Source organism: Rhamphochromis longiceps, linkage group LG19 (assembly GCF_057381845.1).
Source record: "Rhamphochromis longiceps isolate RC_006_pf linkage group LG19, R_longiceps_female_GT1.1, whole genome shotgun sequence".
NCBI lineage: Eukaryota > Metazoa > Chordata > Actinopteri > Cichliformes > Cichlidae > Rhamphochromis > Rhamphochromis longiceps.
The window spans coordinates 7,572,380-7,716,558 of NC_140575.1; the positions used below are offsets into that span (position 1 = coordinate 7,572,380).

The window sequence follows — 144,179 nt, forward strand, 5'->3', positions numbered from 1 at the left end:
TTGTGATTAATATCAGGACCTGTGTTTCACGTTTTTGTGAGTGCTTACAATTGCTGATTTCATGATGGAGTAGAAGCAGCACTGAATCACAGAATCTGTGAGGATCTCCATCAAGTGGTCCATGATCACCCAACTTTCACAAGAGCAGAGAGAGTTGGGTCACTTTAAGCTGCATACACACTGGAAGCGATTTGTGGTGATGTGGCTACCACAGAAAGTGAATGATGTTTGGCAGTTTCAACGAGCCGAAAGTGAAGTGGGCAGGTCCTACAACAAACCATCTGAAAGAGTACTTCTGGAACAAATCAGCTGTCTTGATTGACAGGGGTCTTGATTCCGGCTTTGGCTGTATTTGTCCAGTCTATGGAAACCATCCTATAGAGGAATGAATGTGTGTTCTAAATATTAGCTTCGGCAACTCAGAAAGGAGAGATACCAGCATGTCAACAGGGGCTCAAACCAGCAACTTTAATAGTCAGCTGCACTAAACCCATCCAAGTTGCTTATCTGCTGTTTGTAACTGTCCACCCTAACAAAGCATGATAGTACAATTTATCTTAACCATAAGGTCTTGGCTGCTTGGATTGTCTACATTTAAGTTTTATGATCCAAACTACAAACACCTTGACAACGCAAAATATAAAATGGCCATTCTGAGTTTGTGAAACAAATGTAGTTGCACATAATCCACTTCAATTAAATTTGGTGTACCCCAGAGCTCTGTCCAGGGACCTCTCCACTTTATTATTTATCTCCTATCTCTCGGTAATATTTTCAGGGCATGTCACGTTCAATTTCAGTTAAGCAGATGACAGCCAGCTCTATTTCTCTTCCAAGCCCATTGCTACTCTCTCACGAACATCTGTTTCTGATAGTTTAAATAAAATTAAAGTTTGATTTTCTCACAATTGTCTTAAACTTAATGGCAATAAACTGAGTTTATTCTTGTTGGCACCAGATCTTCCCCATTTAAATCACATAGTTTTTCGTTATCTGTTGATAACTCTGTCTTCCCTTCCCCTCAGTTTAAGGGTCTGGGTGTCATCTTTACAATACTCTCACGTTCACAATACATATAAACAATATTACCCAGTCTGCCTACCTTTGTCTTTGCAATATTAACTCACTCACATTTACTCGCTTTCCTCACAGTACTGCCATACATGTCAAAGCTCTTGTCACATCTTGTCTCAGTTACTGTATTTCTCTTCCCTATGGTCTGTCTCATAAATCTCTCCATAACCTTTATTTGGTTCAGAATGAAGCCTGCCACATTATCTCCAGAACCAGATCCGCTGAACACATAACACCTGTTCTTAAACAGCCCCATTGGCTTCCAGTTCAACTACATATTAACTTCAATATCCTCCATCTCACTTTCAAAGGCCTTCATAACTGATCTTCTTGATACTTACTCACACTCTCACATACTTTGCTCCTCTTCAGCCTTTCCGTTGTGTTCCATCTGCTAACCTGACTACCATGGGACTTGGAGCCTTTAGTTGGTCTGTCCCAAGACTTTGGAATGCACTTTCACCAGATCTTTGGATCTAAGTCACATCTCAAAACCCATCTGTTCAATCTTGCAAACACTTCATTACAACATGGTCTTACTCTATTGTTACCTTGATCAGTTTTTACAGTTTTAGATTTTTATTTAGTTTATTTTGTCAATAAATTATGTATGTGTTTAAATATCTGTATAGATGTAAGGTGACCTTGGGGGTTTTGAAAGATAAGATAAGATAAAGTCCACAAGTGGGAAATTGTGCTAAGTCATGGCAGAAAGTGGACAGTACAAAGGTAAGAGCGGCAAAAATTAAAAATAACAACAACAACAGAACAGACTAAAATAAAATAGAATAAAAGCCAGCAATAAAAATGTATTGCTATTCTTTTTCTTATTATTAAATGTTTCTGAATCTGTCTTTGACATATCAAAGACAGTTAGTACAAAACAGTCCACTTCCGGTGTTTTCTCACACTACTCTAGGCATTACCTTTGGTTTAGGCAAGGATTCTGCCTAGAGCCTGCAGAATGTAGGACATGTCACCCACTTGCTCACTGTTGATTCTCAAGACAAACATGGACGTTTTTCAAATTTTAGGAAAGACCTTCTATTTTATTTTATTATCATTATCCAGTGACATTCTTTTATATAGCAACATCTTGAAGGGAAAATCTGTTTTTTCCCACATCTCTCCAATACTCTAGGTGTCTATATAATTCCTGTATAACATTCATCACAGAAAAAAGATTTTTAGTAAGCCTTTTAGGAATGACATACAAGACTTTGTGACCTCAAATGCCTTTCATACAGTTCAAACTCACGTGAAGGCAATTGAAAGGTCAAGCCATTTAAAGAACTGTTCTTTTCTTCTCCTTACAGGAAGTTGCAAATGAAACCTTAAGATAAGGGTGTGCCACCAGTCGCATCTCATTTCCTTTAAAGACAGAGAGAAGAAGTCAAATCGCCCACTCATGCAGGTTCTCTTGTTGAGTCACTCAAAAAGCGCATGGACCCCAAAGCTATGTGTAAAAGATGTTTATTCAGTGCCAAAGTATTTCACCCAGCGGTGAAACACTCTCGGCCTCAGTGCTGTTTGCCCAGACAAGCACAGGTAGGCACAGTGCAGGCGGCGTGTTTAGGCAGGGATGAGGCTTTAGCTCACTGACAGTAATGTTCAAAGTGGGAACAAAGACACACACCTCAGACTATTAATCATGCATGACTCTGTTACACTAAGTTGTCCTGCTCTTTCATTAAGGATCAAGAACCAAATAAAAAAGTGGGTTTGATTTGAGTCAGTCCTAGAATCCATTGGATGCAGCGGTTTGTGTTGGCCAGTTTTCATGAGCGTAATCGACAGATTAATGCAGTCTCCATTCAAATATGAAAATATGCTGCATCTCCCACGCATGCTTCAACTGTTGACACTGAGGTCTACAGATGCTGACAGAAAATATGCGAGTGGTAAATTTCCAAACTTCTTCATGGCCCAGTGGCAACAGTTTTCTCGCCTAGATTTACACGTACTTCTCATTTTCTTGGTGTGGAGGGCAAAAATCACAACTTTGGTTTATTTACTTTTCATCACCTGAGTCCTCCGGCCTGACGTAAACTACAAGACCCTTGGCCCCATTAGCTTTTTTAAGTGAGAAGTGTTGTTTGTTGTCATGGACATGATAATAAACATGCCCTACCTGCACCTTTGAGCTTTGGTGATTCAGTGGAGAAGTCTGGTAAATGCATATATATTGGGCATCTGATGAATATATATTCATACAATATGCATTTTCATTGTGCTTTTTTTTTTTGCTTCTAATTGGGAAAATTAGGGAAAAGACTGACTCCTACTCTCTAAGCACATCGAGTCTTGTTCCTTTCATCTCTGAACCTTCACAAAACCAAACCTTTGCCGTCATTAGTACCCAGTTTTCTGCTTGAATATTGTGACACACTTCCCTAACCCATCTTTAGTTAATCCAAAATACAGCAGCTTGACTGCTAACAAAAAATAATTAGTACTTGCACATCACTCCTATTCTTGCTTCCTTTCGCTGGCTTCCAGCGAAATTCAGAATTCATGTTAAAAATGTTATTAATCACGTATAAACCCTATCTGCCCAGGCATAGCAGATCTGCTGAGTCTGTATTCCAACAATTGGCCTTTCTGGTTATAAGATCAGACATTTTAAATGTACTAAATTATCTGCCAAGAAACTTTGTATTATTTTTAACACACATTTGAATTTTGACTGTCACGTCTCTGAGCTATCCAGTCTTGTTTCCTTCATCTGAGAACCAGTGCAAGAATCAAACCTTTACCAGCAGCCAATAATGTGGAACTATTAGACCACACTTTTCTTTTTTCTTTTGGTTGTAGTTCACATCAGATGTATGTAAGGAAGTGCATGCCGAATGATTTCAAGACTATATCTGCTGTCTGTTGGGACATGTTGACCTAATCTTTTTTATTACAGTGGTTTAATCTAAATATTTTGCAACTGTGTGTTTTAAAAAGTTCTGTACAAACAAAGTTATTTGTATGAAGATTATTTTGTACACAGTGTCTGTATTCGTCTTTCAGATCTGTTTTTAGTGAATCATCCTCAAAGCACTCCTCTTTTCGAAGCTATAATGGTATATTTTAGTTGATATCCCTTATACCTGATGACTAACGTGATCTTTTCCTCAAGCAAGAACACCACTAGTTAATTTGAATGTTTAACTATTTAAAAACCATAAAAGAACAACTGAACATGAATATCAGAGCAGAATTTTATAATTCCTCCAGACTGGGAATCCTGATGACTCCATCTATACTGCATAAAAGTTTGCTTTAGATGAACAGTAGATCTGAGTGAATTTTAAAAAAATTATGGTATGTGCGCTTCCGCTAACTCTCATCTGAGCTCATATGGAAAAGTGGAGGTCATGTCCTTGACTCCTAAAACAGCCAAATCAACACATAAATCAAACGAGATTAGAGAGAAAATTGACTCTTCCCAAGGAGCAATTAACTAATTCAGGTTTAAATCCCTTATAAATGCACAGCTAATAGTTCAAAGCTGCACAACAGTTTATGAGAAAATAAATCTTTGCAGTGCCTTCCGGCATGAAGGTGGATGGTTGTCTTTCTATTCATTCCCATATGGAAAAGAAATAGAAAAAACTTATAATAGACTTGCATCAGATGTGGCCTACTTCATATAGTGAATCATATAAGTCTTACATGATTTACTCATGAAAGTGGCCACTTTCTCATTACTTTCATATATTGTTTTAGAAAGAATCCAAAACATACAAGCTTCATTTATATAATTTTTCAAGGGATCTTACATCTGTTTTCACTCTTGTATGCTTTTCATACAAGTTTCACACAAGACAGAAACAAACTTTATAAGATTTATTTATATCTTTTCCGTATGGGTTAGCTCTATAAATGACAGGTGAATTATGCAACTTATACTGAAGCTTCTCCCAGTGGCTGCTGAAATAAGCTTGTTTATCCCACATACACTAAAGCTTGAATCTGCACTTCTACATGAGTCTGCCCTTTTGAATTTTGACCCATAGAAATGTGATACAGCATATTAGATATTTTGCAGCTATTTGGTTAGGTTAATGTACAAGAACATCTTTGGAAAGCTCAGGATTTGCATTGCGCAGGATAATGGATTCATACTGTTAAGGCCGTTAAACAATAATGGGGTTAAGGCTAAAATGGGTTAGCAGCTTCCCATTCAAAGTTTTGTAGCACCAATCGCTCCACCCCAAGCTCCTCCTGTATACGTTTGAGAGTCCAGGAAAACACCATCAAATAGAAAAATATAGCAAAAACACACAGACACAAAAGACGTTAAGTAAAACACAACCAAAGTAGAAAAAGTACAGTATTACCATGCAATTCGAAAACACGTTACCTTAAATCTTTTTCTTCCTCACAACACCAGCAAATGCTCCTCTTCTTCAAAGCTTTTTTCAGTGCATTCCCTCAAATGTTTTTCTTTCCGCAGCTCTCACAGCTGTTTTGTCAAGTTATTGTCTCACCAAAAAGGATTTTCAATTATTTATTTATCTTTGCTTTTTGTCTTTTTACTTTCAACATACTTTTTGCTGTGATCGCGAGACTACGACGGCGTATTAGGGCCACATTCAGAACAAAATGTTTGTTTTTAGGAGATTACAGTTTTTGTTTCCAGCCAAACACCTGTCACGGCTCCTTTAACATCTGCAAAGCGCCTTGTGTAGATGAGTCAGTGTCAAAAATTAATGAGCCATCTTATCGTTCCTTATGATGCAACATACATCCTTTTTATTGCACAAGTGTGTAACCATCAATATTGTTTCATCTGTCCATTCATCTGTCCAAATCCGACCAACTCTTTCAAGTTTATGTGTTTTTTTTCCTTTTGACCACCTGATCACCAACATCCATCAACGTCTTTGTACTTATCATCACAATGTGTTGATACACATACAATGATACAATGTCCTAAAAGCAAAATCATTTCCTTTCAACTAAAACCAATTCTGAAGTACAATTTCACTGACTCAACTACACAAGGCATTTTGTAGTTCACTTCATTATCAAAATATTATTTCGACTTTATTCTCAGAATGATCAATTATACATATTTTTTTCTAAATGTAGCCCTAAGATACCTTCGTACTAGAGGGACAATGAAAGCAGCTATCATTCCTAATGAACCTTCTCGTGCAGGTTTAGGTTAAGGTTAGCGAAAGAATCCCTAAGATGAAAAAAAAAAATAGGATGTGGCCTTTCCAAACACTGAAATGTTGTCCAGTATGTTTCTTTTTTTGCTAACTGGTTGTAAGTAAAAATAAATAATAAGTACTATAGTTTAGAAAGGTAGGAAACTCATGATGTAACGGGGAGCCTGAATCTAAAAGTGAATGCAGGTGTTGTGGTATAAGGCGACAAAGTGTTCAACTGCCTGTCCAGTAAGTGATGCAGAGTGTAGTCAGGACCCATTTACTATCCACAGCCATTCACTACAGCCCCAAAGATCATTTAGATGATCATTTAGATGCTCTTTGTGTAAGGTGAGGAGGAATCTTAACAGTAAGTTGTTTAAAACTAGATTTAAAGTACAACAGCAATGATGAATTACCTCAGCAAGTTCAATATTCAAGCCACAGAATCATTTATTTGCAGTTACATGGGATTGCACCATATTTCTTATCACTCATATCAATTGTTTTGTTTTGTTTTTTCAACTTACTAGACATTCCGATTAGCATTTCCTCATTATGTAAACAGATAAGCTAGCCAACTTAGTGCAATGAGGTTTGGCTGTGCAGTTCCCACTTTGAGTTTCTGTTGGCAGGTTTCATTGCTGACTAGCTTCAAAAAAATGTATTTATATTTCTGTTAGATTTCTATATGTCAGTTTTTTTTTTTTTAAGTTGCAGTGATTAAGACTGTTGCAGGGAGAGCTACACGTAGACGATCGTAGACGTTGTGTTTTGCTGGCAAAATGTGTACGGCAAACAAAAGTTTCTGTCTCTTATAAAATAATGTTTTCCTCTCGTTGTTCCAGGGGATCAACAGAGAATTACACCGAATTCTGAGGTTTATGTTGGCAGTCCACCAGCCTGTGCGAAGATAATCATTAGATCAAGACAGAGAATCCACGATAAAACACAAAAGTATGCCTCCCACGCACTGGATCATCTCCTCATATTTGACTTGTTGATGTTCCGGTCTGAGACCCTTTGTGAAGAGAGAATAATTGGTGAACGGGAGGAGCAGTTTTAGAGATGAAAAGCTCTTGTTATCACGTTTAAAAACTGAAGCATGACTTATGAGGTTTGGTCTCGTTAACCTCGAAGAATGGTGATTATAAGGTTTTGGTGAATTTCTTGTGAAAGTTTGTCATGGTTTCACCAGATTCCCTACAGCAAACCCCAAATTATTGTTTTTGGGATAGTAAGGAAAGGAATTTTTCTTTTTAGAAAAAAGCTGGTTCCCATAAAGTCTGCCAAACTGTGCTTATGTCATGATAATGTACCAATCTGTTAAGGCAAGACTGTTGGGTAATTAAAAGATAAATAAATAAGGACTTGTCAGAGCAATGGCTGGATTATCATCAAAGAAAATGGCTTCTTGTGATACATTTATTACTGAAAATAATAAAAACATTTTTTAAAGTGATAACAGGATTGTGGCCTCTTGTGTTAATCCAGTCCCTACTTGCCCTTGTTTGGAAACAAACATTTAACAGTGAGTTCTATAAAATGTTAATTTTACAGAACTAGTAAATTCTCTTATTCAATGGAGATTAAGTATCGGAATTTCAGGAGTGGGACCACGCCTCCAAACACATTCCTTCTGGTTCTCATATATGTTCCCCCAGTTCCACAACTGTTTATTCTAGTTTACGTGCCCTCCCCTCCCTCCCCTTTTCAATTCTTTCATTTCTTCACTCCTATTTAGTACATGGCGATCTGCCAGGCCCGGGAGCCACCGCCAGTCCACTTTGAGGCTTTCCCCAAACCGTAGCTCAATTCATGTCCAAGCCATTCACCTTTACCACTAAAATGCTGTCTAACCTAAGATGAGGACGTGGGCCCAGCAAGTAAATGTACCATTAAATAGGGAATTGTAAAAGGATGGAGTGCTAAATTATCAGCTAATGCTAAGAAGCTTGGTGTGGAAGCTGCAACTATAAACTGTGCAGATGCAGCAGAAAAAAACACATATCTATTAATTTGCTGAATTGCAGGCAATAAATTTAAACAGGACTTTAAACTTCTTAGGTCTGGACCATGCAGCAGGCCATAATAATCCTCAGGTGCTTATATACAGTGGCTTGCAAAAGTATTCGGCCCCCTTGAACTTTTCAGTTATTTATTTGTAAAAAATGTTTGGAATCATGTATGATTTTCATTCCACTTCTCTCGTGTAAACCAATTTGTATTGGTCTTTCCTGTGGAATTCCAGTAAAACTGATTCATGTTTGTGGCTGTAATGTGACAAAATGTGGGAAAGTTCAAGGGGGCCGAATACTTTTGCAAGCCACTGTAGCACTTTGCTACTGTTACTGAGCACTCAGCGTGCTTTCAACTACAAGCCTCATTTACGCAATTTACACACATTCATACAGCACTTTTTCATTCTGCGCCTAAGCACCCTAACAATGACTCACAACATTTATTTATGCAAGGCTGCCTGTTATAGCATGTGCAGTTTCCCCAAAAAAGAGGCCTAATTATCATCATATGAGGCTTGAACTGCCCTAAGAAAAGGCTTTAAATGGATGGTCTGAGATATGTCTCATATATCCCAACTGCAATGATATCTGGGAAAAAGTCCACTCTTTGTATTTATGTATGCAGATAGTTTATACATTTAGCCTCAAGAAAAGATCTGTGCCGATAAAGTTTCCTTTTTCTTTTTTACTGCCGTCGTAATGATTAGACAGCAAGACACCTACATGCTGAACAAAACTGGGGAAACCACACAATCAGATTACGGTTTCTGCTTGTAGTTTTGTTCTTTAGGCTTGAGTTCACTCAGTGATAATGTATTCCTTTTTTGATGCCAGCTCATAAATCCCAAAATACGATTGTCCTCAAACACAACATGGAGTGACATGTTAATGCTAACAACCACGTTTGCTTCTTACATCTCATAAGTTGTTACGCCGATGTTATCTGGACCTGCATTGTGCAACGTCCATGTTCCCCTTTCGGGACTTGTGTCTAGTCAGCGTGTGAGTCAGGTCAGACTTTCAATATGATGGATTTTTGAACATCACAACCATAGCTAAACCTGTTGTGATTACTTTGTTCTGAGACACACACACACCAACACACACACATACACATGCACACACTTGCATATACAAAAAGAACAGCTGCTGCAGACCTCAACCCCAGCCAGTGTCTTAACGGCATGAATAATCAGGCATGGTATGTCTTCTACACACATACTCTTTGTTTTCTGCTTTGTGCCAGACTGGTATTCATGTCACCGTGGGGCTTTTAGCTTTACATTTGTAAAATTCTCACACAAACAAATGACCAAGAAAGTTTAAACAAAATAATAGAAAGCGACAATGTGATTTTTTGAAAAATTGTCTGCTTAATTTTTAACCATTTATTTTTGAGTCACTGTTCAAAGTGCGATGAGTCTGTTTAGAGCAGGTCTTCAGGTAGTCCCTCATAAAATGTTTGGGTAGTTCAGTTTAACCTACAGGAGTTTCTCAGGCCTCAACAGGAAATAAAACCACGAAAACTGAAAACAGACTAATGACTTTTCCTGGCGTCATCACAGCAGACATGAGCCACTGCGAAAATCAGACAATCAACCAATAAATTACAAATGTCACACACTCTCATGAGCTGAAAACTACGTCAGGAACCTGACATGAGAAAGAGTGATCTGCCCATGATAAACAAAACACAAACGTAGGTTTTATGTATAATCATTTGTCATATATTACTCATACAATCAGTTAATTATATTTCATGGCAACTAAACAAATATGAATATCAATAAGTAAACAGGTGTTGGAGTGTTGGATAAAAGGTGTTTTTCATCAAACGTGGAGCTGTGCATAGGTGTGCAGACTTTCTCCTGGCAGTTGTTCCAAATGAGCCATACTCATTTTTTTCTAATGCTTCTGTCATGAACTTTAACATTTTACACGGAGAGGCGGAGGTGTAATTCTTGACTTTAGTTTTGCAATTTCTCTGACCATTGCAAGGTCTGACCTTGGAGTGAATTTGCTGCAATGTTCACTCCTGGGAAGACTGTGGCATTATGTTAACACACATTTGAATACTCTAGACCAGCAAGCTGTCAAAACAATTCTGTTTTTATTGAAGTGCTCAAGCTTGCTGATGATTATTTCAATGAGTGTCACCTTTATTTGCTACTCTAAGGTTGTTACTTTACAGAATATGCAATAGGATTGTAAAGAGTAAAGATAGTTAACACAGGGTTTTGTCTGGGTTTTTAGTATTGTGAACTATTGGTAATGTCTTACTGTTGATTTAGACTTCAGCGGTGAATCTTTGTAGAGACTACAGTTACATAAATGGCAGACATTGTTACCTGTGTTCGTTTCCCAGTGTTAACACACAGCCTAAACAGTTGGCCAAAGTGACACATTTTGTTTGCAAAATGCTCTAACCGTGCCAAAACATTTAAACAACAATTTGTGAACAAGTGTATGCGCTCTTCCAATCAATCATTACACAAAGGACAACAAAACACAGCACTCAGTGCGAGTCAGTGCACCATTGCTTGTCAGTGTAGCCCATTACGTAGCCTTCATGGCAGTGGCATTTGCTATCTTTCTGCATAGACTGTGTCAAATATGTCTTCTTGCAATGAGTTGGATCCAGAATCAGAACTGCTTTGACGCATATTTTATTGATTCCATGACTTTTTTCAAGTTGTGACTGAAAACTGAAATACTGGAAATATTACAGAAAATACATGTAAACCAAAATAAAATCTGTTGCAGTTGTACTGTCTTTCCCCTCTTCACACTGCACAGAAGAGGAACCAGCAGCAAGGTTCAACACTTTTCTTCCATCAAGACTTTGAAGACCATTACTCTTTGTCCACAGGTTTAATGATGTAGAAAGTGTGAAACTGAAACAAACATAACACAATTACAATTACAGTATATTCTTTAAATCTTACATATACACTGTACGTACAAGTCTACAATAATCTAAATCAACATAGCGTAGCACTTTAGCTGCAAGAATAAGCATAGCCGCGCTCTAAACATGTGGCTTTAACAACGTAAGTAACACATTTACACATTAAACTTCCCTCATGTCACAAAATACAAGAACAGACCTACAGACAAGTATCAAATAAACAATATACATACAGACGATGCTCCAAAAGATGAAGGATTGAGGGCAGATGCATGTGGATTCATGGCAGTCTCCTTGGCCATGTGCAAACTTCACTAAACCTTACTACTTCCCGCTTCCAGTGATGTCACCAGGTATCAGAACTATTAAAGGGACAGCTGCACTAACACTATCAGCACACTCCCCGCCTGGCATGATAGAATGCCACTACTAACATACAATACAGAACAGTTATACATGGTTATATATGTATATACATATAGAGTAACAGTTCAGTCTTTGTCTGGATGTAAGAGAAGAATGAGCTCCGACACAGGTCTCAAAAATACTTTTGACCCGTCTTGCCTGGATACCTTCACCTCTTATTGTCCTGGCAAGGGAAGACTTGGGTGATTACTCCAAGGGGCCATTCATTTCTCGAGCTGCTGATCTCTGAGAAGTACAATGCTCCCAGGCTCCAGATTGGGTTGACTGTCCTGCCACTTTCTTCTTGGCTGCAGTGAAGAAAGATACTGTTGTCTCCATTTGCTCCAGAAAGTCTGGGCCAGATGCTGCACCTGACACCATTGTTGTTTACATATGTCTTTGATATTGGAGTCTTTAGGTGGAGCTGATGGAATACCCATCTTCTGAGTTAAGAGAGTGGCTGGGGTGAGTAGAACTGGGTCCCTTGGATCAGTACATACTGGTAAATAATCAAATAAATCAAATAAATTCAAATTTTATTTGTCACGTACACAGTCATACACAGTACAATATGTAGTGAAATGCTTGGACAACTGCTTGTGACCTAAAGAAAACAAAAAAGGAAAAGGCTATGAATAAGATAGGAAATAAATATGAAAAATTAAAAAGGGTAAATTTAACTAAGAAGGAATAAAATATAAATTAAGGTTAAAAATGAAATAACTGTACAACACAAATTAGAATGAAGGGTAAATTTAACTGGGAAGAATAAGATAAAATATATAAATTAAAGTTGAAAATAAAATAACTGTACAACAAAATACACAATATAGAACTATATAAGAATGTATGAAGAAATCTAAATATAAATAAATATATACACAATAACAGCAGCTGTACAAGTATTAACCGGAAATGAAGAATATAGTGACCAGTGTTGTGCAAAAAAACAATGTGTGCAAAAACAATGTCCAGAATGTCCAGTGTGTGTGTAAGAACCATATGTGTGGGTCAGTACTGTGTGGTGGTGTGATTGAGAGACCGTATCGCCTGCGGGAAGAAGCTCCTCCTCAGTCTCTCTGTGTTGGTCTTCAGGGAGCGGAATCGCTTTCCTGACCTCAACAGAGAGAGCAGTCTGTTGTTGGGATGGCTGAGGTCCTTCACGATCTTCCTGGCCTTGGTCCGGCACCGCCTGCTGTAGATTGAGTGCAGGTCAGGGAGCTCGGAGCGGATGGTGCGCTCAGCTGACCGCACAACCCTCTGTAGAGCTCGTCTGTCCTGCATGGTGCTGTTCCCGAACCAGGTTAAGATGTTTCCCGCCAGGATGCTCTCTATGGTGCACGAGTAAAAGTTCCTGAGCACCTTGGAGGGCAGTTGGAAGTCTCTCAAGCGTCTGAGGTGGTAGAGACGCTGTCGGGCCTTTTTCACCACGGTGTTGATGTGACAGGACCATGACAGGTCCTGCGTGATGTGAACTCCGAGGTATTTGAAGCTGTCCACTCTCTCCACTGGGCACTCGTTGATGACGGGGGTCTGGTAGTTCCTCTCCTGCTTAGTGCTGAAGTCCACTATCAGCTCCTTTGTCTTACTGACGTTTAGAAGGAGGTTGTTCCTCTGGCACCAGTTCTCCAGATTCCTAATCTCCTTCAGGTAGGCGGTGGTATGAGAGGCCTAGCGTTGATAATTGCCACCACTTCTGCCATCAGTGTAGTAAGGACCTCATGCGTCAAGTTTGATGTCTCAAGTTGCAGGAACATTGAATCGAGGATTCTTTTGGCTATTCCTATCATCCTCTCCCATGCGCCACCCATGTGAGACGCATGTGGAGGGTTAAAGACCCATGCACAGCCTTTTCCTGCCAGGTACTCAACAGACGTGGAGTCAATATTGGATGGAATCTTTAGTTCAGCTGAAGCACCCACGAAGTTTGTGCCTCTGTCCGAACGTATTTGTTTCACAGGACCTCGAATAGCTAGAAACCTCCAGAGGGCATTAATGAAGCATGAGGTGTCCAGAGATTCTATGACCTCTATGTGGACTGCTCTAACGGCCATACAAGTGAATATAACTGCTCATCTCTTACTATGAGTGAGACCACCTCTTGTACGCCGTGCAACAACACTCCACGGGCCAAACACGTCCAGTCCAACGTAGGTAAATGGGGGTTCCATAGAGAGGCGATCTGATGGCAGGTCAGCCATCTTTTGTTGTTCAGGGAGGCCGCGGAGCTTTCGACATGTGACACAATGGTGGATGACAGTGCTCACCAATCTCTTCATACCTATTATCCAGTAGCCTGCTGCACGGATGGCACCCTCTGTGAAGTGGCGTCCATGGTGCAGGTCATGGAAATGTCTGACCAGCAATGTTGCAATATGGTGCTTGCAAGGAATGATCTTAGGGTTCTTAACTTCATGAGGAACCTCTCCATGCCTTATCCGACCACCAACTCTGAGGACATTGTGTGCGTCAATGAAGGGGTCCAGGGTCCTAAGAGGACTCCCTTGAGGGATCACCTTATTCTTCATAAGACAGGCCAACTCTTCAGCATATGCCTCTTCCTGCACAGTTTGAATAATGATGTGCTCTGATAAACTGAGTTGATCAGGTGTACCTGCTTTCTGACAGAAATGCCACCCCTTGGATCGCATGGTCCCTTTGACCTTGCGTGTGTGAAAGCTGTTCACAATGTGAAGGAGATTAGCAATGGCACATTTCAAAGCTTGCCAGGAAGAAAATTTGGAGAAACGGTGGGACCCAAGCAGTGTGCGAGAAGCCTGTGTTTGCAAAGTAGAGATTTGTGGGCGTATCTCAGCATCTATGTTTGCATCCACAAGGTCAAAGGAGTCTGGTTCTAGAGAATCTTGCATAGGCTCAGTCAGAAAATGAGGTCTAGTGAGCCAAGAGGTATCTGAGAGAAAGGCAGCCGGTACAGACATAGTCGCACAGTCTGCTGGATTTTCCCCTGTAGACACATACTTCCACTGCTTAGGATGAGAGGAACTTCTGATGCACACAATATGATTACTGACATACACATAAAAGTGTCTTGTCTCGTTATTTATGTATCCGAGCACTACTTTACTATCAGTGTAGAAGGTGATAGCATCGATGCGCATGTCAAGCTCTGATGATATGAAATCTGCTAACTCTACGGCCAGTACAGCTGCACAAAGCTCAAGTCTGGGGATTGTGTGTCCAGGTCTGGGTGCCAGCTTCGCCTTACCCATAACAAAGCCAGTATGAGTATTCCCTGCTTCGTCCACCACCCTGAGAAAGGCAACTGCTGCAATAGCCATTGTTGACGCATCAGAAAAGACAAACAGTTCTCTCGTCTTTGTTGTTGAAAGAAAAGCTTTGGTATAGGGTCTTGGAATCTTCACGCCACTTAAGTCTTTCAGTGAATCCCGCCAAGACTTCCATTGTTCCTGCATCCCTTCAGGGAGCTGAGAATCCCAGTCACACCTTTGTTGTGTGAGCTCTCTTAGAATGTGCTTCCCTTGAATGGTCACAGGAGCCACAAATCCCAGGGGATCATACATGCTATTTACCACTGATAGGATGCCTCGGCGTGTGAAAGGCTTCTCTTCTTTGTTGACTTTAAAAACGAACGTGTCAGACTCCAAGTTCCAATTTAGTCCCAAGCTGCGCTGTACAGGTAAAATATCTGAGCTCAGATCCAAATCCTTCAAGTCATTTGCGAGATCTTCAGGTGGGAAAGCCTCCATGACCTCTTTGCTGTTAGAGGCGATTTTGCGGAGCCTCAGGTTTGAGTTTGCCAAAACATCCCGAGTTTTCTTCAACAGACAGACAGCGCTTTTTACACTTGAAAAAGATTTAAGTGCATCATCGACATAAAAGTCAAGGCAAATGAACTGTTTCACCTCAGGGTCATGATGTGGTTCTCCATCCATCGCAGACTGCCTGAGGCAGTAAATGGCAACTGCTGGGCTAGGGCTATTACCGAACACATGTACCGAACATGCGGTACTCAATGACATCTTGTGTAGGACTGTTGTCTCTGAACCAGAAGAACCGTAGGAAGTTACGATCTTCTTCTCTCACAAGAAAGGAATGAAACATCTGCTTGATGTCTGCAGTTACTGCAATGGCATCCTTGCGAAACCTCATCAGAACTCCCAGGAGTAGGTTATTGAGGTCAGGTCCTTTCAAGAGAACATCATTCAGAGATACTCCCTCATGTTGTGCACTTGGGTCAAAAACGACACGGATGTCGCCAGGCTTCTTTGGGTGGTACACTCCGAAAATGGGTAAATACCACTCTCTGCCATCTATAATCCAGTTTTGAGATCCCTTCCCAGACGCCTTAACGCCCACTCACATCCTGGGCCATCTGACCTCAGGAATTCGCATGATAAGGTGGGGCCAGGTTTCACAATGAACTCACCCGAAACTCTGGCTGATTGGGACGCACACCCAGTTTCACACCTTGGCTCAGGCGATTAGAGGATCATCAAGGGGTCCTTTTGTCCCTCTGTGGGGGGAAACTCCCACTAAGTTTAAATCTGGGACTCTCCACCATTTGACCTTAGAACTGAAGAAGCTTCTCGGATGAGAGGTGAAACGTCTTCAAGTAACTTAAAGAAGTCCAGACGCTTTTCTTTGCAAGCTCCTTTGACCATCGTTCCTGGTTTGGAGTGAGAGGAGGAGCAACTTCAGCATGACCATTTTCGAATATTTTCCCCATGAATTAGAAGAAATGTTGGGACATCTCAGGTTTCCTTGTTAAGTTGCGTTTGAGGGAGCTGAAGCAGTTAAGAGCTTGCTGTCTGTTACCAGGGAGGTGTTATCTACCAAAATTCACCGCCAGATCAACCATCTCATGATTAGTGACTGCCTTTGCTAACCTGTCCGCTGCTTCATTCCCCCTTACCCCATAGTGAGCCGGGACCCATACAAACACTACCGATAGACCCATCATATGTATTCTGTAAAGAGTTTGCTAAACCTCTAATAAAATATCTGACCTACCTTTCGAATGACCATTCTGTAGACTAACCAAGGCTGCACTGGAATCTGAACAAATAATTGTGTTCAACGGCCTCAAATCTTCCACCCACTGCACTGCTAATAGAATCGCTATCATTTCTCCTGCAAACACAGACAACCCATTATTAATCCTCTTCCCAATTTTCACCATAAAGTCCGGAATTACCACTGCCACCCCCCACTAGCTGGATTCTTTGAAGCATCCATATATACCTGCACATACCCATAATACTGATCTATGAAACCCTGAAACCCTAAGATTACCCTTCAATTTCTTAAAAGCCTTATTATGACATTTAATCACCTTATCACACTCCGTTGTCCACCATGGCACAATCTTCCTTTTCCCACTACCCCCTTTTCTCTTGATTACCCTGCTTGCCGCCACTAAAATGGCTTTACAAATTGAGTCATTTAAATCGTCCACCCCTACATTCATATCAACCTTTTGAAATTCCTGTTCACTGAGTACCTTAAAGACATCCCAATTATCCTCACTAAAACACCATCTCTTCACTCCCCCGGTAACCTGTCTCTCAATGCTCAGCCTCACCGCAGTCTTTATAGGATAATGATCACTTCCTATTGTTGTAAGTTTCATTACCTCCCATGAACATAAGCCTGCCAATGAATCAGACACCAACGTTAGATCAATAGCCGATTCAATCCCTGTTCTAACATCAACCCTAGTATCACTCTCATCGTTCAAACACACATAATTCTTCAAATCCAACAACTCCTCAATCACTTCCCCATTCCGATCACAACTATAGCCCCATAAAGAACTTGTGAGCATTAAAGTCCCCACACCACATCACTTTCCCCTTTAAGTAAGTATCCAGTTCCGCCACTTCCATTAGCTTGCCACCTGGATTATAAAAATTTACCACTCTAATGCTCCCAAGTCCCCCCCCCAATCCCCAATTTCCAATACTATATACTCTAACTGCTTACCAATAGCTACCACTCTATATTGAACCCCACGTTTCACAAAAGGTACACAACCTCCCCCATTACCCTCCTTCCTATCCCTCCGAACCCCATCATATCCTTTGATAACAAAATCCAAATTAGGCTTCAGCCATGACTCCTGTACACAGATTATATCTGGTTTCTCTTTGCATTTTTCAACAAGTCCTTTAAACTCTTGACCATTAGCAATCAAATTTCTAGCATTCCACTGTAAAACAATCAAAATGTCCTCTCCCCTGATCCTTCCGCTCTCCCTTCCCCTCCAAGTCTTTTATTTATGTTCTCCCAGGATATGTCTTTAATCCCGAAAAACCTCTCTGCCCCCTTCACTATTATTTTGATTTTCTCTGTCTTATGCTTCACTTGATCTGAACAGTTTATGACATACACAATGAACAAAATCAACTTCTCCATTGTCAAACCTGGGTAAGTCCTATGCACACTAACAGCTTCCGGGGTAACCCTGTCTGATCTTTTCCTGGACCATCTCCACCCCTCTGAACCCTCCTGACTGCCTCAGCATAACTTATGTTGTGAGTAACCTTGACCTGCTCAACCTCCACGGCCTTCTTACTTACCTCACAGCCCCCAAAACTCACCCTATGCTGCCCCCCACAGTTACTGCATTTGTCCAGAACATTATCTCCACACTCCTCAAATCTGTGCTCACCCCCACACTTGGGACACTTCTGCTTCCCCTTACAGACTACAGCAATGTGTCCATATCTCTGCCATTTATAGCACCTAAGGGGCGGTGGCACAAATACTCTCACAGGAAAGCTCATGCACCCTATTTTAACCCTGTCCGGCAACACAGTACCTTCAAATTCCAACAAAACTGACAAACTACTAACCCTTTCCCCATTAACAGTTTGTAACAGTCGCTTTACTCTGCTGACCTTGCCCCCCTGAATACACCACTTTAATTTCTCTAAATCCTCTTCTACTGGGATACCAGAAATCACCCCTCTGGTCGCTTTACTGTCTCCCAACACCCGTTTCTCTTGTACTATCTTTTTGCAGATACTTTCAGTACTCAACACCTTGTTTTTCTGTTCTTCTGACTTGACCACTACCAGCAAATTCCCATCCCTTAGAACCTTAGCTAGAAGAACCTCTCCAAACTTCTTTTTCAATTCCCTGGAATTGCATTCTCTCATCCTCACTCCTGAATCTCAAAATTATCCTAAATTCCTCCCTTACCGTCTTCTTCCTCACGACCCTGGACCCGTCATCCGAGCTGTTCTCTTCCAAACTCCTTTTACTCGTCTGCGACCCAACCAAACCCACGCCCTCTCTCCTGCTTCTCCCTCTTCCTGATCTTCCCCCTCCAGCCACTGGGGTCCAGTCACCAAAATCCATATCAACATCCTCATCCACCAGAGACACCATTCCAGCCAGTCGCATACCAGTTTATGGCAACTGCCACTATCCGTGATCCTAATCCGTAATCCAAAATCCAAAAACTAATCGATTCACTCAATCCTTATGTAACGTCCACCTTCAAATTTCCCGCCACCTCATGGCAGTCTCCTTGGCCATGTGCAAACTTCACTAAACCTTCCTACTTCCTTCTTCCTGTGATGTCTTCTCCTTCTGTATAGGGTTTATTGGCAGTTGGCAAACAGCAAAATGGTGCATTACCGCCACCAACTGGTGTGGAGTGTTTCCTGTGGTGTCACCAGGTATCAGAACTATTAAAGGGACAGCTGCACTAACACTATCAGCACAGCAGTATAAGAAACTGGCACATTTGATACTCACTCTCATCCATCACTCCATACATGCTGGTAAAGAGCAATACAGACGTGGCAGGTTTGAAGGCTTGCACACTGATTGCTAAGTGAAGATTTTCAATTCACAACAACAGTCGCCTCAAGGTGCTTTATATTACAAGGCAGACCCTGCAATGTGCATACAGAGAAAAACCCAAAAATCATACGACCCCTTATGAGCAAGCACTTTGGTGACAGTGGGAAGGAAAAACTCCCTTTTAACAGGCAGAATCAGGCTCAGGGAGGGGCAGCCACATGCCGCGACCAGTTGGAGTAAGAGGAGGAAAACAGGATAAAAGACATGCTGTGGAAGAGAGCCAGGGATGAATAACAAGTATGATTCAGTGCAGCGAGGTTTATTAACACATAGTGAGTGAGAAAGGTGACTGAAGAAGAAATACTCAGTGCATCATGGGAATCCCCCAGCAGCCTACACGTATTGCAGCATAACTAAAGGAGGATCCAGGGTGAGCTGATCCAGCCCTAACTATAGGCTTTGGCATAAAGGAAAGTTTTAGGGCTAATATTAAAAGTAGAGATAGTGTCTGTCTCCTGAATCCAAACTGGAAGCTGGTTCCATAGAAGAGGGGCCTGAAAACTGAAGGCTCTGCCTCCCATTCTACTTTTAAATAGTCTAGGAACAACAAGTAACCCTGCAGTGCGAGAGTGAAGTGCTCTAATAGGGTGATATGGTACTACAAGGTCATTAAGATAAGATGGGTCTTGATTATTTAACAGGTACTTCATTGATTTTAATTCAATTAAATTAAATTTTATTTATATAGCGCCAAATCACAACAATAGTCGCCTCAAGGCGCTGTATATTGTACAGTAGATCATGCAATAATACATACAGAGAAAACCCCATGAGCAGTGGCGGAGCGGGGGGGGTGGCTTACTGGGCTTAAGCCCGGGTTGTTTTTTCAGAAGCCCGGGGTCTTTTGGAGTGTAATTTTTTCATAGTTAAATGCCTGGCTGACAACTGTATAAAACAAAAACTACACACAATATTCGAAGCACATAGTGCACACCGTGGGAATTTACGACTGTGTGTAAATCCCTCCTAATATTGGTATGATCCGAGCTCAGGCACTAAGCGACTGAGCGAGGGGGCGGGGCAGCTGCTGCCTGCGAGTGCGCTGTTGGAGAAGCGCAGCGAGGCAGACAGAGGAGAGCTGAAATTCGACCAGGTACCAAAGCAAATCATTCGTACTGTACAAATAATGTAAATATGACGGTGTATCACAAAAGATTGATGTTAAACTGATCACTTGACCCATATTACGTTACTCGCTCTTCAAGTGAATCAACAAATGGCGAAATGAAAAGCGGAACAACAACAATGCTGTTTCTTTAGAGAGTCTTAGCTTATGTGTGTTTATTTCATATTTTCAGTTGTTACCCTCCACGGCTAAATAAATCGGTTTCAGTAATGCACTGATATACAAGAATGGACATAAGGAGCTTCTTTCAAAGAACAAACTCAGGTAAATGTTATTTTATATATTATGCTTTGTGTGTTGTTCAGTATATTTCTATGCAAAACAAGAGGAGTTTCAATACACAGCAGTATATTCACAGTTGAAACCAGATATTTACATACACTTTATGGAAAACACAAGAATATTTTTTTACTGTACAACATCAATTTAGAGTAAACTTGTTTTGTTTTGGATAAATAAATATTGAAATATCTTTTGAATTAGTTAAATGTCAGAATAAAGAGAGACAGAGCTTCTATTTTTATCACTTTCATCAAATTTAGGAGTACATGTACACTCAGTTTATTGTTAATTAATAAGAAAACTCCAGACAATTCCATTGTGAGCTGAAGAAGCTTCTAGTAGAGGGAAAACACAGAGCCTGTTTCTTTGAAATGGGAAAATCAAGAGATGTCAACCAAAACAACAATTTGGTGCCATTTGTAATTAAGAAATACAGATAGTTTCTCTCTTTACTCTTAAAGTTAACAGATATGTTTTTTGTACTTATCAACCTAAAAAAATAAACATTTAGTCTGATTTTATGTTACAATTAAAAAGGTATATCTGTTTTTATCTGAAGAGTTTGTAAATATCTGGTTTCAACTGTATATTTGATGATGTTGGTGTTTGGCTTGATTGTCAGCACAAAGAGGAACAGAGAGGAACAGAGAGAGAGAGAGAGAATGAGGACAGAACAGATGGAACAAGAGCAGGTGAGACACACATGTTAGTCAAATGGTTGTTTACCAAAAGTATCACCGTATCATAGGTACTCATGTATCTCGTACCTAGTGTTTCTTTTTAGGTTTGTTATTTTTCAAATTCTATATTTATTAAGTTATGTAGGCTTGTTTGTACAACAAGGCTAAATAATTATATAAACTTTTCTCAATCTAAATAGTGGACTTTGGTAGAATTAAAAAATAAGTGTAGTGCAGGTCTATGATGATTTTTAGTGCTACTATCATCTAGTTCTGATTATGGTTCTGTTTTGGTTAAATCCTCAGTAGTCCTGACTTTGAACTGTTGTAGTCCTGTTTTAATTGCGGATCAGTTCTGGGTTTGGTTGAATTGGGGTTTAGTCCTCGTGTCTTGATACAGCCCTGATTTTGTTCTGCCTTGCTGCTTAATTAAAAAACTAGTTTAAGGTGTCCTGCATATGTGATATATATTTTTCCCTATATGAAGTCATTCTTTTTTTCAACAAAACTCAAAACAGAGCCTATTAATCTTTCAGTCATTTCTAACCTCCCCCCAATCCCACATGCATACTACCCTTTAGGGCTAAGCCCCGGGTGTATCAAATGTCTGCCTCCGCCTCTGCCCATGAGCAAGCATTTTGGCAACAGTGAGAAGGAAAAACTCCCTTTTAACAGGAAGAAACCTCCGGCCGAACCAGGCTCAGGAAGGGGCGGGGCCATCTGCTGCGACCGGTTGGGGAGAGAGAAGGAAAACAGGATAAAGACATGCTGTGGAAGAGAGCCAGAGATTAATAGCAGGCATGATTTTTTTTTCTGATCGAGGTAGGTTTCTAATAGTTAGTAACAGGGGATTTCTGTTTGGTTACCTTAGATAAAACAGTGGGGTTTAGACTGGTTGAATGACATCTGTGTTAACTGTTTTGCAAAAGGATGATGAAAATGTGTCAATCCAGTGAGAAAGGGTTAACACATTTCCAAGAGGTTTCTGCTCTGCTGAGATAGTGATGATGAAAACTGAGTGGATCCCATTTTCTTTCGGCAGGTCAAAGCAATAAAAAAACCCTGTAACACAGAGATGGACACTTTAAAATGGGACTGGGGTTACTCCACATACCATGAGGCAAATAGGAAATGCACATCTACCTTATTTGACAGTCCACACAGAAAGCCCACAGCTGGCCAGGGGGTTCAAACCCAGAATGTTCTTGCTGTGTAGTTTCAGTGCCAACCACATCGCCACTGTGCCACACAAATTTAATTATATAAAAAAATATTTAGAAAGATTTTATTTGATTGTGGAAAATAGTAGCACTAGTACTACCATCAGCTGTCTGCCTCTATATATATATATATATATATATATATATATATATATATATATATATATATATATATATATATATATATATATATATATATATTTTTTTTTTTTTTTTTTTTAATCTTTGATGGGGTTTCCTGATAACCTCAGCTGTCACTTCCTTCCCTCTTCCAACCCACTTGTCAGCCAATCAGCACATTCAACAACATGTAGCTGGGTTTTTGGAGGTCTAGGGTATATGGCTACTTTTGTTGGATCACTTGTGAGTGTTGTTGGCCAGGTGATAGCAATAACACTGAGGGGTGCTGTGCCACCCTTGATGTGATTGTTGTGTGGCCATAGCTCTCTATTTTGTGGTTGGTCACTAGTATGCCTGCTTTGCTGAACCTTGTGGATTAAAGTAACTTGTTGTGGTGTAAGTCCACTTGTATGTGACTGTTTGTGTGGTGGAGACAACAGATCACTTGGTTGTGATTATTTGTTGCTACTTTTGGTTTTGTGTTGTAGTAGGTCAAGTAATCATTTTGGGTTTGACTGTTGTGCTGTGTTGGACACAAGTTACTTTTTGTGCGTTCAGTGTGGCAACTTCAAAATCCTGATGCAGGAGTATCCCCGTTTAAATATATATGGCACTTATTCAGTCTCTGCTGGGCCTCTAGCTGATAATTCCGGCTATGTTGGCTGCCTACTTCAGATGCTGGAAGATTGTGGATCCCAGAAATCTGAAGGTTTCCATAGCAAACAACAGTACTGTTGATTAAGGTGAGAGTGGACAAAAGAAAGGGGCGGCTCCTCAAGTGCTGTCACCTCCACAGTTTCAAGTGCATTCAACTGTAGGTTGTTTTGACCACGCCACCGTGCCAAATGCTCAACACCATGACTGCAGACTCATCACTGTTCTTGATGAACTTTGTGTTTTTGATGGGTGGTGTAGTCATTTATATAGAGGAAGTAGACATACTGGGAGGCGGGTGCTAGATATGAGTCTCCCCAGCCTCACCTGCTGCTTCCCGTCTATCAGAAAGTTGTTTTTCCACTGACAGATGGAGGTTGGAACAGTGATCTTGGCAAGTTTGGAGTGGACTTGATAAAGTTACTCAACTGAAGTCAGCATACTGTCCCTTTCATACGTCTGAGCAGTCAAGGTGTTGTAGAGCTACTTGGCCCAGCAAACTTTAATGATTTAATGACTACACGTGTCAGGTCTGTATACATTTAACCCAGTAATAGAATGCTGTTGTTTTTTTTGGGGGGGGGGGGGGGGGGACTAGGATGATTATGGAGTGCCTTTTTACTGATATTTTGGTATTGTGGGACTGGGGTTAGCCCTGGAACCACGGGCAACTTTTAGGGTTTTTGTCAGCTGTCAATGCTATAACCTTTCTCAATTGCAGTGTTTTTGTTTTGTTTTTTTGGCTAATACCCCACTATGTAACTGAACGTTGCATATTTTGATCTTTCTTGAGTGAATTATAACTGTTTTAAATACTAGAAAAAGGAACAACCTCCAGAACACTCCAAACACATGAACACACACTGGTACAAAGCCTGTAGTACTCCCTCTAAATCAGCTGCTGGGCTTTTCTGCTGTTCAGGAATGTAACTGGAGATAACAAATAAGCTCAGAGGGGTCAAAGTTTAATATATTAAATGACGTAAAAAGGAAAAGACAGAAGATGACACTTGATGGTGAGGCTCAGCGTCCAGCTGTTACGGCAGTCGGCATCAGGGAAGGTATGCAGCCATCACGGCTTGTAATGTTTTCACTCCTCACCACATGGATCTGGTAGCTATTTCCTGTCTGACAAGATTCACATATGGGGCAATTAAAAAAAAAAAGTTTAGTCTGTTGGACAGGTCATTCATACAAAAACTTTAAAATACTGACCCTAGCCCACATCTAAAACCCAAGTTAAAATCTAAATAAGTATATGAACAGTAAATATAAAGACAGTCTTCATCTCACAAGTTTTTAGACAACACGTTCTCACTTCCAAAGCGTAACCTTTTACACTAGGAGACAAATCGTCAGTATAATACACTTTAGGCCACCCAACACGTCCCTATATTACAAGTTCAGGAAAAATGAGGGAACACGAGAACCATTTGGAATGAATCTACACATGTACATTTATTTTACTTACATTGCTTTGGAAAATACTAACTAACACGATTAAGGTGTTGGTTAACATTACGGATGAGGTTATGGTTAAGGCTGAAAGACACAGCTGGAACGTGTGTTACCGTGGGAGCATAATTCTATTTGATTTTATGCACAGTCTGGCGCATAGCATAGGAGCACAGACGGTCACCTTTCGCATTCCCATGGAACGCCTCGGGACGTGACAAATATTCGGTATGCCTCGGGAGAGAGAACAGGCTGTTTTAGAGCAATGCAACTTCAGTTCAATTTTATTTATATAGCACCAAGTCACAACAGCAGTCACCTCAAGGTGCTTTTTATTGTAAATTAAAGATCCTACAATAATACGGAGCAAACCCGAACAATAGAATGCCCCCTGTGAGCCAGCACTTTGAACCAATGAGAGGGAAAAACTCCCTTTTAACAGGAACCTCTATCAGAACCAGCCTCAGGGAGGGGCGGCAATCTTCTCCAGCCAACTGGGAACTGGGAATGAGGGGAGGGCAGACAGAACAAAAACAAGATTTTTTTGTGATATTTTAAATGTGTTGTAAAGAGCCCAAAGTTGATTATTTGATTTATGAGCCAGAATTTGCTCTGCAGAAATTGAGCTCCAGTTTTGACAGAATGCTGCCTCTGAAAACGGGGGTTTTATCGTAACAGGAGACTAATTATCGCTGGTGATCTTCAACACAAAAATCAAGTTACATTTCACCCAGTATTTAGGCTGCACCTGGATCTCTAAAGTGATCACCAAAGTAACTATGTATTTACTTTGTATTTAATATTTCTGAATATTTGCACTAATGCTGTGCACTAGATGTGAAGTAATCTGAGGGGGGTTAATATAAGTATTCTTTGGTTAGGTGCTTTTGTTTTTGAGTAAAGACATCCATACCCAGAGAGCTCTTGCACATAGAGCACCGATCTGTATCTAGACAAAGCTGGCATTAAAAAGAATCCATTGTAATATAAGTTAGATTGCTGGTGACAGATGTGTTCTTTCCATAAACTTTAAAAGAAGTGCCTTTCACAGCATGAATAACTGATAACTTAGTAAGAACTTTTCCTCCATATTAATAGCTGTCTAGTATGGTTCTTATATTAGATGGCTAACATGAGAAGCATACCCACAGTCACGAGCTGTCATTTCCAACCACATCCAAACATCTTTGGAGGATTCAGTCATCGACATCTTTGAAGTATTGAATGATGAATTCCTGAAAATGGATCAGGCTTTGAAATAAAAGCTCTCCTTTTCCACGAGTGGATCCAGTTTTCCCTGTTGCTGACGTTTCTATGAAAAGTTGAGTAAACCATCCTGGCACTGATCATCGCAGATGCAGCATGTGTGTAGGAATCATAAGCAGGTGTGTGCTTTCCTGATAGAGGTCCTGCATAGCTTGTGTTGAGCTGCATGTAGACAGTTAGCTGCCCATCACAAGGTGCTCAACTGGTTTTCTTAGTTGAGTAGTTGATGAAACACTGTATACATTTTTAAAGAAGTAAAGATTTGAACAGCATCCAGATCACAGACCTGTTGGCCTGTGAAACAGAAACTTGGAAATTGTGCATATGACTGTAAATGACTCATCCAGTGCAAACCAAATCTATACCTGTGGGTGAAAATAAAGTAACCTGATCCTGAACCTCCATCCTTGGAGCAATCCAACAACCTCACTGTTGATGTGAAAATCCAGACATTTAATTAACATGATATTTTCTCATTTGAGCGTTGTAGTCTTTTCATTTTTGTTTTGCTTTTTGCATTTTTTATTTGGTTTTATGTGTTTTGAACACTTTGTATGCACAACCTGTATTTAAATAGGAGTAAATACAGTTTTTAACTTGATTGGATCCCAGTTTCCTAACTTTATTAAGTTTCACCCAAACTGACTAGTATACACTGATCAGGCGTAACATTATGACCTTTGTGTCGGTCCCTATTTTGCTGCCAAAACAGTCCTGACCCTTGATTTTTTTTCCATAGTGCATCCTGGTTTCTGGTGACCCCCAGTTAAGTAATGCACACTCACCAAGCCATGCAGGTGATGTGAAAGAAAGCATGATTTACCAGACCAGCCCACCTTTTTCCATTGCTCTGTGGTCCAGTTCTAATGCTCACATGCCCATTGTTGGTGCTTTTGGTGGTGGACAGGGTTCAGCATGGGCATCTGGCTGGACTGCAGCTATGATGCACTGTCTGTTCAAGATTCAAGATTCTTTATTTGTCACGTGCATAGTTATACAAGTACAGCACACAGTGAAATTTGACCTGATATGCTCCTTGACTGTGCAAAAAGGGAGAGAACATTATATATAGTGAGTGAATATATACAAAGAGAACATCATGTGCAGCTAGTGGGTGAGTTATATACATTATATAAATAAAATAAAATAAAACAATATGGAAATTTTATGAAATCTGATAATGTATATTGTGTGAGTGGGGTGTTAAAGTGTCTTGTTCTGACGCCTTTCCATCAGAACCTGCATTTTTCAGCAATTAGAGCTACAGTAGCTTGTCTGTTGGATCAGACCACGCAGGTCAGCTGTCACTCCCCACGTGCATCAGTGAGCCTTGGCTGCCCATGACTCTGTTGCTGGTTCACCACTGATAGATATTGACCACTGCAGTACAGGAACAACCCAAAAGAGCTGCAGTTCTGGAGATGCTCTGACTGAGTCGTCTAGCCACATCAGACTCATCCAAATCCAATCCCGAAGCCCAACCTTCAACCAATAACTCAACATTCCAACATGATATGAAATGATGCGCTTGACTTTGAAATCAATCAGCTAAAATACCAAAATTTTCAGTGAGCATTTACTCAGTTACAATAATGAAGTAAAGCGAAGCAGCTTTGAGACACCAGTGCTCTAACCCGTCTGTTTTCTAGTTTTCCAGTATGTTAGTTATTCCGATCCATCTGCTGGAACTCTGCTGGACTTCCATAAGGAGCATCTGGGACTCTTTGTTTCAGACTTTGGTTGAAAGCAGAGTTGAGTCTTTGAAGCATGGGCCAAAGCACCAACCTGCCTACACTGGCCAGCCCGAGGTGTAGGACGGCTGCAGGGAGGTGGGGATCACAGAGGAAGTACAGAAATAGGCTTTGATTTACATACACTTCTGTGTTTTCTGTCTTTATGCCCATATTCTGTGACACACACCTCCAAACTCTAAAAAGAGGGATGTTTAGGTTCCACATGTTTCCGTGTAGAAGCAGTAAGATATAATGATTTATGTCACATGGATCATTTTACACGAGGCATTAAAATTCCATTGCAGTTAGAAGATGCATCAAAGTGATTTATGAGGCGAAGCAGCAAGGAACAGCATCGAAACGCAGAGGTAAATTTACAGAAGGTGCATCTCACCTGTCGCCACACAGACGGAAAGTTTAAACAGTAGTGCTGGGTGTACGTGAAACATTCTAATCTAACCTCAAGCCCATGGACAGTTTCATTTTTGCATTCACTTTGTATAAAGCTCAGAAATAAAGTGACTGAAATCCTATTCACACAGGAGTTGTATTACTTGAGAACCTGGAATAATTTGTAACAGTGGGTCCTAAAGAATACATCCACAAGTTCTGTCAACTAACTCACTTAAACTTAATCAAACAGCACCTTCAAAGGAGGATCAACTGCTCTGCAATCAGATCACCCTCTCATTTGGTTTTATGAGCAGCACTGAGACAGCCTCCAAAATCAGAGGTGCATCTGTGCTGACCTGTCAGGTTATTACACAACAGAAACTCCTTCACTTGGCCCTCAGCCTCAAACAAGTGGCAGTGTAACATCACGTTGTGAGATGGTACAAACAGTGTGTTGGTAAAACTCCAAACCAGCTGGATGCAAGTCTTTCCACTGTGAGCATGCATAAGCTGATGCACAGACCTGCAGCAGACTTAAGCTTACCTTTAAGCCATTCAGCCAACTTCCTGCTAAGCAAATTTGTGCAACTAATAATCTTTGTCATGCACGCTACAGCCTCCTTTACTTCGACTCTGGTAAGTTGGAAAATTCTCCAAAGGCACTCGTGTGTCAACACATAATCATGAATGAGTGCTACCCGCACTTTTTTTTTCTTTTTGCTCACTGATCTAAGTTGCCATATACTCAGGAACTGAGTTGGTAAATTGTTCCAGCACAGTGAGCTCACACAATACAGTGAAATCATGCACATCAGAAACTGAACAACTCATATTCAAACTTGAGATAACTTTATGCATTGACTTTGTTGTTCTACTTTTTCCCAGGACCTAAATGGTTTTATCAGAAAACTTGGTGTACGCTGTTTACATTGAAACAATGTGTCTGACTGGAAGACAACACAGCCCTCGCATCACCTTCAGCTAAAAGCTCATGTGGAAATCAGTGTTATTGTTAGTGAGGGTGTGTGAGTGGATGACTGCACAATTCACAAAGTGATGGAAATGTTAAATAGCACAGAACAAAGACATGCATTGAAGAAGAACTCTCAAAGGTAGACTGAAGGGTGGGTTTCATATATGAAACACTGAGCCCAGGTGTCTCCAGCTGACCTGATCATCGCTCCTACCATCTGCTGTAGCATAAACATAGAACACAGACGAGCACGGCATCATGACAGAAACACAAGAAAGAATAGCAGCAAAATTTAAAAAACCTGTAAAGTCTAACCCATGATATAGAGGTCTCGATAACTCACAAAAATTAAAGTATAAACTAAATTACACTCAAATCTGTAAATTAATTCAAGTCAATTCAACAATTCAATGACAACAACAGTCGCCTCAAAGTGCTTTATATTGTAAGGTAGACCCTACAATAACTCATACAGAGAAAAACCCAACAATCATATGACCCCCTATGAGCAAGCACTTTGGCAAGAGTGGGAAGGAAAAACTCCCTTTTAACAGGAAGAAACCTCCAGCAGAACCAGGCTCAGGGAGGGGCGGGGCCATCTGCCGTGACCGGTTGGGGTGAGAGAAGGAAGACAGGAAAAAAGACATGCTGTGAAAGAGAGACAGAGATTAATAACAAGTATGATGAGGTGGATTCAGGGTCACCTGATCTATATGCGTTAGCAAAAAGGAAAGTTTGAAGCCTGATGTAATACTTGGGAACTTCAGCTAAATGGTTCGGTAAGCATAGTGAACATGTTTGTGGTTCTACGAATTAAGTCCAACTTAACTTTTTCAGTGAAGGTTGTGGACACTAACTCTGTCTCATAGAGACAGGCATAGATAGACTTCTCAGTACCTTTTAATAATGTGTGCTTGCTAGCTTTCTAACTTTAAGATGCTATAAGGTTTAAGTTTTAACATTTCTGCTTTTAGAAGAATCTGGTGTCTTCTGGTCCACTTGGTTTTGGTTTGCCTGTATCTATTTTGAGACGTGGCCTGGAAACTGAGGGATGAAGTGGCCCATTAACCTCCGCCTGGACTTCTGTAGGCCTCTTCACAGCAGCCATTAGCGTCACTGCTGTCGTCTCAGGTCAGCTACTCTGAAGAGCAGCAAACATCTCTTTTCAAGAAAATTCACCCATCCCAACCTTTGTCTCGCCATCCATCCATGCAGGAGTGCTGAAAAGATGAGTTGAGAAGTCAGCAAAAATGAGTCCTTGAGTAGCTCCCCAAAATCCACTCAAGTCTTTGGTTTCACTTGCAGGGTGGAAAAAACGCAGGTCCTTTTTGTGCTGGACATCAAAGCCAATGGCCCTGAAATGAGATTTATATGCTCCTCTGTCAGATTGATCCTTTTTTATACATGGCTTTCTTCTACTTTGACAGCTGTTCTAAAATAAAATATCAATAAATAGTAAAAACCCACCTTGTATCCAGTGAATTAGTACTTGTACAAGATTCCAGATGAAACAAATTTGATGTTTGTTCAGTTTCTTACCTGAAGACTATAGCGCGGGTCAAGCAAATTCTATCTCGATAGTGACCCATTTATAACATACCTGAGGAAATCCCAACACATACAAGGGTCCTGCAAACTGATCACAGATGATACCACATTTGCACCTGAGAGGTCTCAGAACCACTGAGAATGATCTGAAATGTTGTGGTTTTACATTATAAGACCATTATAAAATTGGCATATCCTCATTTAGAGTTCCTACATTCACAACATCATTGGTTATGATCATGTTCTATGTATCAGATCATTTAACTGCAAATTGAAATCCCATCAAGCCAGTGTGCACTGACGAAATGGTAATTCAGTAATTTGGTCTATTTACTTTCAAAACAGCAAGCTGTAATGAAGCAATTTGTGGGAAAAGAGAGAAATGCACTGTAGTACATTGTCTACTGAGTGAGGAAGGATGCAAAATCTTTCAAAACTTAGGGAAATTCCTGAGTTTGTTTTGCACAGATGGACACCAGAGGGATGCAGGAAACATCTCACATGGTAATCATCAGAAACCTTATGGTTAATAACAGTCTTGTATCCAAAAGGATTGGGGAATGATTGTCAATAGGAAAAGAAACATTTACTGCAGAACCTATAGGTAATCTGGTAACTCGTTTATATTGTGTGCAATTCTGTAATACACATGGATGAAGAAATAAAAGCTGGAAAAAGTCCAGTGCCATGTTCTACACTCTAAGTTGAGACCAGGAGTTCCCCTGCTGGGTGCCCTGCAATCTATCTGTCTCTGGTAAATTACGCAAAAAGAATAAACCTTTGAACTCACGCCCATAAATCTTTGAAACTCAACCCAGAGCTTTCAAAAGACTTCATCAAGCCAAAGATTATAAAACTTGCCAATAACCCCACAATTAATCTGTCCATGGAAACATGTGCGCATTGAAAAAACAGAAACAGTTATATATATATGTTTTTCAGCTAAATTATTCATCTGACAGTAGCTAAAGGTCTGTTGTCTCTCTAGCGAACCATCTTTCTCTGCACCATGAAAAGGCAGATCGTAACACGTTTGACATAAGATGCAAAGTCAAAATCCCGGGGCTTTCTAATGATTAGCTTCAGCTAAAAGAAGGGAAAGAGAGAGAGCGCGAGAGATAGTTTGTTATTCCACCAGTCAACGCCACAACTAGCATCTGCTGTAGCGTTGACAGACAGGTAGTGTAGAAAGGAACGAGTAATGTGCCCATGGAGCTGAAGGCAAAGACAAATCGTCCAATCCGATCCTTTCCATCACTGAGGATGGGCACTAACAAGAATTTGAAGGGTTTAATGTTACAGAGGTATCATTTTGCACAAATCTAATAAAAGTTTGAGTATGGTAAGGTAAGAGCTTAAAGTGAAAGTGACTGACACATCATAGAAAATCTGTTCTTAAATGTGCCAAAACAGCAAAATGCGGTAAGAGATAATGAGTGAGGCATTTCATGTTAGGGATGTTTAGATGTGATGCATGTCAGAGAACAAGAAAGAATTTTAATAGAGGATAAGATGAAAAGATAAAGGTGCTGTACCAGCTGTTTGGCGAGGGAGGAGTGGCTAGCAGGTCCAGCGGGGGAGTGTGGAAGTCAACCAGACAACTCGGAGGCTAGTCACATACAGTGGGGCAAAAAAGTATTTAGTCAGCCACCGATTGTGCAAGTTCCCCCACTTAAAATGATGACAGAGGTCAGTAATTTGCACCAGAGGTACACTTCAACTGTGAGAGACAGAATGTGAAAAAAAAATCCATGAATTCACATGGTAGGATTTGTAAAGAATTTATTCGTAAATCAGGGTGGAAAATAAGTATTTGGTCAATAACAAAAATACAACTCAATACTTTGTAACATAACCTTTGTTGGCAATAACAGAGGTCAAACGTTTACTATAGGTCTTTACCAGGTTTGCACACACAGTAGCTGGTATTTTGGCCCATTCCTCCATGCAGATCTTCTCGAGAGCAGTGATGTTTTGGGGCTGTCGCCGAGCAACACGGACTTTCAACTCCCGCCACAGATTTTCTATGGGGTTGAGGTCTGGAGACTGGCTAGGCCACTCCAGGACTTTCAAATGCTTCTTACGGAGCCACTCCTTTGTTGCCCGGGCGGTGTGTTGTGGATCATTGTCATGTTGGAAGACCCAGCCTCGTTTCATCTTCAAAGTTCTCACTGATGGAAGGAGGTTTTGGCTCAAAATCTCACGATACATGGCCCCATTCATTCTGTCCTTAACACGGATCAGTCGTCCTGTCCCCTTGGCAGAAAAACAGCCCCATAGCATGATGTTTCCACCCCCATGCTTCACAGTAGGTATGGTGTTCTTGGGATGCAACTCAGTATTCTTCTTCCTCCAAACACGACGAGTTGAGTTTATACCAAAAAGTTCTACTTTGGTTTCATCTGACCACATGACATTCTCCCAATCCTCTGCTGTATCATCCATGTGCTCTCTGGCAAACTTCAGACGGGCCTGGACATGCACTGGCTTCAGCAGCGGGACACGTCTGGCACTGCGGGATTTGATTCCCTGCCGTTGTAGTGTGTTACTGATGGTGACCTTTGTTACTTTGGTCCCAGCTCTCTGCAGGTCATTCACCAGGTCCCCCCGTGTGGTTCTGGGATCTTTGCTCACCGTTCTCATGATCATTTTGACCCCACGGGATGAGATCTTGCGTGGAGCCCCAGATCGAGGGAGATTATCAGTGGTCTTGTATGTCTTCCATTTTCTGATGATTGCTACCACATTTGATTTTTTCACACCAAGCTGCTTGCCTATTGTAGATTCACTCTTCCCAGTCTGGTGCAGGTCTACAATACTTTTCCTGGTGTCCTTCGAAAGCTCTTTGGTCTTGGCCATGGCGGAGTTTGGAGTCTGACTGTTTGAGGCTGTGGACAGGTGTCTTTTATACAGATGAGTTCAAACAGGTGCCATTCATACAGGTAACGAGTGGGGGACAGAAAAGCTTCTTACAGAAGATGTTACAGGTCTGTGAGAGCCAGAGATTTTCCTTGTTTGAGGTGACCAAATACTTATTTTCCACCCTGATTTATGAATAAATTCTTTACAAATCCTACCATGTGAATTTATGGATTTTTTTTTCACATTCTGTCTCTCACAGTTGAAGTGTACCTCTGGTGCAAATTACTGACCTCTGTCATCATTTTAGGTGGGGGAACTTGCACAATCGGTGGCTGACTAAATACTTTTTTGCCCCACTGTAGGTAGAACACTTGGCCTTTTTGGGGGCATTAACAATAACAAGACCATACAAGCCATACATGTCCTGGGGTCAGGTAGATGCCTGTGCCAGCCCGTTACAAAGTTAAGGCCTTTCTGATGAAGAGGTGAGAAGAAAGCAGCATGCTCGTCTGTTATGGCTACGAGAGCGGTCTCCCCTACTACCAAAATGGTGGAAAAACACCCCTCTAGCAGTGCTGTGCCATAATAACAGTTGTTGCAATGCATCAAAGACTATAAAGGTTTTAAAGACTCCCAGAGAGTGTCTCCCTAAAGTGAAATCCACGAGGATTACAACAACATGTTGATCAATAATTACTGGAAACAAAATAGGCTGAAGTGTCATAATAATAAAATATATAAAAGGCACAGAGATGCAGGAATAGCTAAATTAATAAACAGTTACATTAAATTACATTACATTAAAAAGAATGAATGCACTGGCCAGCTCAGCAACAACAAAAGGCCTGAAATCTGTCAATTTGTACGACAGCATATGGACAGAACCAAGAAAAAACAAAGACTAGTCAGCAGGTGTGTCTCACAGCTGAACCCAGGTATTGCTTCTTGTAAGAGCGGCTGGTTGTCACTCTAAAACGGACTATGTGAATGGGAAAGGGCTCAAACAGCTTGATAAGGCGCTCCAGCTTGGTCCAATCACTTGTGAGACATGCGTTCATGTCTGGCTCACTAGCTGTTTTAGTCCAGTGTCAGCAGTCGTCTCAGCAAATTAAAAGTGCTGTTCCAGCACGTGCAACATGCTGGGTTCAGAGCTTTACCACATCTTTTGATCATTTGTGTACCAGCTCCTCTGCTTTAGTTATGAATGGATCAGAAATTTGATGCTTCATGGCATCCTTTAGTGTGACCTGGATTGTTGAGAGCAGACTACACCACATTTTTCTAATTATCTTCTGGTAGCTCAGGTTCATAGAAAGCAAAAAGAGAAAACAGGATGTTATTAATAAATTAATTAATCAATGAGAAGCAAAAAATAGTTATAAAAACAGCCTGACAGACCCATAAAAAATGCTTTTAATTCTGTTTTGATCCAGGCATCTGTTCCAGTCCTCTTTCACGAGTGTTTTTTTTTAGTTTCTACTTTTCCATATACATCTTAGCCCCTTTAATAGCAAGCAGATCCACATGTTTTTTATTTTGGTTCAAGTGGAGCGCTAAACATCTTGAGCGCAGCTGACTGAAACAGTGCACATCCCACTCTCAATAAACATATTGAACTACAATTCTTCCTCCCCCTTTGCGCCTGTGAGTTATCAGGTAACCAACGGAAACACTGCCTTCATGTTTTCCTTTGCCTTTCCATAGTTTAGCTTCTTTTGCTGCAGGGTGTGCTCTCTTACCTTCTTCAGGTTAGCTAGGTTAGCTGGGTTTTCTGAGATGGACGTTCCCACTTTGGGATTTTGTCATCTCAGAATATTCCAAATATTCTGTTTACATCCATTACAAGGCACTTACTCTCATCTTAAACAAAGTCATATTCAGTGTATTCCCAATGTTGTATGTTGATGGAAAATTTTATTATTTTATAAACCAGTTTTATTCCTGGTCTTTGCGTTCATCCCTAATCAAATTAATATATATGTGGAAATATACAAGCAAGAGCAGCACGGTTGTGCAGTGGTTAGCTTTACAGCAGAGCAGTACTGTGAAGTCCTAAACAGTGTTGATCAACCTACTTGAAAATAGGAATTAGTTACTAATTACTGATTACCACTCCAAGAAAGTAATCCCATTACTTACTGATTACATAATTTTAAAAGTAATTATTTACCTTATTACTAAAAACATGATACACAAGCTGAATACCTAATAAAGCACTAGACCTTTTAGCTCAATTTCATTTTTTATGCATAATCCTTCATATAACATTTAATAAAATAAAAAAGTCTCTTTTTAAAACTTGTTTTATTAGTTTTAATCTTTTAACTTTATGCACATTGCATCAAGCAAAAATTAAATTATATGCAACAGTCTTTGACTTGAAGAAAGTTGTTTAACATTTAAACCCATTTCTTTGCATATTATAGCACATAAAATAAAATATTTTTTTGTGTTTACACTCACTCTTTTAAATAGATGCAAGTAAAACACAGTAAAAAAATAAGCAAAATCAAAGACTCGGCAGCACTAAGGCCTGTTGCTCTTAAATCTATTTTCACCTGTTTAGCAGGAGTGGGGCCGGTGGAGGTTTTTGTCACTTTCTGCGGAATCAAACTCAAAATAATGTCAGTACTTCCACGCTTTAAACGCTGCACAGTCGTACTGTTCTCCCGCACTCCATATTATCCATTGTTGATCTGCACGCCTCTGTTGTTGCCACGGGCGTCGCACACTCATACGTCATTGTCATGAGACACTCTCACAAACAAAATCACGGTTTAGTGACGTAGTAACGTAGTAATGTAGTAACGTAGTAACACAGCGTGCTTATGGGAAAGTAACAGTAATCTAATTACTTTTTTGCAATAGTAATCCCTTACTTTACTCGTTACTTGAAAAAAGTAATCGGATCTCTAGTCCTACAGACCTTGTAGTACCAAATAACCCCAGTAGAGCACTATGCTCTCTGACAGGTGGCTTACTTGTAGTAAGATATCAAAGTAGGATATTGTAGTAGTAGGTACTGCTACAGTACTACTGTTTCCCTCCTCTTACTCCCAACCAGTTGAGACAGATGGCCCCGCCCCTTCCTGCTGGAATTTTCTTCCTGTTAAAAAGAGGTTTTTCCTTCCCGCTGTCACCAAAGCACTTTGGGTCATATGATTGTTGGGGTTTTCTCTCTTTGCATTATTGTAGGGTCGTTGTCTTATTTTTTTCACTTTTACTTAAGTAAAGATGTTGACACAGCACTGCAACTTTTACTGGAGTATTTATTAACACAAGTATCTGTACCTCTACAGTTACGTTATGTATACTTTTGCCACCTCTGAAAAAGGCAAACATGACCCAGGTTACCAGATATGCACAGTGCTTGTGAAGGACTTTGAGACCTAGGTCCTTAAGCTAAATGTGTTTGACAGTTCAACTGTAATTTCCCCACAGGAGGAAGAACGTAAAAGCAGCACAACAAATTTGTGCCAACTCATGTCAAAAGATTGCGTGCTATAGCCTTAAATAGAGTATCAGATGACAGACTCTAGCTAGTGATGACAAAGTCAAAGATGCAGAAAGAGTCTAAAGCTGCAGAAAGTCTATGAGCCTCAGCATGAGTTCAGAGGGGAGCTGTTAGGGCAGATTTTGATACAGGGTTCAGTTTTCTGAAAGGGAACCACACTGCACTCACAGTTGACGTGCTCACTCATAATGAGAGTTGATTCGGGACTTAATCATGCATTAAGCCTTTTTGTTGCACCTCCGGCCAACTGATGACACAGTGATCCGACCATCACGCTGTCTCAACCCAACTGCCCCGGGGCTCGACCTCACAGCGTGCAAATGCCATGACGTAAGGTCCGCCTCACCCTGTGTCATGTCACTTTGTGTTTTTCTGGGGGTGTGTTTGTTACAGAGCCGTAAAGGCCTAAAGAAAGGGTGCTGAAAGGTCACAAAGTCAGGTTTCTACACCAGTCAGCTTCCAAATCCTGTATGTAGAAAAATGCTATTGCATATAAAACCCCAAAAAAACTACTGTAATCTGTAATCAAATTTGCAAACCTAGTAAAACAATATTTTATTCACTATATGACATAGAAAACATGTTATATTTGAACTGAATAAATGTACCATTGAAAAAAATTACCTCCTTTTGAACTTGATAGCAATAACACATCTCAAGAAAAAGGTAGGGGGCTGCAAAAAGCTGGAAAACTAAGTAATATTAAAATGAAACAGATGGAGGGAAGATTTTACAACTAACTGGCAACAGATTAGTACCATGATTGGGTAGAAAAAGAGCATCTTAGAGAGGCAGAGTTTCTCAGACGTAAAGATGGAATGGAGATGGAAACACTGTAACAATTTCAGAATAATGTCCATCAAAGTAAAACTATATATTTTATCATCTACAGTATATAATATTATCAAGGTATTCTGGAAATCTGCAGAAAACTGGGGCTCAGAAATCATTGCCCATGAACACAGTCTGCCGTCCACACATAAGACTTTGTCATCCATAGAAATAGCCATATCTGAACATGATGATCCAGAAATACCACCATCCTCCCTGGACCAAAGCTTATTTAAGATGGACTGAGGTAAAGTAGAAAACTCTTCTGTGATCCAAAAGCAAATCCAAGTGTAAAATTCTGGATTCATCTGCAAAAATAAGTAGACGGCTGTCTCCATGGACTATGAAATTGTCAGCCATTAGGAAAGGCACCATCAATGCTCAAAGGTATATTTTAAATGCATATTTCAGCGAGACAATGCTAAATTTCATATTATTCATATTCATATTACAATAAAATGATTTGCTGAAAGATCTCGTATGCAGGTAGGGCGGATCAGCACCCAGACTCTTCTAAACATTGAAAGAAAAAGAAAAAACCCAAAGACTGCTGATTAGCTCCATGCAGACAAAAAATGGACAGCATTCCCTGTGGGAAGTGAGGAGACCACCTCCCACATGGAATGCTGTCCATTTTTTGTCTTGACATGGACTATTGTTAAAAGAAGATCAGATGCCACACAGTAGTGAACATGGTCTTGTCCCAGATATTGTTGCCATTAACTTGAAAATAATCTAACATTTTTCTAGAAATGGTACAGTTTCTCAGTTTCTTCTCAGTTTTTTCTATATTCTATTGGGAATAACATATGTCTTTAGGAGATTGTGTTCTGTTCTGTTTTGTTTTATTTTATTTTATTTTTAATTTATTGTATTTGTTTTTTTCCGTGTCCCAACCCAGGATATGCTCAGACATAATGCAGCATTGACTATTTATTATTTATTTATTTATATATACAAACTTCCTGTACCATAATTATTTAGCAAACTATTACATACATTTAATGTATATTTTATACGTGTATTTTTGATTGCTTTGTATTACTTGTACAGAACAAACAAATATACGTCGTGTATTCTATCCAGATAACATCTCACAACAGGGCCACAGCCTCTCTGAGACTATAAAGTTCTCAGACCATTGTAGATACATTATATATCGATGGTTTACACCAAAAACACTTCAAATATATGATACCCAAAATGCAATTTTTTGATATTTATGAGAAAGCAAATAAAACATCCGCAATATCAATGTTTGTTTGTGTTACTTTGCAGTATGTCAGACAGTGAATTAGCCGAGTTTGACCGATACATTGCATGATGCTGATGCTCAAAGCACTGATAATATCTTTCTGAACAAAAAGTAGATGTTGGCTTTAGAGCATGACCTTTGGCATTGGTGTAACACTGACTTGGTTGTAGGTTTTAACAGAGCTTGAATGTTTTTTTTCAGTCATGACCTTTCTTCAAAGTCGACATCAATATTGATCCTAATGACACATGTAAAGCTTTAAATGTGTCATTAGGATACTTCTAGTTAGTTCTACCTGCAGTAGGTGTGTACAGGACCACACGCACATAACACATGCTCAGAAAAACATGGAAAGCAGAAAACTGTGTTCCTATACGATGTTGTATACGTGAGAAATGTCATTGTTGCATTTCCTTCACTTCTATAGGTCCAATAAAGGTTATCTTATTCATGTATTCTAATGGCATGCTTTATGTTGGTGTCTGTACATGCATGAAACCGCACTGTATGCTTTATGGTTGTCAACCATAGTTGAACTTTTGCTTTCACCTTGAGGCACTTTTTTGTTGCTTTATAAAAATTACCGATCCATGCGATCTACTTTGTACACTTTATACTTTGCGGCACGCACATCTATGTAAGCATAAAGATAATGTGTTTTACAGCAACACAATAAGATCCACTTTTCCCTTCCTGTGAAGGAGACTCCTCAGCTTTCTTTATGTGTGAGCACTGCAATTCTAACATGAAACAGATCCAGTTCATTTGTTAGGATGAATAGGTGGATGATATTGGGAGTTACGGCGTTCCTTTCTGAGTTGAGGCTTGTCTATGAAATGTGTAGCCTTGGGTGGTGTTCATGTAAGCCAGGCGTGCCGCTTCAGACTCTTCAGATTTCAAAAGGCGATGAAATGACTCCGCTGCTTTGACTGAATACCTCATTTATTAGTTTTTCTGAACTGCGTACTTACACAAATGTTTTGAGCCTACTGATTTAATGCGTTGATAAAAAAAATTAATTTACAAATGTTTCCTGTAAGAAACATTTATCAATGCAGTCAGACAAAAAGCTATGTGGTTAAAAAAAAAAGTGTAGATCCATTTTTGCCAGTGTTTGAGCTCCTGCTACTTCTCAGATGAATTAAGAGCCTTCTCATTTTGCATCAAACTGCCTCAACTAATTTACTTCTATTTTATTTTAACCCAAATTACACCTGTTTTCACCAATGTGCATGTGCATTTGCTACACTTGAATTTTCAAATTTATGACAGCGAAACATATTTCAATATACTCGTTATGTGCATGTGAGTTATTGTTTCTTTTTAAAGTGCAGCCTGTTAACATACAAGCTCAGAAGCAGTCATGATGTCATCTGTGGCACATAAGGATGTCTTATCTGTGCTGCCTTATAGCAAAGCATTTAAAGAAGTTCAATAACGAGTGGAAAGCACTGTTGCCTCACAACAGGAAGGTTCTTGGTTTGAACCACGCTCTGCAACTCCACACAAGAGCCAGACTTTCTTCTTCTTCTGGTGCTTTTCACTCATTTTTAGCCCAGTCTTTATACCTGACCCATTTTCAGACGAATGTTTTTTGTTTGTTTTTTTGTTAAGCTACTTAACACTAACCTATGACTCATTCAGATATCAAAAGGCACATAACAACCAGTGTTGTGTTTATACATAAAACACAACTAAGAAAAGAGTTCATTTGAAATTGTATTTTTATGCACTTTGTCACTAGCAGTTAGTGGATTAATTCAAATTTCAGTGTTTCTTTTAGTTGGAGAGGTCAGCGAGTGTCTAGATCAGTCTGTAAAACACGGTGGACGGAGCTGAGCTTGGAGCTGCAGTTCAGCCAGTGGTGTCGAGGAGTTCAGACCTCAACATTACTGAAGCAGTGTGGGATCATCTTGACAGAGAATGGAACAAAAGGCAGCCAACATCCAAAGAAAACCTACAGAATGTACTTCACAAAGCAAGACTCCTGTAGTCTGTCTAAAGAAATTACAAGAAAGCTGCCGAAGAGAGATCAGTCTGTGTTGAAGACTAAAGGTGGTCATATAAAGTATTTACTTTCGAGGTTGTTAAGCTCCCATATAAACTCTATTTTTGCCGTATTTTTGCCTAAACTCCCAGGGTGTATCCTACCTCTCACCACGGACGGAATGGATGAATGGTGGATATTTCAAAATAAGAAAGTACACAATGCTTCTGTAACATAAAAATGTGACTTGCTGTGACTTTGTGATTTTTAAATCCATTTATTTTCTTTTACTGTTGCACTTTTGTCCTGCAAAACTGTGGACAGAAAACTTTACAAATAAAACGTGATCTTTAAATTTTAGTTTCTTATTTTTTGAGTCATTGCCTGGATAAAAGTTCCACCTTTACTCCCTTTCTTGTACAATAACTGTAGTATGATTGAGGAAACTATAGTATGCATCATTTTACTTTCACACTGTGAACATTTTTGAAAGAGTGGAGTGTTGAAATTTGGCACTTTTCAATTAAAATTAAATTATAAAGGTACATAAAAATCTCTACAATAAAACTTCAGGGCTGAAATACACACTAACAAGCAAAACAAAAGGACATAAAAAGCAAATGTCACACAATACAGCGAAATGTAAAAGTACATTTCTTCATGACATCTTTAATCATATTAAAGTTGGTTTATGCAGAGGTGGTAGTGGTATATTTGTTACTTATGTAGAGTTTGTTAATCCAAACACTCCAGTACTTATTCAGTTTGTTTACTGAAGTAAAAGTAAAAAAGGAAAATTGACATTTATACCTGCTATTTTATATGCAAAGCTAACTGATCCTTTTGATATATTAATATAATTATAAAATAATACATATAATAATACAGTACATGGGAATGCAAACATTATCTTTTTAAATTGGCTCCACACCTAAATAGAAAGAACGCGTGCAATAAGATATTAAAGTGGCGTTCAACAGGTTCAAACATATGGTCAGTTATAGTGGCTCAGTCTGGGGAAAAACAAGCTCCTGTAGATTTTCTTTGTGTACATATCAGTGCTGCTGCTCCTCTGAAGTTTACTTCTTTTTGTGGATTTACACAATTGAATTGTGACGTGAAGATTCAAGCACATGTTTAACAAGCTGTCATCTACACTGACAATCAATCTCTGCTGCTCTTCATGTAACCCAACGTTGACCATGAACACCACAGCTGCTGTGCACCAGTCCAACACAACCTTTGAATATCCTTTGTTTGGTTTGCAGGACATTTCACAATATACTCCCTTTATGCTCACTCAAAATCTGGAGTGCTAGCTAGGTGCTGAAATACTGGGACCACAACTTATGGAGGTCTGCACCAAACGCGCTGTTTGGATCATTCTGACTCACTTTAACCCTTGATAAAAGTAAGTGAAAGTAAAAAGTTAGCAGAAACATTCTCCAGTAAAGTGCAGATGCTTGAAAATTCTTGTACTATATTACTTCTCATCTCTGGTAGTATTACAGCTCCCATTCAAGGATGTAAGTACTTCTTACTGTGAAGCACAATACTGTATGTAGAGTACAGTGTGGATTGAATTATGAGCAAAAGTATGCGAATGTGAGCTCATAGTCAGTCAGTTCTCTGCTCTCCGGATTCATACCCACAGGACATAGGCATTAATGTCAACTATTCAGATGAGAGGCCCAACCCACTTCTTACCCTCATAAATCATTGATTCCTCACTCTGCACACACTTACACTCACATAAACACACACATAAGACCTTTGCTCTTCTCTGGAAGTGCTCATTGTTTTGAGTCCTCCTCCACACTTTGATGTGAAGGGGTCAAGCGGAGGCTCCCTCCTTGACTCCAGGGAGAGCCAAAGAGCAGAATAATCAGCGTCAGTAACATCTGGAAGCGCATGTTAAGCAGGGCTTACTTGGCAGGCAGTTGGTATTGGCACCGGCAAACCTTCCTACTGGGGGCCTTTCATCTCCGTTTGAACATGTGGATTCGGCCCTAACCCTGGGAGGAGTCAGAGGGCTCACCGCCAACAGTGAGGCCAAGGTGTGGCCAGCAACGACGAGGAATCCTGCTGTCTTCAGGATCAGTCTGATCCTGAAGACTTCTTGCTTCTGTCTCCTTACCCGTTTCCACGCTCCTCTTACATCTATGTAATGAACTGTCAAACCCTTTAAACCCTGAGCCTCAGTCTGCTTCAGACTTAGTTTGGTGTGTAAGAATTCAATTAAACTGACCAAGCCCGGCTACAGCCTTATTCTGTGATTACACAAAGAAGCAAGAGAGGAAGTACTGAAAAAGAAGCTTAAAGACTTTAGACGTAAACATAGTGGAACAAATCCTGAAGATGTAAGGGGCAATAAATGAAGTGCTCAAAGCAATTTGAGGGACTAATTTTAATCATTTGTAATCTAGACTAATATTTAGTGACTGGACAAGCTACAGCAGTATCCAAGTTTGGTTTTATAATACCTGTAAACCATGCAAGGCAATAAAATAAGGACTGAGGGCTCAAATCAATTGAGGTTGAATTCAAAATTAGGCTTTGGTAAGTAGTTCTGGAAAATGCATGGCAATAGGATTACATAATAGGCTTCAATTTAAACTGAGAAAAGACCAAAACAATGTCGACATGTTGGTGAAATGAAACTCTGTACCCTTGGTTCAGGTTCAGAAACCTTGCTGAAAACATTTGGATCAAAGAGATAAGACATTACATTACAATGAAGTAATTTAGGTGAGGCTGTTGAAAGCAGTTTGTTTTTATGCGGGCGTATCATTCAACTAGTTCAATGCTACAAAAGATTTTAATTCTTTTAAAAAATGTTAATCCTTTAAAAATTCAACAACATAAATTCTGTCTGAAGCAACAATTCCGCATAATCATGGTATGGGGATAGAAACCTGGGCTAATTCACTTGAAAAAAAAATCCTCAAACCAAAACTAAACACTTTTTGAAAAGAGAACACACTGTAACACCTCCAGCTGTTGTTGTTGTTTATTATTGGGCAATGCGTTCTAAGCAGCTTTCAGACATAAATTGGATACCAGCGCTTGCTGGGACCTGGTCCAGGAATAGAGATTGTGGCAGTTATTTGTCAGTGCTTGGGTGTGAGAGTGCGTGAAAGCTCGCTGCTGGTGGTCAGGCAGAAACAGGTGTGTGCAGAGAGAGGTTTCTGTCACGGAGGAGCAGGGAGGACTCGGCGCAGACTGAAATCTCAGAAAAACAGGTTTATTTACACACTCCAGGTGCACTATATACAGGTGAAGGAGAAGGGGGCCAGGGTTCCCAGGGGTGCAGAGCGGGGTCGGGAAAAGCGTCCAGAGTCTCCAAACCAAACACGAGAAATCTGCATACAGAGAACAAGGGTTAGCACGGAACTTTCACGGACAGAGCTCAAAACTGGCTGAGGCTAAAGTAGCACTGACGAGCGTTATTCAATAGTCCAGCGGCGAGGTGCTCTCAGTCACTGCCTTAAGTAGCGGGAGCAAACAAGGTGAGGAGCCACAGGTGATTGCCTACAGGTGGTGGAGGCCGGGAGCTCACAATGAGCTCCGCCCAGGCAGCGAGCAGAGAGAGAGGAGAGAGAGAAAAGACAAAACATAACATGTAGCCACACAGGGCCAGCCGAGCAGGCACGGGGACCATGACAGTTTCTGTTTGTGTGGGAAGCTGGAGGAGGCCGGGAAAAGTCACTGAGCCTCTCAGCTTCATTATATCTGGGTCATTGTGTTTAAAAGCTAAGCGGCGCCAGACCAGCAGGTCAGGGAATAGCTCGGATTTTACTGTGAAACCCTGACGAAGTAGACACTGCCCGGTTACCCGTTGGAGAGTCACTCTGCCGTACACACTTGTAGCTTTTTAGTGAAATATCAGTAACAATTATCTCCATAGGCTTTAAAAAAAAAAACAAGTTATAGAGTTATAGCTGGGATGTTAGTTATACTGACACATTTTGGCACTGCCACCAAAGAAAACTTAAAATGTTCTTCTTTCTTTTGTTATATTAGATCAGTGTGCGTTATACTACCAATATTTTTTTTCTTTAAGTAAAACATCAGTGCATGAAATAAGCTTTCTAAAAATATTTTTGACCTTCAATAAAGGTAAGGCAGTAATTTTGAGTTGAACTGAAATATCAAAAATTGTGAAGAAAATGTGCTTGGTATAAAATGAATGTATGCAAGTAATTAAGTAAATGTTATTTGACCAGATGTCAATCAATGTTATGTTTTACATTGTACATATGTCACAAAATGGCATGGAAATTTTACATCTAATCAAATTACTTAAAATCAGTGTTTTTGGCATAAGCTTTTTTTTCTGTGTGGAATGTAAATAAAAGTAGAATGTAATATTTCATAAACAATTTATTGTACTTAAAGTACATAACAACATATAATGAAACTAAGACATTGATAGTTTTATAAAAATAAAAAAAATAAAAAATAAACTAACACTGTTTTTTATGGAGTCAGATCCAGTTATTCAGTTTCAACCTTTCATAAGTTGTATTTGTTCAAAATACAACCGATTTGAAAATATCTTTGGTACTGTTATGTTTCTCTTACACACTCAATCACTTTGTTAGGTATTCCAGTTCAACTGCTCGTCAACTTAAATACCTAATCAGCCAATCAGATGGCAGCAACTCATTGTGTTTTCACATGTAAACAGGGCATCAGAATGGGCAATTAAAGTGATTTAAGTGGCTTTGTTGGTGCCAGACGAGCTAGTCTGAGTATCTAAGAAATTTATGATGACCAACTGTTTTGTTGATGCTACAGGTGAGAGGAGAATAGGAAGACTGCTTTGAGCTGACTAAGATGTACAGAAGAGCATCTCTGAACGTGCAATAAGTCAAACCTTAAGGCAGATAAGCAACAGCAGCAGAAGACCACACTGGATGTCACTCGTGTAAGTTAAGAATAGATTTTTGGGCATCTTAGTACCAACTGAGCGTCATTTAAACACAAGACCACCTACCTGAGCATTGCTGTAGACCATGTGATCATAAAGGCATGACCAATATTTATGACCATCTGTTTATCACCACAGTTTACCCTGTGGTTAAAGAAGGCTGGAAGAGTGTTCCTGCACCCTGAGTTAATGAGTAATTAGATCTGACAAGCAGGTTAATGCATATTACTGTTGAGTGGGTTCATTTTTCATTTGCTACATCCTAGCTAGTGATGATATGTGATGTATTTTTGGTGAAGATGGAAATCTAACTAGCTGCTGAAGAAGAGCATTCATAGACAGAATGATGTCTATGAATGCTGTGCACCAAATATCACCAAACACACAAACTGTTTCTACATAATGCGTCTACTAGCAATTGTACGGTTGTTGTATTTTCCAGGGATGGATAAAAAAATTGCAGCATTTTCAAAGGTAAGGACAGCTCAGAAGTTACAGTCTATAATATTAAATGTTTGATGTTGATAAAAACTTTCTTTGCTTGGAACTCTTTGGATTTATTTGACTTCTGACACTTTCACTTATTTCTGATATCACAATGATGCCAGGTAAGTCTTCCTGAAAAACTGAGGCAGTCACAGGCGTGTATAAAAGGTGAACAATGGATGCAAGTTGATTTACTAGAAAAAGCCTCAGATGACTCAAATCCATCCATTCGCTTCTCCTTTTCAGGGTCGCGGGGGGCACTGGAGCCTATCCCAGCTGTCATAGGGCAAGAGGCGGGTACACCCTGGACAGGTCGCCAGTCTGTCGCAGGGCCAACACACAGGGACAGACAACCATTCGCACTCACATTCATTCGCACATTCACACCTAGCGACAATTTGGATTATCCAATTAACCTATCCCCACAAGCTGCATGTCTTTGGACGGTGGGAGGAAGCCGGAGTACCCGGAGGGAACCCACGCAAACACGGGGAGAACATGCAAACTCCACACAGAAAGACCCCGGCCTGATGTTGGAATTGAACTCAGGACCTTCTTGCTGTGCAGCAACAGTGCTAACCACCGTGCCACCGTGCTGCCAGACTCAAACATCCGTTTTTTCTAAACTGAAGGAAAAAAAGACTAGAAAAAAAAGCATAATCATCAAGCTAATATTGCAGAAAGTGAAAGTAAATATTAACATTTCTCTTGATTTGTGTGCAGCATCCAGACTGACCAGACTTTTTGAACCGCTTCAAACTGTCAAACTTCGCATCCATGCACCGTTAACAGCATCCAAGAAACCAACTGGCCGACCTGCAACACAGTTTATCAATCATTACACATTGCGCGCATCATTCTTTTCAGCCGCTTATCTGCCACATTGAGTCATCCTTCTAGGTACAGAGGATGATAACTTTTCAGTTAAGCACAAAGCAACGTCTTGATGTTATCACCATAGAAACGATTTTGAGTTGGTAGTTTAAATTATCCAGGATGACAAGCATCAAATGGTCCGTGAATCCACGACACATCTCCCATCAGTTAGAGTTCTTCAAGCATGACAGGGACCAACTTGGAAGAGTTGGTTAGTTAGCCATCCTGGTAGCAACAACTTAAATAGCCATGTTGTAATGTTAAAAAGAATGGAAAAGGAGGTTAATTATGTTTACTTGCACTTTGTATGTAGGTACATATTTCTAAACAGTACTCTATATATAAGACATGCTTCTATTTTTCAATGTGTTGGAAAATTTCATATTTTTTAAACTTACTAAATAGACTGTCCAGCCTACTGTACCCAGTCTTGGATTGTATGTAAGCAATTTGTGTTTCCCTTAAAGAAAATTATTATTTTGACTAAAACAATATAATTTCTTTTTTATTTTGTCAAAAACTGATGGAAAGCAACTTTGGATCTTTGATTTTCTTAATACCTAAATGTCTGCCTGCCTGTTGGGCTTTGTCTTATTGTAAAATTTGTTATTGCACAAAAGGAAGCTTGTGGATTTTGACATATTTGGAATGCTGTACAGTGTAGCGAGGAATGCTCAGACCTCTACATTGGAGAGACCAAACAGCCACTTCATAAACGCATGGCACAACATAGAAGAGCCACCTCGGCAGGACAAGACTCAGCGGTTCATCTGCATCTAAAGGACAAAGGTCACTCCTTTGAGGATGCCAATGTTCACATTTTGGACAGAGAAGACAGATGGTTTGAAAGAGGAGGGAAAGAGGCCATCTATTTCTCTCACCCCAACCGGCCGCAGCAGATGTCCGCCCCTCCCTGAGCCTGGTTCTGCCGGAGGTTTCTTCCTGTTAAAAGGGAGTTTTTCCTTCCCACTGTCGCCAAAGTGCTTGCTCATAGGGGGTCATATGATTGTTGGCCTTTTCTCTGTATCTACCGTACAATATAAAGCGCCTTGAGGTGACTTTTGTTGTGATTTGGCGCTATATAAATAAAATTGAATTGAACTGAATTGAATTGAATTGAATTGAATCTATGCCCACTGTGAGCGACCATATTTGAACAGAGGCGGTGGCTTACGACACCAACTGTCTGCCATCTACAATCCAGTTCTGAGATCCCTTCCCTTCCTTAATACTCACTCACATCCTGGGCCATCTGACCTCAGGAAATCTCATGATAGGGTGGGGCTAGGTTTCACAATGAGCTGACCTACACCCGTTTTCACACCTTGGCTCGTGTGATTAGGTAGAGGATCATTAGGGGTCCATTGTCCCTTTTGGGGGGACCCTCTCATAGGGCTTAAATCTGGGACTCTCCACCGTTTGACCCTAGAACTGAAGAAGCTTCTCGGATGAGAGGTGAAAACAACTTAAAGAAGTCCAGATGCTTTTCTTTCCAAGCTCCTTAGACGACATATTTGGAGCTGTTCATGTTTTCCCTCTTAACTTTTTGCCTCCATATGTGCTTAAAAAGCTGAGCTAAAAACAAAACACATCACAAGTAGATGTTCTTGACTTCCTTGTAGACAGTTATTTGGCTCTTTTCACCCCTGGAGGGACATAAGGCACTTCCACTTGTATCTTTTCTGAGATCATTTGAGATCCATGAGGAATCCATTGTGGAAGGTGTTGATATTGTTCATTAGGAAGGACATTGCTGTTATAAAGTGAGTTCTTAAGCTTTATTGCTCTGACTTTCTAGATGGGCTGGAGTTACAAATGCTCCGCGTGGCTTCCCAAGCCTTGGACTTTATCACCAGATGGAATTTGCTGATGCCATTAAATTACTGATTCCCAACATGGACAATGTGATTTTAACAGGCCTCTTAGGTCAAGTTTGTCTGAGGATTATGTGATTTTACTGGCAGCTCCTGTAAATGGTAAATGGCCTGTATTTGTATAGCGCTTTTACTACCGTAGTAGGCGTAGTCCCGCCTAGGGATCCCAAAGCGCTTTACACACCCAGTCATCCACCCCTTCACACACACACATTCACACACTGGTGGAGGCAAGCTACAGTTGTAGCCACAGTTGCCCTGGGGCAGACTGACAGAGGGTCGCGCCATAGGCCCTTCTGGCCAACACCAGTAGGCGGTAGGTGAAGTGTCAAGGACACAACAACGGAGACTGTCCGGCCCGGGGCTCGAACCGGCAACCTTCCGATTACAAGGCGGTGCTCTGATACAAGCAGTTTAATTCTGTTTACATGCTACATTGTGGGACGACACCAGTTGCTAATGCTATCGCTTGTTCCTGCTGTTTGTACTGTGCCGTTATTTTTCATTCTCCCATTGTGCTCCACTCCAAGCAGGTCAGCAAATGTGCACTGAACGTGCATGTGACCTGAAAGCTATGCCATCCAGGATTCCAGACACATTTCCCATTCTTCCCAAAACAACTGATGGGTTAATGAACACAGCATAGCACATAACGTCCCACCAAGCATTAAGGATATCCAACACAGCTGCTGGAAGGCTTTCATGCAGAGCGGGCTACTGTTAATCATTTCCCACCATGTCATTAAAGGGGCAGATGTAGTCATGCAAAGGACTTCTCTTATTGGCTTGGCGCTAAATGAAGTGGGAGCGGGATGCTGGGCAATTGTCTCCATGGCTAAAGAAATGTTTTGGGTGTCAAGCTACATACAAAAATAAGATAGGATAGAAAATATTGCAGAAAAAATGTGTACTTTTTTCTTCTTCTTTTTTTAGAAATGTAGAAAGTAAAAAAGGTAAAACAACTCATATTGTGAACTCCTGCAATTTAAACCTATTTCGTAACCCTTTACAAATGAAACATAAGCAAATTCAGTTTATGGAACAAACTTCATTTAGGAGAGTTTAACCACACTCCCTGTAAACATTTTGCAAAGCTAATATTGACCCAATACAGCAGTTCTGTGTGACAGACTTTTAGTTTGAAAAGGAAGGAAGTGTCAGCTTGACACTCCTTGATTACAGCGCCTTTTCTCAAAACTAGTGAAAACTAGGTTAGCACCAAAAACATGCGGTAGGTTTAAATTTAGGTCTGCAAATAAAAAACTGCAAACTGTAAAACACAATTGCTGAATGAAAATTGAAGTTCCAGTGACAATTTGAGTCAAGGAGGGAAAGAAGTTCTAGAATGGAAAGTGACATTCTAAAATAAAAAAATGTAGAAGTTCTAATTTGGAAAAAAGGTTAAAAAAAAAAGTAATTGTGTGGGATTTAAAATCGAATGAATATAACTTTACTGGAAAGTGACGCTCGAGAATTGAGGTTGGAGTTTTTAAGTAGGAAGTAAAATTCTAGAATACAAATGTAAAATGTTCCCTTTCAAAGTGCTGATTTGAACTAAATGGAACTTGGAATTTTACAATGAATACATAGAAACACTTTACAACTTTAGGATGAATTCAAATGTCTAGAATGAACAAGTTACAGAATGGAAGGTAAATGAAAGCTTCAAGAGTACCTTAGTGAAAGGTCCAGTTATAAGGGCATTTGCAGTAGCCAATGACAGCTTTTTAACAAATGACAACACAAAACAGACTTTGGTATAAAATACTTTAATAAATAATAGTATTGTTCTAAGAACAAACAAAAAAATTCCACTAACAAACCAAGACTTTTACCAAATATTGTACAAAATAATTACAATGTTCTGCACATTCAGCCCTCCGTGTGGGGCTAACAGAAAGTAAAAATTTACTGAGAGAAAAATTATTTGGGTTTTCTATGAATGCATCTGCATTAACAAAAAATATTGAAAAAAAAATCATCATATTCATCTGCAAACAGTGACGATAACTGACCCCCAACCCCCTCCTGCAACTGCTGTGGAGGTAACACTAAACATTTCTCTTCCTGTGTGTTCTTAGTGCAGAAACAGACTGGACAACATCCACAACAGTCAAACAACATCAACAGTAATACAACTTGTTCCCTTCATTAGACCAGAGTAGATACACACAGGGAGAGGCGGTACATTAGGATACAGACACATCTATTGCAAGCAGGTTCCCATTCACACAACACACTGTCTGTGATGAGGTTTCAGTGTCTTGCTAAACAGCACTTCCCCTGGGTGGATGATTACCGTGGAGTTGTTTGAAGCTAACACCATGCTGCTCTGTGCAGCATCTCTGCTGTCAGCAGACTGTAGAACTATAAATTTGTAACTCACATACTAAGAGGCTCAAGTGAGACTGGCAGCGGGGCTTTTAAGTTGTTTGGACCCTGCGTCCTCTACATACTGAAAATAGAAATCAGATGCATCAGTGCTGATTAAAGATTCACCAAAGTTTTCCTTTTTGCCATTTGGTGTCCAATAATCTCGTAAGCAGCATGTGGCAGAGCACCTCAGAACCGTCAGTCAAAAACTTTCTTAACTTGAAATTATATTTCCATTCTGCCAGACATGAACAGAAACACATCATTTATAGCATACAGCGCTTCGCCTTTGCTTTTGACAAGACAAATATCAAAATTCTTCAATTTGCTTGCCTGCTGTGATGCCAAAATGATGATTGTCAAATGTCAGTACATGCATTTCTGTAGGGAGTATGACATTAATGAATTAAGAAGTGCTTTCGGGAACAGCTTTACTCGTTTTGAGTGATGATACTGAGGAAAACCTGAACAAAGAAACCTAGATCTGGATCTACTCGGATTGCTTCAAATGTAAAAGAACAATGTGGATTAGAAGGTAGAGATCAGCAGTTATGAGTGAGTCATTAAGTGATAAATGACAATGGTGTGTTACAGCAAGTCCAATGTGGAGAAAATGAAAGAAAATACATAATTTAGCAAAAATCCAACAGAAAACTGAGCAAATACATAAATTAGAACCTATCTGGATACAAAATGGCATAAAATCAAAATAACATCAGTCATATTAATATATTTTTTGGAGGACTGGCTTTATACTTAGCCCTGAACACTGTGATAATGAAATTCAGGGACCGAAGTTTAAAAAGATCAAATGGACCCCCCCCCCCAAAAAAGAAAATACACTACAAATTGAATTTGTAGAATTAAAAGTATCAAAAGTAATAAAAGGTGACTATTGCAAATGCTCATAAAATTTCACTCTGGAGGTCTCCAGTGAGATGAAAATGACTGTTAATGATGGAGTTCCTGTAGCTGTAGCACTGATGACCCAGCTGATCCTCACAGCCTGTTCCAATGGCTGGCAGGTCTGGGATCAGCTCTCTAACAAATAATTCTAAACATAAAGACAAACAATCAACACTTAATTTCTCTTTAAACAAGTTTTCATGACTCAGTGGGACCACGGGCACTGAAAAATCTGTCTAAAACCTGTCGTAGTGTCAACAGACACTGATAAACGGAATGACATAATTAAAAAAAGAAAGAAAGAAACAACCACAAAACAATCTTATTTTTTAGAATAACTATGATACAAAGCATCACTTAAGTTATTAAACTCAAATATACACAGCCATTTTTTATATTTACATATGTACAATGCAAAGAAGAAAACAGCATTTACTGCGATCGAGTTGTTGTTAGGACTTCTTTCCCTTTTTGTGTATTTAAAATCTGCGTACAGTCTACAAGAGGAAGGAAAGAAGTAAAAATAGGAGCTGAAGGCACTTTTCTACTAAAGCAATATGCTGAAAAATAATCATGCAGACTTGCAGGAAGTAGTGCCAATTATTTTCAAATGATATATAAACCTTTAAGATGTTTATGACTGTAAACAAACAAAAAAAAAAAAATCATGCCAGGCATTATACAGTGGTTACTTTGTGCCAACTTTCAAAGAACTTAAATATATATATAAAACTTGTTTTTAGTATTTTTTTTCTTTAAATAAAAACACATGATTTGAAGACAGTGTAGAAAAGGCCCACAGGTGTGGGCTAAGGCAGACAGGAAACAAATGCACCACGCCACGCAGTAGAAACGGCGTTAACAGCTGCCAGCCAATGACGTTCAGTTAAATCTCCAAAGTTTCAAAGAAACAAACGTGAGCGTTAGTTTTTTTCTAGTGAAGCAAAAAAAATAAAAAATAGAAAGAAATGTGTGTAAACAGAAAATCTAGAAATGTGAAAAGAAAATTCTTGATTTCAACAGTGTAACAATCCAGAAATCCCGAAGCCGTGATGTTTAATTTTCATGCCTCTTTTTTTTTATTTTTTTTTATAGTAACATCTGTGCTGCAGAAGAAGAATTTAAATAAGGCGAGGCAAATAAAAAATATAAAATTAAAGCATCTGTAATCTTCACTTTTGGTGCTTTTAAGAGTTGAAAAGTCAGTGACATTGAAGACATCGCAGTTTCTTCCTTTTACTCAGACGGTCCCTCCTCTTCCTGTGTGGGGTTCACACGTAGTGATCTTTAATGTCCTCGCTGAGTTTGGCGGCATTCAGGTTTTTACACCGGTTGTCTTTGGGGCTGTACGCTGTCCGGTGCGGCACCTTCAGCGGACCGCTGCGCGTTGTACAAATCATCCCTCCCTTACCCATCATTCCCCTGTCCTGTGTTATGGTGCACTTCTGAGGCGGACACTTGTCTCCCATGCCCAACGCCCTTTCCTCGTCTTCCGCCTGATCCCCCTCGTGCTCCCCGTCCTCCTCACCCTCGGCCCCATCGCACGTCCTGTCAGAGGGGCCCATCAGTTTCTTGCATTCATACTGAACGTCTTTGTCGCGGTTATCCTTGAGAGCGTTGCTTCGCAGCGGCTCCAGCTGGTTGTTGACTGTTGTCTCCTCAGATCGGGCCGCTCTCTCGCGCTCTTTCTTCCTCTTGCGGGTCCACCAAACGCAAACAACGATGCAGAAGATCCAGAGAACGCTGAAGACCACACACAAAACTGGGACCAGGTAACCTGAAGAGGAAGGTTTAATGGGATATTAGGAGATCATTGCATTTAAAGATGTTACAAAGATATATCATACCATCGGCAAAATTAAGAAAAAAGCATGTACCTATTGTTTTGTACAGAATATAATAACTAAATTTGACTAAATTTGGAACCGCTTCAGTTTTTTCTTGCAGATCAGAGGCCAGAGAGTGATTGTATAGAATTTTGTAACATCAGTGTGATTCGTGATTGAGCAACACAATTTTAAGTGATAAATTGAACAAAAATGCTAGTTGTAGCAAATATGACAAAAATACGGTAGACTAATTCTCACAGAGGAACCGATGTGTAACTCACCAACAGTAGGGCACTCCACCACCACCTTCACTTTGACCTCAACCACTGCCAGAATGATGGTGCTGTTCTGGCGTTTGGACAGCGCAGTGGTGATAGCGCTGGCCACCTTCTGGATCTGTCCACAGTCGCCGTCTTTCGATCCTCCATCCTGCTCAAAAGACTACAAAGAGGAAGAACAGGAACAATAAGATTTATTTCTCTTTTTAATTCAAAATAACTTGTTTCGCCGTTTAGATTTGAATATGTGGTGGGTATAGCTCAGAGAAAGTTTAGTGTTTTCATAGCTGATTGCAGGAATTAATGGTTTCATTCAATTATGGTCCTGGAAGACACTTGCTTTTGTATAATCCTGGATTACATGAGAACATCTCATTGCATTTATTTTTGGTTAAAATCACATCATTTCTGTGCCTCTTCTGAAAGGTTCATCGTGTCACGTTTAGTTTTCTACTGCCAGAAAGTCTGATTCTCACAAACCAAACCCAGAAGATAAGCAAAACCAGAACCATCGTGACAAGAATAACAGAGAGAGTTCCAATCAAATCATGATCCCTGCACACACTAAAATATGTAATGCACATCTTAAACATCTGACAGTTGCTTTTCATTACAGGGGACACAAATACTCCCTCAAACCTTTCAGTGCTCTTTGAATAGAGCTTTTCAGCGATGTAAAGAAAAGCTGATTTGTAGGTAAAAGGAAAAAAATTTGCAAAACACAGATTCCCTCAGTGCAGCGGAGAAAGAAAAGAAGTCCCATTCGCCAAATGGTCAAAGTCTCGCTCGAGGCCATGTAAGAAGACAAAAAAGAAGAAGAAGAAAAAACACATTCATCCGTCAGAATAAAAGAGATTCTCCTCCCAACATCTGGCAGGCTGTGAACCCACGCTGGGGGTGGAGTTAATTGCCTAATAAGGTGCTGATGGTGAGAACAGAGAGGTGGAGTTGGGGATGCAGGGCTGTTGTTGGGGGATTAGCTGTGTGCTGTGTAGTTCAATTAGGACAAACAATAGAAAAGAGGCCAGCTGTGCTCCCTGCTCGCCTGGGGACAAACACTCCTTTTTTCTTCTCCTGAGGAAATCAGCAGCTCATTCACACACCCAACTTCCAGACTGACTGACAGATCACATTGCAGAGATACTGAGCTCAGTGCACAACGTGCATGCTGTAGACTGCAAGGAGATCTTTTGGGGTTCATCATTTTCTCTATATATTGTTTACTGTGTGTGGAGGTCCGAGTTTGCTTAATAACACCCAAATACTCTTGAAGGATTTATTTATTTATTTATTTTTACCATATTTTGTTCCAGTTTGGAGAGGAAATGTATCTAACACACTTGACAGCAACATGTGCTCAATTCTAGAACAATCACTGTTCTAGTGTTTAAGTTCCTCTTGTGCCAGAAAGCGGCTATCCTGAAGCAGGAGCTAAAACATCCCAACGCTGGAGTTCTAAGAACTTAGTTGTAATTTTGGGCATGTAGACAGGACTCCCTCCAAGAGCTGTAAGAAGAATCAGTCCACATCCTCTTACACTATTTCTACCTAGCGGGAAAGGTAATCCTCAGCAAAAAAAAGCTCAAACAGAAGGAAATAATTAATTTTTTTTGCAATTATTTGGGACTATCTTGAGCAGCGGATGAAAACACATTTAGTGTTTAGTTCATTAGTGTTGGTTTGTGTTTGTCCAACCCCAACTGGTCACGACAGACGGCTGCCCCCTCTGGAGTCCGGTTCTGCTAAAGGTTTCTTCTTGTTAAAAGGGAGCTTTTCCTTCCTACTGTCACCAAGTGCTCGCTCAAAGGGGGTTGTTTGATTGTTGCAGTTTTCTCTGGGGTTATTTAGGGTCTTTACCTTACAATACAAAGTGCCTTGTTGTTATATAAATATATGTATACCACATATATATATATATATATATATATATATATATTAGGGGTGCAACGATATTCGTATCGATATTGAACCGTTCGATACAGTGCTTTCGGTTCGGTACGCATATGTATCGAACAATACAACATTTGTAATTTATTTTATCAATTTTCCTTCTGACGATGCTGTCTGTGTTGAGCGCTCAGTGAATCTGTGTTCGACTACTCCGCCTAGGCTGCACTGTCGAGCGCAGATCCACTGAGCGCTCCACACAGACAGCATAGTCAGAAGGAAGAGCACAGGGCAAGCTAGCGAGACAGAAGTTAAGCTCTCAGCAACATGGACCTCCCCCACTCTCATTCAGATCTGGCGTTTGGAATTATTTTGGTTTTCATGTGACGTATGACCCTGAAGGTAAGCGAGTCATGGACTAAAGTAAAACAGTATGTTGGATGTGCCATGCAATGCTCAATTACATTGGTGTGAACTAGTGTGTTAGCGCAGTTAGCTCGTTAACGTGTTGGCCGTCTAGCCCCATGCACGGAGCGATCGGCGGTAGCTCGTTAACGGAGATTTGCCGTGTTGTGGCGCTAACGTCATTTCAACGAGATTAACCCGAAAGCACTAGTGGGAACACAATGAATATGACTGCACATTTACACCGACATCATCCTAGTGCAAAGACAAAAACAACAAGCATGCTACTAACTTTAGCCGAGTCATTTAGACAGCTGTTAGCACATGATTCTCCTTATGCTGCTGAGAATATAGCCCAGAAGAAGCGGATAGTATAGCTTTTATTTTGGAAAGAGACATTTCTCTGTAATAAACTCTCTTTTCCAAAGATGAGTGATTCCTCAATCAGATACAGGGCTTGCAATATCGCTAGCCCGACGTCCCGGAGCTAGCGATTTTTTCAGTCGGGCTACCAAAATCTATCTCTTCCCTGCCCGTCGGGCTATTGTAGGAAAAATATATGTCAATGCTTTTGCATTCTTTCAGAAATGTAGCTGGGTAATTATGTCATTGGCATCGGTGAGCCACTGTCAATATGTGACATATTGAAGTCGCGTTTGAATTTGCGCTTGTTTTTTTGCTTTCACTTTGCAATCGTGCGAACTGTGTATAGAGAGCGACAGCACTGATTGGTGAGTGACGATCATTTGCGCACCAATTCCTCTGACATCGTCTTATTAATCGTTAGCTTACTATGCAAACATGACAAGTGAAATCTCCTGCAGCAAGCTTAAACATGTGAGAGGTTGATCGCGCAGAGAATCGCTGAGCTTATGTGAGTGCGTGTGTAAAAGCAGCAGGAGAAGTTATGACAAATCAGACTATAAGGCAAAAAGAAAGTGCAGCTTTATGGTTTCATGGACAAAAGAATTTCTGTGGCTGCAATATGATGAGCTAAATAACCAGGGCTGCACATAAGTGGTCCGCAGGTGCGCATTCGCTGTCAAAATAAAAAACACGCACAAGGGTTAGGGTTAAATTTAAAAACTGTACTTTTGAGTTAAAATATATATTTATAATTTTAATAAATGACAAATTAAAAAGGCATGAACATTTTTTTTGTATCGAAAAAATATCGAATGCATGGCTACAAAGACAGAGGAAATTCCACCAGCGCCTCCAAAAAGCCAACAGCATCGAGCCAAACGTTTGCGATGCTATCAGCAGACAGAGCGCTGACTGGTAGAAACGCTGGCTTGGACAGTAATGGGAACAACAGTGGAATTCCCCATGAAGAGAAAGAAGCACAAAAAATTGTTAAAATTAAAAACAGTTTCCAACACTCCACTACAAAAGATTTCTTATGTATGATGACTGTTTTTTCCATGCCAAGCGCTAAAGCAAAGGACCAACACAGCATGAACATAAACAAGTGTTTCCCACCTTACTAGTTTTTCCATATCTGTATATAAATTCAACACCGCCACACCTACAACAAGCGGACATCAGTCTGCAAAGGTCTGTGCAGCACCCATGGACAACTCTGTGATGAGCATGCCTGATGAAACAAATCGAAGTAAACACTTTCAAATATTTGGCCACAACTTCTTGAACATCCCTCAGTTTTCCTTAAAAAACATTTGAAGAGGCCACAACATGTTCGAGGGGACACAAACCAAGACAAACCACTCGTCCCCACATGCATTCTGAAACACAGGCATCGCACTTCTTTCTCCGCTCAGGTTAAAGCCTGCGCTCAGATCATAAAGATTTCACTCGCACGTGAAACTGAGCGGTGACATATCACTGCAACACAAGTCCGCAACAAGTGGGAGTGGAGCTTTTTATTTTTTTTCCTCCTTCTTTTTATGAAAGCCTTGTTGAGGAGTTTGGGTGGATGTCAGGCTCACCACTCCTTTTCCTGTATCTGTCGCTCAAAACAGGCCTGCAAACATCAGAGGAACAAAAACTAATCCCCTCCATTAAGAGCTTAGATGTGACTGATTCCCTCAAGTCTGGGTGGCCGAGAGTGAGAAATACAGAAACTAAAACAAAGAGGGGGGAAATTATAAAGGAGGGCAAATAAAAGCAAGCAAGGGAGACAGATGGGATCAGACAGATTGTGCAGATATTAAAGGAGAAGATAAAGAAGACAGGGAAGGAAAAGATGCAGAGGAAGAAGAAGAAATATGCAGAAGGAGAGCAAGATCGGCAAGTTCCCAAAAGTAAAGCTAAATTTTAACCAGATGTTGTTAAAAGCATCAAATACTTCTTTCTTTCCTCTCTCTGTTTTCTAAAACAAGGACGAAATAAACCAAAAATAGAAAAAAGATCTGATTTTATTGTCCTCTACTGGAAACAATTTGCAGTGGGGGGTTATGTGCGATTCAATAAAGTGGAAGAAGAAAAAAAGGGACAAGTGAGGAGGAAAGACTGGGAGTTCGTGTAAGCAGGATCAAAGATCAGAGAGGCATCTCCACAGAATCATGGTAGTGGGTGGATGCAGTAGCCATAATGGGGGATGAATTATTTGCATAAAGATACATATTTCAAACTGAAGAAGCTTCTCGGATGAGCGGTGAAACATCTTCAAGCAACTTAAAGAAGTCGCTTTTCTTTCCAAGCTCCTTAGACTATGATGACCTGTATGACTGAGAACCTTCACAGACTTTCTAAACGTTTCTTTCTTCCTTTTCCTGTCTTGGAATCATCCTAAAACTTCTCACCAATGCTCTTTGCTTTTTCAAATATAAAGGCACAAGTCAGTCTTACATTGTGGGACAAGTGCACACAAGTGCATGTGTGTGTGTGTGTAATAATTACCAAAGCGACTTCCACGGCATCACTGGTGGAGTAGGACTGGTCACAGAGGATGAGCAATGCCCGCTCTTCAGCAAGCGTCCGAGTCACGGGGAGATACCTCAGCTCCGAGCAGATGTTCTCCACTGTGGTTCCCTGCGGCACACGGACAACACGGGTGAACAAATTCCTCTCATTCCTTTTAAGTCTTTCTTACATGGATTCAATCCGAAAGCATCCCCCAGCAGGGGGAAAACCTTGCCTCATCAGCACTTTGTCAGAGGAGCAGATTTGTTCCCATTCAGACATGCCCGACAGGCATGACCCAGACAGCCAGACAAACTTTTCCCCTCCCCCTGCTAAGACTCAAAGTTTTTTGGTCAGTACAGAGCTGATCCAGCACCTGTCCCTTTGTAAAAGTGTCCTCTATATTAAAAGCCATGTGTTAATATTAATAAAGTCTTGAAATGTATGGAGAATACATTAAGAATCACGTTTATGTGAACTGTGCCTGCAATGTAAAACCACAGATTTTTGTTCAGTGCCACTAAAGCATAAGACATAAAAGGCTTTTGTAACTGGACCCACAGACCAAGCTTAAAAAAATTCAGAAGACAACGATTCAAGTTCCTACTTCTGTATGATTTACTCACCTGTGGCACTTTGTCCTTTTTAAAGATGAGTGTGATGTGAGCACAGTTGTTATCCAGATAGCCGCTGTTAGGTTCACACTGGGTGTGCAGAGGTGTGGGGGGGTCTGGCGTTGAGCACACCCCCCACTGATGACAGGGTGGCGAGAAGCAGGTGAGGAACTGGTGCTCCACACACTCGTGACCTCCGGGGCAGGACGGAAGGTTTGCTTCGGGAGGCGGAAGAGCCTTCGGGAGGATGCAGAGCTTACGGCCACATCTCACCTAGAGGAATTCAGCGTTCAGAGAGAGGGTCCACACCAAACGCTCAGTTAGCTAATACCGAGCTAGCTTAGCTTTAGCAATTACGATTCATTCTCGTATTCCTAACCTTGGAACAATGAACATTCCCGTTGACACACTGGCATGTGTTACATTCCTCCTCCCAGCGGCTGCCGTGAGGAAACTGTAGGTCAGTGTGACGGCATGGCTTCCCAAGTCCGATGACTGGAAAGAAGAAAGAATTAAAGCAACAATTGAAGTTGTCAAATGTAATCTTAAATGTAAGTTATAATCCTATAAAACTGCTGGAGTTCACTGTAGTCACATGAAAGCCATAGAGCTGCCCTAGGTAGACATATTATTCTCTCTCCTTTTCTTCTGTCATATACAGCACCTACTATCAGAGTAGTGAATGCTTACATTAAAAATGGTGGAAGTTCAAAATAATGATGTCAGTGTATGCCGATGTAGTCCTGTAAGCCAAAAGCTCACTCCATTTCAGATACTTTTTCTATTTTTAGCTCTGCTTGATGTCATAGACAGAGGATATTGCAAATATGGTTGTCTTAGCCCCTCCTGCTTTTAAGACCTTGTGTTTACTGGGGACAGCCAATCAGAAGACAGGGAGCTTAAATAGAGGGCCAAGGGATCTACGTATAGGCTTCAGACCCAAAGGGCACACAAAGGGTGCTAAATAAAGACAAACGTTTGTGAAAAATGAACAAACAGCTACTCTGATAAAAGGTCCAAGCAAAGAAATATTGGAAACGAGCATAATAGGTCTTCTTTAATAAAATGATTCAAATCTGGTTTACGTCTAAACCATCATCTTATGAACCTCTATAAACAGCTATTTATTGTACTTACAGTCTTGGCAGCGAGGTCCAGCATGTCCTGGAGGACAGAGACAGCGGTAGCCATTGATCTCATCCATGCAGGTCGAACCTTCAGCACAAGGAGACGACTGACACTCATCGATGTCTGAAAGAGAAAACCGCAGGCAGCGTGCAGAGAATTATTAAACTTCTAATGCCCACCATAGACCAGTCTAGACAAGTCCCGGTGACTCACTGTAACAACTGTGAGTGCTTTATTTAAAAAGCAAGCATTGTAGGCATTGTTAGAAAAAACTTTTCAGATTATAGCGCATAGAAAGTTGAAAACTACAACCTAAAAACATTAAGAACTAAAAAATATTTTTAAGTACAGATATTTCTTTCAGTGTTGCATTTCTCTTTTGAGTGTTTCTCTACTTAAAAAAAAAAAAAAAAAAACGTCTCAAATACCGGTTTGGTTTTAAACTCTTTAAAAGAATAACGCTGAACGCTTTGGTTCAGCGGGGGCTTTTTCTGAAGAGCTCTCTCCCAGAAGGGCCACGGGAGAGCGCACAGACCTGTCTGACAAACTTCAGCTCTGACCTCGCTCGGTGCAGAGGGGAGAGGTTAAGACGGTCTTCCTGAAAGGCTTCCTAATCTGTCGCCCTGAAACAATCGGCTCACGCTCCCTCGCTGCGGCCTTTCACCCCTGAACCCCCGCCCATCTGACCCCAGCCTCATGCCCCCTTCCAGTTCCCAGGGACTCACTGATGCGGCAGTCCGGTCCAGCGAATCCTGGAGCGCACTCGCAGCGAAACCAGTTCACACCATCCACACAGATGCCACCGTTGTAGCTACAAAGGAGACAGGAGACAGATCCAAACAAGTCAATCAAAAGTGGATTTAACCTAGAAACAAATATTCAGTTTTTGATGTTAACAAAAGCTCTCTGAATTTTTTTTGTACTTGGTAAGTAAATAATCTAATTTGACCCATATAACCCCGCCCACACACACAAAAGAGATAAGAAAATGTAGGCATAGCTGGAAAATGGGTGAACGGGTAGATATGTGTAGCTTAGTAGTCCTGATTTATCCCACGCTCTGCTCTGTGGGTCTGCAGAGCCTCTCAGGCGCAGCAGGATGAAGCTGATCCCAGATCAATGTCCAGGCTTCATATGTAAATCTGCCCAGGCCACATACCGAGCCCCCCCAAACACCCCTCAACACCTTCACTCCTTACAATGTTTCCCAGGTCGAGGTCGGTGAATGGTCAGAGGGGTGACACTTCACACTCTCCTGCACTTCTCCCCCTCCTCATCCACCGCCTTCTCCAAAAAACCAAAACCACCACTAATCCACCTGTCAGTCATTGAAGGGGAGGGCAAGGGGGAGGGAAGGCTTTTGTCCAGGGTAGCCTCTCTGATGTAGAGAATCCCAAGATCTCAACAGTTTGTGTACTCCTCATTTTTTCAATAAATTGCAAAAAACAAAAAAATTATAAAATGTGTTGTTTTGTGTAGCCAACCAACCAACAACCTCAAACTCATTAACAAAAACACATCACATACAGATTTCCTTAGATACTGATATATTGTAGCACCAATACATTTTTAAAAATCATTAGAGGGCAAAATATTTCCATATCTTACCAGGGATGAGGATTGCAGTCATCAACATCTGCAAGAGGAAAGACATAATTAACTTTAAAACTTGAAACCTGTCATAATCCATAGGTGAGAATGAGTGAGTTGTATAAATGTATAAAAAGCATATGTAACTGATTTTATCCTGATGCTATAACAGTATATAGACATACGTTTTTTTAAACACACAGTATCTGCATGTATCCTGGTTAGTAAGAGAATGTAAGAAATACCCAAAACTTTGCATACTCTGTGAACATGTGGGTCCTTCCCAGCCGTCTTTGCATATACAAGTGTAGGCGTCTCCCCCTCCAACACATGTCCCTCCATTTTCGCAAGGACTTGAATCACAGGTGCTGTTCTTGGCTAAAAAAAACAAATAAAACACAGTAAAAAATTTTTTTTATAAATCATTAATGTAACTCTGTGTTTTTGCAGTGAAACAAAAGTGATGCTGGTGTCTCACCCATGTTGCAGGTGCTGCCACCCCAGCCTGAGTGACAGCTGCACAGGAAGGAGTCTCCGTGGTCATAACACGTTCCCCCGTTACTGCAGGTAGTGGAGTCGCACTGGCTCTCGCCTACACCGAGATGGCATGGGGAAAAGATTTTAAGCTTTTGACGCAATGCAAAGTGTCTATTTAATGAGTTGGCTCGCATGTTGAACTTACGTGAGTGGCAGGTCTTTCCTTTCCAGTTGTCTACACAGTTGCAGTAGAAGTCATTAAGCAGATCGACACATTGGCCTCCATTCTGACAGGGGTTCCTGCTGCACTCGTTTACGTCTGGAAAAGAGTCAGACAGCAACTCAGTGCACTCGTTTTAGCTACTGATTACCGTCCTAACGTAATCAGATAACGTGTGATAATAGTTTGGTTCAACTCTTCAGCAAAAACTCAAGCTTCTCTAGCCCCAGTCATAGTCTTGGCAGAGATTATAGTATTTTGCACTCAAAACTGTCAATGTTTATTTCACCAATAAATTACTTCTGTCTAAACCTAACCCTTTTCCTTTCAAATATAATATAGACTGTCATCTGCAAATGTGTGCACTGTCTGTAAGCACATAGCCACAAAATAGATTTTGAGTCTGTCAGCTGGCTTGATTGTTACATTTTACACCTGTATTTATCTCAAATTTTCTAGTCCTCTGCGAGATCCTCAAACTGCTCATCATTCCTCTTGTGTCTCCCATGGCTGTGACTCATAATCTGCATGACTCAGCCAGGCTCTCCTTTACAGCTTGTACTGTTGAGCTACACCAACACTGAGAAAAATCCACTCCTCTGCCACACACCTACACACACTCACCAACATCACAGAGGCTGCCCTCCCAGCCGTCTGGGCAGAAACACTTAAAGGAGTTGATCTCATCGATGCAAGTGCCTCCGTTCTTGCACGGAGATGATGCACAGTCATTAATGTCTGCAGGCAAAGAGAGAAGAGTTCTTTTAATACCCTGTTAATTTTCAAGAAAAGATCAAAACTGTTGATTTTTGTCTTTTACATTTTGTTTATTGAGATTCTTTCTTCCTTCTGCTGTAGACCAAACTAAGTAGACCAAACTAAGACAGACATGATTGCTGAAGTGAGAGTTTGAATTACCGTAAGAATTATGTGGTTCCCAGTGATGGTAACTGATGATAAATATAGTCAGTGTGTGTGTGTGTGTGTGTGTGTGTGTGTGTGTGGGTGGGTCAGCTAATAATGACTCACTCTCATGGCAGTAGGTGCCAGTGAATCCCGGATCACAGGAGCAGCTGAAGTTCCCAGCCGGCAGGCTGATGCAGCGGCCACGCGGTCCACACACATTGGATGAGATGTTCCACACCCTCTTTTTAGTGTCGTTAGTTGTGACGGCAACAGTGCAACTATCAATCACTTGGGGTAACGAAATGAAAAAGAGATGATCAGCAAGGGGAGCACTTTGGAATTATTTGTCACAATTTTCTGATGAGTACATTTTTTAAAAATGTGAAGATGCTGGGTTACCTTCACATTGGTTGGTCTTGCAGTGGTCCTTGAGCTCTGAACAGGTTTTGCCCTCATAGTCATCCGGACAGCTGCAGTAGAAATCACCGGTCAGGCTGTGGCACTGAGCCTTGTTCTGACACGGGTTTGGGCTACAGGGGTTGTTCTGCAACTTCAGGAAGAAAAACAGAAAATGCATTTGTGAAACGAAACTACAGCAAAAACATCAAACTGTCTTCTGCATATTATATAAGTTGGATTTAGTCCTTACCTCACACGTTGTTCCAGTGAAGCCCTGTGGGCATTCACACATGAAGCCGTGCAGCAGGGTGTGGCAGCGCCCGCCGTTCTTACATGGACTGCTACTGCACCAGTTCCTCGGAACCTCGCAGTGCCGACCCCCAAAACCTGGCTGGCAGACACACTGGTAGCCTCTGGCCAACTCCTGGTATAAAGATAAGAAGTCATCAAAGTGTCTGCTGACACATTTTATTTATAGAGGATAATTAAACTGTCACTTTTGTCCAGATATGTTCAAGCTTTCACCATGACAACTGCTGTGACATTTGGAAAGGGTAAGTTGCACATCACAAATAGTGACTGATTTCAGGTTATAAGGAAAAAACTGTTTTTCACTAAGAAACAGCTCAACACCTTCTTTAGCTAATACATGCAAAACTAACCAGGAGGCTGATGCAGCTTACTTGACTTACTGGATCAATGCCATGCATTTTCTTTAATTCTTGATTTATCTGAAACAGGCTTCAAATCCAAACCCAAGTCCATATTTGAAGTTTTGTTTTTTATTTGTTTAACAAAACACAAAAACTCATTCAGTCATTGAATGTTGATAACCTTTCAAAGTCATAATAGCTTATTCTTTTATGTTGTGACAGGTACTTGGATGATTGACAAGAAGCATGTTACTTCTCCGTTGCTGTCATCACATCAAAAATAAAATCAATAAAGACCTCATTATGTTTGAACTAAAAAGTCTCACCTTGCAGGTCCCTCCATTCTGACACTGTCCGTGACAGCTGTTCACGTCTGTTGAATAATCAATCACAAGAAAAATGTCAGATCTGAAACCGACTTTGACAAAATGGGCAGAACAGTGTTGTAACGTGCAGCTGCTACAGGAAAGTGGTCGATGAAACCAAAGCAAAGTTTTCCATGCCTGGAAGAATTGCAGATTCAGAGGTGCAGATGAGCTGTGAGAATGTGCAACGGAATTTAACTTGCAGAGGGAAAAAAGCTAACCCTAAAGAGTTTAAGCAATTTAAGAAAAAAGTTTGATAGTTTGGGAAAACATTGTAGTTTTAGAAGAGTGAGCCAGTGTGTAGCAGGTACACAGCCATAAGGGAGGTATATAAGAGACAGAATACAGCTAAAGCCCAGCTTCCTTGGCCGACAAGCTTCTCTTCCACTGCCATCTGCAAATCTCTGGATTTCTCAGTAGACGTTTTTCTTTTTGTGCTTTCTAAGAAGATAAACTCTTCTTGACTTTTATGTGTACAATGTAAAATATACTATATACATATGAATTATTAAGGACTATACTGGACAGCAGCTCATTCTGTTGCTAGCACACCTGTGTCACCAAAGCATAAGGAAATTCTAGTCAAAATGTTTTGGTCACATAATATGAACATGTACTTTCTACTGTTGGAAGATTTTAAGGTGAAGTTTTGATTGTTTTGCCAATATTTTTTAAATTTACCACTGAGCTTAGAGATTGGACTGTTTCCAAAATTAAAGGTCAAAGATAAATTTATTCTTTAATATATCTTTAATAAACGTGATTAATTAAATCAATTTGCCAAAGAAAAAAATTTGGTGGCAATAAAATTGCTGAAAATATGCAAAAACAGGTTAAAACTCACATGCTTTTAAGGCCCCGTGTGACTTTTTTGTGCAGATATTTTTTTCTTTATTTCGGGAAAAGAAAAAAAACTGCAGTAAATACTATGTTCAGATATTAAAAGATGTTACCTATTATATTGGAATTTACTAGAATTTTGCTAGCAATTTTGATATCGATAGATATTAATAGCATATTGCTATGCTGTCAGTGCTTGTAGTAAGCATCTAGAAAGACCATTTTTCCTGAAAAATTGGTTATTATTTTTGAAATAGGAATTACATGATGTAGATTTTCATGAGAAACCATCTATCAGAACAAACACTGATTTACTGCTACAGTGGAAAAGAAGCTGGCTGGACAGAGGCCCCTGTTTCACCTCTGTTTTCTACAGGTAGCTGGAAAGAGGCTAAAGACTAATGATCTGCTGGACTGATACTAACTGATGTCACAGTTCTGGCCCACCCATCCATGAAAGCAGGCACAGTGATATCCACCAATCAAGTTTTTGCAAGCGTAAGCATTGAGGCACGGCTTCCCCGCGCACTCATTTACATCTGAAAAATGGAGATGAGAGACACAGAGAAAATGAATTAAAGCCAAGAACCTGCTCAGAAAGCCCGTCACCAAGCACAGCCTCCTGTCACACACAGCCCACTGAAATGAAGGCCAAAGATCGAAGGTCTTTCCCAAACTTCCCTTTTAGCGACAACTTATGTGAATTGTTTTTTTTTCTTTTTTCATTTCATTTACGGGCTTTAAACGCAGACTTCAGGAACAAAAAATGCTCCATGGTAACTCAAAGTGCTGCGAATTATCCTGCAATATTTGACTCATGGTAACTCTTTCCAACACCTTGATTTATGGTTGTCATCCGCACTGGGCATACGCTGTTTGTAGACCTGTTTGGAGCTGTCTCCAAAACCAATTTTGGTGCTTTGATGGTTATTGGAAACACTTCAGTAGCGCCCTACCACAGCACAAGTTTAATTTAATTCCTGTATTGCTCACAGCTTTCTGCACTTATATATATATATATATATATATATATATATATATATATATATATATATATATATATATATATATATATATATATATATATATATATATATATATATATATATATATATATATATATATGTATATATGTGTGTGTGTGTGTGTGTGTGTGTGTGTATATATATATATATATATACACACACACACACACACACACACACACACACACACATATATACATATATATATATATATATATATATATATATATATATATATATATATATATATATATATATATATATATATATATATATATATATATGTGTGTGTGTGTGTGTGTGTGTGTGTGTGTGTGTGTGTGTGTATATATATATATATATATATATATATATATATATATATATATATATATATATATATATATATATATATATATATATATATATATATGACACATCAAGTTACTTTTTGCACAGTGTGCAGTCATTTGCACAACCCACTGTCATTGTTGTCATCTGCTGTCTTGTGTCTGTATCGTTCTGTTCTGTCTGGTGTTGCACTGTCTTTGTTTTGTGTTTCTGCCATTTTTGCACACTTGCACTTTATGGAGTCCTGTGTTGATTGTCTGTTATATGTCATATGTAGCACTATGGTCTTGGAGGAATGTTGTCTCGTTTCACTGTGAACTGTACCACCGCACATGGTTGGAATCACAATAAAGCCACTTGATTTATTTAAATAAATGAACACTGAAATAAATGTAATGTGTACTAGGTAATAAAGTAAAGTTCATGTCTGGATGGGTGTTTACTTTTCCACTGGTTTCCATTGCCTCCCCCTACTCCTGCCATTTTGTCCTCATCCCCACCCCTAGGGGTTAATGTCTCTCTTTTGCATTCCCTGAGGGCCAACCTGCGGCATTCCAAGTGGTCAGTTTCAGAGGCAGCGCTCGCCGCTCCCACCGTGCCGCCTTGCCCACTATAAACCAACACACAGTGCATTAATACTACTCCCAGGAGGTAAGCGGCACCTGTTAGCCTGCTGAAACTAAACACTCCAAACCCCTTCCCAAAACCCGAGCCTCCTCCCGATCTAAAGCACCCGTTCACTTCATCTCCCTCTCCCACAGGTACCACCCTGCTCCCTGAAAGGGGAAGCACTCTGAGAATAACAGGACTCGTAACACAAGCTGCTGCATTTCGGTTGCTCCCTGTGTATGTTTACAGGTTATAAAGTGTTTCCTGGCTGAAGCCGGAGGGTGTGAGGGCTCCGCTATGCTGGGGCGTTGCCTCACCGTAGCGCATATACTCCACTGTTACGGCCAGTCTGGAGCCAAAGATAACCCCCCAGTGGAGTAGATTTGGTCCCAAGGCTAGCAGTTGCCAGGCGGGGGGTTATTTTTAGCTTTACTCAAGTCACCTGGCTCAAATTGCAGACGATGCTCGGAGAGCGTCTCCGCTGGGCATGCGCATGCACAGACAGACACACACATGAAATTAGTGGGCCTCTTGCAGTTATACTGCTGGTTAAACGATGTGGCAGGATAAACAAACAACTAGATATGCTGTAACTCTGCGCGCAAGTGTGGATGCATGGAATTCACCATAGGTGCCACACACATTGGCTTCACCACATATCATCTAGCATGCAGTGGTTTTTCAAATTAGGATTTTAAAATTAAAATTATATAATATTATGAAGCTTCTACCTGAAAGACACCTAATTTAATTTGAAAAACACATCAATTTATGATGTTGAGCAGTCAAAAAAAAAAAAAAAAAAAGAGCTGCTCAAATGAGATGATTCTCTTTCTTTAGAATACATCATTCATTAGATGGAGACAGACAGACATACCTATCTGGCAGGTCTTGCCTGTCCACTGTGGAAGACAGAGGCATTCGAAGCCGTTCTCCATGTCGATGCATGTCCCGCCCTGAGCACAGGGGCTGGAGGCACATTCATCAGTGTCTGAAATATAAGACGTATGTTAAAGCTACTATCACAGCCACAGTACTTAGTGTGGTACAGAAAACTATAGTTATATGTATCCATCTAAGTAATATTTGCCATACCTGGGAAATACCTAGACAGTTTAGCACCTCTCACCTTTAGCACAGGTTGGCCCAGTCCAGCCCGCAGGACAGTGACACTCAAACCCCGTAGGGACTTCGTGGCACGTCCCTCCGTTGGCACAAGGGTTAGACACACAGGCATGCTCCGCTAAAAAGAAAGTCAAATGTCTAATTGATTTTTATGTTTCTTTGGAGCTTTGTCCCAAATGTACTGTGGCCCAAAGCAAAGGTCTTTGAACCTAAATGTTTGGTGCGTTGTATTTAGACACTGACCGATTTCGCAGTTCTTGCCAGAGTAGCCATCCGGACAGGCGCAGTCGTATTCGTCTGGTTCCGTGTTCATACACGTTCCTCCATTCTTACAGGGCCGGTTGGTCCCACAGTAGTTCAGATCTGCACAGAGACAGAACAGTAAAGTGTGTGTGTGAAGTGATATTTCTGGGAGAAGCTATCTGATAGATAACTAGCAGCAAAATTGTTACGTACAAAAGCCTCCCTGACCAAAAAATAATAATTAAATACTTTGAGGTGTCATTATTCTGCATCTCTGTGCTCTTTAACTTCCAAAACACATCAGCCACCATCACTTTTTTCCTACAAAATGATGAATTTATTCCATTTCTATCTCACTACCCTGCATCCTGACCAGTCTCACCATGAGGCCAAGATGAATCCAACAACAAAGGATCACAGTCCTACAGGAGCAACAGGTTTTCTTTATTTCCAAGACATTGGACAACTGAAATGGTACCTATTATGTCTGCTCACATTGTTGTCACAGTTATATTTTCTTTGATCACTACAACCCAAAGACATTTTTTATTTACTGACTAATTTTAAGATCACAGCTTAATTAAGCCTCGAGCATCTATTTAAGCAGTCGCTCTCTCTGCAAGCCACTTGTCAACCCACCTCCAACCCAGCTCCTTATTTCACGCTATTCATGTTGTTTCTGACTTAATTAATTCTATTCAGGTTATATGCTGCCGCCCTCCCCACAAAACGGAGGTATACTGCCACATGTCAATTAGTGCACACAGAATAAGAATCCTGTGTTGACTAACATGGTCCCGTCAGAGCTAGCGTCTGTAATAAATAACCATAAGGATTGTTTGTCTTGGAAATTCTGGCTATGTTAAAGATGGATATCTTAGATCTTAGAAAACATATTTAACTTCTGACCTTTATCACATAGCAGGCCTCCCCAGTTCTTCTCACAGTTGCACTGCCAGGGCTGCTTGCAGGTACCATGAACACAGCCTGGGTATGGCAAGCACTCCTCACACAACGGACCCTGCCAGCCGTAGTTACACCTGCAACACAGAGAAAAGAAATGTCCTTATTTTAATTACCAAATACTTTTGCTGTTGATACAGACAGCACACCTGGGCAGCTGTTTTTGCCTCCTCGCTTCTTTCTTTTCCTCAATCAGGAACAATATGAACCCGAAAACTGGTTACAGACAGTTAAGCTCCTGAGGACTGAAATACTTGTGCCATTACTAATAAATAAAAAGCACACATAGAAGAGGGAAAACAGTGGGTGAGTGTATTTATTAGCAAAATAAGTGCCTCTTATTTCACACGCACAATAAGAATGTGTTCTTAATAGCACAACCAGCTTGAGGGAGCATCAGGCACACAGACACGCTTAAAAATGCGAGGGGAAAGGGTGGGGGGGTAGGAGGATTTAGCCTTGAGAAAGAGTGATAGTTACGTATTGATAACAATAAAGTCATTTAATACTTCTACGATGTCGGGAAACACAGAGGAGCACTTGATGTCATGCCATCGTGCCAGTGGGACATGGCTGGTGAACACGAGGGATGCTGCCGGGTGCCAAAAAAAGGGCAATTTATGGAGTTCAGAGAGGGAAGAATTCTGCATACATGAAGGGTCAGCAAGTACAAACATCACTGTACTTGACTCAGCCACACATTACCACTGTGACACTGCAGCTGAACGCCACAGCAGGACAAAGCATCTTCATCGAGGTGAGTGACATGTTTGCTGCCACTCCTAATCTTAGAACATGCAGGGCCAGGGGACATTCCTGAGTGTGTTGTGTGTGTGGGTCTGCAAATATCTCGTCATGCTTACTTTCATGTGCACATTCATTCACATTTCCTACAAAGTTTCAGGTCAATTATTCAAAACTAGCTTATGTCTTACTGCTGTAGCACTTATATATGAAATGTGACTTCACTGCTAATATAAAAGTCCAAAAGTCTCATCAGAAGTCTTCAAATTGTTCATTTTGCCAACATATTTGTCCAAAACTCCCAAGTATTAAGTATTAGCAAAAAAAACCTGCACTTTTATTAGAGTTAAAGCCTTCCTTGGTGTATAATACGACTTATATCATCAGAGGCAATACTGTAATCTACAAAATACTGTCGATAAAAGAGAAAAGTGACCTTCTAAGAGCCCGCCCATTTTGTTTGTTTTGTGCATTTCTTCACACAGACGTCATGCACGCCGTGTCTGCTCTCTGCCCTCTTCCTGTGCCGTGAGCGTGGCTTGAGGGCAAACTTGGAACGGGTGTTTTTTTGTGGAACGAGGCTTAGTCGTCTCGAAGCAGAGGCAGGCACAGGGTTAGCTAATCTGTTGGTATATGGCAGCGCTCTGTTATTCCAAGGCCAGTGGTAACCTTGCCCCACCTGTCCTGTCATTTCTCCGTTGGGGCTATTTTGGGGCCCGCAAAACCCACCTCCCCACCCAACCAGCCCTCCTCTCCTTCGACTCTCACGAACACTTCAAAATGGAAGCCGACCAAAAGACCAAAAGGCAGCGAAATGGGTCTCTGTAGCCTGCTGTGATGTGCTGTAGTACTTTGGGACAATGACAGACGGGACAGCACTCAAAAAAAAAATGTGACTGGGCCCTGGCGTCCAGGAAAACTATCAGAAACCAAAAGAATAAAGCCTATTTGACCCAGGATCACATTTATTATGGTAGCTAATTTCAAATTTTGCTCTAACGGTCTTTAAACTCAATTCATGCAAAATGCTAACAACATATTTTCTGTAGCTGGTGGCCTTTCTTATTAAATGAGCTTGGAATACCTGTGTGTGGTATCAGGCAAACAGAGGCACACTTAAAACAAAGAAAGAAATGGAGCAGTGACCAAGTTCTGATTACATCAAAACATGCACAGACAGTTTGGTCTCATGCACAACTTGCAAGTAGAAATGTTTTTAACTGTATGCATGACTGCAATTTTCATCTGATCTCGCTCTGTATTTGCAATTCACTTATGCATATGTGTGTGTTTGTGTGTCTGGGAGACAGTGCTATGTATTGTTTACTACTGTATGCAGTGTTGTCCGGCTCTGCGGTTGGCAGTAGTGCCCTGCACACTGTCAGCGGTGGCAGAGCGGACAGCCTGTCTGGCTGCAGTGTGGGAGAGCAGGGAAATGGTTTCGGGCAGCCACAGGCCAAGGGTGGCATTACCCACAAGCACCGTCACTGGGCTGCTGCTGTCCCATCAATGGAGGGGGCCATGGGGGCCAAGCCAGGGCCTAAAATATCCCTCCTTTACCACAAAACCCCACGCCCCGCCGCTGCCCCTCAGACAAACCACACCCTGAAGACGGGACGGTGGGCCGAGGTAGAGGGGGCTGTGTGTGTGAGTGTCCGTGTGTGGGACCGCTGAATTATTTACAGGCAAGTCTCGCGCCCAAATCCAGCAGACGGACTTAGCCTGCTGTTGCCTAGCTACATGTTTAGTAGTGTCACATGAGGGAGCGTAGGTTGTGAATGCGCTGTGTGTAAGAAACAAGATACCAAACACACATTTTTAGTTTCCTTCTGCCAGGCTGAGATGCTTTTTTTCCCCCTGTTTCTTTCTCTTTTCTCTTCCCTCAAAATTTCCCAGACATTAACCCAGTAACTACTTCTTCTTCTTCTGTTTTTTTCCTCCTCTCTGAAATATAAAATGTTTTGACCGCTATGAGTCGGGTTTTCTCTGTTCTATCATGGGGACAAAAGAATCGGGGTTTAATACTTCTTCTGACATCACATTCGCTCTAACTTGTTCGGTATGCGTTCGCCCTGACACGGTTTTCTATTTGAATCATATTAATACAAGCCCGTTTGTTTTGCGAGATCGCATTACGTGTGATTTTTATGGAGCTTTCAATCAATTTGCACCTGACACCACAGGCTGAGCCACACTGTAACGTTTGACAGGCGCATATTTGCGGCTTAGGTGGCTGTCTTCTGAATAAACGGATCCTCCCTGTACGTTATTAGATTTACGTGTTTTGTAAACGGTGAAATTGGATTTTTAATTAAAGGGCCTGTATCATCCACAATTTTCATTGCATCAAAATAAAGTGGAAGTGGCTGGATCCATTTAAGACTTTTCCACTGACTCCATTGAAAGGGGGCTAATTATGTTTTACCTCAAGTACTGAAGGCAGTGTATACGCAAGTGATCCCCATGAACCAAAAGGTCATGAGAAGACTTCAGACTGCTCTAAACGTGAAGTTTTATACAGTTTTTTTTCTCTTGGACCTGTATGATGTCAAAGACAGGGGATACCCTTAGTAGGTTAGTCTCACAGGAGCCCCACTCACCTGCTATTATCCAGTAAGAAAGTTGGCTTAAAGAGAAGGCATAGTTAGCTAAAATACCTTGTTTTAGAAGGTGGATTAATTTAAATTAAAGATCGATTAAGGCTAAAGTACGAAGTTGGTGTGATAGACAAGAGACTGTTTGTTTTTCTTCTGAATAAATTGTGACATAGATCAGCATTTCAACCTTAACATTGATATATAATACAAATAAATCCTTCTAATGCAATTCATTTCATAATTCATTTCATATCAGTTTTTCTGTGCTCAAGAGTGTTACGTTTATTGTCAGGTGTGTCTGTTTTAGTTTTATTCTCACACAGTTAGGCTTACAGTTTTGTTATGTGTTCGTATAAATGTGAACTATTCCCCGACTCTCTCTTTCTCTTTTGCTTCTTCTCTTTCTCAGCGCTGCGCGTATGTGCGCACCTGATGGCGACGAAGCTCCAAATCACATGTTGAGGCACATTCCAGGGTGTTGCTTTCTCTTACAATCCTCTGGCCATTTTCAATGAGAAATGTCAGCCTCATCAAACCTAATCAAACCTGCCACAGTGTAAAACCCTAACCTCCCTCCCTCCCTTCTGTCAACGCTGCTCTTCTGATGTTTCCAAATACTTGGCACTATGTGTGTGTGTGTGTTTGTGTGTGTGTGTGTAGTTTGGCTTTTTAAAGCTTGTGTTCCACTCTGTCTAAATGTACAGTTCAGTTCCAAATGTAATCAAATCTAAATATCTCTCTGCTGCCATCTCTGCTGTTCACATAACTGTAAACGCTTCATCAGCCTTTTTTGAATGCTTGTTGCTTTAAGCAAAAACACTGTAGCTAGTGTAGAAGTACTGGTCTAATACTTTTCATGAACACATGGGAGCCATGAAATACAATTTTTTTTGGAGCAGTAGCATCTCTGATTTGTTGTATTTGGTATCTCATAGAACGTTCATCCAATGAATTATCAAGGCTAAATTACTCAGGTAAAGTACAGCCAATCGCTAGACAATAGTGTGTGTTCTCCAACTGGTTTAAAAATGTTTTCTGAGAGTTGCTGGTAGTTGGAGAAAATGAAATTGGTCACATGTATATATATACAACCTCCTTGTGATTGGTTTGGTCAGTAGCAGGTTGTCACGTATACCGTACATGAAAAATGGTCTCCTCAAGGTAAAAATTCAACCCACAACTTTTTAAACTTGTGGTCAGCCAAATCTTTTACTTTGAAGATGATCATTGTTCACTTTCTTTTTTTATGAGATTGAGGTATGCAGACAAATCGACATCTTTCAAGAAACTGACGTGTGACTGCGTCTGTTAGTGACCAGCAATCTGCCACAAGAACCACTCAGAAAAATACATTTTTTTTCTCCTAGTGACTCAAGATTGTCAGGGGGTCGATGACATGTCCCTTAGCCTGTGTCAACCAAAGCATAATGAAGGTTATCTGTAGTGAGGTAAGTTCTCTTGGTTTTGACACGTAAAATGTCATTTAAGTAATTGGTATTTCTTATTTCATGTACTTTGTGTTGTTTGTGTAAATGGACTTCATTACCTTATTATATATTTATATTCGAGGTACTCACAGACTATGTATTGACCTATAATTTGAGTTACCATTAGCAACCAGTGACACTGCCCTCAATGCCCCCTGTCTTTATCCCCGCTTGCTGTCTGTAGCTTTGTGCGCGGAATCCACACTTCCTAACATAAGAGTGCCAGCCATAACAAGATCCAGGATAGGAAGAGGTGATGTGGGCTCCAGACACTGGAAGAGGGTGGTGGAGGGAAGGGACTGCGGGGAGGTACGGTGCCTCTCTGTTGCTGGAGAAGGATGAGGAAGGAAACATGGAAGAAAAAACAAAAAAAAAAACAGGCTGCTTTCTCTCTTTCTGTGTGCGGGCAAGAGCAGGCCAGCTTTAGAACAGGAAGCAGAACAATAGCTTCTGGATCAGAGTGGAGCTGAGGGATGGAGGTGGAGGAATGGGGGGCAATGCATCAGACTGGGATGGGGGAGTTAAGAGTGATGCGGGGTTAGGCTGCTTGGTATGTTATTAACAACCCCCTCACCCACTCACCACTCTGTTGTGTCAGGACTGTTATTCTCATTAACTCCCTAAGTGGTGGAGGTGGTGGTGGTGGTGATGGGGTTTCCATCCAAACAAGAACATATTTTCCATCACTTGACAACAATGCCGTAAGAGAAACAAAGAGGTGCATAAAAAAAAAAACTAGAGGTGACTTACTTGCATTCTCCTGGCACATTACAAATCCCGTGGATGGGGCTGCAGCCTTGTTTGCAGATGGCTTTTGAGAAGGAAAAGAGAAAACGACATGTATGGATTTGTCCAAAAATTGTGAAAAACTCTTTTATTTAAAAGCATAATAAAGCTAACATAAAGCATTTGAATTCTTTTGAGCTTTCAGTCATTAAAATGTCCTTCCTTAGCCCTCCCTGCTCGTGAAAATGCAGAGAAACTGTTGTGACAATAGATGGATGAACTGTCAAGACAGCTGAAGGTGCCTTCAGCAATGGCAGGAATTTCCAGACATTCTTCACATTCTTGCAAAGTGACATTTGACACGAATTTCCGTGAACTTCTGAATTTCATCCAAAAAGGGCAATAAGGAAGGAAAAACTGAGGATCCATGTGATCACAGTAAGCTTGGATGAGGAGTGTTTATTTGAACCTGGCTGCTTTTGGCTTTCCAAAAGTGGTAAGTAATTAAAAAAAAACATTTAAAAACAAAGTGGAAAATGATGCCAATGAGAGCTTCTAAAAGACAGTTTTGATTCATTTTGATTCATTGCACATATACCAGTACTCCCCCATAAAAAGTGCTGCGATTTCACTATGAAATAGTGAGAAATAGATACATTATTAACTGGTTATGACACAGAAGATTTAAGGTTTAGATTGTATTATTTAGTTAATTATTAGTTAAGGATTAATTATTTTTATTTTCTTGTTAACATTATTACATGGTAGATTGTGTTGCTGTTTGCACTTTGACTGATATATTTTTTCCTACCTTTGTTGCAGTCAGGCCCTGTCCAGCCCTCCATACATTCTTGGTTTCCAGTTTGGTCGCACACATAATGGCCGAAGTAGTCATTGCGTGGACGGCATACTTTATTGCATTTGGTGCCATAGTAGTTTTCATCACAGCGCACACGGATGGTGTAGCCAATACTAGCAATCAAAGTTTTATATTCCACCACTTGTTTCTCCTCTCCAGGGTTAATCATTCCTCTGTGGATGCTGCGCACTATCAGTAGCTCATCATCTGGACAAAGCAAAAACAGATGATACAGAAACAGATGTTAAAAAAATGCTATGACAAATTATGCTTGTTATTTACTCAGTGGACAATTTTTCCTTTTAACTAAAAAAAACCTGCAGCTCATGGAAACAACGTCAGTCGATTTTCACAGGGTTATCTCTCCCAGCTTTTTAGGTCAATATAGCTGGTTGCCAACTGCATAGCAATGGAAGGTTCACAATACTGAACGATGAATTCTTGAGGCCCCAGTGCAGAGCCCTGTGGTACTCCGTGACTAACTTTCCTGTCGCTAAACTGGCTAAAATCAAGTGCCGTCATTAGTGCTGTTTATAATGTGCACTAATTCCTGACAGATTATCTTTGCTACAGTCACAACTTGTACTGTGAAAAAATCCAAAGCCTGTCAACTGGTGATGCAGTTCAAATTTTGCCTCACATGGTATACGTGGACAGACTTCCTTTCGCAGTCTAGGAAAAGTTGAAGTAGTGATTCATTTTCATGTATACAGAAAAAGAACAAAAAACACAGAAATGCTCAAAAGATCTGATGTTTTGAGGTGTAACCTCTGGTCAAGCTTCACTCTGTTCTATCAAGAATGTGGTAAAAGAAAAAATAAAAGTTGAGGAAAAAGAGTGAAAGAATCGGAAAATTAAGCAAGCACAAGCGAGGTCTGCGAGGGCTTGATAACCGAAATGCTTTTTCAGTTTTCCTGCTTGGTGAAATGCTTTTCAGGCCCCCTCCTCTCCTGCCACCCACTTTCAGGATATCCAGCTCGACTTCATCGGAGCCAGGCCGGAAATAATAAGAGACGGGGAACAGGCAAGGAAGGGCGACATAGGAAAGGCCCTTTAGCTCGTTCTCAAGGAACAGAAGCACCACGACCCAGCAGGCTTCTCTGCATTCTCATGTTTTTAGAGAGTGACAAGGTGGAGATGGACTGAAAGACTCGTTTTTCTCTCCTGGCTCATAAGCTAAATGCTGACAATGCTATTAATGATATGTTTCCATTATAACTTGGGTTGCCTTTAGTTTAGCAAAACTTTTCCTTCCAAAATGCAAATTATCTATGCAAAAAACAAAAAGCCCCAGAGATAGGACTACACCTTAACGTTTGATTCAGATTTTCATTCAGTAAGTAAGCATTGAGTTTTCCTTTTTGGAATAGGGATGTGGTTGGCTTTTTTTATACATGTTTCGAGATCTATATAGTCATCTAAGCTGTCTCAGCTCAAGTGTCAGACACTCTTGAAACTCACGCTCAGTTCATGTCATTGTTGCTAGCTTAGAATGCAATGTATTTTTTTTTAAGTTGTGATGAGTCATGGGTAGATCTGAGCTGAGAAACCCCTTTTAGCCTATATGTGACATTATTTACAAAAAGGAACATTGTGTTGCAATAAATAAGATCCGAGACTAAAGACTGAGACCATAAACTCATCAGGGGAGTGTTTACTCAGGTCACACATCAAGTGAGCAGTGGGGTAATTTTCTCATAGTTTTAACTTACAATCAGAGGCAGCAAAGGTGACACCCCCTGCTGGCCTTTAAAAGTAATGCACATTTAAAGCATTCCCATACTGACTTTAGATTACAGCAGGAAGGCATGTCCACCTTTACATTACTGGATTTAGCCACTTTTCACACCTCTTTAGTCATGGCAGAAGAATAAGACTGTGAAGTTGTGTTTATAAAATAACTTTTTAAAAAATATTTATGGTCAATAGTTATGGTAATATAATACCTTAAATATATTTGTGAACAACATTTACCCTACAATAGCTCAACTTCCTAAGTTAGACAGTGTAGAAAAATGACTGAAAAGCTAAAAGACCTAGAATCCATTTTCACACTGTCCTGATTTACTGAGGCTCACTGTGAGTTAACACACTGCCACAGATTTCAGTCCCACACCCACCACCTGAAACACCCAGGCACTCACTCACTGCTGTTCATCTCCAGCAATTAGATATAAAAATATAGACCAATCATGAGCTCCCTCTGTAGTGGAGGAGACACACTAAGAGGGGCCGTTGTTACTAGGGAGAGCAGGCGAGGGAAGGCCATTTAAAAACCAGCTTATATAAACAACGAGGGGCTTCAGATCCGAGCAGCTGATCATGTCAAGAGCAGCACGATTGTCTTTGCTTTCAAAGAGAGGAATTAATTTTAAAAATGTAGAGTGATGGCTTTGTCCAACAGTTTCAGTTGTCAGGCAATGTGCGACACAGTTCATGGGACAGGAGAGCTTTAAGAGGGGCTGGGGGTCTTTGAACTTTGACCTCTTTCTCTACCTGACATCTAGCATTTTGCAGAAGTTGTTGTTACTGTTTTTTGTTTGAGTCTGCAAAATCTACACCTGTTTCCTCACAATTTCTCCAAACCAATTGTCTGAATAAGACACGGGGTTGTGACTACAGCTGAGCTGATAACAAAAATCAGAATCAGAAAAGTTCTGCAATGTCTGTCCCAACTTTTCTTTCTTGCTTAAAGACACCAACAAACAGAACACCGAGAAAGAATGCCAGCTGAGTGACGTGACTCTTACATTCTCCAGTGAAACCATGAGCTAACTGGTTGGCAAGGAGTTACTTTCCTTTGTGAACCATCTTCCTCCAGGTGTACCACCTAACGTTTACAGCCATTTGTCATCTCCCTACCTTCTTAAGGCAACTGTAATAAACCTGTTTTTTTCCCATAAATATTAATGGAGCAGTCCTCTCATCTGAGGATTTGTTGTGACCTGCTTGGCACTACAGACAGATCTGAGTTAAATGGCAAATTAAAGGGCAAAAAATGCACTAAATCAACTCCTTCCTTTGATTGCCAAAACTTTATCATAAATTATTCGATGACAGTTAATAGTTTGGCACAACTTAGCAAAAGACTCACTGATATTTCCCATCAGTGAAGAAGCAAATCATCCATTTTTTAAAGTTGAAATCATCACTATACGTGCAGAGACCTCTGCAGGTTTCCATTACATTCAAGATTTAAAGGGGAACCTCAAAAAACCACCGTCATCTCCATTCCAGACGTGCAGCTGGCTGATGTATTTTTAATACTTTTAGGACCAAAGCTGAGCTTATCTCTAGAGAATGCTACCAGTGTTTTAGCATCATTCATACTACCATCCAATCAGTCTGACATGCATAATTCATAATTCTTCCCCAATACACCAACAATGCACCAGCTCTGATGCTCAATAACATCTCAGCCCTCTTTTCCCAAGGCTTTTCTGTTTTGCTCTGAAACAGGCGGGGGGGGGGGGCGCTTCCTGAAACATAAACAACCTTTGCGAGGCCTTCTTTTTCCTGAGGCCTCTGCAACCTGCAGCCCAGGCCTGTTCATGCATACACTGAAACGCAGGCGAGGAAACTCCCCTCGTATGCTCTCAGAATATTTACCAGAAGTTGAGAGGAAAAATCGACACATTGAAACACGTCACACTTTAATGTCGTTGTTTAAGTGATGAGCTGCTGATAAAGTGTTAGATATTTTGGGAAAAGAGCAATACTTCTCTCATTACTCTGAATTAAACAAAGGTAAGCCATGTTAATTATCCCCTGACTGTGAGTCATGACAGTGGACTTACCATCGAAGACTCTGTACGAAAGCAACCAGAGTTTGTGGTTTGAATTTGGATTTTTTTTTATGATCATCAGTCTAAAAATAATCAATTCATAATGATATAAGTAGCAGAAAATAATAAAGTAATTGACTATGCTTGCTGTTTAATGAACTGTAAAATAAAAGTAATAAAAAATGTATAATAATAAAAGCTTTTATAAGATTTTAGACCATTTACAAAAATTCCACAGACCAAATCTGAAAAAGAACCAGTAGATTAATTAATCAAACCACTGTTTATTACACAATGGCCACTACAGACTGAAGTCTGGCCACCTCTCTGGCCAACCCGCATGACTAGGGCTGGCTGTGGCTCAGGAGGTTGTCCACTCATTGGAAGGGCGACCTCAGTCCCTGTACTTAAACTTAGCAGTTTGTTGAGGCTGGAAATGAAGAGGGACAGCCTAAATCATGCTCAGATTTCACCACCCCAGCAGATCCCTAACCAAACTCCAAGGACGATGCAACTGCTTTACACATGAAAAAAAAAAACACAGTACAGATTAAACAGGGTTTGGGTTGGAAGATATTCAAAGCATTCATTTCTGGGCTCCTGGGCAAAGCTCAACTTGATTGGGACATCCCTACGTAGATTCCTATTCTTGTGCACGCCTGGGCACATGAGAACTTTCTCCTTCTCTATAATTATGCTACACTATCACTAATGTTTGCTCCACCTCCACCTGCTCCACTCTCACACACACACACAGCAGGATGCTGCAGGTTTGGGCCTGCTCTCTGACGTGCGTCGCGAAAATGTAGGAAATCCCAAAACGGAGGCAGAAAAGACAAGCGAAAGTAGGCAGATACACCGAGAAGTCAACACTTAATCCCCAAACAGCTTTGGAAAGACACTTGTGGTGGCTTCTCATTATATCATTAAATATCTATTTTTAGTTTGTCCAGTTTGACCTATAATTAAGCCCAAACTGTAAGCTTTCTCTCTTGACAGGACCCTCGACTGCTGACAGACTAACTGACAGATTCAGGACTGAAACCTATGATCATGCAATGAGACTCAGACCAACTCTGCAAGACAAGACACGGCGGTCGACACATCAGCACCTCCTGCATGCCTGACTGCCTATCACTACCTTAGAATACACGCCTCCCCTCCCGGGATAAGTAAAGCACCCCCCTCCTGCCGCTGCACCATCACATCTAGCAAGCTAAAAAGTACTCGAATCACCGTCCACGCTGAGCCATAGCAGCCTGTCACAGTGATAACAAAGTGGCGTGCAGTAGCCAGACAGCTGCCAGGATGCTAATTAGGAGGTAGCGAAAAGTGGGGGTGGGGGTCTGCAATTAATGGCTTAACGAGGCAATGCTCTCACAGACTTAATATAGAGGAGAGGCATAAACAGCCTGGGTGACCCCGAGAAGGGTAGAGTAACACAGTTTGTGTGTACGTGTGTGGTTGATCATAGCAGAAGAGTCTGTTCAGTGACAGGTTGCTTCTCCCCAAGACAAGAACTAACAGACTTAAAAACTCCTTTGTCCCACACGCCATCAGACTGTTTAACTCCTCTCTGGAGGGGAGAGGGAGGGGAAACAGGAGGACAAAGGAGGGGGGAACAACTAAGCTGTAGTGCCTCTTCACCTCACTGTACAATACCTTGTGCAATACTTTTTGTAAATAGTCAACAGTGCAATAGACTCAATACTTGAAATGTGCAATTCACTTGTATTTTTATTTTTTATTCCTATTTATTCTATTTATCCCCTTTGTATATTTTATTTATATTTGTCTCTGTATTTATATGTGTGTGTGTGTGTGTGTGTGTGTGTGTGTGTGTGTGTGTGTGTGTGTGTGTGTATATATATATATATATATATATATAACAATTCTGTAACTGTAACTTCGGTCGTTGCTGTGCTTTTTGGAAGTCGAATTTCCCAGAGGAACCCACCCGAGGGATTAATAAAGTTCTATCTTATCTTATCTTATCTTATCTTAGCAGTCATCTTCATTTAAATTAATGTGAAAAGGTCATTTTACCTTCAATATTAGATGCAAACAAAGCCAAAGCTGTTTGGGAATCCTCACATTATGGACGAGCACCTCCTCTCTTTTAAAGCTATGCATCCATATCCATATGCTAGTATTGCATCCCATTAAGTTTACATCTTCTCTGGCCCGAGGTTTGCTCACTTTCTTCCTTTTCTGCATTTATGTCTGATCTGCACTTACTGGCTCACCGACCTGCTAAGTGTTTACTGTCATTACTGTCTGCACGGCTATTCATGTCTCATCTGATGGCTGTGTGACCTGACTCGTCTTGAGCTTTTTTTCCTCCCCACTATCACTAAGTGTTTGTTTGTTTGGTTAACATTGTAAAATCTTGGCTTAACTATGGGAAAACCTATAAATGCTTCCATCATGAGGTAACACAAAGTTAATGTATTGAGTAAGGAGCTGTTCCTGTGGCATAAAAACATCACGTATGTAGCTAACAAAATACAGTCTGGATACGGGCTGACAACACCCAGAAAATAGGGAAAGGAGTGGTGCTACTCAGGCCTCCCTTCAGCTACACTCCTGATCTCATATAAATAAAATTGGACTGAATTTCAGCTGAATGGTTCACTCAAGGAGTTTTCTCCTCACTGCGTCTGTTCCTGCACGCGTGGAACAAAAATGAAGCTAAAGCCACTGAATCAAGGGTTCTCAAGATTTAATAATGAACTTCAAATTTAGAGTGACACATCATCTTTAATTGTTCTAATGCATCTGTTTGTGTGACGGTGGTTTATGTTAGGAACAGCCATTTTTTTGTAAGGTTTATAAGCATTTTATTGCATTTTTTCTTTATTCCTTGACACCAGCTGTGAATATTAAGAAGATTTTTATAGCTAGAACAAGAAGCTGAAAAATGAGAAGAAAAGCTCCCTTGTGGATGGATGAAATGTACAGCAGCTCCCCAGAGCCGTCATCGACCCACATGACACACCTTGAGAACCCTGGCACTAAATGAACCGGGTCCTGAATCAACTCCGGGAAAATAAAGCCAACAACGCTAACGAAGCGTTGCCTCCTAACGTAGATTGCATCCTTCAATTAACCTTCCTCACTATGGTGCTGGAAAACAAAGCCAAACAGAACTGAGACCAGAAGTGTGTAAACAGGATACAGCTGTGTACTAAAGAAATCTGGTGCTGGCAGGCAGGTCGGTTAGAAGCTTCACAAGTAGATTTGATCTTTCCAGTTCACACTGTCTGTGCTGATGTCTTGACAATGTTCAGTGAGTTTATCATAAATGAACTGTGCATTTATGCATTTATGCCCCTTGAACCATCCAAACAAAAAGAAGTCAGCTGATAATAATTTATTTTCTTGATTATTTAAAGATTTAAAAAAGCCTAAATGTCACTCTCTCATCATTGAGATAGATGGAAACGATGGAAAGAACACTGAAAGGTGGACCTTACCATTGCTGTGTGTGCCGTTGTCCCTGTCCCACGCCTCCACTATCACAGTGAACGCTCGCTGAAACACAGAGAGGAGGAGAGACAGAGGTCATCACGGGGTGCACTAATACGGAAACATCACAATCAACTTTTCTGCTCAGACTCGTGCCCAGTTCATGATGTAGACATGGCACACGACAGTGAGTTTACACAGAAACCCAGATACGAACAGACACGGAAGACTGCTTTCAGAAACTGGCACACACACATATTTGGCACAGAAGGTGAGAAGCGGTGGGAAAATTTGTTTTGTTCCCACACTGCTGTCACTGATTACCTTCCGTGTAACCAGGGCTAGTTAAAAAGGGCAGCAACCTGATCATTCAAAAAAGAAAGCATTCACCTGGAAAGTAGCAACACACAGTTTCCATATGATCCTTTCAAGTTCAGTCAGATAGACATTCTCCTAATTACATTCTTTATATTTTTCTCTCTTTTTTTCCGGATTCTCTGGAAGGTCAGCACCCCCAGAGCTGGCAGGTTTTTGATGACTTGCCAAAAGGCGGTTAAATAGACTATATTGATCTCCAATGGGGAAATATAATTTTCTTGCCTTCTCCACTGAAATCCCCCACAGGAAACTGTGTCCCAACTTGTTTTAAATGTCTAGGTACGCATACACCGATCAGGCATAACATTATGAGTACTGACAGGTGAAGTGAATAACACTTATCATCATGGCACCTGTAGTGGTTGATGTGTTAGAAGTGGGAAAAACGGGCAAGCCTAGGGATTTCAGTCTGACGAGGGCCAAATTCCAAAGGCTAGATGATTGCTCCAAAACTGTAGCTCTTGTGGTGTGTTCCTGGTCCCCAGTGGTTAGTATTTATCACAAGTGGTCCAAAGAAGGAACAGTGGTGACCAAGAGTCTTTGGTGCATGTGGTCTAAGTATAATAGTAGTATTGAGCTACTTAGATTATACACCCCCGCTAGAGTACTAAGATCATCTTCCCAGTCACTTTTGGTAAAGCCGAGATCCCAGCTGAAGACTAGAGGTGACCGAGCGTTTGCCTCCATCTGTTGTTTGGGTTTGCATGTTCAGGATGGTTACTATGCCTTTCTTTGGATTGTCTGTCATCCACAGAAATGAGGATTAAATTTGGATTTCTGTGTTAAATAATACCAGATACAGTAAATGTCACAATCTGCTGAGTGCTAAACTGCAGGTTTATGTGTATAATGCGTGTGAAAGCCCAGCATGCCTGCACACTGTGCCCTACTTTCCTGAAGAGATGGACTCCACTGTCCCACAGCAACAAACTCAAACTGTGGATTGTTTCAGGTGCAGGGCTATTTTTCCCCCCTCTCCCTTTTTTTTCACGTGCATCAGCAAACAAACCGAGATGGAGCTCGCTGTCTGTCATCTGCATGGGGCCAAGCAAGCAGCTGTGAGTTCCCATGACCCAAGTCTGACTCAGAGTGACTGAAGGCTGCAGGGAAGATTACAAGGGAGGTTACAAAGTGGCGCTAGGAGAGATTAAAGACGAAGCGCAAAAGACATGGGGTGAGGTAGAGCGCTCAGGTGCTCGGTGGTGCTTTAAACGTAATTGCGTGGTGTGAAGCTCTTTGGGTGGGTAGCTGAGAAAAGTCGTGGGTGAGACAAAAATACAAGTCAGATATTGCTCTTAGCGCTTGTTAGCACGTGTTTCATCACGAACTGATTAACGTAAAAACTGCTGTATCTGATGTTAAAATCCTGGGTACATGAAAGGTAAAGCTCCTGTCTTTACCTCCCATCTCTTTACCTCTCATCTTAATTCAATGAATGCGCCTACTTTACCAATCCTAAATCTGAAAGTTGGAGCGATCTCAGGCATGCCTGCCAAATTAGCAACGCAATCAAATGTGGGAAAGTGGAAATGACATTAAACAAAGAGGTTTCGTAGCCGCAAGGTGTCTACGTAATGTCACAGAACTTCCAGAGAGAGCCAGAGGCATTCACAGGAGCATTTTCTTACAGGCTCTTTACACTCCCTCTGTGAGTGTAGGCATGTGTTACAGCATCACCACAAGGGACAGAAAGCCGCTACAGTTTTCCCAACTTTTATTTTGCAATGCAGCTATTACTACAATCGTTTGGAAGAGGATGAGCTATTCTACCCTGCGAGATAAAGACTGCAGCAGTAATATAAGCAGTCACAGTGTGAATGGATGAATGAGACATGTTGTATAGAGTCTATACGTAACCATCGCCTCTCTGGGCTCAAATATTAAAAAACAAGAAGGATTGTAAAAGAGGTAAAGTCTTCAACACCAGCGCAAATTTATTTTTACAATTTATTTTAACAAGATTAAATGTTGAGAAAAGATATTCAGCCATTGGTTTTTCAATGCTGAAGTGTTTGCTAGCACATAATCTTATAATTGCTCAGAGTTGTTCCAGTACTAATAATCCCCAAACTATGGCATCATTCTGAGGACAATCTGAGCACAAAGTGTCCAGATCATACCAGCTTCTTCTTCTTCGGTTCGTTAGATGACACAGTAGTGATTTACGAGCGCGTGAGAAGCCACAATTCTACTCTGAGTGAACACAAGTGGACATTATCATAATCAATTTTCCCCTTGTAATCAATTTTAAATGTCACAGCCACTGACTTCCAGACAGATGGGGTTTTCTCCGAACCTCAGAGCACCTTGACATGAGTGCATGTGTGTTTCTGTATAAGAGTGTTTGTCATAGACTAAAGCAGGAGGCTATGTGTGTCACCGAAGGCCAGGAGCTTGAAGATCAAAGTGTCACGTCCCTGCAGTCTGCAGCGAGACAACCTTATCTGTGTGTTTGTGTCTGTGCGTGTGTGTGTGTGTGAGAGAGAGAGACATGAGGCTTGGGAGGGGAGGAAGGGAGTGTAAGGGTGCGTTGGGAGACACTTGACACCTCCTAACCAATTTACAGGAGTCAGAGGGATTTGAGTTTTCATTAGGCGAGGAGAAACCAGCCCACTCCTCACCGCCTTCACCTGTTCAATGAATAAATTACTGCCTCACCACGGCAGGAACAGCCGCCAGCGACACACAACTCTGCTGAGAATAAACTGTACAGTCTGGAGCTGCTCGACACGCTGCAAATTATGTGTATCATACGCACTAACAAGCTTTCTTCCACTGAACTGCAGCCACTAGAAAACTTGGAGTTCTCGCTTGGATAATCGAAGTCACCCTGATTTTACTTTTCCATTCCCAGAAGGGAATTCCAACTTTTTATAAAACTGATTCAGGGAGTAAACTGAAAAAAATATGCAGTCTCAATCTGAGTCTTTTGGAGAACCCTCTGAACGCACTCAGCAGTGTGTGCAATATTGTTGGAACAAATTAAACTGCACTACAAGCCATAAGAGAAGCTATTGTGCAGATGAAGTGGTGCCAGTACTATAAAACTAAGGCCAGAAGATCATTCACTGTTAAGAACTCCTAATAGTACTAGAGTAGGTTTGCATTATTCACAGCAATAATCAAATAAGCTGTATTTTTCTCACTGCGTATATCTGAAACAAGATGTTTTAGCTTCCTTCTCCTCTTTTTAAGCCAACTTTTTCTGATTGGCAGCTACTTGAAAACAAAATACTGCAAAAGGTGGGTGTGTCAACAAAATCTCTAATCACCATAATTCCATGGTTCGTTTGCTGTATTGGTTTCTGTGCTTTATGTCAGGTTCTGAGTGTAACTTCATATAGTTAGAGTATATAGAGTATATTTGAGCTTACATAAATGCAGCACAATTAAAAATGTATGTTACCACCTTGTCTTGTCTCCCTCGCCTCATGCCCCTCCCTGAGCCTGGTTCGTCCAGAGGTCTCTTCCTGTTAAGAGGGAGTTTTTCCTTCCCACAGTCGCCAAGTGCTCGCCCAAAGGGAGCCACCTGATTGATGGGGTTTCTCTGTATTATTACCTGTAAAGTCCCATGAGGTGACTGTTGTAGTGATTTGGCACTAAATAAATAAAATATAATAGAACAACTGAACTGAAGGATGCATTCTTATTCAGTAATACCTCAGGGGATTCATTTGGAGGCAGCAAACTGAACAGCTGAAACTAACAATTACAACTAACGACCATTTTGGCTCCAGTGGGCACCTCTAACAATCATTTAATTTACTTCCACTTTAATTTTGGAAATCCTTATAAAGGATTAGAAAAAGAAAGAAAGAAAGAAAGAAAGAAAGAAAGAAAGAAAGAAAGAAAGAAAGAAAGAAAGAAAAAAGAATATCACAGCACAAACCCTTCAGAAGAACTCAGGAGCTAAAAACAAATGTCAAAAGCCTCCATGTGTGAACAGTCAAATAAATTAAAAGCAGAGTGCAGTAATGTAAAATTAATACCACAAGGATGTTGCATAAAAGATGTGCAACAACAATTTTTGAAAAACTTCCACAGTCACAGGTGGAGCATAATGACGAGGAATGTTCTTTGAACTGAAACTCACAACAGCCAGGAATTGTTCACGGCAAAAGGAGTAAAAAAAAATCCAGAGACCCAATTAACAACTTTTCCAGAGTTGTGATCTGAGGAAGAAGAAAAAAAATAAAAGCAGCAGCAACACCTGTCACGTCACACCTGTTAGTCTATTGACATGAATAAAACATGTTGCTCCCGGCAGAGAGGGGCTCGGATGGTTAATTTAGCACGTTATTAACAGAACGAGCCCAGCACCCCTCCACCCACTACCACCTCTTCTCTCTAAGGAGGCCTCAATGTGCCAACCCTCCCCGAGGAGGCCTCGTTCAGACAGCAAATCTAATCAAAGCTAATCTAATCAGGTCTTTATACTGGAGCTGCAGAATGGTGAAATGACCCAATTCACTTTTCCCACACCAAACGCGTGAAAAGCTATTTCTGTCGCTCCAGGTCACGCCGCCTCCTCCGGCAACAGAGAGGAATTCTGTGAATTTGCCTTTCATACTGAATCAATAGCACGTATGTCTGAGGGAGAAAATACCACCTTAAATCCATTAGTTAGTCCTAAGTGATATAACTAAGAAAGAAATGTGACTTTCTCTAATCATACCTCTACAGTAAGGTTATACGATGCTTCTCCAAATTTCCACTGAACGCTGAAAGTCAGAGCATGTACAGAGATAAAAATCTGAGTTTTTATTACCACCTCATCAAACCGTCAGAAGCTGCCGCTGGCTGCACTTACTCAGCCACTGTGCATGTACATCTGTGTATCACAACCACAAGTGGGGGACTCTGATGTTTTCTCATGTTTTACTGCATTATCTCGGAGTACTAGCACAATCGCTCGTCTCTTAACTTGTGATCTTGGAGGAGCACAATAGGTATCTGTGCATCCGAGTCTGGATGCAGTCTGTAGAGTGAGTATGAGTGAAATTTCAATTGTGCAGATTCTCCAAACTTTGCACTGATTTATTGTAAGGAGTGTGTCTGTGATTAGCTCAAATGCTTGGCTGAAGCTACTGATTTGATTTGTAAACTCAGTGAAGTGCTGGAAAAGACCAGAGAGAGAGAGCCAAATTCAGACCAACCATGGCCGTAAAAGTCCACAGTGGCTCACTGAACAAATCCACTGGGTTTACTTATTTTTTTATTTATTACAACCTACTGATTTCCGAAGTGAGCTGAAGCGAAATATAAGTGTGTAGGTACTGTGGTGGGTTCCTTGGGTAATGTGCAGTTCTAGATGTGTAAGTGGCAGCAGGCTATTTTCAGAGCAAAGCTAAGCTAACACGTCGAAGACAAACAAGAACAGCTTGAGAAAAGTTGAATTTTATACAAATATTGTAATATCAGATACAGAGAGAAAAGAAACGGCACACATGTATCCATACAGCATGAAGAAAAGCTGGAAAGATGAGTTTACTTTGCTGATGGACAGACAATTTGTTAATTATATGATGACTCCTTAATCACATTTAATGATGCCAAATGCTTGTATGCTATAGCTTCTCCAACATGAGGTCTCGCAGTTTGTTGTTAGGTGACAAATCTGAAACAAAGGCTGAAATCTCAACACAAATGTCCACCATACAGAATCATAATTCACAATGTCCAGTGGCCATGTGCAGCAGTTAATACCCAGTTAAACGATGCTAGTCTGGTGAAAGCTATACTGTTCAAAGATTGTTCAGGAAACTGAACTGGAACTGCATAAAAGTCATCCAAAGACATAGACCAAAACATCCAGGTGTGCACAAAAACAGCCAGTGAGGCAGTCAAGAACAATGTTTATTATCGTAACTTTGTTGTCTGCAAGATCTCTCAAAACTATGTCAGAACAACTGAACTGATTCTAATGTAAAAACTGCAAATAAACAATACACTATTTCCCCTTGAATCATACTCACAGCAAACCTCTTGGCTATGAGGGGAAAACTCCCGACTCAGCACAGGCACACACACCTGGGGCTGCGACCCGGCCAGTTAGCCAGCCAATTTCAACTGACCTGTGTGTTTAACCAACTGTGATCAAGCAGCCTGTGGCAAGAACAATATTTTTTTCAGTTCTTTTTACTTTCTTTATCAGCCCTCTAACGATAAGCTGACGTATGATATAAATCCTAGCTTTGTAAGTCTGAGTTATTCCCTTTCTGTTTACACAAGACACACAACTGGAAATACCTGCAACTCATTTTTTCATGTTCTGACATTTACATACTAAACCACAAACTGATTTAACAAAGAATTCACTGATCTTTTTTCATTTCCTTTAATCTCCACCTGCAGTTTGAAAGTTGGAAATTGCCGAGACTTACAGTAATACCTCTGATACGTACAGTAGGATTAATAATAATGAGGACTAGAAGTGAAAGAAGTGATAATGAGCAGTATGGAGGTGCTACCCTGACTTCATCCCAGAGTCCAAAGACACATTTGCTGAATATATATTTATGAATAGCATATTCAGCACTTCCAGATGCTCTAATGCTGACAATTTGCCCAACACAGCTGTCCTCCTAGATCTCTGTTTCGCCTTCTCTCCACTTGTCTTGTTAACTCAATATCCAGGGACAATAGCTGAGGTATAAAGTCATTGTTCCTGCTGAAAGGTGCGGTGAAAAAGAGGTTAAAGCAGGCCTCATTTCCACAGCTCCACTGGGAAAGCGATATTCACGCCATGGGAAAATCCTGACCGAGTCCTTCAATAGTGGCCCACCTTAGCACAGATGTGACAAATAAACGGTCCACCTGCCCTTTGCTGCAAACACAAATAATGTTTTTTAACATGTGGACAAGGTGGGGGCAGTTAGGTAATGTTAGGTCTAAATGCTGTTTTAAATGAACTTCTTCAATGGTAGATAAACTTTAAGTGGTATGAGAGCACGTTGGGTTCAGAGTTGCACATTTATGCCAACACAGGATTAATTTTAGTGCATTTAAAAAGAACTAAACTCCTTTTAAAGTGTTCTAATGGGCATCTATAGTTTCAAGATTTCTCAAGCAAACTACACTGATGATGACAAGCTTGTGGAGCTGCTAAAAGCTACAGGACAAGTGGATGAGTGGAGCTTCATCTCTATCAATAAAAAGTGACAAGAAACAAGAGAAGCAAATAAAAAATACCTCAAAAGTCAGAGAAGGATGGAAAAGAAGGTAGAATAAATAGGGCCCTTAATCCATCATTTCTCTCATTTCTCACTCACATACTGATGCTCGCTCGTGCTTCACTATGTGGCCAACTGGCTAAAACTTTGGTGTAACCTTCTAACGCCCAGCTACGTCTGATAAAGTACAATAGGAGTAGAAATGTCACATTTCTTTACAACGTCAGTTTTAAGTTGCCTTACAATGTAAGACAAAGACATCACAGGCACTTTTTATAGATTCGATCTGGGACTTTAAGTTAAACACAACACATTTAAATGTCTGTTAATCTTATAAGCATACCGGGTTAATAACATTTGCTTTGTTTGATCAGCTTTAAATGACTAATATCAGACATGACAACCTTACACTTTGATCCTTTACATGGAAAAGGAGAAAGGTAGATTAAGTTTAGTTACATTATAGCGCTTCAGAGAGTATTTCACGGGTTTCTCCATGAAGGGGAGGTTGGGCAATAGAGATTATTGGCAGAGATTTGGGTCCCACATGAGTTGAGAAACCCTGCTGAACCTTCACCCAATCCCTCTGGAGAGGCCAGTTACAACAGGCTGCACAGTATCCACGTTTCAGGGGGATACAGAGGACGAAGAGGGACTTGTAGTAAGATGTGTAAAGGCCCATTTCTATGAGTTTCTCTCCAGTTTTATTACTTCAGCCGAATGACGAGTAAGGGTAAGGTCAGGGTTTGTTCATGCTGTATATCTTTGCAGTGGTTTACTTGAACTCTAGTGTGTTTATTCCTTTCGTTCGCTTCATTTTTCCACAAAAAGAATGACAGTCGTGTCAGGAAGTCTAACTCCTACTTCATGTGCTCTTTACTGGAGTAAACTCTAAAAAAGAAGATCTACCAACAAGTGTGTCACTCTAGTGTAAGTATAAACTACAAAATCCTGCAAACAACTAAAAAAAAAATCCTTATAAGATGAGGATTAAGATTTGATTATGCTTGTTGAATTGCTGACCTTGTGCATGAAAGAATTCCAAAACTTCTCTCCGTGTCATTTTAGTTCATCAGCTGGTTCACAGCATGAACCTAAATGAGCCAAATACAAAAATAAAATAATGCAATGATCCTTTCCCAGTCTGTTTTTGGACAAAGAAAAAGCAAACCTCAGGTGAACGCTGAACCCTGAAAACAAAACAAACTAACCAAAGCCAAAAACCTTTTAACTAACACAATATGTAGTTGGAGGGTGTTCTCCTGGTAGGTACCCTGTGAGAGAAAGAGGGAGATGGATAAAATAAACATGGGATTGATGGGAGATTTTGGGAGGTAAATAAATAGTGGAACAAAGGAAGGTTTGGCCATCACACAAAATCGCTTTCTCTTTTCCATCCCGCCTTATGTCCTCTTCATCCCATCATAATGTCTCTCCCTGTACCCACATCTAACTGCGCTCTATTAGCCCTGTCAGCAAAACTGGAGAGTCGAGTGGGAAATTAAGCTGCTCTGTGTGTATATGCCTCTAACATGTTGTTTTTAATCACCCCTGCTCACCTCAGTGTTCATAATCCATATACTACTTCATGTCTGCCTCACCAAAACACACACGTTATGAATTTAACACAATTAGAATGCTGGAAAGTCACTTATATGACCGTGTGACCGAGCACCAAATCACAACATCAGTCACCTCAATGCATCAAGGCACTTTATATTGTAAGCTATACTAATGCAGACAAAACCTCAACAATCAAACAACCCCCTTTGAGCAAGCACATGGTGACAGTGGGAAGGAAAAAGTGCATTTTAACAGGAAGAAAATCTCTGGCAGAACCAGGCTAAGAGAGGGAGTGGCCATCTGCTGCAACCGGTCAAGGATGAAGGGAGAAAGACATACGACACTGTAATGCAATAGTATTAACCTGCTGTGTTATTTATGATGTGAAATGTCAATTACAAACCATGTAAAGCATTCTGTGTAGTTTTATCGTGACTAAATTCTATTCACGTTTTGCTTTAGAAAGTAGCAAGCTAAAAAAAAAATTGTATTTACTTTAAAAAGTTTGAATTAATGATGTAAACCCATTTATATCACCACAGCCTAATAAGTGCAGAAACACAAACCCGCCCCCGCAGACACACAAGTCACACATAAAATCAAATCCATCCACAGCATGTGCATCAATCAGCTGACCAGGCAGAGCAGCTAACAACACATTTCCATGCCTCTGACCAGAAACAGGTCATCTGACATCAAACCAGCGTGGGAAAGATGAGCAGATCCACTGTGAGTGCAGTTAACATCACGTAACAGAGCCTCACCATGATCACGCTGCAGGCTTTTAGGCTTATTAAACACAAACTAAGAGAAGCAGCAGGCTGGAGACCGCAGACTATCATTTCTATTTTGTGAGCGGCTGCGTTTTCTGAAATCTGCATCCATGACTAAAAGCTTGCTTTCTAAAACTGCTTACTAGCACTCTGGTGGACACAGCCAATAAAGCTGGTTCAAACTGTTGCATGCAAGTAACTAATTTTGCAGGATGTTGTTCAAAAGCATTTTAATCCAGGAAATGAGCAACCAGTCTTAACTCTAAATACTTCATCTTTTTTGTAGTTCCTGTGTAGTTTCAAAACACTCTCTCCACCAAAAACCAGTCATTTACGTCAGCCTGCGCCAAACTAAACAACTGCATAATCCTTACATTCAACATAGATGTACCTCCATATTCTTTAAAAATTATATACGTATGATGATCACTCAGAAATACAATCAAACTTTATTTAAAAAGCAGACACTAGCTTTCTAAATTCCTTCTCTCCTGTAAACTGTGTTAACGTGAAATGCAAGGAGAATACTTCAGTAAGCTGACACCAGAATTCTGGCTTTGTGACCACACTGCCCACCTGTAACACCAGGTAGTCAGCTTCATGTGCTTTTGCATCATGTGTCTTTTCATTCAGCTTCCCTAACCAGACCAACCCTACACCTCTGTCCCTTTGGGCTTCACATCCTCCTAACCAATACCCAAACCTAATCAACCATAAAAGTATCAGCAAACAGGAAAGAGCTCCCTGATGGAAGAGACAGAGACTGCGCCAAGGACGCACTCGGCAAATGAGCCAAACGAGCCTACCGCTGGCAGTGGCAGCATCGAGGACACAACCAAGGAAGGCAGCAACTCGCTGTCATCCAACATTACACTTTGTGATTGCTCACTGATACTCCTCCGAGAGACGTGATCTTACACGACGTGTGCTGTAATCATAGCCTGCTTTCCTAATGCAATTCGCTAAAACATTTATCCGAGGAGGAGGAGGGGGAGCAGGAGGTCTCTGAACAACAGCTGTTCCACCTCTGTCCCTTAGCTCCACCAGGCTGAGGGCGGGGAGGGGGTATTCTGGCAAAAGATGGGGCAGGCAGGAGGGGGGGAAAAAAAGCGGGCTATGAAACTGAAGGAGTACTCACCCTAGATCCCTGATTTACTCACAGAGGGGTGAGAGAAGGACAGCAGCTCTAAAAATACCCCCATAAGGAGAGAGGGAGAAGGAGATGGAGGGCCGGAGGAAGGTTTGGGTACGAGTGGAGCGGCAGAGAAGGAATAAGAGAAGAAGTAAATGTTTGTTTTTGCTTCAGTCACTATAAAAAAAAAACAACTAAAAGAAAGCAACATCTTAAAAGACCGCATCCTAAAAATACACCTCCCTTGTGGCAAAACCTCAGAATTTTGAAAGGGGGCCCATTCTTCCCTTCTACCTCCCTTTGCCCCATCATCACTACTTCCTTCATTCTATCGACCAATCCCTCCCCCCCTCTCTTCTCTAATGAAAGAACATGTCATTGAAGGCCCCAAAAGCCAGAGGGGTTAAAATGAAGGAGAAATGATTGGCAAAGGAAGAGAGGGCAGAACAATGTCCTTTTTTTGCAGCTAATTTATGTCAGGACCAGTGGCCCAGATACAGAGGTCAGCCAATGGAGTCTACTATAGCAGCACCACAGGCTACAGGCCACAGCCTCATACATGTGTTCATCCTTTTGACAACAAATTTTACACGCATACGACACATATTTGGGATCTTAAACAGAGTTTTCCTCGAAAATAAAACTAATCCCAGGTGAGAAAAGGCTACATAACTACATTAATATGTTTTAGAAATAGAGTTTTCATCACTTTGCAAAAACTGACTGAAGAAGGTAGGACAGTAGTTCCATGAAATTGATGCTGCAAAAAGGTTTACCAATATCAATACCAACCCTGGTATTGGTATCGGATCAATACTTTGTTTCTCTCCTCTGAGTTCACTATTGTGTTACCAAACCTCAAACATGCACTATAAAGACTGTCTGAACCCTTTTGTGTTGACTGTCATGTCTATTTTATTCATAGCATTTTGCTATAATCATTTAGTTTATTCTCCTCACCGGTTGAGTCATTTCCATCACTTCTAAGTGTCCGACAAGATTTGGGAAACAAGGCCAAAGTTTACACAGTAATCATTCAGGTGTTCCTGATCTGGAGGTTTGAGATGACTGAAGTTGTGGTGCACGTGCTGTAACTGTCTTTAACCAGGAATCTGAATATTTATAACTTTCAAGCTGAAAGAAACAGTTGCTTAGAGTCGGTATTATCTGGGATATCACAAACGGTTACATGCAATGGCCTCTCTTTTTCTTTTTAGCTGCTTTTCTCTCCTGATTATTATTTTAAATGATGTCTGTCTGTGGATTTTACAGTGTTGCCGGGTAGAAAGAAGACACTCAAAGACATCATTTTTGATTCCAGGCATCTTTTCTTTCTTTTTTTTTCAATTATCTTACATTACATGATTAATCAGTTACTCCCAAATAATCAACATGATGACGCTGTACATATAAAACCAGCTCACTCAACACTGTTAACTTTATGGAGCACTGCTTTAAAATGTGAAATGCTATTTATTTCTAACTATTTGTTTTACAAGCCTTCAACTGCTGCGACTTTGACATCCTCATCAGAAGAAGCTGCTGAATGCTGATACCCTCCTTCTTTATGCTGCTCTCTCACACACACAACACACACACACACACACACACACACACACACACACACACACACACACCTCTATCTGCTGTCTGTCAGATAGCAGAAAACAGCAACCCCACACATGACGAGTGAAACAATGACCCAATAATGGGTAGAGCATGAACCTGAGAGGCGGCGAGGTAAAGGCATCCCCCAGCCCCGATTGACCGGAGGATGTTCACTTGTTTGAGTAGAAGGTGACACTGATATCCACCGCCTGTGTCACACACAACTTAGTGGTAACCGAATCTGCCTGCAAGGCCCCAACTTACTACTTCCATCTTCCCCTCTGCTGACAGCTGACCATGGGGAGTGATGAATGGGAAGGTCTTGCTGCCAACCCAAGCACACAAAGAACCCGATATGTACATTTTGACATGAACAGATGCATGGGGACTCATCCCCCCCCCCCCCCCCCCCCACACACACACACACAGTCATTCATAAAAGTAATTTCATGTTTTTATTTTTTCTTGCAAAATATTATTTTTGAATTCTACCAAACACCCACCACATGATCCTAAAAGTTCAAAGCTATGTATTAACGTAAATCTTTTAAAAATCAAAAAGATTAGGTACACCGTTGTACACTGAAAAACTGCAACAGTAATCTGCTGACAGATGAAACGGATACCGCTGACTAGAGCTGGGCGATATGAGATTTTTTCATATCACGATATGTTTTTTTCATTTCAGTCGATAACGATATCTATCACGATATAAGCCAAATAACTATATTTGTAAGATTTAAATGTGCCGTTGCTCACAAGTAAAATGTGAAATAATCAGCAGCTTGTTTTGATTTAAATATTTATTTCTCATAATAAGTTCAACAGGGTAGATGTACTTAAGGAACATGAGACTTTTTCAGATAGATAAAGGCAAATATTGCAAACTACACAAAAGGCAGCCGCTAAAGCGTTTAAGTTTCAAAATAGAACAAACGAAACAGACTAAATTGTCAATTCCACTTAGAAACAAAATATTAATTCTAAAAATAAATCTTAGTTTGTTTTACAGAAGAACAGACAAAACTGACTAACTTTTGTCAATATCAAATAAACTGAGAACTAAAAGGAAATTCTCAATCTCTCCTTGTTGTATAGCTGAGCTTTTCAAACAGTTTTAACAGTTACTTTAGTCTGACAAAAGCCGAATGACGAATTAGCGCTTCCATTCAGAGACTGAGGCTACGTCCACACGTACACGGGTATTTTTGAAAACGGAGATTTTCCGTTTTCTTTTTAAAAAATAATCCCGTCCACACATAAAGGTAGAAATGAAGGAAAACGCTGCTATGAACATGCCAAAGCAGCAGGTGGCGCTAGATTCCTAACCGTGCAGAAATGTTGGCCAATCAGAAGTCTAGAAGCCTCGGTGGGAAAAAGTAAACAAAGCTGGGGCATAGAAGCAGAACCGAGTCGTATGTGTGGAGGGACAGTAACTGTGTGTATATGTAAGCATTTAAACACTGCAGAGAGTAGAATTAACAGTAACAGTCTTGTAGAAATTCATTTCACCGAAACAATAACGTGGTGCACAGTGTGACGCATGCACCAGTTTATTGTATTTCCAGACTTGCTTTCGGCACAATTTACAGTGCACGCTACTCTGTTTTTTGTCAGACTTGAAATAGCCGAAATACCTTCACACTACGGAACTTCTTTGGCTCTTCCGTTCGACAATCTCTCCGGCATTGGAACCATCATCTGTTTTCTCTTCGGTCACGCTCAGTTGATTTTTCTAGTCGGCACACTCATTTCCTCCATTACCCGCTGGCTGCTTCCCAAACAAACACACGTGCGGCTTGGCACTTGTGCTGTACGTAACAAGTCACGCGACGTGACGCTGCGGCTGTGATTGGTTCGGCTCTGCACTACTTAATTTGGATTGGCTGACCTTTTTTTTTTTTTTTTTTTTTTTAAGAGGACAAGAGCGGCGAGGTCTATCGCGATAGTTTAATTTCTCTATCGAGTAAAAGTTATATCGCGATACATATCGTTATCGTTCTATCGCCCAGCTCTACCGCTGACCGTTTTGTTACAATGAAATGTTCTGCTGGAAAATCTTGGGTCTTGTGTGGATGCCACCCACCGAAAAGCAGCTCCATCCTGTAGGACAGTGCACCGGGCCACACCTCAAAAACTCCTCAGAACAACCAAAGAAAGTTCAAATCAAACACAGACTACAGATCCCATTTCCCAGTGGAATAAGTCTGATGCACACCTGGGAACCCAGAGAAGTCCTCTGCCACAGGACATCCCAGCACCCTATCACGCCCCTCTATCATCATTTATCCATGACTTCATGGGTCAGACCTGAGATATTTTTAACAAAATAAAATGCAAAAAAATGTTATAAAGTGATTTTTTTTGAGTAAAGGAATCTACCAGTGTTTCCACTAAGAAGTCAACCGTTTTTTGTGCATTTGTTTTGAGTGTTTATTTATTAGTTTTTCTAACTGTGCTAAATCATAAAATAGTTAGGAATTGGGAATGTAAATAAATGTTTGCTCAATCATTAAAAGATTTATCACTTTCCCTTCCTTGGCTAATTGATTACTGGACTAATCACCTCCCTTAATATCGTGTGATTATCCCTGCCTTCATGCTCTGGTGATCAATTTTAACCTTGATCCTCTTCTCCAGATTGTCTCACAGTGACTGATGACTCTTGTTTGGACAGCTCACTCAGCTGTTTTGTGGGAACAAAACCTGTAAACTCCACCAAAACATCATTTCAAACAGTAAACCTCCCTGATGCAGATCTGTGGGTGTAACAGCAGTGTTTTGTTTTTTTTAACAAAACTCTGATTGCCAGCTCTGATCCACTTTCCCACGCTGTGCCTCCAAATAAGGAGCAGGGGCAGGTTTTGATTGGCTCTCCATTCTGTTTGGATTAGATAATAAGTTACCTGCCACTTCTTAATCAGCACTGAAAATCCTTACATAACCCCCCCCCCCCCCCCCCCCCCCCCCCCCCCTTTCCTTTCATTTAAACACACAAGCCACACAAACAGCAGCTTGTTTGGTATCTCATCGAACTGAGACACCACTCCACCACTATGCGTAAAGTCTTGCGTCCTGCGCTCACCAGGTGGTTTTGGCTTTATCAGAAGCACGCGGACATTTCCTGCAAAGTTCCCAGAGAAGAGCGTGATCTACCCCGTGACTTGACTGAATCACTGATGATGTGAAGAGTCCAAAAGTTGCCAAAACTTCGGATAGAATGAGTGGCAAGCAGAGATTCAGACAAGGAGCGACTTGTTGCAGAGAACTGTGCCAAACTGATGCGCGCTGCACTTTGCGTGAGCCAGGGTTTAGCCTCAATACGTGACAGCATCCAATTTTACATTTATATTTTATTTTTGGCAAATAAAATGACATATTAGTAAACTTGCGTCCACCTGCGCGTCCTAAATGGCCATTTCAACGAACATAGTGTTTTACGCGTTCTTTTAAGAGAAATCGGAATGTTACAGCAAAAAAACCCAAAACAAAACAAAAATTTAAAAAGCGCAATTATCACATAAACGTGGCAAATTTCCATCAAACAAGGTCCACTTACCGGCCACGCGAACTGGAAGGGAATCTTGATCTTCCCGACATCGTTGTTCCGGTTCTGTCCCGTTTTCTGTCCGCCTTTGAACTGAAAAGTATTCCCACCGATAACCTGTGTAGTTTCCGTGCCGTAGGTGCACGGTCCATTAGTCGTGACCTCCGTTTGGTATTCCTTTAAGCACACTCTTAAGTAGGTGTCACACTCGTCCTCGCCGCAGTGGCCTTCCGCCGCGCTCTTCTCGTCGTCGCAACAATCGCCGTTGTTTAGCAGACCTTTGGGGTTTTCCACCGAAATCAACTGCAGCTCGAAGTAACCGGTGGCCCGAGACACCTGAGGAGAACAAGGCAGTGTGAAAAAAAATGCCTAAGATGGTAGCAGCATCTCTCTGTAACAGGTAATTAAAATAATAATAATAGTAATTTAAACCTTACATTTAGTCAGTTTATTGTTTCTATCAGTGATTCATGCAGGTATACAAAGTGTTGCATGACCCTCGGTTAAATAACCATCGCCGCCCTTACGAGAAATGTCACTGATTCAGTGAAAGCTCTCCACAAAACTGCACGCGGACATTCCAGGTGGAAACAAGTGGATGTGGGGAGAAAACACGACCTGGGCTCATGTGTTTGCAGCGCAGTCACTCTGCACAGACGCTACTGTACATTTTTGGCACGTTTCAGCTTCGGGACCTAGCATTCCCAGTTTAGCTCACTCTGCAGATCAGTCTGCAGTCCTGCTTTACAAACACATCCACCTTGAAAACCCATCCAGTCTGAGTTAAAAGTCAAAATCACCTAAAGTGAAAAGACAAGCAAACCATTAAAAGATTTAGAGGCGCTTGCTGCTGATAACAGCAGTAGAGGGATTCTCTGTGCAGGTGAGGGTGCACTGCTAACATGTGAAGACACTTAACGATCTTTTTTTTCTTAGAGTAACCAAACTTTCAAGAGCGGGCGCGCATTAACGCACTCGGTGCGGATGGCAGTCATTCGGCGCCTGGATGAGAACAAATTTGCGGATGTCTGCTGTTACACGCGCAATTATGACACAGCAGAGAATTTTGGCAAATCTAATTTGTCTCCCGAAATTCCAGAACACGTGATTCAGGAGGCAATTCAATTAAGAATGGAATTTATTCCGAGCCCCCCACAAGAACCCCCCCCCCCCCCCCCCCCCCAAAAAAAAAACAAGCAACCACACACAACAAACCCCCAACAACAGCATTAATAATAATAATAATCAGAACTTCAGAGCAACAAAATCATCATTTGCCTCGGAGCTGAAAGATATAAAGTTCTCACCTCAGCCCGCAGCGTCAGGAGAAGACACACTAAGAGGAAGAAGCGCTGCAGTTTCCCCAGATTAGTCCACATGTCTCCGGCTGCTCGGTGTTGGTTACCATTAGGGAAAAGCGAAAATATGGATGTCTCAATGAGTCAAAAAATAATAATGAATGAGGCAAAAAAGCAGAATCCTCTTCCTCCTTCTATCCAATACATGCACGGCTGCTGCTCCTCCCCGGGATGCCCGCGGCTCTGGAGGAGGAAAAGCGCACTGGTGCTGCTGCTGTTTGGTCCACGGACTCACAACAAGACGCACAAACTCCAATTCCCTCCGCCGCTCGATGCACTGAGCAGCAGGGACTAGAAGCAGCGTGCGTCTCTCTGCCCAAAGCCGGAGCTCTCTTTGACGGCCAGCCCAGCGGACCAATCGCAGCCCCGTTAGCGTGGAACGTCGGTGTAGAGAGCCAATGAAGAGAGGGGCGGGAAAAAGGGAGGACAGCTGATAGATTTATTATTGACGTTTTCTCACACTTTACCTCGAATTGGGCATTTTTAAGGCTCTTAGCAAAAAATCAAATCAATTAAAACAAAATTCAAACAAAAGTTTCTCTGTATGTTTCTCTATATGAAATTGTCACGATAAAAATGTGACAGAAAAAATGTACAGAGAAACTTTTGCTTTTATTCTTATAATTCACATGCTGTAAACGATAGCCATAAATAATCAGTGAAGACATGCACAGCGCAGTTCATGCTGATTGCGCCACGAGCTGCTCCTCACTGACTTGCAGCCTGAGGAAACAGGGCTGTTAGCGCCCTCTACTGACTCCCGAGACTGATGCACTGTAAATTTACACCTTTGTTGTCTTATGTTTTCTGACGTGCTGCATGAGTGCCTACACTAAATGACTCCTGCCAATGCAGTCAATGCATGTCAGGCTTAAAGCAACTCCTTAAGCAGCATGAAGAGTTTAATGTGTAAGATGAAAGAGGATCCCACCTACTGTTTGTGTCATTTTCTGCATCCACAGTTTCACACTGTCCCATCTCATATTTTTTTAAAAACTAATTCTAGAGAAATGTCTGCATTGTTATCTTGGTGCTCCAAATCTCCATTATCTGTGCACATTGTATGCTGAGAATATTAAAACCGTCAATTTTTTGCACATCATTGGTCCCTACTGTTTACCTGCTGGGTACTTTTCTTCTTTGTTCCATTTGGGGCTTCTTGTATGTTTCTGGACCTGCCGCTGTGTGTGTATATCTCTCTCTCTCTCTCTCTCTCTCTCTCTCTATATATATATATATATATATATATATATATATATATATATATATAGATATATAGATAGATAGATAGATAGATAGATAGATAGATAGATAGATAGATAGATAGATAGATAGATAGATAGATAGATAGATATGGATAGATATATTTATTTAAATGGCTTAAAGTTCTAGAGATGAATCCATGCAAGAATGGCTTGAAAACTTTTCAATCACAATTTCAGTTCAGTTTTATTCATACAGCACCAATTCACAATGCCAGTTGCCACCAGGCTCTATATACTGTAAGATAAAGACCCAGCAATAATACAGAGAAAACCCCAATCACCAGACGACCTCCTAAGAGCAAGCACTTGGTGACAGTGGGAAGGAAAAACTCCCTTTTAACAGGAAGAAACCTCCGGCAGATCCAGGCTCAGGGAGGGGCGGGGCCATCTGCTGTAACAAAAACACAAACAAACAACCACAAACAATAAAAGATGACATGCATTAAAAACACAAATAGAAACAGAAAACACAAAGATTCCAGTTTATATAAAGGGAGTAAATGCCTGGTAACCGCAGTCTACAACAGCAACAGGCCTGAGAATTTACACATCAGGCTGAGCTCTTTCATACACCTGAAAGGGTGGAGAATCACTGGGGGCCATACACACATGACTGGATTGCTGATGATGTAATATATTTGGAAATCGTACCATGTTGCTAAATCAAAATGATGGCACTTTCTCTGGAACTGACGGAAATTTCGAAATTTGGAAAAACCATAAAAGACACCTGCAAGCCTCTCAGCACAATGGTGCTCTGTACAATGGAGCCTGGAGCCTCTTCTTAAATCTACTTATTTTGATAGCCTGGACTAATGGGGGAATATACCTCCATGCTTTCAAACAATATCACAGTCCCAAACAATGTCTTCTGTCTGCCAGACCAGAAGAACACATAAAGTGAAATGAAATGTATTATGATGAAAGATGAGGGCGGTGAATGGACCCGTAAAGCCCTCAGTGTTCAACAAGACAAGTGTTACCTCATTATGTACCAACAACCAAACAACATAAAGGAATATTTTAGTAGTAATTACTATGAATTTATCTCAAAACCTTTAGATTTCAAAAATAAAATGTTTATCTTTATGGAAAACATTATCTGTCCCTGAGACTTATATTTATTGCTGCTTCTCAGCTGTCTAAACCTTCAATAGACATCTATCCATCTTCTTGCCTCCAAATGCAGATTTTTTTCTTTTGTCAGTAATTCTAAGCAAAAGCACGTCATATATGTAGTTTTAGAAATGGTTTTATAGGACATTTCGGAAAATAGGACCAAACAACCATTGGGGATATTGTCAAGTTAGTGGATTTGTTGTTTGCTGACAATTTGTTAGATATAGCTATATTTCCATCTGCACCTAGTGATCCAAAGAATGGCCAGTATTACCATTGCTTCTGTAAACTAAGGCAAGTGGTTTTTTTTTTTGTTGTTGTCTTTTTTTTAAGTAATTATTTAAATTGGTTTAGAGAAATTGTTCATTATTGATTTTCTTCTTACCCCATGAATTGTTCTTTTCTGAGAAATATAAGGTCAATTTTGGCATGTCCGGTGATTTCCTGTCTGGAAGGCTTCATTTAACAACTTCAGGTCTTTGGGCATGTGCAAAAACCTTGTTAATCTGTTACTTCCAGCATGCCGAGAAGATTTCCTGCTGCTTACGTAATTGACCCAGTGGGTTTCATTCGGACAAACAGTGTGAATCTGCATTGTCTCAGACAGAAGTCTGTGGCAGAGTGTAATAAGACGGCTGTTTCTCTTCACACAGATCTTCCTGCTTCAGACTGAGCTCATGCAGATAGTAAATCAGTCCTGAAGGCTGGTCAGTCAGTTGCAGGATAGAGTCCAACAGGTGGCCACTGACACTCTGCAGCAGATGTTTCCTCCCAGGGAGGCAGGTGCAAACACACACACACGCACACACACACACACACACACACACACACACACACACACACACACACACACGCACGCACGCACGCACGCACGCACGCACGCACGACATTTGTGCAAACTTGTGCATGTATGACTCATTGATATGCCTGCGCACAAATAGAGACGTCTTTTGTTCATCTCTTTACAACATCAGCGGCAATGAGGAAATTCCTAGGAAATATTTAAAATGCAGTTTCAAGGCTGATTAGTTACTGACATTACAATTGGACATTTATTCAGTGTCATATTGCAACAATGTATTGTACTTGCATCTGGATAGCCATTTTCTACTCTTACTAACCACTGGAAGTTCTTTATACTACAAGTATTCTGGACACTTCAAACACCAATTTCTAAGCACTAATTAAAATAACAGGTGTGTCTTTGGACTGTAGGAGGGAGCTGAAGTACCTGGAAGAAACCTGTGCAGACACAGGGAGAACATGGAAATTCCTGGAAACTATTCAACAGTGAGTGTGGTGCAATGGATATAGTTGTATGACATGTTAGTATTTCCATTTTCTGTATTTGTTTCATCTCCCTCCATCAGTTTTAATAACTGCTCAGTATTGAAATGCTAGGTCTCAAAGAAGGTTTCAAAAGTTCAGTAACTTGTAGCAAGAACACAAGATAAAAAAGTATGAAGCTCAGAATTAAAAATTTCAAATTAAACTTTGAAGCATTAACAATAAAAGCACTGATACTGACACTAGACGTGTCGAGGGTTACGTACGCAACCAGAACCACTACCAACAAAGCAATCCAAGCAAATCATTAGATACAGACATGAAGACTGGGCTTTAACCTCAAACACATTTCTGGTTTCAGGTGTTGCCAACTGATATTCAGTCCAAGTCTTCCAGCTGAAAGCCAAGCCATCATTAGACAATAGATGGTGGTTTAGAGATTGCATTTCGGTAATCCATGGGACTGTTTACCTGGATGCCACCCAGGCTGGATTGGTCATGACTGGTCAATACAGTTCTGACAATAAGAGGATGCAAAGACAAACAAAACATCTAATGCCAAAACTATTCTCCTGTGCAAAACATAAATGGACTGGTTCTTGTATAGCAAACTTGCCTCATTGCTTTGTGTCTAACATTCACACGCATTCATACTCGGATGCATTGGAGAGCAACATGGGGTTGGCATGCACACTGGTCTGCTCTACCAGTCACAGCCAGCTCTGTATTCTCAGTTTTCTGTTCTTACTCTTCTATTACTATTTTTTTATTCTTACCTGATAGAAGAAGAAGAAGGCACTTGTTGTTATCTTCTCCTGCTTTAGCCACTGTCCTTCAAGCTTAATGTGTTGTACATTCACAGATGATCAAAACCATAAATAATGACTAGATGATCACTGGCTCCAAGTTATGTGACATATTTGAGCACTTCCTTTCTCATTTGTGTTGCAGGTCATTGAAGGACTCTTCCTGGCGAGCTATGTGTTCTGGTGTGGTGTAGACCAGATGTTTCTGGTACCTCTGTTGCTGTTTGAAAGGCAACATGCTTTAGGTGGTGAGCTCTCAGATAGGGATGGCTACTTTTTACCAAACTCTGAATACTTCCACACACAGCTTGTTACATTTTTTTGTAAAACAATTGTGTGTCTCATTTGAAAAATCCTTTGATTTATGCTTTTAACTTAGTTTTAAAATTGTCTGATTCATAAAACATGCGTACATTCATAGCTTTGCTAAAAACATTTTTAGCTTAGTAGTCATTGACAAAAAAATTTCTTTTTTGTTTTTATGATTTTCTTGAGCAAAAAAACACAATTCCCTTACCTGGAAGTCATTTTCAGTGCCTTCTGGAAAAACAGCTTTGGGTTCTACATTCTTGAAAATGTATTATGATAGGGTCTATCTTACAATATAAAGTGCCTTGAGGCAACTAGCACTTGGCTCTATATAAATAAAATTGAATTGAACTGAACTGAAAATCTGCTACATTTATTTGGTGAGTCCTGTTGCATTGTTTATACAGCTCATGCAGAGCTCACCACAGGCTTGCCACAATGCAAAACCCTATACAATGAGAAGGATTACGTGTTACAGTACCTCAAGTCCAGAATGATTAGAGATAAGATCACATGTCAGCAGTTTATAAAACTGATCTTAAGCTTGTTTTATAAATGAGATTACTGATCAGCATCACTCTACTCGGTAATGCCCTCTGTGCTTTTATTTATTAGCTTAGCTTACTACAATTTTATATTGACAAGAGGGCAAGTTGGACTAGATTAACTGTACATTTTTGAAAACATATCTTAAATTTCAAAATTCTAAATTCTAACACAAGTGGCAGCCAAAGGTGGTCAAACTATATATATTTTTTAAAACACATATGAAGCGACTGAAGATGACACAACTGATATGCGTATGCTCTTTTTGTCTACCTTTAATGGAAAGGTGCCAGTTTTAGTTACAATTTTTAAAAAGCTGATTCAGTTTTTGTATTTAGGAGTCACAAGTTTGAAGGGAAAGAAATTCAGCTGGAGATAAAGACTCGTCTCACATTGCTGGGGCCTCTAATGCGAAACAAAGACTAAACATGAGCCCTGCTGAAATCTGTACAAACCTATCTGATGTGACCTGTTGTGTAGATATGACTCTGCTTTAACAAGCACCGTACCAAATCAAACAATATTCAGAGATTCAACTCTTGGGGACAAAAAATGTTTAAAATAGTTTGGATGGATGGATGTAAAATGTAAATTTAAAAAAAAAAACGAATGAAAAATGAGGTTATTATGAATTTAATGGCATCAACACAAAAGTTGAAACAGGCTCATGTTTACCACTGTGTAGCATCCCCTCTTCTTTTAATAACAATCCATAAATATCTGGGAGCTGAAAAGACCACATGCTGGATTTTTGGGAGAGGAATGTTGTCTTATTGTTGTCTGATACAGGATTCTTGTGTTGTTCTGAGTTCTGAGTCTTCTCTGTTTTGTTTTTTCCAAACATGTAGGTACCTCAGCATTGATGGTGCCCTTCCAGATGTCCAAGATGCCATAGATGCACCCTAGGTCATGCAGACTTTAGGACTGAATCCAGAGGACATTGTGTCCGTTTGTCCATAAAAATTTTCACATTTCGATTTGTCTGACCACAGAACAGTTTCCACCGTTTCCTCAGTCTATTTTAAACAAGCCTTACATTTGTGTTTCTGGATAATCTTTACATACAGCTTCTTCATTGTACAGCAACTGTTCATAAACAATGATTTTGTGAAAGGTTCCTGAGCTCGTGCAGTGATTTCCATGAAAGAATCATGTCTCTTTTTAATGCAGTGCTGTGATGACATATAAAGGCCAAAGATTCTGGGCATTAAATGTTGATTTTTGACCTTTCTCCCTTGTGAACAGAGATTTCTCTAGATTTTCTGAATTTTGTAATGTAATGTATGTGAATGTAAAGCAGATGATGAAATATTGACAGTCGTCACAATTTTATGTTGACAAACATTTTTCTGAAATTGCTCCACAGTTTGTTGACAGTTCTCTGCAGACCGGTGAAGCTCTCCCCATTTTATTTCTGAGAAACTCTGCTTCTGTAAAATGATCTCTTTATAACCAACCATGTTACTGATCTGATACCAGTTCACCTAATTAGTGGCAAAATGGTTCTCCGGTAGTTTCCTTTAAAAATGACCTTAAGATCATACATTTAAGCTTTAAAAGAAAAGGTCAGCTTCTGAGTTTAAAATATGTTTAGGTTCACCGTGTTGTTTATGTCATGTCAGCTATTATATTTATATGTAATGCACTATTTTACAAGTTTAGATCTGCAGGTGTGTCTCTGATTCTCACACATTCCTTCACATTAATCACACCTAGTGATTAAAGTAATCATTCCTCTGATTACTGTATTTTGCGATCTGAGTGGACATGAAGTACTATTATCCCTCTGTCATTGTTGGAAGCCCTGAGTCAGCTCTGCAGGTGAGTGTGGTGCAGCATGTACCTACGTGCAAAGGAGTCAGTGATTTTAACTCCTTTTCATTTTGTGCTGTTTCATTTAGAGGTTCACATCATCTTCTGTCCTAATATATACATACATACTAGGGGTGCAACGATACACAAAATTCACGGTTCGGTTCGGTTCGATACTTTGGTGTCACGGTTCGATATTTTTTCGATACAAAAAATGTTCATGCATTTTTAATTTGTCATTTATTAAAATTATAAATATATATTTTAACTCAAAAGTACAGTTTTTAAATTTAACCCTAACCCTTGTGCGTGTTTTTTATTTTGACAGCGAATGCGCACCTGCGGACCACTTATGTGCAGCCCTGGTTATTTAGCTCGTCATATTGCAGCCACAGAAATTATTTTGTCCATGAAACCATAAAGCTGCACTTTCTTTTTGCCTTATAGTCTGATTTGTCATAACTTCTCCGTTTTGTGGTAAGCTTTTCTTTGGCTGTCACTTCTTCACCCTGACCTGTCTTATTTGGCTCAGCAGAACTAAAATATATATCCTGCTGCTTTTACACACGGACTCACATAAGCTCAGCGATTCTCTGCGCGATCAACCTCTCACATGTTTAAGCTTGCTGCAGGAGATTTCACTTGTCATGTTTGCATAGTAAGCTAACGATTAATAAGACGATGTCAGAGGAATTGGTGCACAAATTATCATCACTCACCAATCAGTGCTGTCGCTCTCTATACACAGTTCGCACGATTGCAAAGTGAAAGCAAAAAAACAAGCGCAAATTCAAACGCGACTTCAATATGTCACATATTGACAGTGGCTCACCGATGCCAATGACATAATTACCCAGCTACATTTCTGAAAGAATGCAAAAGCATTGACATATATTTTTCCTACAATAGCCCGACGGGCAGGGCAGAGATAGATTTTGGTAGCCCGACTGAAAAAATCGCTAGCTCCGGGACGTCGGGCTAGCGATATTGCAAGCCCTGTATCTGATTGAGGAATCACTCATCTTTGGAAAAGAGAGTTTATTACAGAGAAATGTCTCTTTCCAAAATAAAAGCTATACTATCCGCTTCTTCTGGGCTATATTCTCAGCAGCATAAGGAGAATCATGTGCTAACAGCTGTCTAAATGACTCGGCTAAAGTTAGTAGCATGCTTGTTGTTTTTGTCTTTGCACTAGGATGATGTCGGCGTAAATGTGCAGTCATATTCGTTGTGTTCCCACTAGTGCTTTCAGGTTAATCTCGTTGAAATGACCTTAACGCCACAACACGACAAATCTCCGTTAACGAGCTACCGCCGATCGCCCCGTGCATGGGGCTAGACGGCCAACACGTTAACGAGCTAACTGCGCTAACACACTAGTTCACACCAATGTAATTGAGCATTGCATGGCACATCCAACATACTGTTTTACTTTAGTCCATGACTCGCTTACCTTCAGGGTCATACGTCACATGAAAACCAAAATAATTCCAAACGCCAGATCTGAATGAGGTTCAATTTGCCTGTTACAAGGAGAGCTTAACTTCTGTCTCGCTAGCTTGCCCTGCGCTCTTCCTTCTGACTATGCTGTCTGTGTTGAGCGCTCAGTGGATCTGCGCTGGACAGTGCAGCCTAGGCGGAGTAGTCGAACACAGATTCACTGAGCGCTCAACACAGACAGCATCGTCAGAAGGAAAATTGATAAAATAAATTACAAATGTTGTATTGTTCGATACATATGCGTACCGAACCGAAAGCACTGTATCGAACAGTTCAATATCGATACGAATATCGTTGCACCCCTAATACATACCATGCAGTTTAACAAGTCTACCACTTTTAGGTAGACTTGTTAAACTGCTCATTAATGCAAACATTCGATCAACCAATCAGAAGACAGCAGCTCAGTGCATTAGGCCCAAGTTCAAAGTAAGTATCAGAATGGGGGAGAGAGGTGAGAAAATAACTGAATGATTGTTGGTGCCATATGGGCTGATCTCTAGTGTTTATAGAGAATGGTCTGAAAAGGAGAAAACATCCAGTGAGGGCATTTCTCTGGATGAAAATACCTTGTTGATCTCAGAGGTCGGACAAGAATGGCCTGACTGCTTCAACCTGATAGGAAGGCGACAGTAACTCACATAACCAGTCATTATAACCCAGGCATACAGAATAACACATCAAACCATAAAGGATGTGGGATAAACCAGGAGAAGACCACACTGGGTACCAATCCTGTAAACTAAGAACAGGAAAGTGAGGCTACAATTTAGAATTAGAGAGAATTTGGCAAAAACATGTAACCAAAATCTCTGATAAATGTACCAACCCAGTATTAGCAAGGACTATGTAATAAAGTGTCTGGCAAGTGTATATACTGTTGATTTGATAAATGAATACTAAACATAATATGTACCAACAAAATAACAAAATGGTTTTAATGTAATTGTGAATAAATGGGACCCGCAGAGTTTACCGTTCCCAAAAACATCACATTACATTCATTGTGGTAGTTATATGATGGGTTTTTGTGTGTGTGTGTGTGTGTGTGCTTTCTCCAAAACTTATAATTTTTTGTGGAAATATTCAAAGTTCTGGACATTTCTTATCATATCACCACAAATACTCATCAAACTGAAAGAGCAAATGTTGGAGGACGCCTTGTTCTCAAGAAAAAACCAAAACACAATCTAATCTGGAGCCTGATATTCTGGATCGAGGGTCTCAGTTCATGCATGGTGTAGATGGAATTTTGAGCCGTGGTATGCAGTCTCAGACTGCTCCAGTTTTAAACAGCTGCTGGGAGTAATTGCTTTTTAGCAGAACCTCTTCCTACTATCCCCACTATCCCTAGTCACTTCCACGTAACCAGTTACTGTCTACTGCTTTAGATGGACCACGGATTAAAGATAAAAGCAAAGTAATCTGTGTTGATTATGTTTTTCAGTATTCACACTAACATGCAAATGTTTAGCTCAGTGGGTGAGCTATTTCCCATATGCAGAGAGGAGTGGCCTGGGTTCGAGTCCTACACTCCATCCTTTGCTCTGAGCATCTTGGGGTAGGTGGGGTGACTGTAGCTCATGAGGTAGAGCAGGACATCTACTATTTGGAAGGTGCGTGGTTTTATTGGAAGAGATACTAACCCAGAGTTGCTCTCCAATGCATCCATTGGAGTGTAAATGTGTGTAAAACTTTGATGAAAGCTATACATAAGAACCAGTCCATTTACCATCTATCTTCACTGCTCCATTATCAAATAAAGGCAAAAAATGCCCAAACAATAACTACTTACTAGTATAACTAATACGTCTAATATTGTTTTGTTTTTGTTTTTTTACAGCAAAAGGACTCCTTGTTCAAACCTTTTGATCAGCCAGGACCTTTCCGTGTGGAGCTGTTCTCCTTGTGCCTGTGTAGGTTTCTTCTTGGCACTAAAGTCCAAAGATACGCAAGTTAGGTTAGCTGGTGATTCCAAACAGGCCGTGGGCATGGAAGTAAGAATTTCTGATTGTCTGCCTTTCTGTAGTCACCTAATGCCAATTGGGATAAGAGCCACTATGCTGCAATCATATGAGTAGTTTAGAAAATGGGTGGATGGAGGGACATGATTGGAAGAGCTGGGATCAATAAGGAGGAGGGAAAATATGTGTGGAGTTACGAGCACTACCAGTGACACAAAGAAAAAGAGAGAATAAAAAAGTCAGCAGAAACTATCACGAAAGCTATCAGCCTCCTGGTTTCAGATGGCTAATGCTAACATGGTGCCTACCTAGATAAAAGAGCACTGAGAAGGCAATTACTTTAACTGAAAGAAACCAGGCCTGCTCTAAACCACATCCCAACCACAAGCAGCAGAGTTTGTCTAAATGTGTCTGATAAGGTGATGGTGTCAAGGCACGTGCTATTGGAACTTATCGCAAAGGCAAAAACAATACGAAGAGACGACTGTGAGAAGCTGTTTTGTAAGATATACATGCGCCCTTTAGTCTGCCTAGTACACACAGTCTCACAGCCACTCAATTTCTACTAGTGCTAGCCAAGCTGACAAACTGTATTGGAACAAGTGTAGTCCACTTACTTTAAGGCAATCATCAACGATGCTCACGCCATCTTCTAGAGTTACTCTTTATTGCAACGTTACCAGCGCTGCTGGTACTACTGCAACAGTGCACAGTGTCAACAACAGCTGGACTGGTGGCAGCAAGTGCACACGCTCCAAACAGGTCAGCTGAGGTACAGATGAACTAAATCCCACTAACGGTTGTGTATGCAGGTAGACAATTGTACGATACTATATCTTATCAAAGCAGCTCAAAGGCGAGCTTCTGACTCAGTACACAGAAGTCAAGGTGAGAGAGCGATGTGAGTCACTTGTTGACTTTAGAATAGCAACAGGTCTAGAAATGGGGCTGAGAACCATGACATAAATGAATGTTTCAGTGAAAAAAAATAAAGGCTTTTTTTAAACTTGTGAGCACAAGAGAAGAACACACAGACCTCCCTTTGCCAAGCTATAAATCTCACTTCTTCATTTATTTGTTATGTTGCGAAACGTCAGCTGGCACAAGCCTCAGAAACATACAATGTGTATTCAACAAGCTCTGCTGATGAATCACTCACACCAGTGAAATTTTATCTCTTTTGTCCAGGCATTCTTTTTCTTTCCCAATCTGTCTTTTCAGTCCTCATATATATTTTCTTCTTCTGTGTCTTTGCGAGCCTTCCATTTCACGTTCTTCTTCTTCTCTCTCTTTTTTAATACGACCGCCAGGCTACTGTTTTTTCAGGGACCGTGTTGAAAATCAAAGACTAATTTGTTTTTCAGGAAGGACTATACCCAGAAAACACAATCGCTTTCACCTTCACCTTCACCCGCAGCCTCAGCACACAATGTCGAATACAACTGCACACAAACAGGCCGAGGGCTGAGAGAGCTGCCATGGAAACGTTTACAAGTCCCATCCTGAAGAATGCAAACAGAACTGAGTGGAGCTCTTATCTGACAAAAGAGTAAACTTTAGACAGTCTTGTTGCTGCTTGCCTGTGCTGTGTTTCGACTACAATACGGCACACTGGAGGATCATTTTCTCCGACTGGAGGACTGATGCAGGTTTTTTCAATCCTCATAACCCAGCAACATATAAAAAATTCATTTGTGTTTACAGGCGGCTTGTGAGATGGGGAATTTCACTCACACACTCAGCGCCTTGTTTAAAGGCTTGTGAACTTCGCAATGATTATTGTTTAGGGAGTTCTGCGTGTAACTGATTCACCCTCAAGTTCCCAGCAGGGATTCTGATTTGTGATGCTTATTCCCAAAGCAGCGACTATCCCCATGACAGATCGCTGCTGTCATCGCAGGGATGGGCTGAACCTCAAAGGGTCAAACAGAAGCTGTGAGATGTTTGGAGAGACAGAGTTCATATGTCACCAGTTCCCAGGTTATGCAAGGGAGGTTATCAGGCAGCATGAGAAGAGCATGTCATACTTAGATGTGGATCCAGTCCAGCTGATTGTTGTCAGCCTTGGTGGGAAAACACAACATAAACACATGAAGGGTGTTTGTACCGCTTCTGTGTGTGTGTGTGTGTGTGTGTGTGTGTGTGTGTGTGTGTGTGTGTGTGTGTGTGTGTGTGTGTGCTGATGCAGATCTCAGCAAACCTGAGTTACCTGACAAAAACCATTGAACCCACATTTCACGTCTGAAAACAAACAATTAAACCAATTACAGTCGGCTTCAGGTGACAGTGCAAAAATGTTCTGTATGTGTTCATCAGCACATGTCGATCCTTGGAAGTTTGAGGTTCCCACAGGAAAGATGACACTGTAAACAGGAGGCAAACATACCAAGATGGTTGTTGAGAAAAACTGACAAATAAATCTTTGGTAAACAAAAAATAAATAAATAAATAAATTATAACCGCTTCATCATCTAACATTGACTATATTCAATGCCAGATAAGATTCTGAGATGTTTAGCAGGTGCATTGTGGTACTTTTATTGAGCTTACATGGTTTATCTAGGTGTTTCACACAGTAGTGCAGCGGCTTGGCCTCATGGAAAAAAGTCACCCTGATCATGGTTTCTGATCAGCTGGGTACTTTCTTTATATCTTGGGCCTCTTGTGACTCCAGTTGATCAAATCTTCATATTAAATCCATTTTTATTCTAAGTTGGCCATCAGTAAATCCCTAGTTTCAGAGGTTAAAGTATAGGCTGGAACAATTACCATTCTGGTACCATCAGTTAATGAGTTATTAAATCTGATTCAATTTTATTCAATTCAATTTTATTTATATAGCGTCAAGTCCTCTTAAGACATCTCTGGACAAGCACTTGACTCCCTTTTTACAGGAAGAAACCTCCGGAAGAAGGAGGATTAGGGAGTAGCAGCCACCTGCCTTGACTGGTAAACCTTTAGGTGCCACAAGAGGCCGGCTCCACAAACTCCAGTGTTCAAATGTTTGCCTTCACAGAATTTAAAAACAACTTACAGCCTAGTATAGAAAACAGTTTCAGCCCTTTCATAACTACTCTGAGTATTTGATATATAGTTACATTACATATTACGTTGCAGGTGTGGCCACATTGACAGATGTCTCTGTCATCTGTCATTTGACATCTGCTAGGCCTCGCCCACCACTTCAAGCCACTTGAGCCTTTTGGAGCATTTTTAGCCAGTTATGTGACAAATATTATATCTTGCTGTGCATTAAAGACAGTTCAAAAACAGTTTGTTTCAGTACTGGTGAGTGAAATTCAGACGTTTCATTAATCTGTTGATTAATACTAAATTGCCAGTATGTGTTGCACCTGTACTGTTTGCGAGTGGAGCTTGCTAATCAAGATAATTGAAATTAGCTAAGAAGCATTAATTAGCATTAAATGAGCACGCCATCCTTTAATCCATAAAGTAAATTTTCCTCCTTTAAGTAACTTTCATTAATGACCCTGCCTCAACAAAGTAAATCCACTCTTTCTTTTTATTCCTGTCATGCTATGGACATGCAGATGTCCATAAAGTTGCTTTGCCATGTTCATCTTCACCATCTAGCTAGTGTTACAAAAAAGTGTCAATGAACACATTTTTTGTTTATTTTGTGTAGCAGGGACACATATCAAGCTAACTTTGCACAATCCATTTTGATTCTGAAAACAGACGATTTTATACATGAAGATGTTTTAGTGTTCGTTTGCATCTGACTGAAGGTACACACAGAAGCTAGCTGCACCCAGGCAACTAGAATTTGGCTTGAACTCAGTTAAAAATAAGACTTGTGGCATTGCAATGATTACAAGATAATGGTCTTAATTGTTAAGTTTTGCCAAAGTCCTTCTAGAACAGTTATTAAAAAATGATATTAAATTAAGTTTAATTTCATTGGTTACGTAAAAACTCCATCGAATCGACAGTCCACTCTGATTTAAAGAGAGGAAAAAAAGCATTTCCTAATATTTCATCTAAACCTTTTTTCCCCAAAGCTAATACTCTCACCATATCTGCTTATGTGGAAATCTCCTACAAATATCATTTCAGTATTGCTCGAGTGCCATGACTCCTGCTTATTATGTCTCCAGTCGCATCTTTTATTACACAAAAAATGTTTTGTTAAAGCACACTATTGGCTATAGTGGCGAGTCAAAAAAGCACAGAACAACAGCAATAATCACAATATTAAACTATAATTTCACTTAGCAGACAGGTGTTAAATGTGAGTCTGAATGGTTGCCTGTGTCTCTGTGTGAGCCCTGCATCCAGGGTGTACCCCGTCTCTCACCCTGTGATAGCTTGGACAGGCTCCAGCCCCTCGATGACCCTGATAAAGATAAGCACAAGAGAATGGATGGATGGCTGGATAGATAGAAAGAAATAAAATGTGTGCATTGGTGCAGTAATGTTTGGACAAACTCTGTAGCAGCACCGCTTGCATGCTCATTTTCAGCATTACTGTAACCTAAATCTGCTATATTTTCATAAAAGTCATGGCCTAAATATTAAAATGACACTTGGAGGTTTATAAGACAGGGTCAAAAAAGCAGAAACAACCTTTGACCTTTGTTCCTTCTCTCACCTCTGTGCTTTAAGGACTCACACCTTCAGAGGAAAAACTGTTTGATCACCTGACAGCTCGCTGACAGGCCAAAGCCCACTCTCCACCAACGGTGATGTCAAGCCTACAAATGCACTTATCTCTCCCTTACAAGTGAACTGTTGGAACAAGCATTCCAAATAGAGCAGTAGGCATCACGTCGTCCTTCTCCGGATACATTCCTCGTACGCATTAAACTAGGAAGATGAGTCACTTTTTGGGCTGAGCGGGCTGATTCACAGCTTCCAGTTTTGCATTACTCTAACTGCTTACTCTGGTAGGAGAGTGTTTGAAAATGTGACTTCACTTTGATCTGTTTGATATTCACTGAGATACACAGAAATTAACTTATATTGTTTGGCATACTTCAACCTTTTCCCTTCCTTAAGAAACAATATAATCAGTGGGATTGTTTATAGATTCAGCTTTCACAGGTTCAACACTGGCTTCTTTCCTTGAGTTAAATGCGCTTTTTTTATGCTTTTAATTTTAGGTCAGTGTCTAGTGGCTTAACAGTCAAAAAATACTCAGGTACAACATCTGTACTGAAAATGCCCCAAAAATAAACTAAAAAAGCCTCAAGAACTATTGAGGTAGACCAAGTCTGGCTCCTTGTAAGCAAGAAATATGAAGAAATGAGGCGTGGCTCAAGAATTTTGCAGAGGATCATATGCCTTTTAAACCAAAGAACCCTTAGCCTGATCAACAATAGGCTAGAATGAGGTGGAAGTTTTTAGTCTTTGCCCTGTGTTTGCTGCTGCATGATGATAAAAGGAGTTGATCGTCACAGCTCCAGTGACATCAGACACACATTTTGGATTATAGCAGCTGCACCTGCTCCCACACTGATCTCAGCTCAGAGGAACTGCATCTGACCACCAGAAAACCACCTGCTTATCTCCCACCTGTCCTGTCTGTGTAGGTGTGTGCTTGTGTGCGACAGGAGGCAGAGACAGGCATGTGCTGATGGGGGTCGTGGTCTTGTGTTTGTGTGAAGGTATGCTGGAGGATGTGTGAACATTTTTATGCATGTTAGAGGAGGATTGTATGTGCAAATGAGTGTCTTCTGGGGTGTGTTTACGGTCAATTCAAGATGAAATATTTGTGGTTTTCAGGAGAGTTATCAGAGTTCTGCAGAATGATGCTGTTCCCTGGAAAAAACCACAAAAAACCCACAAAGACACATGCCTTGGAGCACATGGAGATTCCTGCATCCGTACTCTGTTGGATTCTGATTTCAAACTTTAATATCTCAAACCACACCAGTAAAAAACATACGGCTATAAATTCTGACGTCTATTGAACCACAGATGTGACGAGCAACTCCTGTAATGCTATCAGAAATGTAATTGAACCAGAGGTATGAAAGCGCAAACTGAGGCAGTGTCAAGTTCTTTTAAGTTTATGAGATGATGATCTTTACATACCTTCTGGATAACATAAGCAGCATGTGCAAGCAAACCAATGGCAACAAAAAAAAGAGGACTATAAGTATAAGCAGTGTAGTTTCCATCAAACGGTAGCTGAGCTCATTCAAAAAAGTAGAACCACAGCTCCTTGTTTCTTGTGATGATAAGACAGTTGGTCCACTTAGTGGAATTTTGTAACCATTAAAAGTGTTGAACAGTCGAATAGCTTCAGAAACTAAATTTTTTCCTGACTAAGAACAGTTGAGGACCCTCAACTGGATGTTCATTTGGGGGAATGGATGTGTGGATGAGTTTTAATTTAGTTCTAGCTAAACTCTCTACAGAGGTGCAGGAAAACACAGCTACTTGAAGTAGCTGTGTTTGAAAAACAACCATTAGGGCAGAGAACTATTCTCAGCTTTGAGGCAAGCAACTGAGAATAGGATAAAAGACTTCCTTGCAAGGCTTGCTGCCACAGACCTTGACTCAGATAAGCTGGATGAAAGTTTATATACATCAACTCAAAGGAAATAAATTCGATATTATGCAACTTTTTCTTCACTTTAAGACACAAAGTACATTCAATTCCATTTTTTTATATAGTGCCAATTCAGTGGCCTCAAGGCACTTTATCTTGTAAGGTAAAGTCGTAAAGTTGTAAGGTAAAGTCCATAAAATGTTAGAAAGAAACCCCAAGAATCATATAAGCTCTTGGCGACAGTGGGAAGGAAAAACTACCTTTTAATAGGAAGCCTCCAAACCATGCATAATGGGGGCTATAAATCGGTCTTTATAAGATTGTCATTAATGGGATCTTTTCTTTCATTATGTTTTATATAGTCCAGCCACTATAGGTTTTAAACTGGTGGTCTCTCTCCTTGCTGCATGCTGGTAGAGCACTAAAGCACTGACCTCAACACTAAAATCTCTCAGCGAGGCCAGAACTGCAAAACAGGTCTCTGTCATCTTACACAGCAGTATATGGGTCCCAGTTCCCACACCCAGCTCCATGTAAACATCTCATTAGACTCTGAAGGGTGGAAAGCCCTCAGCCATAAAAGAAAAGAACAAACCAGGAGTATCGTACCCTCCCCACAGACAGTGTCAATTAGACCCCTGTTTAAGAATGGGTGACTGGAGGTGCTGCAGGTTCTGTGAAGCTACACAAATTTATACCTTTTAAAGATCAAGGAGCTTCCTGAACTGCAAACGGTTATCTCAGTATGAGAAAATCTTACTTGCTTAACAAATGGAAAGAGTTTGTGACTTGATATAGCTGATGACTGTGCTATATCATTGTTTCTTACTGCTTAGTAAACATGTCTTTTTCTTAACAGAATACCAGTATTTAGATGTATGACTACAACTTATATGTTCAAACCAAAAGAACAATCTAATTTCAACAAAGCCAAGATAACATACAATTAAAGAAAAAGTATTGCTGCTATAAATAGGTTTGCCAGGACACACACAATTCATGTTAAAACTAGCAAACTCCAGCTACTCTAAAAGCCAGTGTGTCTGTCTCTTTATGAAGGAAATATTTTTTATTTTCCTCATTTTTTCCTTAATGTTATTTTTTTTTTACAATTATCCTGAAATAAGACTCAAGGACTTAGAATGGTAATATGGTAATGTGTGCTAAACATCTTTGCCATATTGCAAGGTATCTTAATTCACTCTGCACATCCAAATCTGTGCTAACATTAGGAGAGTCAATAAATAAAATTAAATAGGCCACAAATAGCATGTGAGTGCAATCCCAAAAGCACGAGTGTGTGGTTAGTTTTACAGGTGATGTGTTGCGCTGTTTTCTTACCGCAGTTCATTTCAATATCAAGAGCAAAAATGACGACATGTTTTAAATATCATGTGTTTAATTTCAGCACAATAAGTGTGTCACAAACGATAGAATATCAGTTTCTTTTTAACATTCACCATCATCATGTTCTGCTGGAGCATCACGCCATTAATGTTCCTGTTGTTAAGTTTTTCCTCCAGTGGCTCCTGTCAGATGACACGTGTATCACCCTGTATCACACCCATATCTGAGGTGTCTGCATGTTATCTACGCACGGCCTTTGTTTTTTTCATCTGATGGCTGTGTGCTGCGACAGTAGATAGTGGTAGAAAAAAACCACTTTCTCTATATGTTACTCACTCAGCGCTATGCAGGATGAGTGTGAAAGAACACATTACATTTGCTGATGAAAAGATGTAGCTCAGCTTTGAGTAACCTCGCAGGTTAAAGAGTCTTTCAGGAGAGGTTTTAGTGTTTTTGTGATTTTGTAAACTCACATACACAGACATTCTTCCAACAACACATTGATAGATGGAGGCTAGTAGATAGGATTGTTAGTTTTGGTGGGGTTTTTTTTCTTTTCAATTAGACTTTCATCAACTGTATTCCATTCAAATCGAATTACTGCTTTCTGTGCTTTGTTTTAAAAGGTAAGACTTTCATAGTAAGAGTGTTCAACTGTGACTGTTCAAACTGTCCACAGACAGGAGATTTTTCACTATGTAAACATAGTTTTGCCATAAATCAAACAACACTGACATTTAAAGTCCTAATGCAATGCTATCTGCCATCTGCATTGCATGCCGAGTTACTGCACTTCCCATCTGAACTGCCTGCTGTCATGCAACAGCAGAAGCACCAACATGCCTAATAAAGGCAGGTTTCCTGACCTGAAGAATGCTATTTGGTCTAAACATGTTAGTCTTTTTTCCCCTTCTACTTAGGGCTTGCACTGGTCTATATTTTGCTTTGAATACTTTTTTTTTCTTTTTTACTTTGCACAACATCCTTAGTGGGAGGTAAGCTGGGATGCGGGAGAGGCTTCACTCTCACCGCCATCACCACAGCCCAACCAGGAGCAACAAGTGTGTGCATGACTGCATATTTGTGGAGGTGGGCATATTTGCCTTAGCTCACGTGAATATTTCTGGTTAAGTACAGTAGGTGATACCCCACACTGGTTCAATTTACAGGAAACAAGAAGAAAGGCTCTTTTATAACACCAGAAGAAGGCATTAATCCTTTCTCATCATTGGATAGACAGTATTGGCCGCATTATCTTTGAGGGGATCACTTTCCTTTTTCTTTCTTTTCTCAGCAGAAATAAGAGGGGTTAAGAAACGTGGCGCCCTGCTGCCTGATGGGGAGTTCAGTGAGTGCCAACTTCAGTTCATTCAGTTCCCCTGAGATGTTGTTTTAGAAATGAGCCAATGCTCATATCTAAATTATGATTCATTACATTGACTGTCGGCTCAGGCTGCATTCAAGTGACAGCACAGACGAAAAAATACATATTGTTTGAGAGCAACGCTGCTGTATACGTCTGCATTTACAGTCTAGTGCTAAATGACTAAGGTGTCCTTTCAAGGCGAAACACACCATTGTTCCACTAACAATCCACAATCTGACGCAGGAAGTGATACACAGGACACAAATACAATGACCAGCGCGGCTGCGAGTTGGCGACAACAGAACGGCGGCTCCACAGCACAGTGGGAAAATGTTGCTGTGTTCTCTCTTGAGCCCTTAAGTGAGCAAATACAATATAGATGTAGAAATAAGCGAGCACGCCGACTCATTTACTGTACGTCAACCTCGCAGCTCTTACTGTCAGAAAAGTAAAGATAAAAAGTTATGCACACACACATAATTTGTATTTTGAATTGTGGCTTGTCATGCTACAGCTACAAGTAACAGTGCAGCTAATTCGAGAAGTCTTCTTACAATAATTCAGTGCCAAAAATGATTTAAGGCTCCACTGATAAACATCTTAGGTACAGGAAAAAAAAAAACCTTTGGAGCTGATCCCAGCACAGACCACTTCTCCTCAAAACATTTCCTCACTGTACAACCTTCCTCACAAACTCATTCCATGTCTTCACAGCTTTTTATTTCTTTTTATGGTATTTTATTGTTATTTATAAGGAGAGGAGGAAGAATTGGTTCACAGTTCAGGAACTTCTGAATACTCTATTATTTTAATGCAATCTGGTAAAATTGTAAGGATATTTTAAGGCTTTGAGATTGTTTCTATAGATACAAACATTATCATTTAAGAAGTGCATATTATTATACAAGAAGTCCCCCCCCCCCCCCCCCCGTCAATATGGCCACCAAATACATCTACCTCAGAGTTAATCTCTGGATTCCACTTTTAATCCTGTTAAACTGAAATTACCTGCTATTCAGCCACAATTCAACACATACATAAAGTAGTTTTTATTGATTAGGACTCACAGTATTCAGTATTTAAACATAAAATTAATACATGTGGGGGTTCATGATCAGATCATGATGATGATTTTCCAACTGTGGGGAGTATTATTTTAGTATTTTTGAGTCAGGAGAATTGTTGCTCAGAACTGTCACAGGGTTTCAACTTTTTACACTTGTTTATTATCAAGTGTTTTCTGTGTGTTTTCAGTGAACTTTGTGCGCTTAGAATTTTTCATTTTTGTTTGAGATTTTCATTAAATTTTGCACTGTAGTGTCTTCATTTTCTGTTGTTTCCCTATATAGCATTTAATTTCTAGTACTGCTTTTGGAGTTTGTTTAGTCTTCTCAGTGTGTCTGTTAGAGCAGCCATGTTTAGTATTCATTTTTACACTAATGGTCATTTGTTCATTGTTCCGTTTTCATTCTGTTAACTAGTTTCCCCTCATGTCTTGTTTTGAGTTATGCTTCCTCATCCATCCTTCCCCTTAATCTTTGTCATAGTTCTGCCAGTTACTCTGTTTGGATTTTGTTTGCTTCTGTTTTGGATTTGCTTCTTGGTTTTTTGCTAGATGGCCTTTCATTGCCATCAGACTGCATTTTAAGCCTTCTCTTCACTATCCATACAAACTGCACTTTGTGATAATCTGATATGTTGTTACACATCACATCAGTGTCTTGTGAAATCTCCAAGTAAGTGCAAAAAACCCCCCAAAACATTTATGTGAATGCATAGCAGCTTGCCTTATTAGCTAGCTACGTAGCAAGTATGGATAAATAGTGGAGTAATCAGAGCTGGCAAGAGTAGACCCACTGTTCACTATAAAAGTATTAGTATTAGTATTAAAGTGGATTTGTGTGAGTGAATCTAATCAGACTCATCAGCTTAAATTTACATTGTTGTGCTATCTTTTATATTTATATTGTTGTGCTAACAATGACCATGAACACCACAGCTGCTCTGCACCAGTCACACATAAGATATTATCGGAAAACACTGCAAACAAGCCAGTGTAGCCTACACTAAAACGCCTATTTTCTTCATGCAACTTTTCAGTAACACAGGATTAGTATACTTCAATTTATTTTTTACATGTTGCACAATATAAAACATACATTTAGCAACACACCATTTATAGATCCTATATCTTGGAAAAAAATAAATAAAACCCCCCTCTAAACCAGCGGTCCCCAACCTTTTTTGCGCCACGGCAATGCCCGACAATATTTTTATGGACCGGCCTTTAAGGTGTCGCGGATAAATAAAACAAAACAAAAGTAGTACCGGTACCGAAAAAAAGAAAATTTATTCATAACACACGTGAAAAGACCAATGAAAACCGAGTAAACGATAAAAACGATAACAAAATAACGCTGAAAACCGATAAAAACCCTGAAAACTATACATTTCACACCTGAGCCTCAACTCTCGCGGCCCGGTACCAAACGACTCACGGACCGGCACCGGTCCGAGGCCCAGGGGTTGGGGACCGCTGCTCTAAACTACCAGTTCTCAATCCCATCTAATTTTATTTATAGACCACAGAAAACACAAGTCTGACAAAATGTCATTGAGCTGTCCTTACCTTTCACAATAAAACCTCTTCTTCCTCCCCCATCCTGTGTCACTTACATCCATCCATCTCTGAGAGAAGGTAATCTTTAGCTAGCAGACAAATTGTGTGATAAACTGCATCATTTCTGTGTTCGCTGATATTTATGTGATTTTAGAACATTACCTATACTTGCAAGTTCAAACACAATAATGAAGTATTTATACCTCCTACTTCTACACACTGATTACAAGGGAGTTCTAACATTGTCTCCCTGTCCCTGAATATTAACCAAGCTTATGTTTAGAATACCCTATTACAGTCATTCCCAAAGTATGGGCTGGGGGGCTCTGGTGGGCCCTGAATATGCTGCACTTTTTCAGTTTGATAAATTCATTCAATTATATGAACAGTGAATTAAATCCGGTAATAGAAGGTGGTTAGTTTGTGATATTCTCATTACCATCACCTAAATTTACTGCTCTTATATTAACGTTTCTGTCCCAGTGGCAGGTGGGTCGCTTTGCATATAACTGTGTAGTACAGTGGGGCAAAAAAGTATTTAGTCAGCCACCGATTGTGCAAGTTCCCCCACTTAAAATGATGACAGAGGTCAGTAATTTGCACCAGAGGTACACTTCAACTGTGAGAGACAGAATGTGAAAAAAAAATCCATGAATCCACATGGTAGGATTTGTAAAGAATTTATTCGTAAATTAGGGTGGAAAATAAGTATTTGGTCACCTCAAACAAGGAAAATCTCTGGCTCTCACAGACCTGTAACGTCTTCTGTAAGAAGCTTTTCTGTCCCCCACTCGTTACCTGTATGAATGGCACCTGTTTGAACTCATCATCTGTATAAAAGACACCTGTCCACAGCCTCAAACAGTCAGACTCCAAACTCCGCCATGGCCAAGACCAAAGAGCTTTCGAAGGACACCAGGAAAAGTATTGTAGACCTGCACCAGACTGGGAAGAGTGAATCTACAATAGGCAAGCAGCTTGGTGTGAAAAAATCAACTGTGGGAGCAATCATCAGAAAATGGAAGACATACAAGACCACTGATAATCTCCCTCGATCTGGGGCTCCATGCAAGATCTCATCCCGTGGGGTCAAAATGATCATGAGAACGGTGAGCAAAGATCCCAGAACCACACGGGGGGAACTGGTGAATGACCTGCAGAGAGCTGGGACCAAAGTAACAAAGGTCACCATCAGTAACACACTACAACGGCAGGGAATCAAATCCCGCAGTGCCAGACGTGTTCCGCTGCTGAAGCCAGTGCATGTCCAGGCCCGTCTGAAGTTTGCCAGAGAGCACATGGATGATACAGCAGAGGATTGGGAGAATGTCATGTGGTCAGATGAAACCAAAGTAGAACTTTTTGGTATAAACTCAACTCGTCGTGTTTGGAGGAAGAAGAATACTGAGTTGCATCTCAAGAACACCATACCTACTGTGAAGCATGGGGGTGGAAACATCATGCTATGGGGCTGTTTTTCTGCCAAGGGGACAGGACGACTGATCCGTGTTAAGGACAGAATGAATGGGGCCATGTATCGTGAGATTTTGAGCCAAAACCTCCTTCCATCAGTGAGAACGTTGAAGATGAAACGAGGCTGGGTCTTCCAACATGACAATGATCCAAAACACACCGCCCGGGCAACAAAGGAGTGGCTCCGTAAGAAGCATTTGAAAGTCCTGGAGTGGCCTAGCCAGTCTCCAGACCTCAACCCCATAGAAAATCTGTGGCGGGAGTTGAAAGTCCGTGTTGCTCGGCGACAGCCCCAAAACATCACTGCTCTCGAGAAGATCTGCATGGAGGAATGGGCCAAAATACCAGCTACTGTGTGTGCAAACCTGGTAAAGACCTATAGTAAACGTTTGACCTCTGTTATTGCCAACAAAGGTTATGTTACAAAGTATTGAGTTGTATTTTTGTTATTGACCAAATACTTATTTTCCACCCTGATTTACAAATAAATTCTTTACAAATCCTACCATGTGGATTCATGGATTTTTTTTTTCCACATTCTGTCTCTCACAGTTGAAGTGTACCTCTGGTGCAAATTACTGACCTCTGTCATCATTTTAGGTGGGGGAACTTGCACAATTGGTGGCTGACTAAATACTTTTTTTGCCCCACTGTATTAGCAATTATGTTCATGTTTTTTGAATAATCTCTTCATGGAAATACATCACTTTCTTTGTTTTGATTTTTATTACAGTGAGGATTTAGGATTGGACTCCATGGGATTTTTATGGCTTTTGAGTGGGCCTCTCTTGACTATGGGAACGGCTGCACTATCAGAATACCTTTGCTAGTAATTATAGGACAACCTATAGTTAGGGAGTCCTAACTGTTTTTTAGTATTAAATAAAATCCTCCATAAAACTGTACAAATAGTAGCATTTGGACTATATGGATCAAATAGATGAGAACAATCTGGAGTCTGAGAACTAGTGTACTCTAATGTAGTGTGGCGTAGGAGAGCATGGAATGAAGTTACACACCAATTTATAACTTGTATCTTATTTTGGTACTTTAGGTTATTGTGAACAAAAACATACTTTTACTTTTTTACATACATTTTACTCCTTACCCTTTAGCCCTCCAAGTCAAAGTAATAAATAGGTGGATGGTTGGACGACCAGAGGGCAGTGGCAGATATGACTTTGAGGCTTTGGAGTCAAACCAAGCATCACTGGGTTAAAAACATGAGCCCAGCTGAGAGCACTCAAACTGACCTTCCTTTTCTGTTCCTCTCTTACCACACACCCTCTGTTCTCTGTTTACTGTCAACACAGATAAGAAGCCTTTTGCAATCGTGATTTTGTTTATTTGTCTTTTTTCCTTTGTGTCTTGTCTCCTTTGGATGTCCAGTGTAGAAGCAGCACTTTTTGTTGGCACTTTGTTGGAGGATTTTTTGATCTAATCACTGTGAAACGTAATGCCGCAGGTACTCTCATAGCGGTGTGCTTTTCTCAAAATACACTTAAGGGGAGGGCACACGCTCTTGAGATGGACAAACTCAAATATCTTTGTTCCTACAGGGAGCACTGCTACTCCTATGTCTTTGGAGAAATCCAAACTATCTGTCAAATTTGCAATTTCAATATGAGCTTTTTGCTTAATTTTTTTTCAAGGAAGTCCAGGTTCTTGTTAATAATACTTCCTAAGCACAGAGCTGACATGACCTTGACACCACTGATTATGCTGAAACAAAAAAGAAAAGAGTGAGGAAGGCAATCTGATAGGAATGCCACTGGAATTCCCCGGAATCACCCCCTTCCCCTCCTTCCACTTTCCCCAATCGCTGTTCCCAAATCCATAAGGAGTTTTAACATGCAGTACAATAGAAAAGGAGAGCTATTCTGCGACCATAATGCAAGGAAATGTTAGCTCACTGCAAAAAATGTCTGGACTACAGAGGCCCCCGGTCCTGGAAACAATCAGCAAGGAAGCCGAGGCAGGTGCCCACCTCCTGTGAAAATATCCTACCGCGACATGAAGAGGGAAGGGCTGGGCGTGTCGCTGTTGACAACAGCAGCAGCAGCAGAGCAATTAAACTATAAAATCATAACTGCTCTGCACCACAAATCACTGTAGTGAATACCACAAAACACAGGCACTCACATGAAAAAACATAATGCATGCATGCACAAGAATACTGTTTACACTTAGAGCAGGAATGCAGTCCCAGTTATCGTGGTCTAGGTCTCAGATACTTGCTGTCCTACACGTGCAGCATATGCAATGCGTGTATGACATTAAATGCATGTATACAGCCCTGACTCACAACTTGGGTTTTTATTTAGATTGCTCTGACCGAATCAAAACTAATACATAGATCGTGCAAAAGACCACAATTGGTTAAAATACCTCAACAGGGCAACACACAGTTCAGACAGTAAAACTGATTAAAGTTCATTTGAAAAGAAAACAAGCAGTAAAATTATGCAAGTGCAAATCTGACAGATTCCTGGCAGTTAACAGCTCTTTACAGTCTGTGTAGTAAAATAATAAAATTTCTTCCTGTCATCAAAATTGATTTCAAAATAGGCATTAAATCTAATATTAAAATAAAAAAAATAGAAATCTCCAAAAGTACAGCATGTCATGGTCCTGGGTCGTTGACCCAGCGTTTTGTGTTTATTCTGATCTGTATTAGTTTAGGGTTAACCTGAAGTTTGGTGTATTGTCAGCCCTACCTGTGTCTGTCCTTGGTGCTCTGTTCATGTCCCCGTGTTGTGTTGTACATCAGTCTGTTTCCTGTTTTATTTTGAAGGCTCGTGTTCTGGATTTCCTGCTCTGTTCTGAAGGTCTTTGTCTGTTGTTATTGTGTTCAGCTTGTCTCCTCCGGTCCCCATGTGTATTAGGTTCAGCTGTTCTTCCCTCCTGTGTGTGATTACCTGATTACCTTGTGTGTGTATATTTAGTGGGTGTCGGTCTGTGTTCGTTGTCGGCTCGTCTGCGTTCCTCCGTGTATCTCTGCATTCTATGGTGTTTCGTTCCTGTCTCTGCGTCTCTCTGCCCCGCACCCCTTTTGTATGGTCTTAGGTTTGTCTTTAGTTTCTCCCAGTTTAGGTTTGTAATTGCTCATGCTGAGTTGCCTGTTTTTGCCACCATCACCACCTTGTAAATAAACATCACTCTGTCATCAGTTCGCTGCATCTTGGGTCCTCCTTTTCCTCCACACCACACAGCTCCCTCCGCCAGCCGTGACACAGCAGTAGTTTGGGATCATTTGGATGTGTTGTCACGTGTATCTATTAATAAGTGTCCATAAGTTTCTTTCTTTGTCTTAAACAACGAACATGGAACTTGCAAAGGAGACAAAAAACAAATAAATATTGCAACCTCCTCTTGTATAGTATGAAGTGTGGGGCACAGATGCCAAAGTTTCATAACAGCATACTTGTCATGGTGCTGGGTCGTTGACCCAGCATTTGGGTTTTATATGATTATTTTCGTCTGTTCTAGTTTATTCTGATTTTGGTATCCTGTGCCCGGTTTATGTTCCTGAGTTCGCATTTTGGATTTCCTGTTTTATTCTGAAGGTCTGTGTCTGTGGTCATTGTGTTCAGCTTGTATCCTCCAGTCATTATGTGTATTAGAATCAGCTGTGTCTCCCACCTGTATGTCATTTCCTGGTCTCCTTGTGTGTGTGTGTGTGTGTGTGTGTGTGTGTGTGTGTGTGTGTGTGTGTGTGTGTGTGTGTGTGTGTGTTGGTCTGCGTTTGTTGTCGGCTTGTCTGTGTTCCATGGTGTCCTGTTCGTTAGTCTGCGCCTCTCTGCCTTTCACCCCGCTTCATGATGGTTTCAAGTTTGCTCTTTAGTTTTTCCCAGTTTAGGTTCCCTTCAGTAATTTCTCTTGCTCCGTTGCCTGTTTTTGCCACTGCCACTTGGTAAATAAACATCACACTTCATCAGTCTGCTGCCTGCATTTTGGGTCCTTTTCCTCCAACATCACGCGGCTCGCTGCGGCTCGCCACGGCAGCCGTGACAATACTGTCATATTTTATGCTCAGATGTGATGGATAAAACAACCTACATCCTCACTGCCATGGTGTGCATGTTAAAAACACAGTGTACACCAGTGTATTACTAATTACACCACCTAGTAAAATCCCTCCTCTCCTCTCAGTCCTTTCCTTACCTGATGCACTCTAGGAATCAAGACATCCTTCAGCATGTTGTACAGAGACTGACTTCCAGGTCACAGGCAGGAAGATGTAGAAGAGAAAAGGAGGACGTAGAAATGATCATGCTGCCTGTTGTGTAAGCTTTTAATAATTACAGTAAAACATCTGTAAGGTAAAATCCCAGAGGGAAATTGAGTTGTCATAGCAGCAAATATACAACAAACAACAAGCACTCATATAAAACGAGTGTAGATAGATAGATAGATGTATAAATATGAATATACATATAAATATACAAGGACAGAAATGTGTGCAAATACGTCGTGGTGTACAAAACTGACAGGGTACATTGAGGTGTGATTAATTCTGATCCACATGTGTGGATCTGACCCAAGTGGATGAATTAAAGAGTCTGATAGCAGTGGGAAGAAACGAACTCCTGTAATGTTCCCTCAGACAGCGAGGTTGAAGGAACCTGTTGCTGAAACTGCTCTTCAGATTGTCCAGTGTGTTATGGAGGGGTGGGAGTCATTGCCTATGGCTGCCAGCAGTCTTGCCAGCAATCGGGAGGGAACTCAGATCCCTTGGGAAAGGGCATCTGGGATAAAGAAAATCTAGCAGAAAAATTATGTGGAGCTCTCTGTTACAGTGACCCCATATGGGTAAGCGATTATCTGAAAAAAGCAGTGTGTTTTGACACCAAATTCTCACTCATTCATCCTTTAGTTCAATTATATTCTATTCATAACGCACCAAATCAAAACAGTCACCGCTTTATATTGTTAGGTAAAGACTCAAACATTTGAGTAAATTTGAAGAAACTGAAGAAATTCTCATTAAGGCATTCAAAAGATGTTACTTTCACGCAAATGGGACATACAAGTGAGTAATAATGGGTTCACTACATGAAATGCTTGCAGTATAGAGAGAGAGGGGGAAAAAAAAATCTATATATATATAGATATATATAGATATATATATATAGATATATAGAGATATATATATCTATATATATGCGCAGTGGTAAAAAGTTAAACGTGCCAAATTGTGTGTAAATGATTCTCAAATGGCACTTTTATAGTCCCCTAAAGCTCCAACCGCACTTCAAAGTGCAACATACACCCATTACACTTACTCTGTGAAACATAATGTGTGATGACGATCTAGGCTCCAAACATTTTGCGTAGCTCGATAGATTACACAGACATTAGAGGCACAAAGTACAGTATTTTCTTTTTTGTGTCCTGGCTTTTTCTTGACATAATGAATGGCTCAGCGTCCCATGAGAGACGGCTGCGATCAAAACGCTGCGGCCTCCCAGAGGTCGTCCTTTAATGTCTTTGTGCACACGCGGATCTGATACCCTCCCCCCTTTAAATTAGATCCCGCTACATCCATTAGTCACAGAAGCCTCTTAATATGTCTCTTCAGAGGGAGGGGACCGCCATATATAAAGTATATACCACCCTATTGTGACTCGGAATCCCTATTAGGTTGTAATAATAGGAGGGCATACCGCTAGTCTGGGCACAAAATATTGAAGACCTGAATAACTGCTTCTTCTCACACATCTTTAATATGATAATATGAGTATGGTTTATCTTTTAAGCATGTTTTGAGCAGCACTTTGACATGAATATATACAGGAAAAAGTAGCATAGAGACAACAAAACAGATCATGAGACAAATGTTAAACATGATCCATGTGTTAACAGGCCTCTCTGCATTGAATCATTAATCTCTGGCTCTCTTCCACAGCATGTCTTTTGTCCTGTCTTCCTTCTCTCACCCTAACCAGTTGCAGCAGATGGCCCCGCCCCTCCCTGAGCCTGGTTCTGCTGGAGGTTTCTTCCTGTTAAAAGGGAGTTTTTCCTTCCCACTGTCACCAAAGTGCTCATAGGGAGTCATAGGATTGTTGGGTTTTCTCTGTATGTATTATTGTAGGGTCTACCTTACAATATAAAGCGCCTTGAGGCGACTGTTGTTGTGATTTGCCACTATATAAATAAAATTGAATTGAATTGAATCCATGGTCAATAACCAGCCCCGTCTCCTCGCAAGGGTCTGGTTAATGCTGTTTTGCCAAAGCAGCTGGCATGGTTCATTTACACACTTGGTGTCCTTTGGCAGCGGAGCTTAACACATCAGGTTTGGGCATCAGTGACATGGATCTATGTTTTTTCTTTCCCTGAAGGACTGTTATCTCTCAGCAGGTATCATCGCAGTTGCTGGTGCGTTAAGGGATTTACATCAGAGAACACCTTGAGCATAAAAGCTGGTGGATGCATCAGTTTTATACCACAGGAAAAGAACGTATTGCAAAAACACTGATCAGATTTTGGTTGATTACACTGGCCCTCAGTTAGCACGAGTGCAGCTAACTTTAAAATAACCCTGAGAAAGCAAACAGAAGTAGCCAGAGTTTAATTGCTGTGTTGATTCCCCAAAGAGGCTTGACAACAGTGAGTAAAATTATTGTTTAATACCTGTGTGCTGGTTGCTCTGAAGTCACAAATGATCTGTTCATGTTTATATGCATAAAACATTGAACAGTTAATTAATTGAAATGCAGGAAGGAGCGAAGAAATCGACTTTGTATCTATTAGCAATACTGTCAACCTAGTACATTTTATTTATGGCTGTATTATCATTATGCTGTTCTTGCATCACATATTACATATTAACAGCCTTGTGTAGTTACCTTTTATTATAAAGTGTATGGCCATCTATAAAGTAGGCCTGGAGGTAGAGTATAGAGCCACACTTTAGATTTATCATATTACTGCACAGTATGCTAAATACACTAGGTCCAAACGTGAGGCAACTGGGTCCACATTTTGTCAGAACAAAGCCACGATAAGCTCATCTTGGCTAAACTAAATGTGTTTCTCATCCTAAGGAACCTGTTTAGTTCCATCTTTTATCATTTTTATCATATCACTCCGGATTTCCCATTTACCTCATAAGCAGCTGGATTCTCAGTCACATACACAGTGGTTCTCTAACTTTTTCTGGCAAGCCGCACTTGATAAACAGCATGATAAACATTCCCACCCAACACCAGTTTTATCCATAAATAACATCACAATAGCATTGGCAAACCTCTTTAATGCCCACCCCACAGTTTGAGAAGGTTAGGGAATACAGTATGTGCTTCATTACAGTTGGTTTGGATCAGGGCTGCCCAATCCCAGTCCTCGAGAGCTACTATCCTGCAGCTTTTAGATGCATCCCTACTCCAACACAGCTGAATCAAATGGTTTGATTACCTCTTCAGCATGCCATCATGTTTGGCAAAGGCCTGATAACAAGCCATTCATTTGATTCGGGTGTGTGGGAACAAGGATGCATCTAAAAGCTGCAGGACGGTAGCTCTCGAGGACCGGGATTGGGCACCCCTGGTATGGATAAATCTCTGTCATAACTATTAGCCTATAAGTTCACAGCTACTAGAGTGTATTAACTGCGATGAGCAACAGATGATTGACCCCACATGACATCATGCTAACTACTAGCTACAATGACTGCTGGCTATCTTCCAAATCTCTTCGGCTGTCTTCTACGTTGTGCAGACTGCAGAGCTGATTTGTTGAAGTTAGCGTGCATTAGACAGTGGCAAATGGTTCAAGCAACTGCCTAGCATTAAAATAGTTTTGAATCTACTTCTGCTTTTTCAGAAAGTATCCCAAGATTGACTTCCTTAGTGATTCAGTTGCAGGTCCTAGATTATTTCCTCAGTATTGTTACTCTCTCTCATTCGTTCACTCCTTTTCAAACAAGAGCCCCACGAAAAAGATGAAAGACTCACTTCTGCTCACAAAAAGAAAGAAATCTCACAGCTGAAGGTCAAAAAGCCAAACACGGTGTGACTACATATGTTCATGGGTGTGTATATGTGTTTATCACTGGCCAGGATCTCAGTGGCATTGTTAATACATGGTCATTTTGTGTTGCACTGAGTGACAGGCGAACTGGAAATGTACGTTCCTGGCTTTCTTAGGAAAGTGCCAGTGGGCTGCGCTCGGGGGAGTTTCACTTAAGGAAATTACACTTTCTCCTGCAAGATCTCAATCTGGCCGAGTGCACTGCCAGCCACAACAATACATGTTGAAAATGGGAGGGGGCAGCATTATCCTCCCATCGGCCGGCCCGGTTCCGAGCCGACGGAGTGGTCCGGCTGGTGTGCCTGATAAGCACTTGCCATAAGGCCGTGACAAGGAGAAGGGAGCTCGGCGGTACAAACTGTTCTGGTTAACACCCTGAGTGAGCCTGCGTAATGTCATCAAAATTGTCTAGAGATGTAATGACCAACAGTTGTGTGTCCAGTGTTTTGGGGAGGCAGAGGAGATTAGAAATATATCCAGTATAACCAGGAAGATAACAGGAGGGAAGAGATAAGAAAGGCAGGAGGAGAAGATGAGCTATTCCTATTACAACAGCCACAAATACTTCAACATGCCACAGCAATTACACATTTAAACCTATTAAAGATTCAATGTCTTTGTTTTCACTCTAAAACCAAATAAAGGCTCTATATTTTTTACCCCCACCTGGAAATTGCCATACGGGGAAAAAGGCAACTGTGACGTGGAACATGGTTTACTTTTCTCTGTCAGGACTGCACTGCAAAGGCAACAGACAACAGATACAAATTCTTCACGATGTCAAAGACTGTACACGTTGAAAGAAGAAACTGCGCTGCTCATCTGAATCAAGGATCCTGATGCCAAAGATGAAGCTGACACATTAGGAATATTTCTATTCCTATTTGCAAGGATCATCTGTCTTAAATGGTAAATGGCCTGTATTTGTATAGTGCTTTACTAGTCCTTAAGGACCCCAAAGCGCGTTACACGTTCAGTCATCCACACATTCACACACTGGTGATGGCAAGCTACATTGTAGCCACAGCCACCCTGGGGCGCACTGACAGAGGCGAGGCTGCCGGACACTGGCGCCACCGGGCCCTCTGACCACCACCAGTAGGCAACGGGTGAAGTGTCTTGTCCAAGGACACAACGACCGAGACTGTCCGGGCCGGAGCTCGAACCGGCAACCTTACGATTATAAGGCGAGTGCAAAGTGCAAATCTTTTGCATCACTAACTTCTGTCATGTGATATACCTAAAAAAAAACACATGAAACGGGAAGATTGCCTCTTGTTGATCTTAAAATCACTTATTATACAACTGGGTTCCATTAGCATCTGGATGCAGCCTGTGTCAGGGTGGTAGTAGAAGTATTAGACAGCCATGCAGCACCGCTATTACCATCCCAAATCCTAATTACAGAGGCCAACAGTGGGACACAGAGACAAGGAGACAGGCATGAACATGAACTTCTCCAACAGTTGGGCCTCATGATAGACACACATACCTTTAACTGGGCCTCAGTCACTGCAGTTACTCAGCCACCCTGTCAGTTACTTTATGGTTTATTTGAGCCCTTGGAATTGCTACAAGGGTGCGGTTCACCACATTAGAGAATACAATGAGCAGCGAAACGTTCAATCACAGGAAAATATTGTTTCACTTCATTCAGCTTACCTTCCTGTGAGTGACAGCTTGCCTCACAGACTGTAAATTCCCACCCATCTGGTACCCTGCTTCAACACTTCGAGAAGAATTATCTTCAGCTGCTTGGAAAATCACATCACTCGCAGTCAGTTCAGTCTCTGTGCAAAGCAGGGATAAAATACACATTTTGTCACATGACAGAAAAGTGCGTTTCCAGTCACAGCTGCATTTTGATATTAACTGCCAAAACAGAAAACAAAGTAATGTAAGATTTTCTTAACTGAACAATACAGGTTCAGGGAAGAACTCCCAAAATGCACCATTTTCCTCACTTTCCTGCTGTTTCTCTAGTACAGCCAGTTTATAACCCAATTTTAAAAATAGGTTAGTTATTTTAATGTTACATGCAGTAATTCCTCCTTAGAAACATACGGATACACAACTCCTGTAGACCAGTTTGACAGCTGTACTCACAACTGCACAGCTTTCATTCTTGTTTTGACGGACAGATACTTCTGACAGTGCATCTAAGGCATCTGGAGGTAGCATAGCAACACATCTGTACAAGAGATTTTTGCCACTTCACTCTACTCCACTAGGTATTCCTTGCCTCTATTGCTTCCATCAATAGTCCAGTAAACGATCTTGTAGCTTCTCGTTCAGATTCAGCTCAATTTTCAAGTAGACCCAATCTGTCCCTCCATGTTAGCATTAGCAGATGCTAACATGTCAGGTTTGTGCCTTTAGTGTTTTTTACTTTGCTTGCATTTATTTGCAGTGGTCATTAGTCATGGCTTGGTCAGATTTTCGACACATTTAATGTGTCACATTCCCAGAAGTTCCACCTTTCGGGAACGGACTGGCACTGATGTTGACATTTTTGTGCAATGCTATATTGAATGGACCCAAAAGTACTTTCATGCAGAAACAGAAAGTGTCAAAGAAGATGAAGAAGAAGAAAATATGGATGTAGATCCTTGTCTGTATTTGGCCCAGTGCATACTATGATAAGCTCCAGTTCAATGTTCCAGTTACTTATTCATTGTTAAACTCACAGAAAATTCATTCAGAGCAATTTTGAGGAATTTGAGTGATTAATTATTTAGAACTGGAATTAATGATAATAATAACAAAGGAATATGTTTACAAAGTCGTTATTTCTTTCATAATTTACAATCTCTGGGTTTAAGACCAAATATGATTCAAATATTTACAATAACAGTAAATTACGAGAAACAAAAATTATGGGATAAATGGATAAACCAGGCAGGGAAAGATAAACAAACCTGGAGAGTCAAAGTAATAACTAATAAACTAGCAATAAATGGAATGTGTCTCTGTGTGTACTTATGCTTTACATGTCTCACATGAGCCGTAGAGACCGGACACAGACCATCGGCTTCTGACAGGCATTTCAAACCCCTCCTGCCCTCTCCACCGTGTGGCCTCGCCGATAATGGGAACCTGATCGGCGGCAGCACAGAGCGGGTGGTGGTGGAGGTGGTGTTGAGGGGGGGTTATGTGGTCCGTCTTTTGTGAGAAACTCTTCAAAGTGCTGGCCCTCCTATTTGTCCAGTGGAGCTCTTTGTAACGGTATCCTCCACTGTCATTTTGCCCCTTTTATTTTTAGGCAGAGCTATTATTGCTCCCATACCCCTCACATACCCCTGGGCTTTGTGTGCAGGGACAGGGTCAGGTTTTAACTCCCCCCCCCCCCCCCCCCCCCATGTTCGACTGTCTCCCCCCCTCCTCCGCATGTTGTTCGTAAAGAGTAATGGATAGCAGCGGCCAGCGAGCGCTCTTCTAATACCAGGTCTCACTGGAAACACGGCAGCCTCTGCTTGGTGCACGGCTCGACTCGTTATTGGACCAAAGTCATGAGATCTCCATTTGACTGCCCCTGACCGATGGTGAAAATAGCATCCTTTCAAAGTCACCTGGCATCTGGTTTAACAGAAAAATCAGAGTTAAAAAATAATAAAAAATTAAAAAGCTGGTTTACAAAGTACAAAGTTTTCAGTTGCACTTTCCAGACTAGACTTAAGAACGACCCCCACACCCTGTGTTAGACTGGCCCCCACCTTACTCATTATTAAAGTATTCCTTGAAACTAATTTTTATTCCTTGGCTTTCAACCCAAAGTGAGAGCTTTGATATTTAGGCTGTTGTATTACCACCTTTATATTTCTTTAGATATACTTATTGATGTGTGTGTGTGTGTGTGTGTATCATATATCTGCTATTTAACTGTGTAGCCTTTTGTTTGATTTGCAGCACTTTGGTCAGTTTTGTCATTTAAATGTGGCTTATAATTAAATTAGGATCGGATGTTCTTTTAATAATTATTTACAAATAGAAATCCATTTAGTTTCCACACCACCAAATTAAGTTTTTCCCCAAAAGAAGATCCACATTAAAAGGTTATTTTATTACTATTTGGTTTACAGTAATACATTAGACGCAAAAAAAAAACAAGTTCTGCCCTTGTTTTTAGGGACATAACACATTTTTAAGAGCTCCAATCTCATATTTAAGTAAAATAAATGTAAATTCCTGTCTTTAGGTGACAGACTTATTTACACGAAGATGAAATAACTTAAAGCATATTTTTAAAACTTTGTAGTTTAGTTTAGGTTTAGATTTTGCATTTGAAAATGATTCTGTGTATTTCATAGTCACTCTTGAAGTCTGGTCTAAGTGCAACAGAAGGGAAACAGGTGGGACATTTATAGTAAAGGGATGACAGTGTTTTCTGGGACACGGTGACAGATGCTGCATAATAGACAGAGGCCTTCAGTCCCTGCCTGCTGCCTGTTTGTCTGTTTGCCAGCCCGTTTGTGACCCTGAGGTGTAGCAGTGCGTGCCGCCCCCTTCCTAACGTCACCCTGTTCCCCTGTAATATCTGACATGAGTAAATGAATAATAGATCAGAGGCTTTAGCTGTGCTGTAACTTTACCCGATACTCCAGGACAGGAGGCAGGCCAGAGGCCTCAGCCAACAGAGGACACGTGACCACAGCAGAATAGCCATTCAGTGTGACCGTTGATGAGTAAAAGCTGTATTATTACCACCGCTCAAACACCATGTGGTTGATATAAATGCTTAACTGGCTGCTGGCTGCAAGTGCCTCAGTGTGCGCTCAGCTGCCCTGGGGCACACAGCTGTGCAGAGTGATTGATCTGTGTTATCTACAGACTGTTCAGAGTCTTCATCTATGGCTTTAGACTGCATGTGAGGTCACTGTGCCATGTAAACTGTGTTTTAATTAATTACTGTGAACTTTCTGTAATGGTACTGTGCAAAGTGATGGGCATAACCACAAGGACTTAATTAAATGAATTCAAGTCTCAGCATTAGTTTTTGGACCACTGCATGTCGGGTTATTTGCTGGACTATCAGTGCTAATGTTAGCAAGCGTGGTTAGCAAGCTGCACTTATGAACTGTACAGGTGCAAAGCAGAGACAAACACATCTGCTAATTAGTGTTCGGTAACACGACTAGAATTTCATTTCTTGGTCCACTTGAGCAACCAGGCCTAGCAAGTAAGCTGTGACACATAGCTAGTGACTACAGCTGCCAGCGTTGGCACACCTGTCAATCAGATATGGCTTACCCTTAACTTCAAGAGTTCCTAAAATCCAGCGAGTTATAATAAGTACATGAATAAAAAAAACCCACCCCTATACAGTTGTTATAAAAGGGGAAACATTTCATAGGGTCCAAAATAATCTTCTGTACAAGGCTGCAAACATGCTTTTTGAAGCTGTTAAACTGGGATTCTGTAGATATGGATAGAAGTCAGCCCCATGTGGCTACTTCAGGAACTGCGGATTCCATTTTAATTAATTTTTCAACCCTGAAGCGGTCACTAGCCTTAAATTTACTTTTGTCTGTCTTTTTTTTCTGCATCAGTCAACCAGCGAAACTATAGCTGTTTTGCGTACTAAGGCTGGGAACTAATATGGGATTTTGAGAGTTAGCATCATTGTCAAATTACCTGCAAACAACCAGAAATGTAATGCAAACATTTATTCAAAAATAATACCATTGAACAGCTATATGTCGATACTGCTAATAATGGGTGATCATCGTGACAACTTGTTTGTCTGTTGTGTCTCAACCAGACATATAGTCTGCAGATTTGGCATGCAGATAAACACCTAGAGGTGCAATCAATTTCAGTTGTTTCTTGATCAAAGATGAATGTTTCATCAAGACCTGCATCAATATCCCCCCAATAGCACAAATCATTGTGTAATGATGTGTTTTAAACTTTTTATGCTCAAAGCTTGTAAAGTCAAGCTAAAACTGAGGGTTCATACACAGTATAAAAACTTCAGTAAGGATCTGAGCTGTCACTATGAAAGAATCATTCAAAAATATCAGTTCAAACTCTAGAAAAAGTATTTCTCATGCTCACCAAGCAGGAGAACTGAGAAGTATCATCAATAAATTCAAAGAGAGCCACACAGTACAGAAGAAGCCCTGCAGAAGTAGGATGTGAAAGATTTCAAAGACTCTGTGATGAAAACTAAAGCCCCCAGAACAGCTGCCAAGACATGAGTAAGTGACTTAACCAAGTCGGGAATTGTAATCCCAAAGTAGACAAACACTAGAACCCTGCACATGACTGTGAGGTTAAAGACCAAGAAAAACTCAACTTCTGCAGAAGAGAAACCTTCAAGTCAGACTGAAATATGCTAAGGATGACCTGGAGAAAGATTATGCACACTTGAAGCACGTCCTTTGGTCAGATGAGACTCAACTAGAGCGCTTTGCTACAGAGATGCTGCTTATGTTTAGAGAAAGAAGGGAGAGGCGAACCCAAAGAACAGCATCCCCACAGTGAAACACGGTGGTGGGAGTATTATGCAGTGTGTCTGAAAATGGGAATTTCATCAAGGTGGAAGGAATCATACAGGAAGCAGAATATGTGAAAATTTTGAAAGAAAGCCTCAAACAGTTGGCACAAAAACTGTGTGGGTCTTTACTTTGTCTTCCAACACAACAACGAAATATACATCACTCCTGTTGAAGAACACAAGACTAAAGTGAATGTTATTGACTGGCCTAGACAAGCAAAAAAGCATAAAGCTCTGATTTGAATCCCACTAAAAATCCCACTGGGGTGAACAGTCCACACCAGAAGACCATCCAAATCTGGAGGAGGTTGAGAGATTTGCCAAAGAAGAATGGGCTGGGACTGCTCAGGAGACATGGTGTTAAAATGTCTTGCTTTGTTTAACAGAACTTCAGAAATACTTTAAAAAGATGATGCAATTTTCCTATAGGGGCTGATACTTCTGTCCTCATCTATATATGAGGTTTACCTTTGATGGAAAAATACGCACATCTATTTGGAATGAAAGCAAAGAAACGGACATGATTCATTTTAAAAGGATCTCAACTGTAAGACAGGAAGCAAACATCTTGAAGCTAGAAGGCATTGCACTATTAGGGATGAAACAACAGAAGCAATTTCAATGTGCCAGGATGAATGGAAAACAATACAATGAGTCAGCCAGCAGCTGCTTGAAAAAAAGTTCACTTTTCACTTTGGGCAGAAAAATATCAACTCAGTTCCTGCTTTTCTTTCACTTTAAGAAAATAAGCTTAGGAGATATGAAATCCTTAAGCACTCAGTAGATATCTGCTAGAACTGCAGCTAATCTGATTTGCTTTTATTTGATCGGATTTTAAGCAGAAAACAAACTTGCTCACTCCACTAAAACTAAGCAGAAAAGTGAGTTCATGTGAACAGTTAGCTGTGATGCTCATTCATGTTGGGGGTGTAATGGAGTTTAAGACAAGACGGCATCGCAGATGAATAACTGCAATTAGACCAACAACCCCCAAACTATCTTCATATATTTTTGGCCAGATCATCTACCTAAATATTGCAAATTACAATCTTTTTTCCCAATTAGGAGATGTATTCATAAACCTGCTTCATATATTGTCCCTTCATTTGCAAAGCGTGGGAGAAAAATGTAGATTTTTAAAGGGGACATGAAACGCTACACATATAAAGGGAGGGGTTAGAGCTGTCTGTTGGAGCTCAACCAGAGCCCAATACCAATTTAATACTCACTGATAGTTTGTGGCAACCAGAGCCCAGTGCCCACTTTATAGCCAATAATGGCAGACCTACATCTAATATGACAGCTGAGATTACTGCACTGAGATTCTAACTGGAGGAGTATCAGCAAGTGCAAAAAATAATTCACTCAAAATGATAGCTGTGCAAAATGCACGATTGGCTTCGCCTGCAGTTAAAGTGCTGCAGAGAAAATGCAGAAAACGCTCTTCTTGAGCTCCATGAACAACTGGAAGAGGCTCACAGAAACAGACCTGAGTTCAAGCTCCTGTGGAAGACGGCAATACACCGCCGTGGAGCTGAGTGTGGAGGCTTCAAAACAAACTACAGATGTTCCACACACAGACTCTCATAGAGCTGAAACAACTAGAGAAGCTGAGTTGGAGCTCTAATGTAAGAAGCAGCATGAGGACATCGAATAACTCCATGAGCAGCTCCTCAAAATGAAAAGAAAACTAGAAGCGGAAGTGGCAAAACGCAAAGAACAAGAACAAAGTTCTCTGTGAGTTCAAAACCAAACTCTGCACCAGTGAGGCCCAAGCATCAAAAACAAACTCCAGCAAACCGAAGAAGAGAAGATCTTACTGCAGCAGAGAGCAATCTCTGCAAGAGACAAACCAGATAGTTCTCAGACCCAAAATGAAACAACACAACAGTCAAGTCAAGAAAAAGAGTCCAACATTATCAAACCAGATCATTCTCAGGCCCAAAAAAGACACTCCAGGGAAATCTGCAAGAAAAACATGAAAAGGAGACCAGCGTTAACAGAGGCCCAAAATGAAAACATGACAGAGGAAAAGCCCTAAAAGAAAAAGATGCACACCTGGGTGCTTAGACTATTCACTTAACTGACTTCACCTCTGTCTCCTATAAAAGTTATATACAACTAAGTATTATTAGTAAATAATTGAAAACCAGAGAGTTACTCCTAGTACCTAAACATCTATTGTTCCTTTAATATTTAGTCATATATACATTTATCCTCGCCCCCCAACCGCTCACGGCAGAGGCCGCACTCACTGAGCCTGGTTCTACCAGAAGTTTATTCCATTTTAAAGGGAGCTTTTCCTCCCCACTGTTGCCAAGTGCTTGCTCTTAGGAAATTGTTGGATTTTGTTCTTTAATTCAATGAAATTCAATACATTTATATGTAAATATGTTTGAATTGAACTGAATTAAAGATGATTTTTAGGAGATGGAGTTAGTCACTGAGTGAATATGCGTTGTATTATAACATCTTACCCATAAAAAAATGACCATCAAATTAAAATAAAATAACTGAAATAACCAAAACATCTAACGTGTAAACAATAATTTTTTTCTGATTTAAAAAGCCAAACTACAACAACTTATCAGCTGTAAATGATTTCTATTGTATAGAATCTGTATAACACTATAACTTGCTCAATGGTACATGGAACTATTAACAGTTAAGTCTTTTGTTGATTGAAATTCTACAGTTTTATCTGTACTAGGTGTGCTACAAAGAGGAGACTGAGAACATTTTATATTTCAGATCATTAAACAAATTGGAATATTAGAAAAAGATAACAAGAGTAAACACAAAATGCAGTTTCTAAATGACAGTGTTTATTGTTTAGAGGGAAAAAAATTGAAACCTACATTATATATACTGTAACTATGTTTGTTATGATTAAGATCGGAAGTCTCATCAGCACGTCTGCAGGGAAGGTAGGTCAAGGTGTGCTAAGAGGAGACTGTAACATGGAGATTTTTCGTGTTCGGTAAGAAACTGTTATGTTTGTGTTGTGATACGCA

At 40.6% G+C, this 144,179-nt stretch overlaps 1 protein-coding gene and 1 long non-coding RNA gene across 3 annotated transcripts; both read right to left on the reverse strand.

The window, feature by feature from the left end:
- Nucleotides 1–10,789: 10,789 nt before the first annotated feature.
- On the reverse strand, nucleotides 10,790–19,067 carry LOC146646107 (uncharacterized). The gene is made up of 3 exons (XR_014908860.1): nucleotides 18,741–19,067; nucleotides 11,384–11,863; nucleotides 10,790–11,136 (listed from the first exon to the last, which is right to left on the reverse strand). It is a non-coding gene; the product is annotated as an uncharacterized LOC146646107 (long non-coding RNA).
- Nucleotides 19,068–51,235: 32,168 nt separating this feature from the next.
- On the reverse strand, nucleotides 51,236–102,994 carry LOC146646108 (protein jagged-2-like). Of its 2 annotated transcripts, XM_085392475.1 has the most exons (26): nucleotides 102,654–102,994; nucleotides 101,359–101,682; nucleotides 85,182–85,239; nucleotides 77,873–78,127; nucleotides 77,086–77,146; nucleotides 71,454–71,584; nucleotides 70,545–70,664; nucleotides 70,306–70,419; nucleotides 70,054–70,167; nucleotides 67,638–67,751; nucleotides 66,334–66,380; nucleotides 65,605–65,778; nucleotides 65,355–65,505; nucleotides 65,079–65,243; nucleotides 64,674–64,787; nucleotides 64,035–64,148; nucleotides 63,831–63,944; nucleotides 63,614–63,730; nucleotides 63,371–63,398; nucleotides 62,488–62,573; nucleotides 61,772–61,885; nucleotides 61,014–61,129; nucleotides 60,647–60,907; nucleotides 60,018–60,149; nucleotides 54,867–55,026; nucleotides 51,236–54,533 (listed from the first exon to the last, which is right to left on the reverse strand). In XM_085392475.1, the coding sequence occupies exons 1-26, from the start codon at nucleotides 102,723–102,725 to the stop codon at nucleotides 54,028–54,030; spliced, it is 3,762 nt and encodes a 1,253-aa protein (XP_085248601.1). In that variant the 5' UTR covers nucleotides 102,726–102,994; the 3' UTR covers nucleotides 51,236–54,027. The 2 variants fall into 2 exon arrangements, with proteins under 2 accessions (XP_085248601.1, XP_085248602.1); XM_085392476.1 differs by lacking the exon at nucleotides 67,638–67,751.
- Nucleotides 102,995–144,179: the final 41,185 nt, after the last annotated feature.

Coding starts and splice junctions, on each gene's coding strand:
- LOC146646108 (XM_085392475.1), bottom strand. CDS start 102,725: ATGTGGACTAATCTGGGGAAACTGCAGCGCTTCTTCCTCTTAGTGTGT. Junction 64,149..64,673: donor GGGCAGCCTCTGTGATGTTG/GTGAGTGTGTGT, acceptor ACTCTTTTCCAG/ACGTAAACGAGTGCAGCAGG. Junction 60,150..60,646: donor AAAAGGACAAAGTGCCACAG/GTGAGTAAATCA, acceptor CGTGTGCCGCAG/GGAACCACAGTGGAGAACAT.